At 46.1% G+C, this 121,896-nt stretch overlaps 1 protein-coding gene, 1 non-coding gene and 1 pseudogene across 2 annotated transcripts; all 3 read left to right on the plus strand.

The window, feature by feature from the left end:
* Positions 1–35,129: 35,129 nt before the first annotated feature.
* On the plus strand, positions 35,130–40,224 carry LOC148477340 (EF-hand calcium-binding domain-containing protein 12-like; annotated as a pseudogene).
* A 20,882-nt stretch (positions 40,225–61,106) lies between these two features.
* Positions 61,107–113,126, plus strand: ADSL (adenylosuccinate lyase). The gene is made up of 13 exons (XM_088456938.1): positions 61,107–61,434; positions 64,297–64,500; positions 65,623–65,667; positions 65,778–65,857; positions 69,654–69,825; positions 70,273–70,319; positions 72,170–72,260; positions 91,890–91,959; positions 96,144–96,291; positions 96,637–96,727; positions 97,705–97,794; positions 98,474–98,650; positions 112,983–113,126. The coding sequence occupies exons 1-13, from the start codon at positions 61,234–61,236 to the stop codon at positions 113,067–113,069; spliced, it is 1,503 nt and encodes a 500-aa protein (XP_088313064.1). The 5' UTR covers positions 61,107–61,233; the 3' UTR covers positions 113,070–113,126.
* On the plus strand, positions 102,811–102,918 carry LOC148477342 (U6 spliceosomal RNA). The gene has a single exon (XR_015872523.1). It is a non-coding gene; the product is annotated as a U6 spliceosomal RNA (small nuclear RNA).
* Positions 113,127–121,896: the final 8,770 nt, after the last annotated feature.

Genomic DNA, 121,896 nt, shown 5'->3' on the forward strand with positions numbered 1-121,896 from the left:
GATGGCAAATATTCATGTTCACAAAACAAATACTGAGCTTAAAATTGTCACATACAACATATAATGAAAAACATGCATCAAACCACTGTAATTGTATTGTTAATAACAATGATCATGCGAATCAATGTACCACTGATGTGTTGGGGCAGTGATGCACTGTGGATGGTATATAAACTAGGTGCACTATATTGAGACCCTTGTTAAGAATAAATGCAGTTGGCAGAGTTTGTATGTGTATGAATGAGATAGGCGGCATCCCGCTCTCTCATCCAGGAATGTAGAGATCAATTGTTCTACTCGGAGTAAGTCCAATGTGGAATAACTTGCTGTGGGTGCTGGTGGTTGCCAGGATTTCTTCTGGTCTTCGAAAAATCACTAGATGCGGCCGCCTACGAATCTGTACGTGATTCAGGATCAGGCCCTTAGTGTTAGGCTTAGGGAACATGGCGACAGCACGGTATATATCATTCGGTATTCATACTGTCTTCCATTCCTCCCCAGAGTAACACTCAGCTTTTGGACTGGTTAGAGCAGTGCCGTTTGGTGCGCACTGGCAATGCTGCCATGGATGCCCATTCCCTGCCTTCTACACTGGGAGGGGAAACAGCAGAGCTGGTGGAACAGTTCTGGAAACTACAGCAGTATTACAAGATCCTGAGGCTGTGCCAGGCCTATGAGGTTCCTCTCACTGAGAAGCTGCTGGAACGAGGTGAGGAACCAATTTTATTATCTGTGCTCTAGAGACGTTCATCTTGAATTGGGGATATTCCTGGTGCCAGGGTCTGATTCCGCTTTAGACAGGGAAGGGTGAGAGGTGGCTACGTAAATATGGGAGGGAATCACTTTTTCCATTTTAGTCAATCAAATACTAATATATTATAGTATCCATGCAAACATACCTAGCACTCAATGGGCCTGATTCAGACCCACTCGCAAGCGGGCGAACGTACGTTAGGCGTACGTACAAAAATATTTAAATTCAAGGGCTCGCTCGTATTTTCGAACGCATCTAAAAATCCTCCCGAAACTCAGACGACCCCTCCTCAAACTAACGAGCGTGCGAAATAGCGAGCGTACATCCCCAAAATGGCTTGAAGGGAACGCACGCACAAGTATAAACCGGAAGTGGCCTTGTCAGATGTCGATTACCTGCTCCTTTATTCTGCCTACCTCCATCAATCGTATCATGCCAATCAATGTATCAATTAGCTTAATTGTTTGTTTGTTTTTCAACACAATGCAAGAAACTTTACTCTTGTCCGTGTTTGTGTTTTCCCGCAGAATTCGTACGGCTTAAACATTCGCTTTTATTGCTCAATAAACATGTTACCCACAATTAAACAATTGTTCTATTGCTTTGGATCCCCGCATATTTCCCGGGGTTCATTTCTTTATTTAAATTTGCTTACGCATGTCACTGCATCAAGCCTATCATAACTCTCCAGAGATTTCTGGCCCTGTCAAACACATGACTCATACACTAACCAATAGAATTGCTCCTGTTAATTTCCCAAATACATTAGCCAATCAGAAATTTTTTTGCCACTTTATCAAAAATGTATTTTAGGAAAAACACCATTGCCATCATGAGAGCCTCCGCATTCACCAAGCGCAAGCTGCTGGTGCTAACGGAGGTGATAGATAGGCGTATCACCAGCCAGCCTCCACCCATCAGCAACCGGCAGAAGCGTTCCGCATATGCGGAGGCACGGGCCCGCCTGCGCTCCTTCGGCTCACGCCGCAACATCGGCCAGCTGGAGCGCAGGTGGTCGGACCTGCAACGGCGAATGCCCCGCTTGCTGGCATGCTTTCGCATGCAGATTTCAGAAAGTAAGTTTTATGTATTTTGTTTTTCATGTTTGTCTTTGTGGCCCAAACTGCGTGTGCATGTTTTCATGTCTGTCCTATTTATTCATTCTCCTCATATTTGCATGGCCATGTTTTCCCTCTATTTCATAATTATTCATTCTCCTCATATTTGCATGGCCATGTTTTCCCTCTATTTCATAATTATTCATTCTCCTCATATTTGCATGGCCATGTTTTCCCTCTATTTCATATTTATTCATTCTCCTCATATTTGCATGGCCATGTTTTCCCTCTATTTCATAATTATTCATTCTCCTCATATTTGCATGGCCATGTTTTCCCTCTATTTCATAATTATTCATTCTCCTCATATTTGCATGGCCATGTTTTCCCTCTATTTCATAATTATTCATTCTCCTCATATTTGCATGGCCATGTTTTCCCTCTATTTCCTAATTATTCATTCTCCTCATATTTGCATGGCCATGTTTTCCCTCTATTTCATAATTATTCATTCTCCTCATATTTGCATGGCCATGTTTTCCCTCTATTTCATAATTATTCATTTTCCTCATATTTGCATGGCCATGTTTTCCCTCTATTTCATAATTATTCATTCTACTCATATTTGCATGTTTTTTGTTGTTGGGGGGTGATTTTAAATTGTTTTTTGGCCAGGATTTGTGCTGAAACTAACCACAATTTGTTTGACATCTTTTAGGGGGACAGCCAAGACTACGCCATCACCGTCCGGCCAGACGGCGGTCACGCCCACTCTCCCCAACCCCCAGCCAACACTCCACCCCCAATAATTCCCCTATTCCCCACTCCTCCCCAGCCTTCCAAGACCCTCGCCCGGAAATGTCGGGCCTCCTTCCCCTCCGTCCCACTTCCCCCTCTCCTCCAACCACCCCTCTTCCAATTACCCCCTCCCCGGAGTCCGTAATAACCCCGCCCCGATCTTTGGGGAATGGAGGGTCCTCCGAGGAGGACGATGGTGGGACTTCCGGAGCTGCCGTTTTGTCAACCGGTATGTTTTTCTTTCGCCTTTTTTTAAAACACAAACTGTTTGTATGTAATCATGTGTCGTTCCTTTATTCAGGGTTTTTGGGTCGACTTTTGTGGATTTAGCAGATTGCCTTTACCTGTTCCTGCTGATTTCAACATACACATATCACACCTGGGGGAATTTGTACATAGGCCTTGTTTTTTTTGCAGCCCCCAAATTTTTTGCTTTTGGGTTTTTTTTTTTTTGGGAGTGATTTCGTTGTATTTTAAAATTTCTAATGTGGTTTCCCTATTGTTGTATTAATCCACACACTTTTCTCACCCACAGAGGAACAGAGGCGTCATCAAGAAGTCCAAGACTGTGTGGCCCAGATGCGCCAACATATAATTGGGGTGCTCGTGGCCCTTGACCGTCTGTCTGGCATCCTTCGCCAATAGTTATTTTTTTGGTTGTTTTTTTTCCAATTAAATTGTATTTTTCAAACATACGTTCTGGCTAATTCGTTTTTTGAAACCCAAAGATTGTTTACCCTGACATAAGTAGACTGTTCCTGCAAGGATTTCCATTTTTTTAAAGTAAGATTGTGTTTTGTATTTGTATGTAAAACAGCCACAAGAAACACATAACAGTCACAATGTCATTTCCCTTTTTGGGTGTAGTGTCAATTAGATATTTCTACATTTTACAGGTTCCTAGTTGGTGTGCAAGCTGCTTAGGCCAATCTTACAAAGCCAAATGATTGTACAGGCTTCCTTTTGGTGTGGGTTTTGAATATGAAAACAGATTTCATTTTAGCTCAACTGGCGACAGTACTGGATTACCCCTTAGTCAAATGTACCGTGTGTGAACCTGGTTACACTTGCTGGTAACGTCCAAAAAAAGGAAGAACATTGCACTCTAAAAACATTTATTCACAACATAACTGATAAATCAAAGTGGTCACTCACAAAAAAAACACACAGTGATAATCTCAAATACAACACATACCAAACAAAAACAAACCAAAAACAACAAATCAAGAACTGGTTGACGAAGGACCATGCCAACTTGATTCCACAAACCTGGCGTTGCGATATGGGTTCCATAATATATTCCCAAAATGTCCAGATCCAGGTTTGGTAAGGGTAGCAGGAAGTAGAGAGCGTTGGAGTGCCAAAGATAAAACAGAAGATGGTGAAAAAAACAACAAAAAATTAGAGGTTCGCAAACAAACCCAAACACATTAGGTATAAACACTGTTGTTTTGTAAAAACTTACCTAAAAAATCTGGCCACCACATCATCGCGTATGGCCCCCCCACATACTGACCTCTGACCAACCTCGGGTAAGGCATCCTCTGGCTGCATTGGGACACCACTCCTTATGGCGATGTTGTGAAATATCCCACACAGGACCACAATTTTCGACACCATATCCGGCAAATACATGAGCTCGCCACCAGAGCGGTGGAGGCATCGGAATCGGCCTTTTAAAAGGCCGATACAGCGCTCCACCACTTGCCTGGTGGCTGTAAGTGCGGAATTATACGCACTTTGTGGGCCTGGTGTGGGAGCCAAATAAGGAGTGAGCAGCCAGGACATGCAAGGATATCCACTGTCTCCTGTGAAAAAGAATAGACAACATCAGGAACACTGTGTATCAAGCTTAACATTGTTAGGTACTAAAGGTCTCCACTTACCCAGAAGCCATGCATCACCAGCTTGTAGGTTGTTTAATTTGTGCCATATCCCTGATTGCCGGATGACGAAGGAGTCATGTGCACTTCCGGGTAATTTAGCATTCAGGGACAGGATCTGGAGGGAGGCATCACATACCACCATTACATTCAGGGAGTGATAGTGTTTCCTGTTTCGAAATATGGCCTCCAGCCGTGCTGGAGGCTGAAGTGGTATGTGAGTACCATCCACAACCCCTATGATGTGTGGGAAGCCAGCTATTTGGTAAAAATTGGCCTTGGCCACACTAAGGGCACCCATATCCAAAGGCATTTGAATAAAATGATGGAGGTGCTTGAAAAGTGCCTCCATCACTGCCCTCAGGATCCGGGAAAAGGAGGATTGGGAGATGCCCGCCACTATTCCCACCGTTGTTTGAAACGATCCTGAGGCACAGAAATGTAACACCGTCATAAATTGCGTAAGTGGTGGTATTGCTGTTGGACTGTCAATTTGCCGCTCAAGATCACTTTCTATTAATGAGAGAGTGTCTATGATGATTTTGGGAGGTAGACGGTAGCATCTTAAAACCTCATCATCAGGCATTCCAAAAAGGGTGACACGTGTTCGAAATATCTGGGGCCTTGCATGCCTACGATGCCTACGCCTGGGACGAGATTGAGGTTGGTCGGCTTCCGGGAGCATGGCCAGAACAATCCGCCCCAGATCTACCTGAAATTCAAAGATTTCAATGTAAGGCTTTTGACCCACCCCAAAAGTAAATTAAAACAACTTAGCTTGATGATACCATCCATTGCTGCTTACATGCCGGGGTATTGTCATGATACGTCCAAACTGGAATTAAACACAAAAATTATTTGACACATTTCACTCTGTGCATTTTCGTTTCTAAATTTTGTGCTAGACCAAACTTAAAATATGCAAAACACACATTTGGCAAAACAGCAAAACGACATTTCACACAGTACATCAAAATGGGTTGAAATGTTTGCACAAAAAGCGAAAGGGAAACCTCAAAAAAGTTAAAATGATTATTAAGCATTTTAAAATGCGCTAATTAGTTCGCAAATACAAGTCACAAGAGTAAGTAGTAAAAATGCACTAATTAGTTCGCAAATACAAGTCACAAGAGTAAGTAGTAAAAATGCGCTAATTAGTTCGCAAATACAAGATAAAAAATGGACTTACCAAGAGCAAATATATAAGAGTCCAAATCAAAAGGTCTTTTGGGTCGAAAATAAACAAAAACTAAAATAGAAGAAATTAAGGATCCAAAATTTAAAAAATAGAAGAAACACAATGAAACAACAATTGATCAAAAGTTAGACTTCACAAAACTTACCAAATCAAGAAACGAGGTCCCAAAAATATAAACCAACAAAGCGAACGGAAAATCAAAACGCAAATCTAACCAACAAAAGAATCTCCAACCGCCAACTCCTTTATACGCAATCAATAAACTCCAGCCAAGGTAACCTCCAACAATCCAAAAACGCCACCTCGACTAGAGACACACCAAGCCATAAATAGTGTTTAGTTTCCCGCACAAATTAAGGAGGGATCATAGGGACGCACAATCAATGATGCGGCCGCAAAATAAGGACGCATGTATAAATACGTCACGAAAACACATTAAAATTCTGGTGTATTTCTTGTTTGGACCTCAGACATGGCGACAGACCAGGGAAACAATGCCCAAGAGTCAGGCGGTAAGTCTTTCATGCATTTTGTATCAATGATTAATTTGAAACATAAGATTGGGCAAGTTGTGATTTTGTGAATTCTGAAAATTTACACAAATAGGTGAGGAGGATGACATGGAAGAGGCTGCTGGGCCCAGTATTCCGGCCAAAGCGGCCAAAAAAAAAAGGCAGCCACATTTCACAAGAAAGGAGATGGAGGTTTTGATCCAGAAGTGTGTGGACATCCTGCCACAGGCAGACAGGAATATGAGTCTAAGCCAGAAGTGGAGAATGTGGGAAGAGGTAGCCGTTGCTGTCAATAGGGTGGGTGATTATGTCCGTCTAGCCCGGGATGTCAAATGGCGGTAAGTAAACCCTTGCCCCCCCTAAAAACAAACACCATTTTAAACCAAAGGATAATGGCTTCCTTTTTTTCCCACAGATGGGGCGACTTCAAATATCGCCTAAAGCAAAAACTCGCGGACAGGGCTAGGCATGCAAGGGGGACAGGTGGGGGTCCCACCCCTGTGTCATTGGAGTTGACGGATTTAGAAGAGCTGGCACAGGGGTGTGTGCAGCCTGTGGAGGTGTTTGGCGTGTCCAACATGGATACGGACATGCCAGACTTTGCGGCTCCTCATGTTGTCCCAGGTAAATCTTTTGATGTCATCAACTCTGAAATGTTATTGTGCCAATATGTAGATTCTAATGTGAGGCTTTTCTCTTTTTTCCTAACAGAGACACAGGCGGATGAGTCTGCTCCAGAGGGGAGCCTTGGCCGCCGAATTTCTGCTGGCTCGGCAGGGGATGAACCAGTACATCCGGCTGAGGACCCTGCAGAAGCCAGTCCAGGGCAGTCCCCCTCGCAGGCAGTGTCCCTCCTCACAGAACTCAATTTCAAATCGGATTTCCATACGGAGATTCTGCAGAGGATGGACGCCAGTCTGGTACGGGTGGCTGAGGCCCTGGAGCAAAATGCTGCGGCCAACGTGACCATTGGTCAGGCCCTGGCGGAAAATACCAGGGCCAACATCCGCATCGCCAATGCCCTGGAGCAGCTCATTCGCCAGCACATGGTGGAGCCGACCTCCCTTCCTGCCGGAACATCAGGATCCTCCACCTCTGGCACAACATCAGCCAATCCTCCAAATGTGCCTAGCCCTGTGCCTAGTCCAGAGGCCACAACATCTGCCTCTGGACAGGCCAGCCCGATGACATCCCGGACCCGGTCTGGCGCCCTCCCTCCCCCATCCAAACGGGTGAAAAAACGGTGACAGCAATGGTGACTTTTCCCACAATCCTTCTGTGCTTGGCTCATATTCCTTTCTGGTCAAAACTTCCCTCTCCTTTCTTGTGAAATGTTTTTATTTTTTTGTTGTATGTTTATGTCAACAGTTATGTTGGGCCAATTTGTTTGATTTTGGAACATATCTTTGGCCAAAAAAGATGTCCCCAATATTTTATTTATTTATTTTTTTGTTTGAGCAATAAATTGAAACAAAAAATCTGACATTGGATTGTGAAATTATTGTACAAATGGGTTACATTTAATCCTGGACCAAAAGGCAAAAACTGGCCCAAAAAAAAAAAAAATGGGCTCTTTAAGGAACGTTTAAAAATTCATATAACGAGGCAAATTCAAGAGGCACAAATAAAATGGTGCGAAAATTAAAACATGATGACATTATTGTTACAATAGGCCCTAACCACCAAATTGAGGGCAAAATAAACCCCCACAAATGTACGCAAATTGATTGTGTCATCCTGACATTAGCAGCTCTGAGTTCCACCTGCGTACGGTTTTGTGCTATCCCCAAAAACTGATTTCAAAACACATACCAAGCCGGTTTTCAATCCAACACTAATTGCTTTTCAGCCCTCCCGTGATTAATCGCAACAACATCGTGGAGTCCCGGGACGGAGGAGAAGGCCATCGCCAATGTGGTCGAGTAATCCAAACCCTAAGCTGTGCGAGCATTTTGAAGTGAAAGAGGATCATCCAGTGACGTATGAGTCGGTCCGAACACATTTTATGCTCGCATCTGCTAATGTATGTACGCCCCAAAAACGCCTCGCCACGCCTGCGTTTTTCCATCTCCACCCCCCGTCAACACCCTAAAACGCCCTGTTCTGTCAATCACATTTGACATGTCACTTCCTGTACGCTATTTTAGGAACGAGTCAAAAAAAGCTCGCAATCTGCCGTACGCACATGCGCAGTGTTACACCGACGCATGCGCGGTTAGTCAACATCGGAACGCAACGAGCGTACTGCTGTTAATGAGCGGCTCTGAATGAGGGCCAATGTACTTAAATAATTAAATTGAGACAAAAAATAACTTTACAAGTCCATTTAACTATGAGTTACAGCTAGACTTTTCATATTTGCAAATTAATTTGAAAGTGCACCAGTATACATGGTCATCTGTTATGTTATAGGGTAACACTGTACTCCAGTCACCACCCATTACATAACAGCGTGTGTTATCATGAGCAAATAAATTATTTTCACAAACTGCAATAGATCCCAGCAGCCCTAGGGGCCCCTGTATGCTGCGCAGGCTCTGGGCTGGTTATTTCATTCCATCCTCATTGCAGTCACAGGAACACAAGTATGAACCACTTAGCGGACATAGGAATGTTTCTAGATCAGATTTTCAGAATTCAGAAGTAGAAACTCTTCTGTATCGAATAATCAGACCTCACTGGAGGTGAGTGTGGAACCATACTAATCAGACCTCACTGGAGGTGATGGGGAATCATACTAATCAGACCTCACTGGTGGTGAGCGTGGAACCATACTAATCATACCTCACTGGAGATGAGTGTGGAACCATACTAAACAGACCTCACTGGAGGTGAGCGTGCAATCATAATAATCAGACCTCACTGGAGGTGAATGTGCTACCATACTAATCAGACCTCACTGGAGGTGAGCGTGGAACCATACTGATCAGACCTCACAGGAGGTGAGCGGGGAATCATACTAATCAGACCTCACTGGAGGTGATTGTGGAACCATACTAATCAGACCTCATTGGAGGTGAGCGTACAAACATAATAATCAGACCTCACTGGAGGTGAGTGTGGTACCATACTAATCAGACCTCACTGGGGGTGAGCATGGAATCATACTAATCAGACCTCACTGGAGGTGACCATGGGACCATATTAATCAGATCCCACTGGAGGTGACTGTGGAACCATACTAATCAGACCTCACTGGAGGTGACCGTGGAACCTTACTAATCAGACCTCACTGGAGGTGACTGTGGAACCATACTAAGCAGACTTCACTGGAGGTGAGCGTGGAACCATACTAATCAGATGTCAATGGAGGTGAGCATGGAACCATACTAAACAGACCTCACAGGAAGTGAGCGTGGAATCATACTAATCAGACCTCACTGGAGGTGACCGTGGAACCATACTAATCAGACATCACTGGAGGTGACCGTGGAACCATACTAATCAGACCTCACTGGCGGTGAGCGTGGAACCATACAAAACAGACCTCACTGGAAGTGAGCGTGGAACCATACTAATCAGACCTCACTGGAGGTGAGCGGGGAACCATACTAATCTGACCTCACTGGAGGTGACCGTGGAACCATACTAATCAGACCTCACTGGAGGTGACTGTAGAACCATACTAATCAGACCTCACTGGAGATGAGCGTGGAACCATACTAATCAGACCTCATTGGAGGTGAGCGTGGAACCATACTAATCAGACCTCACTGGAGGTGAGCGTGGAACCATACTAATCAGACCTCACTGGAGGTGAGCGGGGAATCATACTAATCAGACCTCACTGGAGGTGATGGGGAATCATACTAATCAGACCTCACTGGTGGTGAGCGTGGAACCATACTAATCATACCTCACTGGAGATGAGTGTGGAACCATACTAAACAGACCTCACTGGAGGTGATCGTGCAATCATAATAATCAGACCTCACTGGAGGTGAATGTGCTACCATACTAATCAGACCTCACTGGAGGTGAATGTGCTACCATACTAATCTGACCTCACTGGAGGTGATTGTGGAACCATACTAATCAGACCTCATTGGAGGTGAGCGTACAAACATAATAATCAGACCTCACTGGAGGTGAGTGTGGTACCATACTAATCAGACCTCACTGGGGGTGAGCGTGGAATCATACTAATCAGACCTCATTGGAGGTGACCATGGGACCATATTAATCAGATCCCACTGGAGGTGACTGTGGAACCATACTAATCAGACCTCACTGGAGGTGACCGTGGAACCTTACTAATCAGACCTCACTGGAGGTGACAGTGGAACCATACTAAGCAGACTTCACTGGAGGTGAGCGTGGAACCATACTAATCAGATGTCAATGGAGGTGAGCGTGGAACCATACTAAACAGACCTCACAGGAAGTGAGCGTGGAATCATACTAATCAGACCTCACTGGAGGTGACCGTGGAACCATATTAATCAGACCTCACTGGAGGTGACCGTGGAACCATACTAATCAGACCTCACTGGCGGTGAGCGTGGAACCATACTAAACAGACCTCACTGGAAGTGAGCATGGAACCATACTAATCAGACCTCACTGGAGGTGACTGTAGAACCATACTAATCAGACCTCACTGGAGGTGAGCGTGGAACCATACTAATCAGACCTCATTGGAGGTGAGCGTGGAACCATACTAATCAGACTTCACTGGAGGTGAGCGTGTAACCATACTAATCAGACCTCACTGGAGGTGAGCGGGGAATCATACTAATCAGACCTCACTGGAGGTGATGGGGAATCATACTAATCAGACCTCACTGGTGGTGAGCGTGGAACCATACTAATCATACCTCACTGGAGATGAGTGTGGAACCATACTAAACAGACCTCACTGGAGGTGAGCATGCAATCATAATAATCAGACCTCACTGGAGGTGACTGTGCTACCATACTAATCAGACCTCACTGGAGGTGAGCGTGGAACCATACTGATCAGACCTCACTGGAGGTGAGCGGGGAATCATACTAATCAGACCTCACTGGAGGTGATTGTGGAACCATACTAATCAGACCTCATTGGAGGTGAGCGTACAAACATAATAATCAGACCTCACTGGAGGTGAGTGTGGTACCATACTAATCAGACCTCACTGGGGGTGAGCGTGGAATCATACTAATCAGACCTCACTGGAGGTGACCATGGGACTATATTAATCAGATCCCACTGGAGGTGACTGTGGAACCATACTAATCAGACCTCACTGGAGGTGACCGTGGAACCATACTAATCAGACCTCACTGGAGGTGACCGTGGAACCTTACTAATCAGACCTCACTGGAGGTGACTGTGGAACCATACTAAGCAGACTTCACTGGAGGTGAGCGTGGAACCATACTAATCAGATCTCAATGGAGGTGAGCGTGGAACCATACTAAACAGACCTCACAGGAAGTGAGCGTGGAATCATACTAATCAGACCTCACTGGAGGTGACCGTGGAACCATACTAATCAGACCTCACTGGAGGTGACCGTGGAACCATACTAATCAGACCTCACTGGCGGTGAGCGTGGAACCATACTAAACAGACCTCACTGGAAGTGAGCGTGGAACCATACTAATCAGACCTCACTGGAGGTGAGCGGGGAACCATACTAATCTGACCTCACTGGAGGTGACCGTGGAACCCTACTAATCAGACCTCACTGGAGGTGACTGTAGAACCATACTAATCAGACCTCACTGGAGGTGAGCGTGGAACCATACTAATCAGACCTCATTGGAGGTGAGCGTGGAACCATACAATTGGGTCTGCATGGTAAGATGTAGGTAATACTGTAACACAGCCTGTAAATCTATCCATATTGTCTGTGCCTCTATAAACAGCACTTTTATATCCCGGGGACAAACTGATCACCTGCGGACCAGGGCAGCAGCTGCCGCTTCGCCAGCACAGAACTGTGACCATGTCCAAGGATAAATTTAAGAGAGAGCGGAGCGTCAGGGAGTGATGCCCAGGAGAGCGGGACAGTGCCACTTCGACAGCCGGGAACAGCAATGAGGCCCAAGGATAAGTCCATGTGGAAGAGCAGTGTATCAGCGAATGATCCCCAGGATATAGGAAAAGTGCACACGGAGAGAGCTCCTGGGAGCGGGTGAGTTGCCGTATTGTGTCAGGTCATGTGATACTCAGGATGCTGGCACTATTCTATATGGCAAAGGGGACTCATACACATAATGTATAAATGGCGCAACAATCTATACCTCTTCCCACTATGGTATCTTGTAAATAGACATTTGCGGGTGCCATAGTAAGATTTTGTAAGGGCCCCAAGGGTGAAACCCCCCACAAATATACATTGCGCTAAAATTGGACATGACCAGGTGACCCCCATCCATCTGTGGGCCACAGAGCACCTTCACCCCTTGCTATTATATAGATACAAATACCCTCGGGGAAATATATTCAGAAACATTTCTGTATATGTACATGCCTTAAACATAGCACAGGAGTATTGCAATGTCTCAGCTAAAGTTTCAACTATATTTGGGGAACATGTTCAGCCAGCAAAAGAGTCCCACCCTGACTTTCAAGAAATCCAAATCCAACCTAAGAAGTCTACAGTGAATGGAGATAGCCTTGTTGTCCCATAAGGGATGAACCAATACTTGATCAAAGTCGTTAGTATGGAAGGGGAACCCTAGCTGGGGCACGGGTTGATGTCATGTTCAAAAACACGGGTTGGAGCCATGTTATAGCCTCGGCTCATGTCTGAAAGGGGTATACCTAACTTTTTATCTCTTCTTTCCCTGGAATAGACAGAAGCGCTTTCACTTCCGAGTCCTGCCAAGTCCCCATCGCTGTTCTTCTGCAGCTTGTAGACAACATCATCACTGAGCATTTCTGATCCGCCAATGAGCTTAGTAGGGTAACCTGGATACACCCTTTCTTACCGCAGCATTCCCGGCTTAGACCCGGGAAAACCCTGGTCATGATCACGGTTGCAGACCTGGGTCACAGAACCCGGGTTGAATCATTCACTCTGACACATGACCTGTTTTTTTTCCCCGGGTTCTTGCCTCGGTGTGAGAGGGATATTAGTTGTAGCTTTACTTTAAGAAATGTATACCGCTCTCAGACATACTTTGCTTAAGCTTAAACAGGGCTATACGTTGCAGTTAGTTCTGTCAAATAAAACATGGGAATTCCCAGTTCAGCAAACCCATAGCCCCAGAGGTAAGTAAAATTGGCGAGACCTGGAGTGGCTGTAATAACTTAGAGGATTCAATCATCTTTATCAAATTGACTCGAACCAAATAAGATTGGGGGAGATTGTTTGTCATTTCTTGAATGGAAGTTTTGTTTCAGGGTTTTATGTTACTTGTATCCTTCTTATTCAATACTTCCTCCATTTTGTTTTGTATTTCCTAGCGATGGCCCGTATCCTCCAGAAACCTATGTCAAAGGGTCAGGACTAAAGTGAGGGGAAAGAAAAGAGTGAGGAAAGAAACTCTGAGATGTTGGACGAAGTATGAGCAGTTTCAGGAAATGATTGGGTGAGTTGAGGAGGACAAAGTGGTTCGGAGTCCTTATACAAAGACAGATCCGTACATGTCATTCAGCATGGCCACTAGCCAGAATACACCTTCCCTCTATATATAGCGACACTTTTACGACAAAGGTAGCACACGATCCCCAAGCACATCCAAAAAGCGAACCAAACACCCCTCGGGGTCACTTCAGTTGCTGCTGGTAACAGAGGTACCATGGTGGTGTTATAGCTCCCAACTCCCCGTAAGTTAGAACAAAACCTGCCGTCTCACAGAACGGAGGGCATACTTGCCTACTTTCAGCTCCCTCCTTCCGGGAGGGAGCAGTCAGGCTTCCACGGCGGGGAGGGGTACCACATCTGAAAGGGGGTGTGATGCAGAGATGATACTCCATTGGGGCGGAGCATGGGGGTGTGACCGCAATCGTGTCAATGTGGCCCCGCCCCCTCTTCACAATGCTGAAATTAACGGCAATGTAAAGCAGAGGGCGGGGCCATGATGACGCGATTCAGCGTAAATCACGTCATCATGGCCAGTGGGGGGTAGGCGGCTGCGGGAGGCTTGCCTGCCTTTTTGGGGGGCCGGGAGCTACACCCGATTTTCAGGAGGCATGATGGAGGTCAGCTGCATTCTCTGCTGAGCAGAGCGGTTTTCATCTGCACTGTCAGCAGCCTTCCATTTGTACCATGCTTAATGCCTAGAAGCCCTCTTCAGCTACTCTTTATATCCGTATTTGGCTGATATACTTATATCGGTGTTTGGCCACAGGTTTTAACATTCTGCCTCTCCCGCGCTCCCTTCCTTGAAGGTACAAGTTTCAGCCTGGTCTGTTTACTTCCAGAGATTAGATTGCGCTCTTTCCAGATATTCTGACTTTTTTCAGAAAGTTTTCCACATACAGCCACCATTTGTTCCTCCGGTGACTCCATTGACCCTATCTTGGTTCATAGGGCTCTCCAGTGGGCTCCCTTTGGCCTCTGACTATTTTCTGCTTGCCTTCGCATCAGCCCCCAAAAATGTCGCCTCGTTACCGTTCTGGTATTCCACTCGGACTCGCTTGGGTTACATTGCAAGGGTTGTCTTCCTTTCACATTACCCAGAAGATCGTGGTCCCACTTTTCAGCATTCCAGATTTTTCATAGGAGGAAGCCTCTTTGGATGTTGTGCAGGCTCTCTCCGGATTTACGTGGACAGGACCAGAGATATCCGCACATCGGGTTCTCTGTTTGTCCTGTATGATTTCACGAGCAGGACTGGCCGGCTCCTAAGCAATCCTTGGCCAGGTGGCTCCATTTGACTATCTGCCAGGCCTACTCTTTGGCGGATCTTCCTGCCCCTGCCATGGTGACTGCCCATTCCACCCGGTTAGTGGGAGCCTCTTGGATGGCTCAATGTAGCACTTCTGCGAAACAGCTTTTTAAGACTTCCCCATGGTCTCCCGCCCACACATTTGTTTGCTTCTATGTATTTGACACCTTTTGCATCTACAGATGCAGCCTTCGTGTGAAGCCCAGGAGCATCCCCTCCCATATGGGGACAAGCTTTGGGATGTCCCAGAGTGATCCCTGTGCCCCCTAGTGGAGGAAGAAAGGAGATTTTATGCTTTTATCGGTTAAATCCTTTCCTTGGACTCTATAGGTGTCTGCCTGTCTTCCTTCTTTTTGCTCCTCGCCATGGCTTGCTAACTTAACTGGCTGCCGGTGGCTGGGGCCGGGGTACAAAGGAAAGGGAGCCTGGGCTGCTGGGAAATAAATGATAACTATTTGGTGCCCAGACTCTCTTCTCTCCAGGCTATAGCTAGTGATCCCTGTGACCTCTATGGAGTCAAAGAAAAGGATTTAACAGGTAAGAACATAAATCTCCTTTTTCTGGATAATGCAATTCCACAAAGCTGCACCTTATATTTAAAGCAAATACACATGTATTTTATACATTTATATATTACTGCCATGCTTTAGTAGGTAAACACAGACCACTGTGCAACTGTCCAGCAGAAAGCATGCTAATACATCCATCACTGACAGTGTTATCTGGGAGATCGATAGCAAGGGAATGGGATTGAAACGCTGGCGACTGTTTAGCCGCCGGTTCAAATCCCAACAGCGACTGCCCGACAGGATGAAAATCCAGATAGATGCAGGTAAGTATCCCAACCTCCCCTGTCCCCCCCTAATCCTCCCTTAGTGGTGCCTAACCCTAACCGCCCCCCCTAGTGCCTAACCCTAACCTCCCCCGGGGGTGCCTAACCCTAACCACCCCCTTACCACTTCCTAAACCTAACCCCGCTAAGTGCACTAAACCTAACTCTCCCCCCCTCCGCGGCTAACAGGATGGGCGCCCCAAACTTACCTCCTTCATCGTTCTGGATTCAGGCGTTGGGATTATGATAGGTTTCTGTATTTCTATGCCTATCATGAATCCCTAGCCGGCATTCTGCCGTCAGGCCGCAACATAACTACATCCCATAGCAAGACCCAGGACAGAACATTCATATTACAGTGCTATTTTGTAAGAAATAAGTAGAGCAAGGTTGTATGTTTTTTGGAAGAACTGAGTAGAGCAAGATTACTTTACTTTAATGAATTACATTTATCACCATACTGAACAATGGGCCTGATTCAGAGCCGTTCGCTATTTGTGGTCGCTCGTTTAAAAACAAGGGGTGGCTATTCAAATGATCCGTACGCACATTGCAGTCTGTTCACACCTCTAAGTCTGAACGAGCGAGCAAAACATACGCTCGTTTATTTGTTAAAAACGCCCCCTGGCCGCTCGCATCCTACGTCATGTCCGCTATTTATTAGATTAATCGAGTACATCGACCAGCGTATGAACTGCTCGCTATTCTTGTGTTTGGTGTTTGCTACCACAAATTTGCCAGCAGTTCTGGCTATAAAATAACCCAGTGACGTGGTCAATGACGCTACTGTTTTAAATATGCACACCCATAAAACGCCCGTTTTGACCTTTAAGCACGCCTGCGTTCGGATCTCCACTCCCCATTTTCAAGCACCTTCCCCTGTTACCACCCACATACGCCTCATTCTGTCACTCAAAATAGCAGGCCCTCGCTATATTGCGTACCAACGATTTTCGGCCGCACTGACTGGTTCGCGCATGCGTACTAAAAACCGTACGCATGCGCAGATGTGCAAACATCGCTCGGAACGAGCGTACTGCCGCTAACGAGCGGCTCTGAATGAGGGCCAATGTGACTTAGAACTGAACAACTGGAGCCAAAATCCTATAAATGTCTTTTTTTATGTAAACAAAAGAAACTGCTAGAAAAATTAAATATTTCTGTCAAACTTGTATAGGATACTATGGACCCAATTCATTGGGTTTATGTACAACTCCTATGGAGCGAGATCTTCACATGTCCATGTTACAAACTATGCATGTGCAGATCTCGTACTAGTAGTTTAAGCTAAGTGCCCCCTAAGCTGCTGGCAGATTGCCATGGTTCGCACGTTAGGGCATCAGCCCCGTTTTCTCGGAGTAACAGGGCCAGTGCCTGAGTGTCCTAATTTAGAGAAGTTGTTATAATTAGTTGTTATGGCCGTTTCCTTCTTTGCAAAATGCTTTGTAAGTGTTCATTTCCTGGCAAATGTGTTCAAATCGATAAACATTTTACATTTATTGGGTTTCTGTGTGAGGGCAAACCTCAATCCTTTACTGAGTATGGATACTTCAGATTGTGATAAATGGTGCGGTGACAAGCTGAATATAGCTTTGTTTTTGGATCTAGCTCCTTGTTTGCCTCGTCTTCTGAACTTTTGCTTCTCAAAAGGAGATATCCTATTGGACGGCATCCACGCCCTCACATCTTCATTCACAGATAAACTATTTTATTCTGTATGATATAGCTTGTATGCTGTATGTGTTGTTCCTATTTTTTAAACGTACATACTATGCTATGGAGAAATCTTTTATTGATATATGGGGCTTCTCATAAGTGAAGTATTCTCTTCTGGGAGGAGTACCAAACCTGAAAAGTTAAACTCCTGCAGTCACGCTTTTGAACAAGTGTACATTTCATACGCATATTATCAAAGGATTTTCAACCATAATATTACACTATCTGTCAGGGTCCTGTGGGCCGACCCTCCAGATACGCCAATCTGAGAATCGCCACCCGTGACTTTTACAGATTCCATATTCTATAGAGAAAGAGGGGCTTTGAGATAGTGTAACTCCAGACATTCTAGGACACGTCATAACTGTATTTCTTTGTCCTGAGTATATCTTAGTGCTTACTGAGCCTGTGCAAGAGATAAGAATGGTCCATGCTATGTTGTACCAATCAGTGCTAGATACCCAGTATGTAACAAATATGGGCTTAATATCCGGAAAATCAATACCCATACAATGGTTTATAAATCAAGACTAGACAAAGGCTCTTTGGCTCGTACATGGACCTGAGACTGCAGTAGAGTGTCTGCAATGTAAATTGAAAGACCTGGGCATTGTGAAACAAGGGCTCCCCAGATTAACATGAACTACATTTTATGTTGAAGATAATGAATCACCGGTGTCATCTGAACACATAGATAAAAGTATAATGTATACTTTATGTTTGTTACTTGTACTTAACGGGCCTGATTCAGAGACGGTCGCTCTGACAGAGCCGGTCTTTTTTTTTTAGAACGGCCTCCTGGCCACTCGCATAGCTGTGGGTGACCATCGGGCTTGCGACGAGACCATTGTGGTAGGATCTCGTTGCCACAAGCCGCAGAGAGCTTTCAGCTCAAACAGAGCCCACCAAAGGGGGCGTGCTGTCACTCAACATCGACAGCACGCCACCTTTGGTGCGAGACCCAGAGCGACGGCTTGCCCGTCGCTATCCGGGTCTCGCGCGTGCGCACATCGGAGCCGGCTCCGTCGTGCGCATGCGCTCTGGGCCACCATCGACCCAGTTGCGAGCGCTCAGCGTTTGCGACCGGGCCTGAATCAGGCCCAAAGTGTGTTAATTTGTACTCACTCAATTGGTTTTGTGGTATAACCATTCACTTCAATCAGAAAGAAACCCACCATTATGCACTGTAGCTATGTGAATGAGAGCCTTTGGATTGAAGCCTTAGACATGGCTGATATGAATATTGCTGATTTGTAATCCCCTGCTAAAATATTATATAAAGAAGAATTTTCTCTTTACTTGGTTTGGAAAGCAAAAGTTATTTAATTGCTCTAATTCCACTGATGTGTATATGGGGACGAGAGTGAGAGACACTGCACGGATCCACATAGTTCACTGTTCCTGCAGGATGTGTACGACAGGTAGGGAGCGGATCATGAAGCATTTTGTCTCCACCTGGGCCCCCAGGTTTTGGGTTTAGCACCCTACAATGGTGATTTTCTGGTCCTACTGGATGTTATCACTTTGTAACCCCTCACCCGGGCGCACGTCTCTCTTGGTGTTACTGAAAGATGCCCTCTCACCCGGGCGCAGGTCTCTCCAGATGTTACTAAAGGATGACCCTTCGTTCGGGCGCAGGTCTCTCCTGGTGTTACTGCAGGCGGTGGATTTGCTCTGCTCATTGATGGTATTAACGATGCCTCTGCCAATGACTCTGCAATCAGAAAGAGATCCAACATTGTTAGCAATATGTTTATGGATGGACGTACTCTGTGTCCTTCAAGTCCCGGATTGGCTAACGCTACTGTAACATGAAAAGGGCCACACATCAATTACACTACAGCGGCAATAACCCAAGATTGGTAACTTAATGGTAGTTTTTACTAATGTCTCATTCTACCACGTAAGTGAAATATAAGTTATGATGTTAGATACTGTACTACCTAGTAATACGTGACAAATGACAGGGGATAGTACTTACCATCAGCATCCTCCGGCTTCTCCAGAATGGAGACACACTCTGCACAGGTCCATGTGCTCTCAGCAGATCTCAGGGCTGAGCAGGCGAGGTGGGCTCCCGCTGACCCACAGCAGTGACATCGAATTATATACCATTCACTGAAAGAGGAGACAAAGAGGATAAATCTCTTCCCTACAGCTGGATCTATAAATCTGAGAAATAGCCCCGAAGATACTAAATGGTTTATTGTGTCCAAATACCTCCTTGCGTGCCCCAATAGTCACCCGCCATGCTATGGCATGACTCTGTAGTGCTGAGCATTTTTTTACCTTCAAATTCATCTTAAATCGCACAGTGATGTGAGTAGGACGCACAAGCAGCCTCTGATGCGGCATGCCTATATTCTGTGTGCGACTGCGGGTTTATCTGCATGCGAAATGCTACATTACAGTGCCAGTGGCTGCGACACTGTAACGGCTGATACGCCACCCGGCACAATGGTTGATGCGCCACCCGGCACAATGGATGAAACACCGCCCGGCTCCTCTCATTCTTTTATATTGTGGGCATGGGGTATCATAATGTGTCTCTGGTGCCGAATAGAAGAGCAGCCGGGAAGAGAAGCCTCCGAGCCGCCCAACCAGCACAGTGAAGCACGATAAAGAATTATAGGGCAGAGGAAGAAGATAGAGGCGGAGGAGCAAGTAAGTGTGGGGTGAAACCAATAACAAAGTGGGCAGCGCTGTCAAGAAAACCTAAGGTACTGGGAACTCTCTGATAAAGATTCCAATGATACAATTTATTGAATACACAATAGATTCACAACACATATAAAATATGGAATACGTTCAGTATCCCGGCGCATCCTATACCCATCCCATAACATATATAATAACAGAAAACGATTATAGTAGCCAGGTTCTTAGTGTCGGCCTCTTAGTAAGCACATAGTAAATGTGAAAGATATCAGGACCTCATTCAGAGTCCGTTGCAAGATGCGATCGGTCCCTTGCAAAAAGGGGTCGGGTATGCAAATCAAGCGATCGCTCTTTGCGCTGTAAGGACGCCCTCTATGTCTTAGTGAGTGACTGCAGTTAGCGTACGCTGGACTATAAAACCTCCCACCTGTCACTCGCAGCACACGTCATCTCCGGGAAGAGTCTGATTAATCGTGGACATCGAGGGCCATCGGAGCTGCTCGCAGCACTTAAGGTTGACCTAACCTACCCCAAGCATTGCGAGCAGTTCAGACTAAAAAACAACCAAGTCATGTGTGCTATGACGCTACTTTAATTATGCACACCCTTTAAACGCCGTTTTGGCGGCCAGACACGCCTGCGTTTGCACAAACACTCCCCATTTACAAGCACCTTCCCCTGTTACCACCCACAACGGCACTATCTGTCACTCAAAGCAATGAACTGAAAGTGGCTTGCGATCTAGCAAAATCAGATCGCAACAAATGACTTGCGCACGCGCACTGCGAATTATACGCATGCGCAGATGTGCGATTATCGCTCCCTGCGAGCGAGTGTGCCCTAACGAGAGACTCTGAATGAGGTCCTCAGCCTCTTAGTAAATACACCGTCACATATATTACGCAAACACCCAGTAGATTCTTAGCTAATAAACATAGGGGCCAATTTATCAAGAGTCTCGGCCGCATTAATCATGCGGAATGAGCAGGGGAACCTTCCCAGGGGCTGCTGCTGGGCCATAGCACACTGACAACCCTTACTAAATAAAATGCAAAAAGTTTTACCTGCCGCTCTCGCTGTGAGTTCTTCCACGCTCGCAGCGGCAGAGATCCACGTCACACTGTTGGTGGACCTGCAGCAGTTCTCCGAAGGCGTTGTTCTCCAGTTCCCAGGATGCATCTCTGAAAGGTTAATGTGAGTTAATATCACTGATGTAATTAATCAATGTGACATTACAACGCTTTATTCTGTCTGTTTCATCTAGTCCAGCATTTCCCAAACTGTGTACCATGGTGCCCTGACGAGTCGCAGTGTACTTACAGGAGTGCTGCGCAGGCCCGGGCCTGCCTACCGCTGGGCGTTCTCCCCAGCCAGTCTCTGGGACCATGCAGTACTCCTGATTTTGGGAGAACTGCATTAGGGAAGGGCCAGATAGTGGTGGGAGATACAAAGCAGCAGCTCTGGTCCTTCCTTCCTCCTGCTCTATGGTGAGGCTCCAGGGTCAGAGGAGCCTGTGCTGAGCCGTGATTGGTGGAGCCCAGCACATGCTTCTCTGACCCCAGCGGTGGGCACAACTACAGCAGCTTGTCCTGGCAGCATGGAGGAAGGAGCTAATGGCTCCACATCAAGGTGAGAGGTACCTCAGTGTGATCCTGCCTGTCTGTATGTAATAAATGTGTCTATGTGTGACCCTCCCTGTCTGGATGTAATGTATGTGTCTATATGTGACCCTGCCTGTCTGTATGTAATGTATGTCTCTACATATGACCCTGCCTGTCTGTATGTAATATATGTGTCTATGTGTGACCCTGCCTGTCTGTATGTAATGTATGTGTCTATATGTGACCCTGCCTGTCTGTATGTAATGTATGTGTTTATATGTTACCCTGCCTGTCTGTATGTAATGTATGTGTCTATGTGTGACCCTGCCTGTCTGTATGAAATGTATGTCTCTATATATGACCCTGCCTGTCTGTATGTATGTATGTCTCTATATATGACCCTGCCTGTCTGTATGTAATGTATGTGTCTATATATGACCCCGCCTATCTGTATGTAATGTATGTGTCTATGCGTGACCCTGCCGGTATGTATATATGTATGTCTGTATGTCTTATGCACACATAAGAGGTTATTATTGTGAGATAACCTCACTTGGTTTTTCTAGTATTACATTAGCAATAGAATTTCCAAAAGAACCTCAACGCTAATTAAATCTATTCCTTGGCCTAGGGGTGCAGCAAAATAATACTGAGATAGTAAGGGTGCCATGATCCAAGAAAGTTTGGGAACCACTGATGTAGTCCTTTCCAAGCCTTGCCAGACACACAGCAATATTATCAGGCAGAAACTGGCATCTACATGGGCCTCCCCCGACTAATACAGGTGGCAGAAAACACATTATATATGGACTGTAACGGGTCCTTGGTATCCTCCACACATAAATTTGTCTCAATGTGTCCCGGGCACCAAATCTACAGACCTGGCCAAGGAAACTGGGCCTGGCATGGAGTGTCCAGCACTGTGACTATGGGGGTCATTCAGACCCACTCGCGAGCGGCAGTACGCTCGCAAGTGGGTCGATGTTCCTCACTGCGCATGCGCACAACGGAGGGAGCTCCGTCGCGCGCATGCGCACGACGGAGGGAGCTCCGTCGTGCGCATGCACGAGACCCGGCGAGCGACGGGCTTTCCATCGCTCGGGGTCTCGCACCAAAGGGGGCGTGCTGTCGATGTTGATTGACAGCACGCCCCCTTTGGTGGGCATGCCGGGGGCGTGCCTGCCAGACGGAGGCATTCCCATGGGAACGCCTACCGTCTGAAGCCGGCCCCACTGACATCACTAGTGATGTCAGTGGGAGTGATTTTGGCTTTGATAGAGCCAAAATCACTCCAGGGCTTGTCGCTGGGAAACCCGACCGCAGGGTTTCCCTCGCAAGTCCGATGGTTGCGATGGTCAAGACCATCGCGACCATCTTTTTGGACGCTCGTATATGCTGTGGATGGTGACCCAGAGCTATACGAGCGTCCAGGAGGACGCTCCATTTTAATGGAGGAGGGCCCTGATTCAGAGCGAGCGCTCTGGTCAGAGCATCCGGCTCTGAATCAGGCCCTATATTATAAACTTCACGGCCATTGCACACCTAGCTGGCTATTAATTATGGCTGTAGGTAGAAGCCAGAAGGCTTTCAGCTATGATAGAAGTGTGCAAGCTGGAGCATGGTGTGTAAGCTTCCAAAGAGAAGGCACTTTGGTAGTTACAATGACGGATGCAACAGACTTGTCTCAGAGCCGTACTGACGCCATTCGCCCCATTATTCCGTTGATAGCTTTCAAAGAATACAGAAGCGATCCCCAGAAACATGGCAGCTGCACCATATGTACGGATATAATGCCAGATAATTGCGCATGCACAAGGGATTCTGGGTAAATTCCAGATTGTTTGTGATGTTCTGCGCATGCGCCAATGCCATTTTTTGTTTCAGGGGGAGGGGGCTCACAGAAATCCTCACATGGGCCCCCTCCAGTCTTAAAATGCCCCCTGGTTGGCACATGCATATAGCTATGCGACCGAGCGAGAGATCCGGCAAAGCCTCTGTGATGGAGCTGGATTCTATGTTCTAGATAAATACAATAGTTACATATACCTGTGGGGAATGTAAATTCCCATTCGCAGCATCTCCTGCTGGAAACTCTCCATGTTCTGGCATATGGGGCACTTCAGGAAATACTTCCCTGCGTTTAATGCCTGCATCTGTAATGTAAGAAGTTCCGATGAAATACCAAATATATATCTACAGTCATAAAGCAAATGTCCTGCACAAGAGCTGACGAGCAAGGACAAGCCGACCAGCCTAACCTCAGGCCGCATTCGCCATAATCCTTCATATACAGAGAGCGGACACCGGGATCAGCTTCAAACCCTCCACTCCATTGGCTGTCATGCCTTGGCTCTCTCCTGGTTGGCCTCCTCCCGGTGACTCCGATAGTGAGGAGTAAATAGTAAAGCCATAGCTCACCTGCAGGCAAGTCCTGTGGAACCAGGTGTTTTTGCAGCAGGGGCTCTTAATCACATCATATGCAGGGGCGGGGGTCAGCTCCTCCAGGCAGATGGTACATGCACTTACTCCATCCTGTACCGCAGCCTTCTGAACTGGCCGATGCCTTGGGCAAAATGATCTGCGGGGAAACAAATATTACAGAATAAATTGTGAGAAGTTCAAACAAAAAACCCCACTGTAACGGAACATACATACACAGCGCGATCGCACGCCAAGACATATTGGGGGTGCTAATGCCTTGCCGTGCGATCGCCTGCCTTGCCGGATTTGCATACACCGGCTGCATGCAAACGTATCTAGCAAGCAGGTGTGAATCGAGCCCTATATACCTAGAAGCAAATGGATTACTCACGGAAACTCCTTGAAGTACTGGAATATAAATTCCTTTTCCTGGCCACAGGGGAAGTGCACGGTCTCAGCGCAGCCCTTCCTGCTGCAGCGTATGGAGGCGCCAGTCCTCTTGCACACTGTGCAGGGCTGCAAACATGATTAACTAATTACAATACTGAGCAAAACATGAACAATGAGTGTAAATAGGTTCCCCACTATAAATAACCTTTGTTCTAGACTCCTTTACTTCCTAATAATAGAACAGTCACTGTATATACCGCTCAAGTATAGCCAGGTCCTCTGCTAACCACCTTAGTGGAAGAGATAGAAAATAGCTCCTCTAAGGCTTCCAATCATAGCTGCTGCGGCCGAACAGCCGTCCTACAGAGAGACCTATGGGACTTTAATCTTTTTTCTTTCTTTTTTTTTTCTTTTAGTGAAGTGCAAGTGCTGAGCTTCCAGTCCTCTGTGCATGCAGGAGCCGGCAAGCTGGATCACACATGTGCATTTAGGAGCATACTGGCGCCAACACCTGCAGAGCATCCACCTCTGAATTAGGTCCACAGACCCAAACATTTAATGTTGGGAAAACACTTCTGATTGGATGAGTAGCTTTTGACCTTCCTGGTCACGTCAGTCCCACAGTCATTCTGCACCGTGGCTCCAGGCGGAGCCGCTCTCACTGCGGTGTCACAAAGATGTTTATTTTATTCTCTGTGGATTATCAGGGAATATAATAAACTCCCAATTAGGCCCAATGTCATTAAGTTCTCCAGTGACTTCCTTAGAGCCGGTCACATGAACATGAGAAAGTATCAGCACGATCAGCTCCTCACCTGCTCTGCCGCACGGCTGGCTGCCTTCCGCACGTCTGGGTACAGGAAGCCATAGAAGCCTTGCCTGTCACTGCCCCTCTGCAGCACACCACTGGATAGTAACTGGATAGGAAAGAGGGGAGATAACAATTAGGAACACTTGTATCGCTAACATATGCTCCAATACAGTTTTATAATGTTTTATGCACTTAGCATGTTAATGAAACTGCACAGATAACTACATATCCTTAGGGGAGGTCTCCAATAATATTTAATGCCTAAAGTTAAAAATCAAAACAAAATATGTTTTTTTTTAATTTTTCCACCATTTTAATTAATAGAAAATATATGGTTTAATTTGGTAGAACAATTTGTTGCCTTTGGGGGGAGCTATCACACTGATCGTGCCCTCCTGTGGCTTTGCGCTAGGCTGAGGGGCTCACAGCGCCACCCTCCCCAGTGCCGCAAAAAGGGTTATTTTTAATGTAAGGGGGCATTGCCACGCCTCCCACAATTAGGCCACACCATTTCCCCATGGCCCAATTCTCTACACCGCTGCCCAAAACACCCACAAGCTATCTGTCTGCTTCAAAAGCTTACCGTGACTTGGCTCTTATCGGCACTGGCCTCCCGGGAAGAGGAGATTGATAAATTTGAGTAAACATTTACATTATCACCTTGCGAATATAGGGCCTGATTCAGGATGGATCGCAAATCTGCAATCGCACGCATCCGGCCTTCGTGAAAATATGCTAATGAATGCATTCGCAATGTGATCGCAGCACTATACTCAGACGCCGCCCACTTCAGTAAGCCGCCCACTTCCCAATACTTACATCCACAATACCTATAGTAGTCTGAGAAAACATCGGTAACAGAGTAACATCGGACCCAGACGCACAGTTGTGGTAGAGCTGACCTGACTCAGAAATTGCTAAACTTCCTGTCAGTATCTAGAGCTCAGGCTGCGAATGCCATCGCAGGGGCTTCATTATGCACGCCCCTGTAACAGCGTTCAAACGCACTGGCACGCCTGCATTCCTTCGACCACCCCCCTCTCTCCACCCCCATCAAAAATGGTCACTTCCTGTTAATCACTGTGCAATGGGACTGCGTGCTCACTGCGATTGCTTCCCGATCAAAGCGGCCGGTTCGCACACTGTGATGCATACGCATGCGCAGAACGCAAACATCAGCAGGGTGCGTGTGTGTCCGCAGACTTGCGTTCCAAGTTGAATCAGGCCCATAGGACAAAATGATTATCACATTTGCATAAATATGGCAGATTGTGATAAATCTGCACCTTACTGTGTAACAGGCTGATTTCAGCTGCTATAACTGATGCATCATTACTTTCCATACTTACCAGGCAGTAGTGGTGGACAGTCAGCTTCTCCTTGGCGTTACGCAGCAGCTCTCCATACTTGGGCACGTCATTCTCTGCACGACCACAGAAAATGCATGCTGTGGAAGCAAGGCAAGACATTATGTATGGTGTGTTCTTCATACAAAACACAAATCACACATTAAACCAGAACAAGTACATGCAAGATAGGTGAGGGAATGTAGTTGTGAGACAGAGGGTAGAGAGGGGGGCATTCAGACCCGCTCGCGAACGGCAGTACGCTCACAAGCGGGTCGATGTTCCCCCACTGCGCATGCGCACGACGGAGGGAGCTCCGTCGTGGGCATGCGCGAGACCCGGCAAGCGACGGGCTCTCCATCGCTCGGGGTCTCACACCAAATGGGGCATGCTGTCGATGTTGATTGACAGCATGCCCACTTTGGTGGGTGTGCCGGGGGCGTGCCTGCCAGACGGAGGCATTCCCATGGGAACGCCTACCGTCTGTAGCCGGCCCCACTGACATCACTAGTGATGTCAGTGGGAGTGATTTTGGCTCTGATAGAGCCAAAATCACTCCTGGGCTTGTGGCAGCGAGACCCTACCGCAGGGTCTCGTCGCAAGCCCGATGGTCACGATGGTCTTTGACCATCACGACCATCATCATGGATGCTCGCTATAGCTGTGGGTGGGTGGTCACCCACAGCTATACGAGCGTCCAGAAGGACGCTCCATTTTCTTGGAGGAGGGCCCTGATTCAGAGCGAGCGCTCTGGTCAGAGCATCCGACTCTGAATCAGGCCCAGAGAGCGATGCTCGACCAGGTGTGTACCCAGCTTTAGTCTGTGTCAAAATGACAGATATATTACTGAAGGTGTATAAAGACTTCTAGCTCCTGTCTTACCTGGATCGGCTTCTAGCGATGAGCTTGATGCCGAATCTCTATTCGTCTTCCGCTTTCTCTTACTAAAGATAGAGATGCAAAAACAAAATTGTGAATTATAAGTGCAAATAATAATCCTCCTTTATGTATATGTCATATGTAATATGTTCTGTGAGCTGGTGCTTTAGTAGAAGTGGATCTCAAGGTGCTGCTGCTGTATAAAATTACCTTTATGGGACCAGGTGAGCTGGAACGCGACGGTACTGAGTTCAGTCAGTTATATATGAAAGGGAAACAAGTCCCTGCCCGCGGCCCTGCAGCTGAGCCCAATGCCAACTGAGTGACTCTGCCTCTAAGTGCCAAGCATCACCCCATGCCATCTGCAGTCAGCGCATAGCATCACCATATGCAGTCTGCAGTCAGAGCACAGCGTCACCCCATGCCATCTGCAGTCAGAGCACAGCGTCACCCCATGCCATCTGCAGTCAGCACACAGCGTCACCCCATGCCGTCTGCAGTCAGTGCACAGCATCACCCCATGCCATCTGCAGTCAGTGCTCAGCATCACCCCATGCCATCTGCAGTCAGTGCACAGCGTCACCTCATGCCGTCTGCAGTCAGTGCACAGCGTCACCCCATGCCATATGCAGTCAGTGCACAGCGTCACCCCATGCTGTCTGCAGTCAGTGCACAGCGTCACCCCATGCCGTCTGCAGTCAGTGCACTGCGTCACCCCATGCCATCTGCAGTCAGTGCACAGCGTCACCCCATGCCGTCTGCAGTCATTGCACAGCATCACCCCATGGGTATATGGGCAGCTATGCAAAAGGCTCCTCTTCTGAGTGCAATTTACGCACAAATTCTGCCGGAGTCTGCATAAGCCCCTTTATAATAAGCTTGTGCACTACAGTGAAGTCCAAGTCCTTCTGCAGCACAGATTACATTAGTCTTCATTCTAGCACCCAGCACCTGTCACAACCTGTGCAGTTCCTCTTTCCTGCCTGGGGTGTTGCTCTCTGCTCTGGTGCTTCTAGCACGCTCTGGGGTGTATCTCAGCCATGTGTTGCATCAGCTGAGTGTGCTAGAAGCACCAGAGTAGAGAGTGACACCTCAGGCAGAAAAGAGGAACTGCACGGGCTGTGACAGGTGCAGGGTGCTAGAATGGACACTGTTACATTGGCCCATAAGAACAGAACTTTGATACAGCATAAAACTGTTCCTAATATTCCAACATGACAACAACAAAACAGAACAAATTGTTTCCTTTAATCATTTTGAATTTAGCTTTATAAGCGGATTGGACGGTTTATATTTAGGAGGATGAGGGCTGGTGTGTTTCCAGACTTATCTTAGAGACAACTACATTAGATAAGTTTGTGTAGAGCCAATCTTCGGCTCTCCAGCTGTTGTGAAACTACAAGTCCCAGCATGCCCTGGTACAGTTTTAGCATTCCCTAATAGGAAAACTGTGGCAGGGCATGCTGGGACTTGTAGTTTCACAACAGCTGGGGAGCCACAGGTTGTCCAGGCCGAGTGTAGAGGACGAGAACGCTTGTTTAGGAATATTAAAATAATTGAAGTGGTTTCATATGAAAAATAAAAAAAAACAATTCTACGATATCCTATTATGTAACGGATTGATGTGATATTCTCTATTTTTTTTAAACAAATTTCGAAATTGTAATTTTCTATGGTGTTTCAATAAAAAAAAAACTATTACAACAATAATAACAATCTCCACAAAAACAAACAAACAGTGAAACATTAAAGCAGTGGTCAGGGAACAGGGGTAAATTACCCCACATGTGGTAAAAATGTAGGCCCTGATTCAGAGCCGGACGCTCTGACCAGAGCGCTCGCTCTGAATCAGGGCCCACCTCCATTACTATGGAGCGTCCTCCTGGACGCTCGTATAGCTGTGGGTCACCACCCACAGCATATACGAGCGTGCAGGATGAAGGTCGCGATGGTCTTGACCATCGCGACCATCGCCACTGCGAGCAAAAGCCTGCGGTTGAGTTTTTCAACCGCAAGGCCAGGAGTGATTTTGGCTCTATCAGAGCCAAAATCACTCCCACTGACATCACTAGTGATGTCAGTGGGGCCGGCTTCAGATGGTAGGCGTTCCCATGGGAACGCCTCCGTCTGGCAGGCGCGCCCCCGGCACGCCCACCAAAGGGGGCGTGCTGTCAGTCAACATCGACAGCACGCCCCCTTTGATGAGACACAACGAGCGAAGGAAAGTCCTTCGCTCATCGCATCTCGCGCATGCGCACGACAAAGCTCCCTCCGTCGTGCGCATGCGCAGTGCAGACCATCGACCCACTTGCGAGCGGACAGCCGCTCGCGAGTGGGTCTGAATGAGGGCCTTAATTCCTGGGGGTAATGGACGGACAGCCGGGCATGCATATGAATCATAATATAGAATGATACATATGCATGCCCGGCTGTGCGGCAGGGAGGCTCTAGGCCAGACGCCCGCTGAGATGTTATTACCAGCGGGCCGCGTTAGACAGAGGCTGGAGTTCTCTTCTGAACTCCAGCTTCCGGCTCTCTCCGTGCGCACTATATGAGAGACGTCATGACATCTCTCCCATAGTTGCGAGGAGCAGCCGGGCGGACAGGACGGCGGCGGATGCAGGAGCGGGGGTTCAGCTTAAATGTTTTGTTTTTTTTGAACAAGCGGCACTACAGGGGCATTATATGGGGGCACTACTACAGGGGCACTATATGGGGGCACTACTACAGGGGCATAACTATGGGGGCACTACTACAGGGGCATTAAATGGGGGCACTACTACAGGGGCATAACTATGGGGGCACTACTACAGGGGCATTTTATGGGGGCATTATATTTTTCCCAAATATATTTTGGGGAAAAAAGGTAAAAAAGTTCCCTGACCCCCTGCATTAAAGTATCTCGGCTTCTGTTTCAAAGAATTTGAAGCACAATTATAAGTTACTCAATTTTGGATGCTATCAATGTTTGTGTAATTAGTCACAGTATTATGTACTTAGTGAAATAAATAAGCTATAATTGGTGTTCCACATAATTGTAAATCAGATCATAAATATTACATTTGTAACAAGGAAATCCCTATTTTTAGAAACTCAACACAACCAGTCACTTACCTAGACGAGGCCATGACGCCTCACATTTAGTCTTACAGCCTCCCAGATGCTTCTCCAGTAGTAGAATTAGAGAAAAATGCGCTTTATAATAAAAACAATGCAACTGGCTAGGATTCTGTAACTATAATGCAAGTCTCTGTGAGACTCACTGGCTGTCCTGTGTTATGACATCACTGGCCACTGTGACATCACTGATTTGCATAACCATGGCAGGTCAGATATCTGACACAGGGTCTCCATCATGCACATGCAGGGGCTCCATCAGAGGCCGGACTGCCTGGGGGCCCGCTGTGGCCAGAAACACAGCCTAATTCCTCTGTACTGGGCCCCATATTTCTCTGCACACATGTACCTGCTGCCCGTTCTCAAACCAAAGAGAGTCATTCTGGGGAATAGTGAGCTCCTTGTACTAATAAGCAAAGATAAATCAGGGGAAGTCCATGGACTTAAAGTTTTCTTTCTGAAGTTATTACCACTTAGTGTAGCCCCATGTACACTATTAATGCACATCCACATCATACTCTGCAATAAGCCTGTGTACCAAATTTGCTGACTTCCGAGGTGGCAGACAGGTTGGCTCAGCAGGGGCGGGGGTCGCGGGAAATTGGTAAGAGTGGAGAGGGTCCCACGGGAAAACTGGAGCCAGGTCCAATCTTTATCTTATTAAATTGGCAAGGTGCAGCAATGACGCGGCTGCATCTCTTGTGCGCCCTAAAAGGCTGCACCCTGGGCCTGGAGCAGATGCTTGTTTGCTCTGTAGTAGTACAGAATCTGCACCGTAGAGTTAGGAGACGCAGGTTAGCTATGCCGCATATACGCCACACACCCCGTGACCAGAGCAGTCTCTGGTTCTGACTTACTTGTCCAGATAAGTTGGATCTCAGGTGGTGCTGCAGGCAGGATGCTGCTGCTACATCTGCTGTGTGACCTCACCGCTATACGGCTGTGGTCCAGACGGACTCTCTGAGGCTGGAGGCTGTAATGTAAGAAAACAAAACAAGTTATCTAAAGCAAAAGCAGTGACTTCATATATATTCCTGTCTAACCTGTTATATGCCCACGCCCCTCCTGCGACCCTCTTTACTGACGCTGTCACTGCTTACTGACACGGACACAGCCACACACCGCTTACTGACACGGACAATGACTCACACTGCTTACTGACACAGACACTGCAATACACACCGCTTACTGACATGGACGAATCCAATCCAGTGTGAATTGTGAGGTGCGAGTTGCCGTTTTCTCTGCGAATTCACATTGCAAATTCATGTTGCAATCCAATTAGCAAATCGCACTGAACCAGTCAGAGTAAACTCTCCCTGAGGGTGAGAAATGGGGCCGTATTCAATTAGACGTGAAAAGCCGAGATCCGCGGAAAAGTATCGCCGATCTCGGCTTTTCACATGGTGGAAACTTCTCTCCATACTCAATTCCAGCTACTTTTTGCGGCTGGAATTTTATTTTGGGGTGCAAAGGTGAGAAAACCCACTCAGAACCGTTGGGACAGCCCCCCAAAGGACAACTGTGGCAAAAAATTCCGGAATAAAAAACTTAAGAACACCCCAAAAAGGTACTTTCATTTTGGGGGTGAAAAAGTGGGGGGACAAGCATAAAAACTAGCGAAATAGACTTTTTGGGGTCTTCAAGGATGGGTCAGGTGTTTTTAGGATTGCAGGTACATGCAACAAGGGAGTTTTTCATGATTTTTAAAACTTCACTTTAGAGACTTTAAAATATGCTAGCACCCATTTTCAGGTACCCCAAATTTGACAGGACTACTTATTTTCACCAAAAAGTACTGCTTTATGCCATTCTTCACCACTTGTGCAAAGACGGTAATAAGAAGCTATTGAAACAACTTAAGTACCCCAAATAGATTTATTAGGTCTATTCAGACACATCTACACTGATCCCCAATGTTAGTGCATCTTTTTGGGGAGGTTCAGGCTGATTTCCCCACTTCTGACAGCACTTTCCACCAGATCCGACTTCACGGCTTGCCGTTTTCGTGTGGTTCGGAATTGAATAGGGCAAATAGTGGGGGCTCACACGATAAGTTCCGCGTCCAAAACACGCGATGTAGGCGGAAAGTCGGGCAGGCGAAACATTATCTCGGATGAGAGACTGATTGAATACCGCCCGTGGTATGGAAATTCTTTATTACAATGTTGGGACAACCTGCAGAACCCCTTGGCCACCCACCTCCCTAATGACTAATTAGGCAATTGGAAGTTTCCAAAGAGCTTAATTAGTCCAATAATTACATGTCATGTTTGGGGTTAAAAAATGGCCCAAATGTAATTACAGTATTTTTTAATTGAAAAATAGTACATTTTTATCATTTTTTTTTAAAGTATCCTCTAAACACCCCAAAATCTCTTTATATCCTACTTTTTTTTATACATACACCCCTACACCTACAGTACAGTAATAACAAAAATGTAATTCCATGCAAACTCAGAATTCTTTGTTTTTGGAGAGAGAGCATGTAGTATCATCCCACCAGGACTTAAGGCTCCCATATATCAGCAATTGATTGCAGCAATCGTGCAATTTGCAATCGATTGTGTATAAAAACCTTTCCCTTTTTCAATCGATTGCAGAATTGCCACAATCGATTGAAAAGGGAAAGATTTTTATACACAATCGATTGCAGATTGCACGATTGCTGCAATCAATTGCTGATGTATGGGGGCCTTAACACAATGTCAAATAGCATATCTTTTGCCTCAGAAAGTGGACAGAACACAACTTACTCGTCCATTTGGGGTACACACCACGGTTCTGGCACAAACTTGCTCTGCTGTTTCCACAGGAAATCAGATGTTAGCTTGTGAGGCATATTACCGGCAGCAGAGAGCCAAACACTCACTGGCAGCAAAGCACAATTCTGATTTCTGACATTTGTTTTATTATTATTTTATTTTTATTAATGAAACTTGGACCCAGTACAGGAGACATTTTCCTTGAGCCCACATCCTTATCGTCAACCAGCTTCGGTCTTCAAGAAAATGGAGACGACGCCAGACCACTGTCAGACATTTGGGGACATGTTTTAGCAAGGCCAATCAGAGAGTGGGGTTGGGCCGTCGCCATGGTACCTTGAAAGCAACAAGCCTGGAGGGAGGTACAAAATCTGAATTGGAAATGGTCTCTACCCTGGAGGGAAGGATATGAGAGGGACTGGAAGGCTCCTGCATCCCCCTGCACCTACAGAGCATTGCTGGGGAGCTGCTCCTTCATGTCAGGGGTACTTTATTTTATACACTAGTTGTTTATTTTATTTTTTTATTATTTTTCTTTAGCAGGGTTAGGCAATGTGTAGCACTCCAGATGCTGAACTACACCTCCCAGCATGCCCTGCCACAGCATTGCTGTTAGAGCATGCTGGATGTGAAGTACCACATGTGGAAGGGCATGCTGGGATGTGTAGTACCACATGAGCTGGAGTGTGTCACATTGCCTAGCCCTGTGTTATTATAGCATAGAAGCCTGATATCATCACTAATGCATGGGGTGTGACAGCCCTGATATCAGATTTTTACAGTGGGTGCAATTTTCTGGATCTGTCCCTGGTTTCTTAGTGCACTGTACCATCCCGTCCAGCCGGAGGCAATTCTCATTATCTATTATTATTTGGTCATTTTCAGGAGTGGTCTATGTCTGCCATCTAGTCCAGGTCTCAGCCGGTAGTGGCACTGCAAGTTCCAGCATAACCTGCCAGTTACCCAATTCCTTGGGTTTAATCCAGAGTTGCACGCAATGTCAATGTTGGACGCAGTATGAGGATTTTTTTTTGCCACTGCGCATGCATCAAAGTCGCACTGTGCACGTGCAGCTATGCTGTAGCAACGGTCGTGGACAGGATTTAAGTTTAATTGATGCGTAATAGTGAATATGGTTGTTACATTTTAAAAAATTGGTTTATAACATGGGTGCAAGTGAGACGTAAGTGTCTGTGACATGTGCTTGGCGTAAATCAGGCGCATAGGCTCCTGTCCCCGACCCGCACTTAAAATAGTCATCGGCGTCGCTTTGTATGTATTTGCAATTTGTGATTTTTTTTTTGAGAAAGTCATTTGCGTTTGCGATCGAATTAGAGTCTAACGTTGTTTTTTTGTGAAGTAGAACCGCTAAAACTATGATCCTGGACATGTTCAGACGCTTACATATTTCTCCATTCCAGGACCAGCTCTAGTGTAAGCTCCGGAGATCTGTCGCCCATGGAAATAGCAGACTGAGTAGGAGAACTTGTGGCACCGCTGTCTTTATGCTGCAGTGCATGTAACGCGCAGGAGCTGCTCCAATGACATTATCCGAGATGAAACTATGCTGAATGTGACAATGGCTACAGAAGTCTTGTTCCAGGACATTCATCCACCAATGGATAATCACTTGACGGGGTACAAGTAGAGAGATCTGTCCCAGACTTGTTTCTTCAAGGTGGCCTGCAGGACGATTGGGCCTCCAAAGTCAAGGACATGACGCATCATTGCTCCCCCCATGGAAAAACTGCAATCTGGGTCAATAGAGGTTTCAGAACCGTCGCTTGTGGCTTCTAGCAGCATCATTAAGTCGGGATCTGAAAGGATGGCTGAGATCGGAGAGACTAGTAACACCAGTCAGAGCATTTCAGACTGGTTACTGGAAAGAAAGAAGTTCAGGACCCAGTTGGACAGTATGGGGGACATAGACAAATGGCTGCGTGGAAAACCGGACCTGACAGACCTAGAAACCCAGGTACAGGATAGGATGGATGAGAGAAGTCTCAAAAGCCGAATGTCCCTAGAAACCACTGAAGAAACGGTGGGTTCAGCACTTAGGACTAAAGTTGCTGAAAATTGTGATTTCTATCGACAGCCAAAGGGCAAACTTATCCTTCAGCACCGGTGCAGCTTAAGGTGGGACATAACCAGAAATGTGAAACACTTATCCTTATACTCTCAGCAACTGCCCATTCAAACCTTTATAGGGTATTTTATACTGACTTATATGAATCTTTTCCACCACTCAGTGAGACCTGCCATGTTGGCTTTGCTAAGTGTGTTTTGAGAGCTAAGACCATGTTATTGTTACAGAACAGTGGCAAATGCAGGATTTCCAGAGGGGGGTTTCCAAAGTCTTAATTTTAGAGCGAGTGTGGCCTGAGAGGGCAGAATTGGTACTTAACCAGCTTTAATAAGCGTCATACAAAGTGTATTGTGTGTAATAATTCCAGCATATACAGGACCAGTGTTCACAGTAAACCATTAGATGCGTCAGTAGGCCATGCTGCCTGAGCTGAACGTATTTATTTTAGATGTGGGCACCATTCCAGACTATTGGAGCAAGTCCAGGAGCCCGAAGGAGCAGCAGAAGAACCTAGCACTGCCCTGGACATATATGTACATATTGGGCTCTATAGCAGTGCATGTTTTCCAGATCTTCTAGTTGGTGCACAGGTTATTTATTACTGGCTGATACATGTTAAAAGATCCACAGGTGGTGCTAATTATTTCATTTGTGATACTGAGAAGAACATGCAGCTCAAGTAACAATCTGTTATATTACTATTTCTATTGTGGTCATGGTGGGGCTGGGGAGGGGGGTTTCCAGGCAGATGGAATCCCCCCTGCGTTTGCCTATGCAGAAGGACAATATTCTTATTTATTAGTAGGAGGTGTAAACAGGTAGAAGATGGTAAAACATATGTTAATTTATTTCTTGACCAAATCAGTCATTAAAAATGTGGGGCATACTTTCAATATGGTAAAGGGCAGTAAGCAACTTCTGAATACATTTCTGAACAACACTATATCTGTGTCTGTGCATTAGAGTTCCATTTTAAACTGCTTCATCTTCTCCTGGCATCATTGTTGTTAAATTGGGGTCTATGTACTAAGCCTCAGATGGAGATAAAGTACCAACTTATTAGCTCCTATACTTCATAATATTAGCACCACTTTGGGTCATATATTCATGTGTTTCTAAATTGAACGCTAACTCACCTGGTGGCACCCCAGCATCATCCAGTATGACAATACAAGGATCAGCATTCCCTCCAGAAATTATTTTTGGCACCCCCCTCATACTCACACACACACCTAGAAGGGGCAGCATTTCAGTTTACTGATTAAATCTCTGCTTAAATAATTAAGAGTTTTCAGGGAACTTGCGCTGGCTGGACTAAGAATGCATCTGCTCTGGTTTGAAACATCTTTTCACTATTCCTAGATACTTGTGATATCTGATATACCTCAACTAGATGATCCCTGTTACCAGATAACTATAGTATTGTGCTTCAAGGCATATAAAACTGAGGCAGGCGGTCGCAGCATTATGAGGAGCTCGCAGTCCCGTGTGATCACACCCACCATCCAGCAGCCTAACCCGGAAGCCCTGGCTATCCTGGAAGGTTACCTGAATCAGTGCCGGCTGCGCCTGTTAGACCTCTATAACCAGACAGACAAGAGCAAGAGGAAGCAAATCTCCAGCCATGACCTGAAGACTGTGAGAAAAGAGGTGAAGATTTAAGAATGGTGGTTGGGTTGTTTGGTGAAAGGATAACTCTTTCCTAAGTTCTAATTTTCTCTTATTTATTACTTGTAGATAAATACATACTATACTAGTGCATCCAGTGGTTCTGGCCCTCATGTAATAGGCTCCTCAGTTCCTGCATTCAACCTTGGATAGTTGAGATGTTTATCGAACTGACCGCTGGACTGTAACGCAAGCCCTGCTCTTTCCTAGGCTAATATTCCCATCAGTGACTTGCAGTTTTATGACCTGGTGATCTCACTCAGCAATAAGCAGCCAAATCAAATCAACTACAAGGAGCTGTCAGTGGGACGTTATTCCTGGAGGAAGAAGAAAATGGAAGACCATAAGAATGGTGAAACCGTCAGCCCAGGTAGACTAACACGGTCATCTCCTACACACCCTCACCTCAGGGATCCTTTCTGTGCAGAATAGTTGCCCATGGTCTTATTACTGACCAAATATTGGTTTTCTAGCTAACAAATGAGAGACAAAGCTGAGAGTATGATGAGTGTGGTAGTTACGTCATACATCCAGCAGGTGGACTCATCACGGCTGTTAGTTTTTGGGTGATGTTACATAAGAAGTCTCCAATGAAATGAGTGGATAGTGATAAAATGGTAGAAGACATGGTGTGACCATACTTACACTGTCCATGGCGCGGACCGTTATGCCTGGTGGTAACATCATCCTTTGTGAGTACAGAGAACAGATTGCTCCTTCTCGACAGAAAAGCATAAGTACTGTTTTTGTTTGGGTGTAACGTCAGCTGCGACGCTGCATGTCTTGTGTCTCCCTTGGCCATTATCATGTTAAATATAAGTTTCCTCTGTCTTTGCAGCCGCAGTGAGGTATTTCCAGCCTCCCAGCGACCACAACACTGAGGGAGGCAATTCCCAGACTGTGGTGACCCACTCTGGGATGCTGGATGGCCTAGGAAGCGTTAGGAATGGAATCTCGGCCAGTCCACAGTGTGCAAAGTGGGGGGAGCGGGTCACAGTTTCTGCAGGTGCCCCTGGTCAGTTTGGAGGAAAGAAGACTCCTCAGCTATGAGGACATGGACAACATTGGGAAGAACTACAGAGAGAGGAAGCGCAGAGTAAAGGTGAGGACACCAAAGATGGAAATACGTAGGCATGGCCACCACTCCCGTTGTTACTGAACTACAAGACTCAGCATCCTTTGCCAGAGAGTTATACTTCGTACAGGAGTAGCCGTCACTTACCCCTACCCTCTACCGGGTGCAGGAGATGCGTCTGAAATTGACTTCTACTGTGCATTCACACAACTCATAATAGAATGCAACACAGCAAGCCAATGACACAACCCCAAAACACGCGTCCATATTTTTGCCACCCATTTAATATCCATACACAAAATGGTGTAACACTCTGAATAGTGCGTATATTCGCATAGATGCATGTGCAGCCCGTAACGCATGCGCAGTCTGTGAAAAATCACTAGATGCGGCCGCCTACGAATCTATGCGCGATTCAGGATCAGGCCCTTAGTGTCAGGCTTATGGAACCTGGCGACAGCACGGTATAAGCATTCGGTATTCACACTGTCTTCCATTCCTCCTCAGAGTAACACTCGGCTTTTGGACTGGTTAGAGCAGTGCCGTTTGGTGTGCACCGACAATGCTGCCATGGATGCCCATTCCCTGCCTTCTACACTGGGAGGGGAGACAGCAGAGCTGGTGGAACAGTTCCAGAGACTACAGCAGTATTACAAGATCCTGAGGCTGTGCCAAGATCCTGAGGCTGTGCCAGGCCTATGAGGTTCCTCTCACTGAGAAGCTGCTGGAACGAGATGAGGAATCACTTTTATTATCTGTGCTCTAGAGACGTTCATCTTGAATTGGGGATATTCCTGGAGCCAGCGTCCGATTCCGCTTTAGACAGGGAAGGGTGAGAGGTGGCTAAATAGGGGATGATCTGATTGGAGATGAGGGGAGGATGAAATGTATATAGTAGGGACACTATATTCTGTAACATAACTGGGAAAGCTATATAATGTACTACGTAAATATTGGAGGGAATCACTTTTTCCATTTTAGTCAATCAAATACTAAAATATTATAGTATCCATGCAAACATACCTAGCACTCAATGTACTGAAATAATTAAATTGAGACAAAAAATAACTTTACAAGTCCATTTAACTATGATTTAAAGCCAGACTTTTCATATTTGCAAATTAATTTGAAAGTGCACCAGTATACATGGTCATCTGTATGTTATAGGGTAACACGGTACTCCAGTCACCACCCATTACATAACAGCGTGTGTTATCATGAGCAAATAAGTTACTTTTACAAACTACAATAGATCCCAGCAGCCCTCATTGCAGTCACAGGAACACAAGTACGATCCCAGTTAGTGGACATAGGAATGTTTCTAGATCAGATTTTCTGAAGTAGAAACTCTTCTGTATCTACTTATCAGACCTCACTGGAGGTGAACATGGAATTCTACTAATCAGACCTCACTAGAGGTGACTGTGGAATCATACTAATTAGACCTCACTGGAGGGGAGCATGGATCCATACTAATCAGACCTCATTGGAGGTGAGCGTGGATCCATACTAATCAGACCTCACTGGAGTTGAGCATGGATCCATACTAATCAGACCTTACTGGAGGTGAGCGTGGAACCATAAGATTGTGTCTGCATGGTAAGATGTAGGTTAACACAGCCTGTAAATCTCTCCATATTATCTGTGCCTCTATAAACAGCATTATTATTATATCCCAGGGACAAACTGATCACCTGTGGACCAGGGCAGCAGCTGCTGCTTCGCCAGCCTGGAACAGTAACCATGTCCAAGGATAAATTTAAGAGGAAGAGCGGAGCATCAGGGAGTGATGCCCAGGAGAGTGGGACAGTGCCACTTCGACAGCCATGAATAGCAATGAGGCCCAAAGGATAGGTCCATGAGGAAGAGCAGCGTATCAGCGAATGATCCCCAGGGGACAGGGAAGGTGCACACGGAGAGATCTCCCGGGAGCAGGTGAGTTGCCGTACTGTGTCTGGTCATGTGATACTCAGGATGCTGGAACACATACACATAATGTATAAATGGTGCAACAATCTATACCTCTTCCCACTATGGTATCTTGTAAATAGACAATTGTGAGTGCCATAGTAAGATTTTGTAAGGGCCCCATGGGCAACCCAAGGGTGAAATGCCCCCACAAATATACGTCACGCTAAGATTTGACATGACCAGATGACCCTCATGCATCTGAGGGCCACAGAGCACCTCTACCCCCTGCTATTATATAGAGACAAATACCCTCGGTGAAATATATTCAGAAACATTTCTGTATATGTCCGTGCCTTAAGCACAGCACAGGAGTATGGCAATGTTCCAATTAAAGTTTCAACTACAGTATGACATTTGGGGAACATGTCCTGCCAGCGCAAGAGTCCCACCCTAACTTTCCAGAAATCAAAATCCCACCTAAGAAGTCTACAGTGAGAGTGTCACGGCCAGGGTATTTCAGCATGGCGCTAGGCGGGTGTTACCTGTGAGGTCGTTGTGGCGCGGGCTGTCTGGTGGCGGAGTTGGTGTCTGGCGGGGGGCTTTGGCTGCGCGCGTTGTTGTGCGGCCCTGTTGTCACTCTGCGCTGGTGAGGCCTGGCGGTGTCTCCGTTTCGTTTGGCATGGGTGCCGCCATCTTGCCTTCTGGCCATGTGATGCGGCTGGCCAATCCTGGTGAGTCACATGTTCCCTCCGGCCAGTAACCGCACGGCATGGGGTATTTAGGAAGGGTCAGTGCCTTCCTTCTTTGCCAGTGCAACGTGTATCTCAGCCTAGCTGAGAGGGAGTTCTCTGTGCTTTCCTGTTCCTGTGAATTCGCTGTCTGCCAGTGAGCTCCTAGCTCCCACTGGACTACCCCGCTTCCTCCATCACCCTTGCCCATACCTGAGTGCCTGAGCCTGCTGACATCCTGCGCTTCAGTTCACTACCTGTATACCTGGCTTGTTTATTTTCAGTTCACTACCTGCAAACCTGGCTTGATTATTTTCAGTTTCACTAACTGCACACCTGGACAGCTTTAATTGTTTCTACTTGGACATTAACCCTTTTACTCCCACCACAGGACTCTTGTGCACATTATATATTCCTGGACTTTTATTTACTGCCATTATCTGTCTACTCAAGCACTTATTAAAAATTCTAGTTTTATTTTTAAATCTGCTTCTGTGATCACTCCTGCTACCACCCCGGGTCCACAAACAACCCAGAACATCACAGAGTGGAGATAGCCCTGTTGTCCCATAAGGGATGAACCAATACTTGATCCAAGTCATTAGTGTGGAAGGGAAACCTTAGCTGGAGCCGGCTCCGTCGTGCACATGCGCGAGACCCGGATAGCGACGGGCAAACCGTCGCTCCGGGTCTTGTACCAAAGGGGGCGTGCTGTCGATGTTGAGTGACAGCACGCCCCCTTTGGTGGGCGGGCTGGGGGAGTGGCTGCCCAAACTGAGGCGTTCCCATGTGAACGCCTCCGTTTGGGGGCGGCCTCACTGACATCAAGAGTGATGTCAGTGGGAGAGATTTCGGCTCTGTGAGAGCCGAAATCTCTCTGGGGCTTGCGGCAACGAGACCCTACCACAAGGGTCTCGTCGCAAGCCCGATGGTCGCGATGGTCTTGACCATCGCGACCATCTTCCTGGCCGCTCGCTATAGCTGTGGGTGGTCACCCACAGCTATGCGACCGGCCAGGAGGCCGCTCGCTATAGCTGTGGGTGGTCACCCACAGCTATGCGACCGGCCAGGAGGCCGCTCTAAAAAACAAGAAGACCGGCCCTGATTCAGAGTGAGCGCTCTGTCAGAGCGTCCGGCTCTGAATCAGGGCCACTGTTCTTTCACTTGCATTTCTGCAAATCTGTTGCACTTTCTCTTGCATTCATATTTTTGTCCCTCTAATTTACCTATCAACACCATGACAAGGTTTTCTGCAACTCCCTCCTTCACTCAGTCTCTACCTAATCCTCTGCTCTGCCACCTGCTTCCACCTTTATCCTTTCCCCCTTGTCTCCTCCACCTCCCCTTCCCCTTTTTCCTCCTCCTCTGTCTGCCTACTTTACCCTCCTCTCCCATTACTCCACTTTCATCCTGTTCTAACCCCTCTGTCCTACTACCCCACCGCTAATACCTCCTACTACACTCCTCTGTCACTTCACCCCACTGCCATCCACATCTCCCTCCCTGCCCACCTCCTACAGGTTCCCTTTCTAGCTTAGGTGCCCGCACCATCGCTACACTCTATTTATATAAATGCCCCCCAAATTAATACCTCCACGCTACAGCAACCCTGATAATCTTATTCACATCTCCCCCATCCTGTGCCCTCTGGAATGCTAGGTCAGTCTGTAATAAACTGGTCACCACCCATGACCTTTTCATCTCCAACTCCCTACATCTCCTAGCCATTACTGAAACCTGGATTTCACCCTCTGGCACCACTTTTCCTGGTGCTCTCTCTCTGGGGCCCTCACCTCCCACTCCCTCCGGCATGGGGGTCGCCAGGGTGGTAGTTTTGGAGTCCTTGTATCCGCCAGTTATTCCTACTAGCTAATACCCTCTGAACTATCCCTTACATTCCTAACATTTGTGGTTCACGCTATACACCTCTTCCAACCAGTACACCTTAGAGTATCTATCATTTACCGTCCCCCTGGCCCTCCCACCAAATTCTTTAATAACTTTGCTTCTTGGCTCCCTCACTTTCTCTCCTCAGATCTTCCCTCCATTATCCTAGGTGATTTTAATATTCCAATTGACATTCCCAAAGAATCCTCTGCTTCTAAACTCCTTACCCTCATCACTTCATGTGGTCTCTCCCAATGGACCTCTTCTCCCTCCCATGTGAGTGGGCACTAACTTGATCTGGTCTTTACTCACTATTGTGATATTTCTGATTACTCCAATTCCCCATTCCCCCTCTCTAACCATCACCTTCTCTCTTTTAACTTATCCCTCTCTCCTTCCCTTCCTCTACCTCCCAAGGCTACCATTACTAAGCGCAACATTGAGGCTATTCACACTGTTGCTTTTTCCTCCCTGCTGGACTCTCTTCTTTCCCTCATCCTTTATCTCTCCTGTCTTGAACAAGCTACTTCCCTGTACAATGCCTCCCTTACTTCTGCTCTTGACTCTTTTGCACCGGCAATGAATACTCACCCTCGCAGATCCACACCACAACCTTGGCATTCCAAATGCACCAGATACCTGCAAAAGTGTTCACGAATTACTGAGCGTCAGTGGAAGAAATCATGCTCTAAGGCAGACTTCCTCCATTTCAAATTTATTCTCTCATCCTTCACTGCTGCCCTATCCCTCTCCAAACAATCATATTTCAAGAACCGCAACTCCTCCCAGTCCTCAAACCCCCAGCGTCTTTTTGCCACTTTCAAATCCCTCTTCTGCCCTTCCCCTCCTCGCTCTCTGCCCTTGACTTTGCCACCTACTTTATATCTAAAATTGACTCCATACGTGAGGACATCATATCCCATCAGTCCCTCAGCACTCCTGACCCTCATTTCCCTGACCACCCCTCCCCATGTCTCACCAACTCTGACATCCTTCTCCCGTTTCTGGAGAGGAAGTCATGGCCCTCATCTGGTCCTCCCCTCCTTCCACCTCTCCCCTTGACCCTATCCCTTACCGTCTCCTCTGTTACCTGTCTCCTTCTGCCTGTTCCCATCTTGCCCACCTCCTCAATCTCTTCTGGCACTGTCCCTTCTGCATTCAAACATGCCCTTGCCTCCCCTATTGTTAAAAAATCTACCCTTGATCCTAACATACTCTCCAACTACCGACCCATCTCTCTCCTCCCTTATGCTTCCAAACTCCTTGACCTTATTGTTTACAACTGCCTTATCACTGTTCTTTCCTCCCACTCCCTCCTTGACTCATTTCTATCTGGCTTCCATTCTCTCCACTCCACTGAAACTGCCCTCACGAAAGTATGCAATGACCTCCTTGCTGCCAAATCCAAGGGCCACTACTCTCTGCTCATTCTCCTTGACCTCTCTGCTGCATTTGACACTGTAGATCACCCTCTCCTCCTGAAAATCCGTCACTCTCTTGATCTACGTGGCACTACCCTTTCTTGGCTGTCCTCCTACCTCTCTGATCATTCCTTCTCTGTCTCCTCTCATGACTTCTTCCCCCCCCCCCACTTCCACTAACAGTAGGAATTCCCCAAGGTTCTGTTCTTGAACCTCTCCTATTCACCCTATATATGTCCTCTTTAGGTGAACTCATCAACTCTTTTGACCTTTAATATCATCTCTATGCTGATGATACTCATATCTACTTTCCACCCGACCTCTCCCCCTCTCTCCTCACCTGTTTCTCCAACTGTCTGTCTGCTATCTCTTCCTGGATGTCCCAGCGCTTTCTTAAACTTAACATAACATGTCTAAGAATGAGCTGATCACTTCCCACAATTTCATTATCTATTGATGGCACAACTATCTCCTTTAGCCCCAAAGTGCGCTGTCTTGGAGTTATTCTAGACTCCTCCCTCTCCTTTAAAGCACACACTCAGCACTTCTTGCAGTCCTGTCATTTCCATCTCAAAAATATTTCCAGGATTATAACTGTCCTCATCATGGATACTACTAATACCCTCATCCACTCTCTGGTCATCTCCAGATTGGACTACTGTAACCTCCTAGCTGGCCTCCCAGACTCCCACCTCTCTCCAATACAATCAGTCCTCAATGCTAGTGCTCAGCTCATCTTCCTATCCAAACATTCTACATCTGCTTCCCTCTTCTTCAAGCCCTACACTGGCTCCCCTTCCCCTTCATATGCCAAATCAAGGTTCTTACACTCGCCTACAAAGCCCTCTCCCACTTACATCTCTAACCTCATCTCCCTTCACACTCCTGCCTGTCCACTTCACTCAACAAATGCATGCTGCCTCTCTTGCCAACTGATTACTTCCACTCCTGCCTCCAAGATTTTGCCCGTGCTGCTCCCTACTTTTGGAACTCTCTCCCTCTCCCTATCATACTCTACACCTCTCTACAAATCTTCAAATGGGCTCTCAAGACTCACTACTACTACTACATCAAGGCCTTCCAGCTCTCATCCTAACCCACTTCATGCTCTTTCCTCCCTATCTTCCCCTTCTGTGTCACGCCTGTCTATCTGCTCCACCCCTTTAGTATGTAAGCTCTCACGTACAGAGACCTCTTCCCTCATGTGCTTCTCCTTACACTTTCTTCTGCTCCTTACTCCCCACAAGAGCACCTAACCCTTGACTACTAACTCTCTGCTGTCAGGGCTCAGCCGGGGATCGGCGCCCGCTTACCGCACCGCCGGCTTCCCCTTTCTTCCTGGGTGGTCGGTCGGCCTGCGTGACGGCGGGGGAGAAGTTGAGGATTCTCCCCGCTTGCTGTGGCTTCCTGGAGGGCTGGTGTCCGGCATCTCTAACCCGGACATGTGCGCCGCCATGACAGTCGGCCCATGTGACTGGATCCTCCCTCCTGATTGGTTCATTTCCAGCTGATGCTGTGCACCTGTCAAAGGGTTCCCCTGGGTATAAAACTGTCCCACAGGCTATGGGAAATTGCCTGAACAACGGTTGTCTCCAAGCGTGCCTTAGTGAGTTCCCGGTCCAGGTTCCTATTCATCGTACAGCAGCAGTGTTACTACCTTACCTGTGTGCCTTAACATCTCCGGTGAATACCCGTGCAGCAGTGATACCACCTTTTCCTGTGTGCCTTTACGTTTCTGGTGAATACCCGTGCAGCAGTGATACCACCTTTACCTGTGTGCCTTAACATCTCTGGTTAATACCCGTGCAGCAGCGTGATCATCCCCACCTGTGTGCCTCACGTCTCCCGTGGACATCCGTGCTACAACATTTACCACCTCTACCCGTGTGCCTTCTATCTCTGGTGACGTCTCAAGTAACCGTGAGTCGCTTCCCACTTTGAAAGCCTTACTGACGTATTTGATCCTCGTGTCAAGTTGTTGTCTATACAGTATTTTTCAGGGACTGTGTTGTGCCTAACAGGCATATCTTCGCTGGGCCACGGGTGTAGTGTCTCTATCCCTGCAGGGCTTGGGTACCTGGTCAAAGGACCGCGACCTGCTCACGGGGTGCAGCTAAGCCCATATCCCAATTGGGGGGGTCACTGGCGAAAACCATCCTGTGGGTTAGACTCCGCACCTTTGCCCAGGTCTCACCAACACTCAAGACCTGTGGATGAGGAGAACGTACATCCAGGCCCCTCGTCTCCGTTTCTTTCCCCAACTGAGGCCCACCACGTCCTCTTCTCCAGTTTCAGGCGTGACAGTTTGTTCAGGCCCAATGGAAGCTGCAGGATCCCAAGGTACTGGGTCTCTGCAAGAGTTGACCTCTCGGATGGACAACCAGGAGGCACAACAACAACAAGTGGCTCAGTACTTACAGGAGCTCTCGAGGCAACTGGTTTCGATCCAAACCACGTTGGCTTCTATTCTCCCGGTTCCCCCGTCTGTGGTTCCTGTACCTTCTCCATCAGGTCCTCCACCGGTGGTTCCTACTCTCAAACCCCGACTACAGCTTGCCACTCCAGAAAGGTTTGATGGCGACCCCAGGCGGTGCCGTGGGTTCGTCAACCAATGTGAAATCCAATTCGAATGCCTTCCCCAGAACTTTCCCACGTCTCGGGCCAAAGTAGCATATGTGATTTCATTATTAACAGGAGCAGCATTAGACTGGGTCTCCCCTTTATGGGAACGGGCCGACCCCATCGTATCTACCTACGAGGAATTTGTTTCCGCATTTAAGAGAATTTTTGACGAGCCAGGCCGGTCTGCTTCTGCATCCTCTGACCTCCTCCGAGTGCGACAGGGCACACGGTCCATGGGGCAGTACGTAGTCCAATTTCAGACCCTGGCATCTGAATTAAAATGGAACGAGGAAGCTCTTAAAGCGTCCTTCCTTCATGGACTCTCTGAGAGGATGAAGGATGAGCTTGCCTCCAGAGATTTGCCGGAATCCTTCGCTGACGTTATCTCTCTATGTATCAAAATTGACCTTCGCCATCGGGAAAGATGGGCTAGTAGGGGGAGAGGTGAACGTCTACCAGTCCGCTCTTCAGCTGTTAGTCCGCCTATACCCACCCTAGCTAGTGAAGACGAACCAATGCAGGTCAACAGAGCCAAACTCACCCAGGCAGAGCGCAATAGACGCTTCCAAAATAAATTGTGTATCTACTGTGCTGCACCTAACCACATTCTGAGGAATTGTCCTTTACTTGCGGGAAATGCGAAACCCTGACTGAAGTAGGGAGCATTCAGTTGGGGGTTATTCTCAAGCCATCCCAATTATCCGAAAGTCTTTTAGTAGTGTCGCTTTCCCATAAGTCCAGGACAAGAAAGGTTCACGCTTTAATTGATTCTGGTGCTGCTGGTAATTTTATTGCAGAGAGACTGATTCACACCTTGGGTATCCCAGTCGTTTCCCTACCTAATAAATTGTTACTGTCTGGTCTAGATGGTAAAACTCTGGTGGGGTTACCCATTTCTTCACTCTCTCATCCGGTGTCTGTCCAAATTGGGTGCCTACATCATGAAATGCTGGAATTTTTTGTGTTACCCGAATCCTCCTATGAGCTGGTATTAGGGCTGCCCTGGTTGAGAAAACACAATCCTGTGTTCAACTGGGATGCTATGCAAATTCTATCCTGGGGTTCACAGTGTTTCCAAGATTGTTTGACCAAGGTCGTTCCGGTATGTAACCAAGCGTTGTTTGCCAACTCGGCTAAGAAGTCCCTTCGACCAGAGTCTTCTAAACATTCCCCCCAGCCAAGCTTGCCCGAGGCTTATCAAGACTTCGCTGACGTATTTTGTGAACAAGCCGCAGATAAACTGCCTCCGCATCGACCTTGGGATTGTGCCATTGATTTGCTTCCGGGGAAAAGTCCTCCACGTGGCCGTGTTTACCCTTTGTCCGTACCTGAGAACACGGCCATGGAGGAATACATTAAGGAAAACCTTGCTAAAGGATTCATTCGGCCTTCTTCTTCTCCTGCAGGGGCAGGTTTCTTTTTTGTAGGGAAGAAGGATGGTGGACTCCGGCCCTGTATAGATTATCGAGGGTTGAATCAAATCACCATAAAAAATCGGTACCCGCTGCCTTTAATTTCAGAACTGTTTGACAAGGTTCAAGGGGCTCAGGTTTTCACGAAGTTGGATCTACGTGGTGCCTATAATCTGATTCGAATTAAGACCGGGGACGAGTGGAAGACCGCGTTCAATACCAGAGACGGACACTTTGAGTACCTCGTAATGCCCTTCGGTCTTTGTAATGCACCAGCTATTTTTCAAGGTTACGTCAACGAGGTCTTCCGGGATATTCTTCATAAATTTGTCGTGATTTATCTCGATGATATTTTAATCTTTTCCAGGGATTTACAGAGTCATCGTCTTCATGTACGGGAGGTATTGTTCCGCCTTCGCACTCATCACCTCTTCGGGAAACTTTCCAAATGTATGTTTCACCAAACTTCAGTACCTTTTTTAGGCCATATTATCTCCGGGGGGACTCTCCAGATGGACCCTGATAAACTAAAGGCAATCTCTGAATGGCCCCTGCCTACGTCATTAAAAGGTACTCAGCGTTTTCTAGGATTCGCAAACTATTACAGGAGGTTTATTCCACACTTTTCTACACTGGTAGCACCCATTACCTCCCTCACAAGGAAAGGAGCCAATCCTTCTAAATGGTCTGTTCCAGCAGTACAAGCCTTTCAAAACCTAAAAGATGCCTTTTCTCGAGCTCCTATTCTCTGTCAGCCTCAAATAGACAAACCATTCATTGTGGAGGTGGATGCATCCTCCGTTGGAGTAGGCGCGGTATTATCTCAGTCTGCTGAAGATGGGAAGATGCATCCTTGTGGATTTTTCTCCCGTAAATTTTCCCCCGCCGAGAGAAATTATATTATTGGCGACCAAGAACTTCTAGCCATGCGCCTAGCCTTAGAGGAATGGCGGTATCTTCTGGAGGGGGCCAAATTTCCCGTCACAATTATTACAGACCATAAGAATCTGATCTATCTACAAACTGCACATCGGTTGAATGCCAGACAGGCGCGAAGGTCACTTTTTTTTTCTAGGTTTGATTTAAAACTCCAGTTTCGTCCTGGTGTGTTAAACAAGAAGGCTGATGCATTATCTCGCTCCTTCATGACTAATTTGGAGGAGGAGGAGTGTTCTCAAGTTCGTTCCATTTTTGACCCAATTGTATTTGCTCCTACTCAAGTAGTGTCCTTGCCACCCGGGAAAATTTTTGTACCTCCTAATTTACGTATAAAATTGCTGGTTTGGGCTCATGCATCCTTATTCGCAGGTCACACTGGAATCACCAAGACCTACCAGTTTTTACTTCGATCGTACTGGTGGCCGACCATGAAGAAGGATGTCACGGAGTTTGTCCGCTCCTGTATCAAATGTGCCCAACATAAAACTCCACGTAGACAGATGGTTGGTCCTCTTCGTCCCTTGTCTATCCCAACTGCTCCTTGGACCCACATCTCAATGGATTTTATTTCCGAATTACCTCGGTGCAAGGGACATAACACGGTATGGGTGGTCGTGGATCGCTTTTCTAAAATGGCACACTTTATCCCGCTCGTTGGCCTTCCTTCTGCTCCTCAATTGGCAAAAATTTTTATTCGAGACATCTTTAGATTACACGGTCTCCCCAGGGAAATAGTTTCTGATCGAGGTGTTCAGTTTACAGCCAAATTCTGGAGAGCCCTGTGTAGTTCCTGTGGAATCAAACTGAACTTTTCCTCAGCCTACCACCCACAGTCAAATGGCCAAACAGAAAGGGTCAATCAAGAGCTGGAGACCTTCATTAGGCTCTTTGTGTCTTCTTCCCAGGATGATTGGGTGGACCTCCTGCCATGGGCAGAGTTTTCGCATAACTTTAAATTTCATTCTTCCTCTAAATCCACTCCTTTTTTTACGGTTTTTGGTAGACATCCACGAGTTCCAGATTTCCAGAAGCTTCCGTCTATAGATGTTCCAGCTGTGAATCAAGAGATTCAATCCTTCTCAGTTCTTTGGAATAAAATTCACTTATCTCTAAAGCAATCTTCTAGGAATTACAAAAAATTTGCGGACAGGAAACGTTTGGCGGTTCCCCTGTTGAGAGCCGGGGGACAGGGTCTGGTTATCTTCTAAAAATATCCGCTTAAGAGTCCCGTCCATGAAACTTGCTCCACGTTTTATCGGTCCATATCGTATCATTAAGATAATCAGTCCAGTAACTTATAAATTGGAACTTCCCTCTCAAATGAAAATTTCAAATACTTTTCACGTCTCTCTTTTACGGCCCCTGGTGCTCAATCGTTTTCAGAAGTGTTCCCCTAAATTGCCTCAAGTCAAGACATTTCAAGGCACTGAATTTGAGGTGGAAAAGATCTTGGATTCCCGGCACAGATTCCACACCCTTCAATATCTCATTGATTGGAAGGGCTACGGCCCCGAGGAAAGGGCCTGGAGCAGAGCCTCTGATGTACACGCTCCGCGACTAATCCAGAGTTTTCATAGGCGATTCCCAGATAAGCCTGGTGGGTGTTCAGTGCCCACCCTTAAAGGAGGGGGTACTGTCAGGGCTCAGCCGGGGATCGGCGCCCGCTTACCGCACCGCCGGCTTCCCCTTTCTTCCTGGGTGGTCGGTCGGCCTGCGCGACGGCGGGGGAGAAGCTGAGGATTCTCCCCGCTTGCTGTGGCTTCCTGGAGGGCTGGTGTCCGGCATCTCTAACCCGGACATGGGCGCCGCCATGACAGTCGGCCCATGTGACTGGATCCTCCCTCCTGATTGGTTCATTTCCAGCTGATGCTGTGCACCTGTCTAAGGGTTCCCCTGGGTATAAAACTGTCCCACAGGCTATGGGAAATTGCCTGAACAACGGTTGTCTCCTATCGTGCCTTAGTGAGTTCCCGGTCCAGGTTCCTATTCATCGTACAGCAGCAGTGTTACTACCTTACCTGTGTGCCTTAACATCTCCGGTGAATACCCGTGCAGCAGTGATACCACCTTTTCCTGTGTGCCTTTACGTCTCTGGTGAATACCCGTGCAGCAGTGATACCACCTTTACCTGTGTGCCTTAACATCTCTGGTGAATACCCGTGCAGCAGCGTGATCATCCCCACCTGTGTGCCTCACGTCTCCCGTGGACATCCGTGCTACAACATTTACCACCTCTACCCGTGTGCCTTCTATCTCTGGTGACGTCTCAAGTAACCGTGAGTCGCTTCCCACTTTGAAAGCCTTACTGACGTATTTAATCCTCGTGTCAAGTTGTTGTCTATACAGTATTTTTCAGGGACTGTGTTGTGCCTAACAGGCATATCTTTGCTGGGCCACGGGTGTAGTGTCTCTATCCCTGCAGGGCTTGGGTACCTGGTCAAAGGACCGCGACCTGCTCACGGGGTGCAGCTAAGCCCATATCCCAATTGGGGGGGTCACTGGCGAAAACCATCCTGTGGGTTAGACTCCGCACCTTTGCCCAGGTCTCGCCAACACTCAAGACCTGTGGATGAGGAGAACGTACATCCAGGCCCCTCGTCTCCGTTTCTTTCCCCAACTGAGGCCCACCACGTCCTCTTCTCCAGTTTCAGGCGTGACATCTGCTACTTAATGTGAGTGTTTCGCTATTGCAGAAATGTATATAAACCATGTCTCATCCTGCACTGTAATGTACTGTAAGTTACTCGTTTCTTGTTCACGTATTAGTTTATGTACTCTGCAAGGCGCTGCGGAACACTTGTGGCACCATATAAATAAAGGATAATAAAAATAATAAATACATCTCTAAATGAGGCCCATAGTCATGTTTCTTTTATCAAAATAAGTTTTTATCATTGTAATACCATTCACAATGACCGTATTCAGTAGAGAATAGATCCGAACCCACCCGAACTTAGGGGATCCGGATCAGATCCGAGTCGGCTCAGGTTTTCCCGCCTGACTTGGATCTGAAAACGAGGCAAAACGTCATCATCCCGCTGTCGGATTATCGTGGGTTTTCAATTCTATAAAGGTCCCGTGATCGTCGCCATATTTCATTCTGGCTGCGGAGAGTGAAGAGGGAGGGAGCTGGGAGCTGTGCTGCGCTGCTGTGTGGCTGCTGTTGTGCATTGTGACATGTGACTACTACTAGGTTGTGCTGGGAGCTGTGCTGCATAATTGAGGTTGTCCTGTCCATAGGGGCTGGCTGGTTATTGCTGGCTGTTGTCCTGTCCATAGGGGCTGGCTGGCTGTAGTCCACAGGGACTGGCTGGCTGTTGTCCATAGGGGCTGGCTGTTTTGAGGTTGTCCTGTCCATAGGGGCTGGCTGGCTGTTGCTGGCTGTTGTCCTGTCCATAGGGCCTGGATGGCTGTAGTCCATAGGGGCTGGCTGTTTTGAGGTTGTCCTATCCATAGGGGCTGGCTGGCTGTTATCCATAGAGGCTGGCTGTTGCTGGCTGTTGTCCTGTTTGTAGGGGCTGGCTGGCTGTAGTCCATAGGGGCTGGCTGGCTGTTTTGAGGTTGTCTTGTCCATAGGGGCTGGCTGGCTGTAGTCCATAGGGGCTGGCTGTTGTCCTGTCCATAGGGGCTGGTTAGCTTTTCTGCTGTTTTGTCCAGGGGATGCTTTGTCTATCAGGGGTGCTCTTCTTCACCCCCAGTGTTAAAAAAAAAAAAAAATTTTTTGCATGTTAGTCACAGCAGTGAAAAAATAAAAACTATTTTTTGTGTGTGCGTAATTGCGTATTAGTCACACCACCAGTATGAAAATAAAAACATTTTTTTGGTGTGTGCGTGTTAGGCTGCCACACCACCAGTGAAAAAAAAAATAAAAAATTTGTGTGTACACCAGTGTGAATATAAAAACATTTTTTTTTTGTGCGTGCTTGTTAGCCTGCAACACCACCAGTGTGACAATAAAAACTATTTTGTGTGTGTGTGTGTGTTAGCCACACCACCAGTAAAAAAATAAAAACAATTTTTTTGTGTGTACACCACCAGTGTGAAAATAAAAACATTTTTTTGGTGTGTGCGTGTTAGCCGTTTCTTTTATCAAAATGTTTTTATCATTTTAATAACATTCACAGTGACTGTATTCAGTAGAGATGAGCTGGTTCGGATCTAAGAGATCCGAACCCACCCGAACTTAGGGGATCTGAGTCAGATGCGAGTTGGCTCAGGTTTTCCCGCCTAACTCGGATCTGAAAACGAGGCAAAACATCATCATCTCGCTGTTAGATTCTCATGGGTTTTGAATTCTATAAAGGTCCTGTGATCGCCACCATTTTTCATTCTGGCTGTGGAGAGTGAAGAGGGAGGGAGCTGGGAGCTGTGTGGCTGATGTTGTGCATTGTGACTTGTGACTACTACTAGGTTGTGCTGGGAGCTGTGCTGCATAATTGAGGTTGTCCTGTCCATAGGGGCTGGCTGGCTGGGTGTAGTCCACAGGGGCTGGCTGGCTGTTGTCCATAGGGGCTGGCTGTTTTGATGTTGGCCTGTCCATAGGGGCTGGCTGGCTGTTGTCCTGTCCATACGGGCTGGCTGGCTGTAGTCCATAGGGGCTGGCTGGCTGTTTTGAGGTTGTCCTGTCCATAGGGGCTGGCTGGCTGTTATCCATAGAGGCTGGCTGGCTGTTGTCCTGTCCATAGGGGCTGGCTGTAGTCCATAGGGGCTGGCTGGCTGTTGTCCTGTCCATAGGGACTGGCTAGCTGTAGTCTATAGGGGCTGGCTAGCTGTTCTGCTGTGTTGTCCATGCGGTGCTCTGTCCATCAGGGGTGCTCTTCTTCACCCCCAGTGTTAAAAAAAATAAAAAAAAATTGTGTGTGCATGTTAGTCACACCAGTGAAAAAATGAAAACAATTTTTTGTGTGTGTGTAATTGCGTATTAGCCACACCACCAGTATGAAAATAAAAACAATTTCTTGATGAAGAGTGAAGAGGGAAGGAGCTGGGAGCTGTGCTGCGCTGCTCTGTGGCTGCTGTTGTGCATTGTGACTACTACTAGGTTGTGCTGGGAGCTGTGCTGCATAATTGAGGTTGTCCTGTCCATAGGGGTTGGCTGGCAGGGCCAGATTAACAATGGGGCGGATGGAGCTACAGCTCCAGGCCTCCACATAAAAATAGGCCCATTGTCATGACAACATGATGTTGACTGGCCATCTGCTGTCCACACGGTTAGCCATAAATCATAAGTAGTAAAATAGTATTTCTATTTACGTCACAAAATGAAGGATTTTTTTCCTTTTACATATTTAGGGAGACATTGGAGCAGAGAGTATAGGGGGTACATGCCCACATGGCACTGGCCACACCCACACAGCACTGGTCGCACCTTCTCTGCTTCTCATAATAGGCCCTTGGTCATTTTCAGCTCCAAGCCCATGTGGCCATTAATCCGGCCCTGCTGGCTGGCTATTGCCCTGTCCATAGGGGCTGGCAGGCAGTAGTCCACAGGAGCTGGCTGGCTGTTGTCCATAGGGGCTGGCTGTTTTGAGGTTGTCCTGTCCATAGGGGCTGGCTGGTTGTTATCCATAGGGGCTGGCTGGCTGTTGTCCTGTCCATAGGGGCTGGCTGGCTGTTGTCCTGTCCATAGGGGCTGGCTAACTGTTCTGCTGTGTTGTCGAGGGGGTGCTCTGTCCATCAGGGGTGCTCTTCTTCACCCCCAGTAGTAAAAAAATAAAAACAATTTTTTGTGTGTGCATTAGCCACATCAGTGAAAAAATAAAAACAAATTTTTTGTGTGTGCGTAATTGCGTATTAGCCACACCACCAGTGAAAAAATAAAAACTATTTTTTGTGTGTACACCACCAGTGAGAAAATAAAAACAATTTTTTAGTGTGTGTGTGGTAGCCTGCCACACCACCAGTGTGAAAATAAAAACATTTTTTTGTGTGTGTGTTAGCCACACCACCAGTGAAAAACTGAAAACAATTTTTTGTGTGTGTCAGGGATGCTGCCTGTGTCATTTATCAAGAGGCTGGTGCCTTGTTCGGGTGCTCTCCCTCCCAAGTGCCCCCCAAAAATTAATTCAATCAATAAATCAATCTGGTTTTTTTTTGTGTGTGTGTCAGGGGTGCTGCCTGTGTTGTTTGTCAAGAGGCTGCTGCCTCATTCGGGTGCTCTCCCTCCCAAGTGCCAAAAAAAAATTAATGAATCAATCAATGTGGTTTGTTTTTCTATGTGTGTGTGTGTGTGTGTGTTAGCCATGGCATCACAAACGCCTCTGCTGAGATTTGAATAAACATTTTCAAAGGTGAAACTAGAGGATATGGTTTAAAAAATGGAATAAAGCAGCTGAAACTGTGTTCTCTGATATAGTGTCCCTACTCCCTACCCATGGCCCCTCTACCTGACTTTCAGTGAGTCAGAGGGGCAACTCCATGCAACCGTATTCCAGAGTGCAGCTGCTCCTCCTGTAGCCCAGGGGTGTGGTGATGATATGGACTAAAATGGAGCTCACATCCACTAAAGTGGACAATGAATCATCAATTTAACAGGGAGCGCAGCATTAATTTATAAACTACACAGGATAGGATGACGATATAGGCTTGGGTGATGGTATAATCTGGGGTGATGTATACATCATCTTCTTCACACAATATTAATTTGTCCCCACTGGAATCCACCATTGCAGGTGCCTCTGTAATTTTGGCACGTAATTGACGGTAAAGGTGTTTCTCGTACAATTTGTAGTTAATTTTGATGGACATCTTTTCCACTGACATGGTTCCCGCCTGTGCTGAAAACTCTTTCTGAGTGCACACTAGAAGGTGGGCAGCTCAATAAAAGCAAAGGCAGTAAGGGCCTCCAAGGGATATATTTTTTTACTAAAGTTTCTAAATGTGAAAAGTGGTCATGTTGCCCATAGCAACCAATCAGATCCTGTCTATCATATTCTAGAATGCAATAGAGAAATGATAACTACAATCTGATTGGTTGCTATGGGCAACATGAACACTTTTCATTTTTAGAAACTTTAGTAAAACTAAAATTACCCCCAAATTGCCTCTTTTTCCTGCCAATAGTTATTTACATGTGTCTCTTTCACTTTAGATTTGTGTCCTTTGGGAAGAAAAAACAATGTCTTCATCCCTTCTGGGATGAAAATCCACTCCCAGCAAGCAGGCATGGAGCTCAAGAATTCCCAAGAAAGACACAGCGTAAGACTTAAACCTTAAATCTGAAATGTTGCATTTAATGCTCTGTTCCGCTTGTTCACATATCTGATATGGTTAAGTAGACAGTGGAAACAACAGCAATTTGAAGGCCACTAACTAACTCTGGTTTTTTTAATGTCCCTGTACAGGTTGGGAAATGCCTTTACAGAAGGTTTGCAAAGGATTATTTAAGTCAATTGTTTTTGGAAAGCACTCTTCCTGGTCCCCTTCTGGGATGAAAATCCATTCCTAGCCGCAGAAGCAGGCACAGGATTCTCAAGAAAGACACAACATAAGGCCTTAAATCAGAGGTAGCCAACCTCGGTCCTCGAGAGCTACTAACAGTTCACTTTTTCCAGACCACCTAGCTGATGCACAGGTGTATTCATTACTCATAAAAACATTTAATTATTAATTACACTTGTGATTCTGTGAGGAGACCTGGAAAACATGCACTGTTGGTAGCTCTCGAGGACCAGGGCTGGCTACCCCTGCCTTAAATCATAGATCTTACGCTTGTCCAATATCTGTGCTGGTTAAGTGGCACTTTGAGGCCACTAACTAACTATGTTTATTTTTAATGTCCCTGTACAGGTTGGGAAACACTTTTTTGTGTGGAAAGCACTACTAGAAGTCTTCCTGGTCCCCTTCTGGGATGAGAAAATCCACTCCCAGCAGCAGGCATGGTGCTCAAGGATTCTTCTGTGGCAAGGACTGATGTGAATGTGTCAAATATTTATTTTTGTAAATGCCTCCTTGCCTCCCTTTCTCCCTCTTAAATTTTCTTAGGAATAAAAAAATTACATTAAATTTACTACCAATCAACCCTTCCTGTCCCTGCCCTGCCTTCAACTACATTAGGGGTTCCCAACCACGGTCCTCAAGGCACACTAACAGTCCAGGTATTGAGGATAGCCATACTGGAGCACAGGTGACTTAATTAGCACCTCAGTTATTTTGATTTAACCAACTGTGCTCAAGCCTGGATATCACCAAAACCAGGACTGTTAGTGTGCCTTGAGGACCGAGGTTGGGAATCACTGAACTACATACATACTCCAACTCCCTCAGGCCTCTCTTGAATAATAAAAACATTTGTTTCCTGATATATCATGTTGGAAGTTGAACTGCCACGTGTTTGTGCGGCCCACTGCTGCCGCTTAACTTAGTCAGCCAGATAGCTTTGTGCAAATTTTGGGCCTAAACTGGACGAAAACAATATAGTGAGCTGTGAGGTGGTCAAAATTGACTGGAAACGAGTGGAAATAAATGTTATTGAGGTTAATAATACTATAGGAACACAAAAGGCCCATTTTACGTGATTCTAGCTGTTTTTATGATTTTTTAATAAAAAATCCAGATTTAAAACCAAAACTGAAAAACAAAACACGGAGATGAGGTTTTGGCAAAACCAATTTTGATCCAAAATCAGGGGAGATCCAAAACCAAAACACGGGGGTCGGCGCACATCTCTAGTAATCAGTAACATTTTAATTTCCTCTTTAATCTTCCCCTATAGAGCATGTGCACCACTAAATATCGCAACATTGTCCACAAAACAGACTTACGTGCAACTCTAATTCAGCCTTGTTTACACTTCTCATACCGCAAGCTAATATTTGCCCTGGTTACTTTCCTTATATCACAGCCCTGCAGAGAATACGAGGCTCATTTTCAGATGAGACATAAACCCCTATTTTTAGCATAAAATGTGAATTTGTGTATGACACATGCACACAATGCATAGGCATACATCTATATTATATTTTGTGTATCCCTAACTTTCACCTACCTAACCCTGCAGGTCATACTTGCCAACTCTCCTGAAATATCCAGGACACTCTGGAATTTTCCCTGACTACCAGGAGTGCAGGGGACCCTCCTGCATTATACCCACAAGTGGGGCTTAATGCTGTGATTTGCGTCATCATGGCCTTGCCCATGTTGTATGATGCTTTGTCTATTGAACTTCCCTACCGTTAGGCCTCAAAAGACGGCAATTAGGCAGCAGATGCCACTGCTTAGTCATGCCCCACTTAGTATGGGAGCCCAACCAATGTTTGGGCGACTCTGTGTGCCACATGACTGGGGGGAACCCACATTGTGGGTTTTCCTGTTATGGTGTCACCAGCTTATACTCAGTGGCGGGCTGGGCCGGGGGGCAGGGTGCCATGTGCCCCCCGGGCCGCAGCGTCATGCGGGCCGCGGGGCCGGTGCAGTCTGTGTCACTGTGACACAGACTGCACCGCGTGTGTAGCGCTGACCGGACGGAGTCCGGTTAGCGCTACACAGCACAAACACACAGCCACCGGAGCCGGCAACTGTGTGTTTGCTGTAATCAGCAACCGCTGAGGGTCTGTCAGACTCTCAGCGGCTGCCGCTGCTCCCACTGCGGGAGCCATCTTCCGGCTCCCGCAGTGGGTAATGGGAGAGACGTCGTCATGACGACGTCTCTCCCATAATGCAAAGCGGCCAGAGGAGCCGGTGGAAGCGTCGGGACCAGGAGCGGGGTTTCAGGTAAGTGTTTTTTTTTTTTTTTTTATTAAGTCTCTCTCTACTATGGGGGCACTACCAAGGGGGGGGATTACTATGGGGGGCACTACCAAGGGGGGGGATTACTATGGGGGCACTACAAAGGGGGGTTACTATGGGGGCACTACCAAGGGGGGGTTACTATGGGGGCACTACCAAGGGGGGGGGTTACTATGGGGGCACTACCAAGGGGGAGTTACTATGGGGGCACTACCAAGGGGGGGGATTACTATGGGGGCACTACCAAGGGGGGAGTTACTATGGGGGCACTACCAAGGGGGGGGATTACTATGGGGGAACTACCAAAGGGGGGGATTACTATGGGGGCACTACCAAGGGGGGGGTTACTATGGGGGCACTACCAAGGGGGGGTTACTATAGGGGCACTACCAAGGGGGGATTACTATGGGGGCACTACCAAGGGGGGGGGTTACTATGGGGGGCACTACCAAGGGGGGGGGGATTACTATGGGGGCACTACCAAGGGGGGGGATTCCTATGGGGGCACTACCAAGGGGGGGATTACTATGGGGGCACTACCAAGGGGGGAGTTACTATGGGGGCACTACCAAGGGGGGGGATTACTATGGGGGAACTACCAAGGGGGGGGATTACTATGGGGGAACTACCAAAGGGGGGGATTACTATGGGGGCACTACCAAGGGGGGGGTTACTATGGGGGCACTACCAAGGGGGGGTTACTATAGGGGCACTACCAAGGGGGGGGTTACTATGGGGGCACTACCAAGGGGGGGGGATTACTATGGGGGAACTACAAGGGGGGACTACTACTACTACTGGGGGCACTACAAGGGGAGGGCACTACTACTAGGGGCACTGCATAGGGGGGCGGGGACTACTACTAGGGGCACTACATAGGGGGAGGGGACTACCACTGGGGGCACTGCGAGGGACCACTGCTGGGGGCTCTATATAAAGGGAATTACGGAGGGTACTGCATAGGGGGGAGACTACACCTGGGGCCACTATTTAAGGGACATTGCATAAGGGTTACCACTATTGGGGGCACTGCATGGGGGGGTGGACCGCTACTGGGGGCACTGCATAGGGGGTACCACTATTGGGGGCACTATATAAGGGGCCTACTACTGGGGGCACAAGGGGCACTGAACAGGGGGGACCACTACTGGGGGCACAAGGGGCACTGCATAGGGGGGGATCACTACTGGGGGCACTACTGGAGGCCTGCATAAGGGTGTTATCTCCTGTGGCACACGGGGGCACTGCATATGGGCACTACGACAGGGGGCTGCCCCTAATCTTTATTTTTACCTTACATTAATCCCATATGGACCCGCCTCCTCCCTGAAACACTTGAGGGGGGGGCGGCGCCGTAGCACGCACGTTCTTCGGGCACCGTAGCTACACGCTACTCCTCTGCCAGGGCCGCCTGCATGCATTTGCCCCCCAGGCTAAAAGTTGCCAGCCAGCCCCTGCTTATACTCAATATACTGTCAAACCATTGTGTTGGTTTTTTTACTGGTACGGTGGACTTTCACACTCTTCCATCCATACCCATAATTGCTACTACCAGCCCAAACCATGAGCACTGGTTGGTCAGGGGACAGACATACAGAGGTGTGGAGGGCAGGTTCCAGGCCTGCCATAGCTAGGGAGCTAAAATATCCAGGAACATCACAAAGCATCCTCATGTGGATGCATTTAAACGTTCATTTTGCATTGCGCGTATTGTATGTACAACTCAAACACATAAATGTGCCATTTCTGAAGCAGGAATTTGTCACCTTTCCTACGTAATTTACAAACAAATAAAAGCAATTAAAAGTATATGCTTTACTGTATTGCTTTATATCATGGTAAATTATGCTTCAGTTAGGCAATAAAATTAGATTTATAAACATAAATTCACTGCGAATGGATATTCCTACTTATTCGTATTTATATACTTTGTAAGGTGTTGCAGAACACTTGTGGGGCCATATAAATAAACAATAATAACAAATAATAATATAACGATTGTGACACGCCCACTAAATAATAAAATAAAGGTTGCCGTAGTTACCACAATGCATTCATCACAACTTGCCTCATCCAACATGGCTGTTCTAGCGCCCGCAAGTGACAGGAAGCAGAGAGAAGCCTCCATCTTGGACGAGGCAAGGTGTTATTCATTCTAGTTCTACAGTGTAGTCTGCTGCGTGTTTCATAGAGATGGATGCGGGCAGCGGAGACTCGGGCGCTAAGGTGTCGGGCAGTGCGTCGTCGCTTGCCCAAGGGCCGGAGGAGGTCCTGCGCTACCGATCCCCTCTGGTGTCCCGCTATGCCAGCCGGGAGATGGCCTTCAACTTCAGCGACAGCAAGAAATTCCAGACCTGGAGAAGGCTGTGGCTGTTTTTGGCGCAGGCTCAGCGGGTAAAGTACCTGCAGTCACGATCTGGGTTACCCGGGGCCATACAACATCATCCATCCATGTTAGAGCATAGCATTGTATGTTGCATGGATCTGTGCAACACGTGTGTATACTGCTCATATACACCCTCATGTCCGCTAGCGCTGCATATATCTGTGCAACACGTGTGTACTGTGTATGTGCATTGCTCAATATACTAATAAAGACACCTGCCAGGCTGTCAGACATATCAGAATATCTAACATTTCTCTTTAAAATAAAAGCGTTAGGGTTCTTATTATATATTGTATTTACAATAAATCTGTGGTAACTGCTGATTTTAGAGTTTGTCTGCGATATCACACAAGTTCGTTATGGTACTACAGTCACTCTTATATTGCACGTTAATGGAAGTCGTCATGCTATATTCACTTAAGTTATTAACAGTTATGTAGCGCACACATATTAAGGAACGCTGTACAGAGACTACTTAGCCATTCACATCAGATCCTGCCCTAGTGGAGCTTACAATCTATATTCCCTACCATATATACGCTATGGTTAATTATTTTTTTGTCAGAATCCAATTAACCTATCAGTATTTTTTTGGATTGTGGGTGGAAACCAGAGTACCCAGAAAAAACCCATGCAAACACAGGGGAAGCATACAGACTCCATACTGTACAGTTAAGCTGGGTACACTAATAGATATGTTGTCTGTTCCCGCAGATCGGAGCGACATATCACATACATCATCTAGTGTGTAGCCATGATATGTGCGCTCCGGCGATTTGTTAGTGACATCCCCCGTCGGCCCTTCTGAAGTCGCGTCCCTCCCCCCAGTTGGACCCGGCATCGGCAAGTACATATGCACGTGTCGGGTCCCGTCGGGCTGGTATCATCTGATGTGTACCCAGCTTTAGGGTCTTGGTGAGAACTGTTGGTAGTTTAAAAATGTTTTTATTTTACTCTTATTTACAATATTCCCCTTATTGTGGCTGGCATCAAGTGATACTACTGTTAAGTGTCAACTATTGCTAGCAACTTAAATGTGTAGAGAAAATGATATATAATAGTCTGCTTTTTCCTGCCTTTGATGTAAATTATATCTTTATTAAGATTTTTTTTATTTTATTCCTATCCAGTAAATGTAAGTGATGTTTGAGGGGGGAACATATACAGGTTTTCTCTTGTAGTGTGCAGCCAGAACATTAAGATCTCCAGTTTATTTATAGTGAAGCTGGAGGTGGCAATAACTGTAGTCTATCTTTAGTCTCAAGAGCATGCTCTCTGCACTTAACCTTTTAGCTGCGGAGTCATCTTCCTACCCCACGTAAAGTGTTATTCATTTCTTCTATATGTCCCAGCCATAAAAAGGCTTTCATTGATAGCTTTGTTTAAAGCCCTGTATGAGACCCAGTGACAGCTGTTTGTGTTATTAGCAATATAGTGTATTGGTTAGTATTTATCTTCACAATTAGGACCTTTGTTAGAACACGTGGGTGTTTAATGAATAGGACTATTTATAAAACATCCTGTCACACGTTAACGGCTCATGTCCTCAGACAATTAAATGTTCTAAATTCAGTTTCCTATATCTCTTTTATGCCTGCTTTTTGTTCAGTCTTATTATGCCATTCCTTCCTTACCTTGTGTCTTACCAAAGGTCACTTCCATTTTCCAACGTCGTTTCCCACTAGCTATTTTATAGTTATTAGTCTTTATCCATACCGTGTAGTCAGATTCCCCAACTTTACCTTAATCTTCAATTTTAGTGTTTTGCATTCACCAGCTTCTTGTGTATATTATTCTCCTCCCTATCCATTACCGCTCACCTTTTCTTTCCCAGTACTCTAATGTACTGTAGGGGAATGCAGTTGTTTTTGGGCAGACATAAATAATGGGCCTACGACTGAGCAGCTTAATTGTTTTGCCAATCGGGCGCGACTGCATTACTGGTCGTGCTTGTCGCGCCCAAATGCACATTGTTGAGCCGTGTAAAGCGTCCAAAGTCCTTGTTAGGGCGCCCAAACAGATAACTTTTTGCAGATTTCTGCTCGCCACCTCAGCTAATTGGGTGCGACTGCAGAGATCATGCAGTCGCACCCAAGCGGCAATCAATTGAATATCTGCCGTCAGGCGTCAATGACCCCTCTAATAGTGCGTAAACACGGTAAGATCAGTCATTGATAACGATATTGCTGACTGCTCGTCCTGCACCTTCCCAGTGTGTTGGATGATTGTTATCATTCATCCAGCACAACCCACCAACGACGGGCCAGCAATTGCGGGTCCCTATGTTACCTGGTCGTTATCAACCAGGTTGGCCTGCATGCACGGGCGGTGGTCTATATCGTTATCGTCCATACGTGCCCGCACATCGCTGGTCGTTTGTGGGTTGGTAGGCACCAAAAAATTAACGATAACGATATGGTCAATATCGTTATCGTTCATATCGTGTATTTTTATCGTACCGTGTGTACGCACCTTAAGTAGAAACACAATAATATAAAGAACATGTATCTCTTCTTTATAATAAAAACAGAGTTGAAATAGTTCATGGCTTTTGGAGACATTGGGCCAAATTTAGTAGGGTGAGCGTTTAGGAAATGTGACCGCTTAGCAGTAAACTCTCACACTTTTTAAACTGTGACAAAGTCCGAGAACATGAAAACTCGCATGTTTTTAGACTAAAAAATTCACGATTTAAACGCTAATCCAGATGTTTTCCCATATTGAAGATAAAACCCGACCAATGTGAGAAGTTACTGCTAAACTCACATTTTCTAAACTCTCACCCTATTACATGTGGCCCAATATGTTCAAATGGATGTTTATTAGCAGATATATTAAATGAATAACTTTGTTTTCCCTCATCTGCCCAGAGTCTGGGGCTGCCAATTACAGGAGAGCAGATCCAGGAGATGGAGTCTAACTTGGAGAACATAGACTTTAGGATGGCAGCTGAGGAGGAGAAGCGTCTGCGGCATGATGTCATGGCACACGTGCATACCTTTGCACACTGTTGCCCCAGAGCTGCTCCTATTATTCATCTGGGGGCCACTTCCTGTTACGTAGGAGACAATACAGTGAGTATTGCATTTGACTAGTTGTTTCTTGATATTGAAGACATTGAGCAAGCTACTATCGGGATGTTTTAGTTGGGCGCTAGTGCATTTGCGCAAAATTTGTCAAACATACTCGCACAACTTCCAGAAGTATTTAATTCCGCAAGTATCGGTCATTCAAGACTAGCGCAGCACTGTAATACCCCTTTTACACCGGAGCTAAAACCCGGGTTTTTGAAGGGTTAACCCGGGCAGCTCCCTGGTGTAAAAGTGGAGAGAGTTGGATCGCCGGGTCGAGTGACCCGGCAATCCAACCCAGGTAACTAGCAGGGTTTAACACGGGCGTAGCCCGTGAAACCCTGCTGTGAGAACAGCGCACTCAGGGTCACGATGACCTGGAGTGCGCTGCTAGCCGGCCGATTGGTCCGGCTTCAGTGGCGCTTGGAGATGACGTCATCTCCAAGCGACCACTTTCACTCCGCAAAAGCCGGGTCTATGCAGACCCGACTGCGGTGTGAGCGGCGCTGACTCGGGAATATCCCGAGTCGGCGCCGGCAAAATTCCGGGTCTGATCCGGGTAGGAACTTTGTTCCAACTCCGGGTCACACCCGGAATTTAGGTGGAAAAGGGGTATGAGTGTGGAGTTGCAGTATATGTAAGTTTGTATGTATTAGAAGATGCATCTTGCTAAAAATACCATTCAAAAAGGGCTTTTTTTTTCGTCCAACTTAAAATCAGCTGCAATATCTTTCATGAGCTTTTCCTTATATTTTGATACTTATACCATACCTCCCAACATGACCCTCTCCAGGAGGGACAAAATGCTCTGGTCCTGGACTTCCCTGGTCATTTATGATTGGTGGCGGCTCCAGGGGTGGGGCTACAGTACAGTCCAAAATTCAAATAGGGCGGTCACATCAACCGCCAGTGAGTCCCAGCCAGTGATGTTGGGCAGTGTGTGATATGACAGTTGGTGTGGCTCCCCTATTTGAATTTTGAACTGTGCTGCAGCCCCACCTCTTACCAGGGAAATCCAGGACCCCAGAGCATTGTGTCCCTCCTGGAGAGGGTCATGTTGGGATGTATACTTATACATTCAAATAATGTCTAGTCTCTCACTATACACCTTTCTCGTGCTTTCAGGACCTTATCGTTCTACGTGATGGCTTTGACTTACTTCTTCCAAAGGTTAGAACTTTACATCTGTTTCCCACGTACAGAATAAGACCCATTAGAAGGAATCATACTTATGTTTTCTGTCTATTCTGTAACGTGTTTGTCTTGTCTCTGTATCACAGCTTGCTCGGGTCATAAGCCGCCTGGCAGACTTTGCAGAAAGATATGCTGACCTTCCAACATTAGGATTCACCCATTACCAGTAAGTAACTGTTTGTATTGCAGTGGAACAGTTGCTTTCTGTTTGCATCACAGTATAATCTGTATGGCTGCCCCATGTCCCCTCCCCATGTACAGTCCTTATATAATAGCTAGCATTTTATGAGGTGGAGTTCGTAAAAGTTTTCTATTATTGATAGGACTACTGGATTATGGGGTCTATTTACTAAGCAGTGTTAGGAGACAGAGTGAAAAGTGATAAGGTGCCAGCCAATCAGCTCCCAACTGTCATTATTCAAACACAGCCTGTGAGATGACAGTTAGGAGCTGATTTGCTGGCTCCTTATCACTTTTCACTCTGTCTCCTAACACTGCTTAGTAAATAGACCCCTCTATGTTTTATATCTGCATATTTTTGTTAAATTGAATACATGAACTACAATCACAGTATATATATATATATATATATATATATATATATATATATATATATATATAATATATATAGAGGCCACATTATAATAGAACATGTTACAATACTTTAACTTCTCAATTATAAAGGTAAGAAGTCACATCAAGAAATAGGGGTGTTTAGGTCAATTATTCAAAACATTGCTTAGTTGATGATGTTTTTATTTTTTCTAGTGGCAGGGTGCATCTCTTTTTTTTTTTTTTAGGTGCCTGCTCAATGTCTCCTCCCTGACATTTGCATATAATGCTAGTGGTATTAGTGAGCCTGTCAACAAAGGAGATGGTAGATTCTAAATTAAAGACAAAATAAACTGTAAGGGGTAGATATATTAAGGCGCAGTTTGTGCCAATCTTCTGCGCATTTCACCGATAGTTTTAAAACCGCAATAGAAATAAATGCAATATCATGGGTAGATATCACGATTTATATTCCGTGGCTCAAAACCTTAAAAGCGTAATGTAAAAGGAGTGGTAGGTTAGGATTTAAGGACGTGGGTGGGGGTCGTGTCTATATAATAGGTTCTCAGACGATAATTGCTTTTTAATGCAGCATAAAAGTAAATAATTTGTTATAATGAATATAAAGATACATAGAAAATATATGCAATCTTTGCTTATAATGATATATTCTGAATCCCAGAAAGCTAATCACACTGTGACTATAGAAGTATGCCAAGGTCTAAACTTCGAATTTTATTTTAAAAGCATTGTGTCAAAACAGACCAAAAAGTCCAGAAAACTAAAATCCATTGGAATCTGCCTGACCGGCATACGTTATAAATTAGAACAGGTACAAAAAATAATAGTCCAGAGATCTGTAAATGCTTAAATGTTTTGCCTAAACAGCATTCAATACGTAATAAAAATGAGTATAAACGCAAAACGGTCACAGTTCTTTGAGAAAGGTTGTTGGTTCCACAGAAATGGCCATGTTTACCTCAAATACGTGGGCAATTTAGTGATGGTCGTATATAACCCTCAGACGGAGTCCGTATTATGCGGGAGACTCTAGTCTCTTTGAGGTAAATGAAGACAGTTTGTATATGAGAGCTGTGCTCTACAAAATGTAATGTTCCTGTGTTGAGATTGTCTATATATTTCATGCTGTTTGCATCATGTGACCGCTAAGTTGCAGAACAGGTCATATGATACACACTGATTGCTGTGTACAGGTTTTCCTTTAAATTGTTTCATGCTAAAGTAAATAAGTACGAGGGCTGTTTGAAAAGTAATGAGACTGATTTTTTTTATTCAGAATCAGATGACTCCACAGGATCTGAATATTTTTCTTTTTCAAAGTAGCGTCCTTCACATTCAATACATTTTTTGCAGCGTTTCAACAATGATTCAGACGTGCAGTAGACTGTTTTGTGACATCACTTTTAGTGTTGCAGCTGTGATATTTTTCACTTCATCATCTGTTGAGAACTTCTTTCCACGCGTTTGTTTTTTCAGGGTTGGGAATGACCAGGAATCACAGGGCGCTGAGTCCGGGCTATATGGAGGGTGTTCCAGTGCTGTTCCATTAATTTCAGTCAGTGCTGCCAATGCAACAGCAGCAACATGTGGTCGGGTATTGTCTTGGAACAAAAAACACTGTTTCTACAGCAAATGTGGTCTTTTCTTTCTCATGGCTCAACGCAAATGGGTTTTCAAGACGTTTGCATTGTAGTCACCATTAATTGTCTGTCCACGGGGATCCCAGTGCTGTAGGAACATACTGTGCGTATCAAAGAACAGCAGAAGCGTGACTTTACACACCAAAGGAACCGCACAGAATTTTTTTGGCGGAGTCGAATTCTCATGTTTCCATACACTGGACTGTTGTTTGGATTCCGGATCATAAAGACGAATCCACAATTCGTCACACATCACAATCGATGTCTGGAAATCCGGGTATCCTCACTGACATTCGAATGGTGTTCTTGCACTAATCAACTCGCCATCGCATCTGCTCTTCTGTGGATTTCTGGGTACCCACCTGGCACACATGCGATTAATTTTCAGTTCCTTTGTCACAATACGCTGAACCCGTTCGAATGAGATGCCAAGTGAAGCCGAAAGTTTGCGTAATGTTACCTTCTGTCACTTGTCAACATTGCCAAAGCTGCGGAGATGTTGCAATCTGTTCCCGCAATGGATGGTCTCCCAGGACACGCTTCCTCAGTCACTCGCCTATTACCCTCTTTGAAGTGCTTCCACCACGAAATACTGCAGCATTGCTAATTGTTTCTCCACCGTATGCTTGCCGTAACATTTCATGAGTTTCTTTTCCGCTTTTTCCAAGTTTTACACAAAATTCAATAACACATCTCTGATGTAATCTCACAGACCTATCTTCCTCATCCGCCATGACGAAACATACGAAGATCTCCCACTCGCTGTGACCAAACAAAGAAGACTACAGCAGTGCAACCGCGGGTGCAGACACATCTATGTATGAGCTTCACAATAACCAAACATAGCGTTGCCACGTCTACCTATGGGACAGAAAAGCAGGGGCAGTCTCATTACCTTTCAATCAGCCCTTGTATATATACTTTTCTGTTTTTATACAAAAACTTTTTATATATGTGTCTATATGTTTAACTACTTCTGTAGTAATTAAGTGTTTATTTTATGAGTTTCTTATTCTGCAAGCATTCATTTATTGCTATTTTTGTGTAGCTTTCATGTGTATATACCACCTACAAATATTGCACAGATAGTGTGTGTGTGTGTACCACTCCCCACACCCCTGTAGCATTTAAACCAGGGGTAGGCAACCTCTGGCCCTCCAGCTTCTGTGGAACTACACATCCGAGCATTCCCGGACAACCGTTTTATCATACATTAATAGCACAACTGTGGCAAGGCATGCTGGGATGTGTAGTTCCACAGCAGCTAGAGTGCTACAGGTTACCTACCCCTGTGCTAAACCATACTATTGCTATCTGAATATATTGGGCAGTGCCCCAGATAATTGATGGCTTTGACAAATTGATCCTTTATTCTATCCATAAGTCTTTCTGGGAAAACATACATGAATGCTGAAGACTCATGTGCATGTCTTGGCTGAAGTACCAAGCATTTCCCATTTGGCAACACACTAGTTGAATTGCAGAATCATTCATTGGTTGCTCAGACCGAATATCTGAAAGGGGCCAGCTAGTATGGTAAGCAGGTTACAACACACAGGCTGACTGTTTTTTTGGGAATGGTCTGATCATTTTCCGGCGCTGCACTCTGATATTGGGGGCTATATCGCAGGGACATGCAGCTTTTGTTGCTGACATAACATGATGTATTGGTATTCTGTGGTGTGCCAGTAAATTAGAACATGTTCAATGTAATGACCATTGAGAGTGATTACAAACTCTTCTTTGCAGACCAGCCCAGCTGACTACTGTGGGGAAACGTAGCTGCCTATGGCTACAAGACCTATGCATGGACCTGCACAATCTGGAGAGAGCCAGAAATGACCTCAGATTTCGAGGGGTTAAGGGTACGACTGGAACACAGGCCAGCTTCCTGCAGCTTTTTGACGGTGACCATGAGAAGGTGCCATGATCCAGAGAACCCATTTAGTTTTTACCTTATAATTTCAGAACATTGTTCGCATTGCAGAAGAGGGAACAAGAGACAGAGTTAAATCTGATGTGCATGTGGTATAACCTCCCAGGTCACATTATGTGAATTTTTGGATCTGCTTTTGTGTCATTTTATCACATTGCTTGGGAGTGTGTAATGATACAGTGTAATTCAGATTTGCATTGTGCAGCCTTCCATCATAGGTGTAATGCTTTACATATTAAGGGGATTACTTACGCAGATCCTGCTAATTGTGTTGCCGTTGTTGTAGTTGTGTCCTTTATATTCCATTTGTTTTCCATTTATTGGCAGAATATTTGTTCACAAAGTACCTTACCCTAAAAATTTGGAGAAAAGTCATAAAATCTTCTGGTTTTTTTTGTTGATTCAGGAATTCAGTGTGTTTCATGTTTTCAGGTGGAAGAATTGGACAGACTGGTGACCAGTATGGCAGGATTTAAAAGGTAAAATAAATAAATCACAAGTTCATAATTTATATCCATAGTGCGTTCATAATACTTACTGCTGCAAAGAGAGTATTTAGTCCTAAACCTTAGTCCCTCCCCCAGTGTAATTTACAGTCTATTTCCTACCATATGGACACACATAAGCACCTTGCAGGAGGCACATTTCACCTACCAGTATGTTTTTGGATTGCAGGAGGAAAGCCCAGGAACAACATAAAAATTCCATACAGATAGGGCCTTATTTGGAATCGAACCAATGTGCTAAGAGGCAGAAATATTAAACACTGTACCACCGCGAGGATTAGTTGTGACCGGGAACATGTGTGTTTACCATAAATAAGATTAAAGTGACAACCATGCCACTTTCATATCCCACTTCGATTGAACAATAAATTAATTACTTTTCAACCAGTAATGTGTTGTTTTATAACGCTTCAGCAAATCTGCGCATCTTAAGGTATCCAATGAGGCTGTGATAATGCCGACTAGTTAGACCAATAAAGACTGCAATATACATTTGTATATAATGGACCACAATGCACAGCTGCAAAATCTGGTCTGCTTGTGGCCACGCGTGCAGTCATCTGCTGACACTTGCTGTGCCTAGTAAAATCTTTCAAATTCGGCCAAACAAGTGTTAAGGTGCGTATCCACTACACGAGAGTGGAACGACTGTACGATTACAACATTTCAATCATTCACCATCCTGTACAGTGGATAATGTGCCCACACTGAACGATATGTCGTTCCACGCAGGCACCCTCCCCCATCTCCGAACATGCACAACCTGTCCATATCGACAGGTTGGCCTGCATGTTCAGACGATGACAAATGCCGATCACGACCAGCTGGAACGCGCATCACTGATCGTTGCCGATATTTTTTCTGCATGATTAATGAGCGATTGTACGATAACGATGTCATCATTCAATCGCTCATTTTTCTCGTCTATGGATTCGCCTTTAGTGTATGAAATCCATTTATATTCTAACATACAAGTTGTTCCCTAAACCAACTCAGGATCCATGATTTACTGCAAGCATTAATTACACAACGTATGACTTCAAAGTCTATAAGAACCTTGGGAACAGAGGGTCTCATTCAGACCCGCTCGCGAGCACAGGACGCTCGCAAGCGGGTCGATGGTACCCAAATGCGCATGCGCACGAAGGAGGCTGCTCCGTCATGCGCGAGACCCGGCGAACGACTGGGAAACCGTCGCTCGGGGTCTCGCACCAAAGGGGGCGTGCTGTCGATGGTGAGTGACAGCACGCCCTCTTTGGTGGGCGTGCCGGGGCGTGGCTGCCCAGACGGAGGCGTTCCCATGGGAACGCCTACCGTCTGGGACCGGCCCCACTGACTAGTGATGTCAGTGGGAGTGATTTTGGCTCTGATAGAGCCAAAAGCACTCCTGGGCTTGCGGCAGCGTGACCCTACCGCAGGGTCTCGTCGCAAGCCCGATGGTCGCGATGGTCTTGACCATCGCAACCATCATCATGGACGCTCGCATAAGCTGTGGGTGGTAATGCACCAAAAAAAAAAAACGCCCTGATTCAGAGCAGGCGCTCGTTCAGAGCGTCCGGCTCTGAATCAGGCCCAGAGAGAAATCTCTGGGTGACCACCATTAAATTTTGCAATTTGTTAAATAAATGAGTAAGAGAAATAAAACCTCATGCCAGGAGATATGGGATAAAATATACAAGCTAGGATATTACCATGGATGTAGAAGGAAGGACATGGAATAATGAAGGATATGATTGACATTTCAAATTAGCTAGAGATCAGACCATACACTTTATGGGGCCATGAGTTGGTCTAGAGTATCACAGGTATGTTTGTTATTCTAGGGCATACATTGTGACTGGACAAACCTATAGTCGCAAAGTGGATGTAGAAGTGTTGTCTGTCCTGGCCAGTTTAGGAGCTACAGTGCACAAGGTAAGTAACAATCTCAGTATATCAGAAGCTAAAACTGAACTTCTTGATCTTCCAGCAAGTAGCTACTCGGGGAGTTTTCTTATTTTTAATTTGTATTTCCAAGACCTACTCCCTCACAAATCATTCCACTTAGACCAAATGTAATGGGGTCAGATTTTTTATTTTTTTTTAAAGATGGACCAACCTGGTATTAGGACAGGGTCACCCACACAAGCAGCAGTGGCTCCTACCCTCTTGGATGAGGGGGGCTGCCCTGCAGTCTGGAGAGGAGAAGACACTTCCTGGCCAATCTGGCCCCGGCGCCTGCGTAATAGATATGGCAGGTGCTGGGACTGGTGCATGCACACAAGAGGCAGTGGGGAACCACACATGTCAAAATACCGGCTTCTAGAGACTGCATTGCTTGCAGCCCCTAGAAGCCGGGATGGGCTGCCCAAAAGTCAGGGGACCGGATTCCCACTGGATGCATACTTTCTGCACATCGCAACCCGTACTGGCAGTCCCCAGGGGGAGAAAACACATCCCCCTGGGGCTTCCTGCCTTGTGTGTGATAGGCAGGTAGCGCTACCAATGGGAAGTCACTGCGCTGCATCTGTCAGCCTGCTAAATGGGTGCTTCAGGGGGACCCGTCGCCACTATTGTAGAGTGAGTGTCCGTGTCCCAAGCACCCTGACACTAGCTCAGGGAAGGGACATGCCACAACATATTATAGAGGTTGTGTCCATGTCACATTAAACAACCGCATCCTGTTACAAGCAGCGGGGGGTAGAGAGGGAAGGAGGAGGAGAGTGCCAGAAAAGCCCCTCAGCTCTTTGGTGCGCCATCTTGCTGCTAACAGGCGCTTATTATAGCAGAGACAGCAGATGCTAACAGCATCTTGTGAGGCTGTGGCAGGATCACTCCATCACTCTCCCTGTTAGGTTGTGAGTACACTGGGGTGTCCTTTGGGCTGTTGAGTGAGGTGTTTTATACATGAGGGAGGGATATAGTGACTCTTCTCCCTCTGTAACCAGCTCCTCTCTTCCTCTGAGTGTGAGTTTCCTCTGTTCTGTCTGTGTGTGTGTGTGTGTGTATATCTGTCCACTACATCACGATAGGAAAAGGGACCGCTGCAAAGGCATCTCAAGATTTTTGCTTGCTCTAAGTGTAATTCAAAGTTATTTCAGGCAAGTGCTGATGGAACGGCCCTATGTGATGCTTGTCATTCCGGGGTGACTGTTGGGGGGCTCTCCTCAGATTCAGCCTCTGTGCCACCTTGGATATCTAATTTGGCGGGGGTTATGGTTGATCTATCCACAGAAATGGCCGCTGCATGCAGGGATAGTGAATCTGCTAGTAAAACCAGCCCCCTGTCTCAGATAAAGAGCCTGGATGGGCAAGAGACCTAGCCTGTTTTGTTGAGGGTATGGCTCAGCGCATTGGTTCTCCTCCCTCTTCTTCTGGGGTCAATGCATCTGCTCGACCTTCCAAGAAGAGGCTTCTCCCGGCGGTTCTCCAGTTGGAGGGCTCCTGACGTAGAGCCTCTTTCGCAGGAGGAGGAGGAAGGTGAGTTGCAGACTTATTCAGACGGTGACAACCTTCAGCAGACTTCTGATTCGGGCGTCCAGGGAGTGGAGGCCCTTATCCTGGCAGTCCGACATGTTTTGAAAATTCCAGATGAGGAAGTCACGGTATCTTCAGATGCATCTTTATTTGGAACAAAACAGAGGTCTTCCATTTTCTTCTCTTTTTCAGAGGAATTAAACGCACAATTATCTACAGCTTGGCAGCATCCTGACAAGAAATTTCAGATGCCCAAGAGGTTTTTGTCCATTTACCTGTTTTCAAAGACAGTCATTGAAAAATGGGAAGCTCCTCCTCCAGTAGATTTGGCGGTCTCTCAACTCTCCAAAAAGACCACGTTACCTGTTCCTGCGGCTACAGCCCTTAAGGAAAGTTACGACCGTAAGTTGGAATCCTCCTTAAAATCCATATACTTTGCGGCACGAGTATTACTTTATCCTGCGTTGGTTGGCTCTTGGGTCAACAAAGCTATGGAAAGATGGGCGGAGGAGTTGGTAAGTGGACATGAAGCGTGAGTGTCTAGATCCAAACTTATTATTCTAGCGGAACACATTCGTGAGTCTGCTGTATACCTTGGTGAGGCATCTAAAGAACATAGGTCAGATCGGATCCAGGATCTCTGCGTCAGCTATTGCTGCACACAGAGCTCTATGGCGGCGATCCTGGCAAGCGTATGCTGGCTCCAAGAAAGCGGTGGAAGGCCTTCCTTTTACTGGGGATATCCTTTTTGGACCTAAATTGGACAAATGGATCTCCCAGGCTACAGGTGGTAAGTCTACCTTTTTGCCCTCTACTGCTCCTGTGCCGCATCGCCCTCAGGCAGGTCTTTCTTTTAGTTCCTTCAGGTCTCCTCATTCCTTTCGATGTTGTTCTCGTGGTGCCTCTTCGGTTTCCCGTGGAGGTAGGGCAGAGCTGCTCTTCGGATCTTCCTCCCTGTGGACAAGGCTCATGCAATTTGTCAGCTTGTCCTCCTGGTTCTCAAGCCAAGGCGGGTGTCCATTCACCTATGCATTCGTCTTCTAGGGAAGATGGTGGCAGCTTTCGAGGCTCTTCAGTTCGGAAGATTCATTCTCGTCCCTTCCAGTTGAATTTCCTGACTCAGTGGTCCGGATCACATCATCATATGCACCGCCTGGTACGGTTGTCACCTCAGACACGAATTTCCCTCCTTTGGTGGATTCAGTTCAGCCACCTCACTGCACGTTGTCGTTTCGGCCTCTGGAATTGGATAATTCTGACAACAGATGCCAGTCTCGGAGATTGGGGTGCAATGTTTTCGGACCATCACTTCCAGGGCCGTTGGTATCGACAGGGGTTGATTTTACGATCAATGTCCTGGAACTCAGGAAGCCGTTCCTCTGCTGGATGGTCAACCGGTCCGCGTCCAATCGGACAACCTGATGGCCATCGCATACATAAATCGTCAAGGAGGGAGTTGCATGGCCATGGGAGAGGTAAATCGTATTCTTCAATGGGCAGAGCTCCATCTGGTGGTGATATCAGCAGTGTTCATTCCAGGAGTGGCAAATTGGGAGGCCGACTACCTCAGTTGTCAGGACATTCATCCCGGAGAATGGGTCCTTCACCTGGAAGTTTTCCATCAACTAACAAGGACGTGGGTTATGCCAGAAGTAGATCTAATGGCCTCCAGACACAACCATCAGGTACCCAGATATTGTTCCAGAACTCGAGACTCGAAATCGGAGGCAATCGATGCTCTGACAGTTCCTTGGAGGTACAACCTTGTGTGCCTGTCTCACCCCCCCCCCCCCTTCCTCTTCCTCTTTCTCTTTTTCCACGGGATCTTAACCGGATCAAGAGTGAAACGGCAACAGTCATCCTTGTGGCTCCGTACTGGGCATGGAGGGGTTGGTTCTTGGATCTTCAGCAGCTCCTAATAGAGGATCCCTGGCCGTTGCCTCTTCGGTCAGATCTTCTAATTCAGGGTCTTTACCTTTCCCCAGACTTACAGTGGCTGCGTTTATCGGCGTGGTTGTTGAGGCCAATATCTTAAGACGCACTGGTGTTCCGGATACTGTGATCCCCACCATGCTCTGTGCTTGTAAACCGATCACTTCGGCTCCCTGTCACCGTATCTGGCGTGATTATGTAGCCTGGTGTGAACAATGGAGATTTCACACTACTGCCTTTCGGATTTTCTGACTCCTTCTTCTTTTCCTTCAGTCGAGGTTGGAGGCTGGCTTGCGGTATCGGCGTGGTTGATCTTTTTTCCAACGCTGTCTTGCCTTCCGCAGGTTCAGACTTTTTGCAAGGGGTACTTCGTATTCAGCCTCCCTTTATCCCACATACAGCCCCGTGGATCTTAACTTAGTACTAACTTTTTCTCCAAACTTCCAGTAGCTCTCTCTTGTCTGCCTCCTTATCTAATTATTCACGATGGTCGTGCAGAACTCCGTTCTAAGGCATCCTTTTTACCGAAGGTGGTTTCTGCCTTTCACATCAATCAGCCGATTGTTGTTCCAGCATTGTCGGATACTTCTCAATCTTCACTCACCCTGGACGTCGTTCGGGCTTTCCGGATTTATGTGGCCTGTACCGCTGCCTTACGGAGTTCTGATGCATGGTTTGTTCTTTATGATGCTTCCAAACGAGGTTGGCCTGCTTCCAAACAGACGATGGCCAGATGGATTTGGCTAGTCATTTGACAGACCTACATTTCTGGTGGCCGGACTCCTCAGGTCACTATTTCTGCCCATTCCACTCGTTCCGTGGGAGCCTCCTGGGCTGCTTGTCGGGGCCCTTCTGCTTCCCAGTTGTGCTGTGCGGCCACCTGGTCTATGGTCCATACCTTTGTTAGTTTTTATCGGTTTGATACCTGTGCGGCCTCGGAATCTAGTTTCGGTCACAGGGTTTTGCAGGTTTCTCAGGGCTCTTGGGGCGTCCCCTGTATTGAACTCCAGTGTCCCTTGGTGGATGAAGGAGAAAATAGGATTTTGGTACTTATCAGTAATATCCCTTTCTCTAATTCCAACAGGGGACACTGGATGTCCGCCCAGCGCTGCTTTACCTGCCATTGTAATCTGTTTTGTACACATGTTGAATGTTTCTGGTTATGTATGCTCTATTCGGCTTTGCCGTTTTCTTGTTTGACTCCTTCTCAGTTGTATGTTATGACTCTGTTCCGTCTCCTTGGGCTCTAATTTTCTGGGGGATAGGGGGGGAGGCGTCACACTTATAAATTTAAAGTGCCATCTCCACTCATCCACCCGTCTATACCCCAGTGTATTGAACTCCACTGTCCCCTGTTATAGTATGTTTTGTGATCGCTGTCAGAAGAATGACTTGTGTAGCTGCTCAGTCACTTATTACAGCAGTAGTATTTATACAATTATAGGCTCAATATTTATTTTGCTTTGCAACGTCTGCAGTCTTGTTAAATGGCTACATACATAGCAAACTTTAAATTGACTTTTAATGCATTTCATGCCATTGAATGTATGGCATGTGATGCATTAAATGCATTTTAAAGTTTGCTGTATTCATACTGAACACATCCAGAGTTTAAAAGTGAATTTTACAGCTTAAGGATTCGCCTTCTTTGGAACCTTGCTCTCACATGTAGCAAATATGGCGGCCCCTCCTCATAACTTGAAGCCAGAAGTCAGTCTCAACCCACTGGAACGTATCAACACTAAAGGTGCCCACACGCATAGCGATATTTTACTCGATCTGGCCGATTCCGACGCATTGGAACGACAGTGTAAAATATGCCGAAATCGTGAGTCCCCACTCACGATACAATGCGCGTCCCCGCAGGTCGCACATCACATCTTCAGATCTCCCGTGCAGTAGGGCAGATCTGACAATCTAGGACACGATGCACTGTGAAAGTCTGGATGCAGGAGAGTTCGTTTGAAGATTGGACACCAAATCGTGTGCAGAGCTGCCGGGGAGAGTTTTAAGGGAAATTGTACACAAATCGTACACATCGGCTGATCGTGTGCAGATCGCTATGTCTGTGGGCACCTTTAGGGTTGGTACACATCAGAATGACAGGCAATCGGGACAATGGGTGGGACAAATTCTCTTTGTCCTGGACCATCCGTGATTGCCCGTACACACTGCAATTTAATGACCAAAGGAACAATATCTCGTTCCGTCCTGTTTCCTGGAGGCAGCTCACAGGCAATGGATGCATCTTTGCACAGGTAATGGAGCGTACACACGGTCAGATTTGTCAGATGAACGATTGAACGATTAAACGATTTGAACGATTTTACCAAAGTTTTGAACGATTGAACGATTTTTGACTGCATTAAAATGAATGGAATCGTCCAAGTCTGACTGCAAACCCATCAGATGTCAGATATCGTTATCTGACAAACGGGAACGCGCATCGTTGATCGTCCATCGTTCAGGCATGTCAGATATGAACGATTTTCCTTCAGATATGAACGACTGAACGATTTTTAAATCGTTATCGTTCATATCTGAAGGAAAAATCTGATCGTGTGTATGCACCATAAGGCTTGGTATATCAATGTTAAATAAGGGCTCTATTCATCCTAAAAAAGGCCAGGACATATTAAGGGGTGCATTTATAATGTAGCGCTTTTGAAACCATTTTCGTCAGATTTGGACACTGGATTTAAACCAGCAATAATATTAAATACAAAGCCATACATTTTTCTGAAACTGCCAAGGATGGGATGACTTTGAAAACCCAGCAGGTTGACTTCCCCCTAAGTCTAGTTGTAATGCTCTTATTGTCCCGTCATATAACCATATTCAATTAAGTTTTACAGTTATCTCTGATTCCAGTGTCCTAAAGTATTGCAGTCTAATCTAAAGGTTCAGAAAAGTATCAAACAGACGTTTTGATAATTTTTATCACACATTAGTAGTTTGTGGACATATTTAACATTAATATGCAATTTCTACTTCAGGGTCCATAGGGGGTCCACAGGGTTGACCTTGGGGTATAGGTTGGGAACCAAATCCGGGCACCACGCAGTTAAAGCTTTTAGCTCCCAGGATGCACTGGGTCCACTCTCCCTATAACCCCACCCCCAAGCCAGAGGCACCTCAGTTTAAGTTGGTGAGCTGCTTCCTCCGCGGGCCACGCTTCTTCTGAGGTCTCCAGCGGCCATTTTATCTCTGTGGTGCAGCAGAAATCTCTGGAGATGGCAGTGAGTCCAGTCCCCCTGCGTACCTCACCATCAAGTCAGTGTACACAGCGCTGTAGCCTTCCCAGACACTGAATCTGGGCAGTTGAATGCAGTGTAATAGTGCAGTATATTATATGACATGTTTATGTATATATGTATATATCTGCATTGTATGTGACTTATGCTAGTGCTGACTGTACTTTATTCTCTCACCTGTCAGTGTATATCTATCCCTTTTCTTTATCTGCCCTAATACAGCTGTACTTAGGGTGGTTCTGAGACCTCACATTTATATACTTGTTAATATTTGTGTGGTTTGTCATACTGTTGCGTGCTGCACGTTGCCATATTTTAGATGGAACTGTGTGTTGCATACGCTGAAAATGGGTCCCTGCAGCTAATTTTTGGCATCAGTCAGGACCAGTATAGTGCTGCTTAATATTTCCGCCAAGATTGGTCAGATATGTCTGACCAGGAGATAGAGCGTTATACTGCACCCATTTTTACTATCCTGCAAGTCATGTGCTGCAGGTGTTAGTGCGGAGGATTTGACTCATAAAGGGTTCTGTATGTGGCGTCATCTGGTGCTGGCCTCTTTCACGACCCCCTTGGGCGGTTTGTTTTCTCGGGATCCTCTCAATTGCGGATCGCCGGGCGGGCCCCATTGTTGTACCTCACTTGGGGTTACTTCACCATACTGCCCTTTTCATCTCAGGGTATCTCGCAGCTTCTTGCACTCTTCCCCTGTGACACAGACTACCGCTCCCTGCAGGGGTTTTTCGCAGTATATGAATTCCCCCTGGTGCCACAATAGTCTGTCATTCCCCTTGCAGGGATTACCACAACAGCCACCCTGGGTGGATGTCGTTTTCTACGAAACGCTAATTGGCGTGGTTGACGCCCTGTGGTTACTTCCCAGTTGGCTCTGCCGTGACCTGGGTACTGTTCGGGGCTCTTTCCCTCTTACACGGGGGGAAGCCTATTTCAGGTATTATTATCCCTGCTTTAGGGCTGGTAGCAGGTCCATTCTGGTTAGAGTGAATGTTGACCTGCACCTGTATCATACACCCTCAGTATTGCGTGCCTTCGGGTTCCCTGTTGCTGACTAGCGGGTGGATCGCATAGCGGGACTCTGGCTGTTGCCAGATAGGAGGTGTTACAACAGTGTTTGGCCTCCTGTCCCAAATTCCCTGAGGGTCATCACGAGCCCCTCCTGGGGGGGATGGGCGTGTTACTCGTCTGATTACAGACGTTACTACGCCTCCCATTCCTGCGTGGTCAGATTATTCGGATCCATAGGTGGTAACTCTGACCTGAAATCAGTATACTTGCTTTCAGGAGTTGTTACCCATCCTACCATGGCTATAGCATGGTTGGTTAATACTATTGCATATTGGGTTGATGCATTTGTAACGTTTTTTCCCCTCCAACACGTCGGGGGTTCAAATGTATTTGGTCGCTCACGTAATATATGCTGTTGTCATAGGTGGAAATGCCTATATTGGATACCAGTCTCCTAACTTTCAGAGTTCCGGCTGCGACTGTATCCTCCGTAATACTCTATGGCTGCGCTCTGGGAATGCAGAGGTGCAGATACCATCTTTAGGGTTGATATTGTTTGGTCCTGACCTTGACAAGATTGTAGTAACATTGGCAGTATTACTAACGACAAGTTTACCGCTTTCAGCTATGCCCACTACAAGGCCTCAGACTAAGTCTGTTAAGTCTTTTCTCCTTCATCCACTAGGGGACACTGGAGTTCAAGACAGTGGGGTATAGACGGTGGTAGAGCAGAGCCTGGCACTTTAAATAATCTAGAAGTGTGACTGGCTCCTCCCCCTCTATGCCCCATCAGCCCCAGTTTTTAGAATGTGCCCGAGAGAGCCGGTCGCACATCAGGCTGTCTCCAGCCTTTCTCATATATATTTTTAGTTATTAGACAAGCACTGAGGACAGGCAGGTTGCTTACTGTGGCAGTCTGCCTGCTACGTGGGAGCCGCCGGGAAGGGCACCACACGGCTACTGCAGCCTGTGTCCGGTGACCCTAAGGAGGGGGCACACATAATGGAGTCATCTGACCCTGCGAGGACCCACCACTGCTAACACCGGCATGTGTCCGGGTTCCACGCCGCCCCCTCAGCCCAGCATCCCGGCCGCAGCAGTCCGTAAGTATGACCACTGCTCCTGATTAGCAGGAGCAGTGGACGTTAGCTGGGCTCAGTGACATGCCGCTAGCGGTCACTGTTAAGCCCGCCATTTCAGCGGTACCATTTGTAAAGCGTCTGTGGCTCAGCGTTAAGGCGGGCTCTCCCCCTCAGTGCTCTGCACTGCAGCGAGGTCAAGCGCTGACAGGCCGCAGTCCGGGTCCTCCTCCCCAGAGGGGAGCAGGAGGGGGTAGCTGCGGTAGGCGCGCCACTAGCAGGAGCTTCCCTGTACTGCGCCGGGGCTTGTAATGTAGAAGCTCCGGCGACGGCATGGTCAGGGGCACCGCGCACCCTAACAGAGCCGTTCAGCGGCTGTCTGTAATCACCGCGCCAGTGCTTAAAAGAACACCGGCGCCGGGTTGATCTCCCGCTCGCCCGTTAGATGCCGCTACAGCGCGCCTGTCTACCTGCAATGTCCCTCCTCTTGTTACAGGAGGAGACGCTGCACCGCGGATTATAGAACCACAGCTTGCGAGTCAGGTCTCTGATTAGGGGAGTGGTGCGATGATAGCGGGAGAGTCTCTGTTGCACCGTGCACCCTCTTGCCCTGTATTCCCCAGTACAGTCTATGTGCCCCAGGCAGCAAGTGCAAAGAATCATCTTAAGCACCGCGTGGAGGCCCGACATTCTCCATAACAGGAGCGCTGCATCTGCCTTTTCAAAGGGCGAGCTAGTATAGGCAGCTGAGGCACAGTCAAAGTTACAGACCTGCTGGACATAGAGCAGCGTGGTTCTGCTATCATTGTTCTATAACAGATAATGGTTGACATGACTGCCTTTCAGCGCTGACGTTGTAGGCTCAGATCCCTCCGCAGCCCTTTGCTGTGTGGAGTTTGTGTGTACTCCCTGTGCTTGCAGCACTACCTGAGGTTTCATAGTGTAGTGGTTATCACATCCTGGGTTCAGTCCCCAGTGAAACCACCAAATAGCTATTAGCAGCTCTCATCTAAACTCAGGAGGAGACGCTGCATCCCGCAGCTCCTGGCGGGGCTGAGCAGGCTTCCCTATTGGCTAGTCTATAGCATAGGGCTAATAGCCTTAACGTTATACCAAATGCAGCTCCCCAATGTAGCGATGTATGACCGGCACGCCCTGCCATAGCAGCCTACGACCGCCTGGGAATACCGGGAACTGTAGGCCTAGAACAACATCAGTGCTCCCATGAACCCTCTCCGGTCTAGCAGGAGAGAGGTTCAGTTAATGAGGGGTTTTTCATTAGGAGCCTTGGATGCTTCCGCTTTATGCAAAACCAGTCGGGGACAGCACGCTGCTAAAATATCCTGCCCCTACGCAGTAGCAGAATGACGGCCACATGCGGTACATGAGCAGTCTCCCTGAGTGGAGGTAAGCCACGTGTGTGTATGTGTGTACATATATGTGGGTGTATGTATATGTAATACATATATATATATATATATATATATATATATATATATATTTGTATGAGGAACGCGTATCCATATGTGGATATCGCTTCTTAGCCTTACCATAAGAGCAGAGGTAGGATCTGTTCTTATCAGTTTTATGTCGGATACCTAGCATATTGAAAGAAGGAGGCTGCGATTGGTTGCTGGCTCTCCTGATGCGCTAGTTGGTACAATAACTCCGCTTTACACTATCTCTCCTTGGGGTTTGAGTTGTGTGTGTGTGTGTGTGTGTGTGTGTGTGTGTGTGTATACATTCATATATATATTTATGTATATGTGTAGGTATGCCTATACTTCCACTATCATTAGGTTTACCTATAATTCCACGCATGCGAAAGCCGCCTGGGCTTACCAGAAGCTGTAGCCTAGTTCCATACATATTATATGGTGCTCTATAAACTAGTCATGTGATGCGGCTTACATAGTGATACTCTTAGGCATTGCTTCCAGTATGGACATGTCCTGGGGCCTTCTTGTATGTCCACAAATGTATATAAAGATACGTACTTACACCCTCCTGGGGTTATAGTTCGGTTTCCGTCAGTCTATATCTACAGCGCCCTGTTCAGAGGACCTATTATTACTTGGTAGCAAACTTATTAGACACCCATTCCTTGTATGAATACTTGGGATGACAAACGCGTTATATGTCTAAGTACAGGTACCCTTCTCAATATCAATTCTGGTACTCCATATTATTGTCGCATATCTCAATAAAATGAGTCTCTAAGGGGCCCTTGTGTACACTTCATATCATGAAGGCCTAGAGCCACCTGCCGATATAAGTAGTGTCAGTTCTATTAATGGGGTTAGCAGCGCTGTGCTGACTGGAGTGTGACACTTCGCACACTCAGAGCGGTATTCCAGCGCCCCCTGCTTCCCTTCTAAGGACAGTAGTTATAGAACATACACAGGCTGGGGTGAATTTTGTCCTTGGGCTCCGTTCATTTCATGGCTCTTAATTATTGCTCATGTTCTTATTTAGAAATATTACTGTCATCTCCTGCACGCAGGTAGTATAGCTTAGGCACTACCTGCAGCAGGGAGTGCTTTAGCGTGGTCTCCTATCCCCTCCACATCCCACGCTGGGAGTCCTTCAGCGCAAACGGTAGGGATGCCTGTCACTGGATGACAGGAGTATAGTGATGGCTGGTTTGCTAGTAGAATGGGAACTAGCCCAATCCCCTTTTATTTTTGAACTATAACACCGCGTTATGAGGTTCTGAGAGGGGCCAGTTATTCAGCTGGTGCACATCCCGGCTAGTAGCGCTGTGCTGACGAGACACAGTCCTGCCAATTGCAGCGCCTGCTATTACCCCCTGTCAGACTTCCCCTTGGAACTGCCTCACCGCATCTATCACAAAGGGTGCCTAGCTTCATCTAAAGTCTGAGCTATCTCATGGTATACTAGCTACCTTGCCTAAATGTATAGTATTAGCCACTATTCTGGTGCTGTGGCCAGAACTTATGGTTATAGCATACCCTTCACTCAGGGTTAGCTCTTTTTTTGGGTCCCTTCCCCAGGCTTATGCCTCACATTGGCTTACCTTTGAGAGGAGCAGTACTCTTCCCATGCATATATGTGAAAACCATATACTACATTATAGGCTGATCTTAAAACCTTTTTTCATTCTGTGCTCACGTTAGAGGGTATGCATATGTGCATCTATATAGATTTATATCTTCTGTGCTCCCTTCGGTGGCTCATACAAGAGGAAGTTAGTGATGCGCGGCTAGTGCGGTGGTATTACTGCCTCACAGCATTGAGGTCGTCTTTTTGATTCCCACTTCAAAAACGGGTTCATCTGGAGATAAAATGGCTCACCTGATAAGGGGAGTACACCAGTAACAGAAGGGTCCCAGGATCGAATGCCTGGGTGGTATTAGATTGGTGGGCATAATACGCACTTCACCATTATACATATTTATGTAAGGACTTACACTAGCGGACCGTTTTAGGGGTATATGTATGGTCTAACACGACTATACAGATACACATCCCTTATGGAACAGGCTCAAGTATAGAGTCCTGTTCTACGACTTTCTTGTCTCCACTAACATTTTGCTAGTTTCCACAGTATTTTATGCTGCACATCTCCAGATGGATGTCCGTGCTGTAGAGCATTGGTCTTGGCCCACTGAAGCTACTCTCTATTCCTAACGTGGCAGGTTGCTGTGTGTTGGTAAAGGTCAGTGACATTCTACATAGCGTCCAGAGGGATTCTGGTCGCTCAAAGGTAAGAGCATACCTCACTGATGCCTAGGAAGAGGCTCATTTTCCATGCAACCTGACATACATAGTGTTATTCTCCCTAATGCACCCTAGCTGCTGTCCTAGCAGCCATCCACTCTTTTAATCAGTTGGCTCTACACTTTAGAGTTTTCCTGGTGTGTGGGTGCATCGTTACAACATTGGATTAGTGACACTATCTACTAGAATCTGTTGGGGTTATGGACCGAAGCGCACCTATGGGCTAGTGCACATCTTTACATAGATGTGTAACAGTCACTATGTTCCACGCAGGGGGCCTGGTTGGGCTTTCTGTTCTATATCTGTTGATATTTGATCACACTGACAGGTACCTGACGGGTACTTTCATGGTTGTCCTAGTGCTCTAGCCTTGCTGACTGGATGCTTCCCTATATTGGTAGCTCTCCCTGGTTGACTGTTGCATTCGTGCTCTTTTACTGGTAGGGTTCGGGCCAGCAGTTGGTACTGACTAGGCACTTCCATCATGTTGGAAGTTGTTTTCTTTTTAGCGGCAGCGTTTCAGTTGCTGTTTTATCCCTGTTTTCAGTATGGGATGTACTGCTGTCTGACCCTCTGAAGGGTCTTGTAGTCTCAATAATCTCTATTTCGACTCAGTCTCAGGCCCAGTGGGATCTCCACTCTTTGGAGACTTCTATGGCCTAACCCTTCCGCTGGTTAACAACTTTGTTGTAGTTGGACCTCAAGGAGGGTTCAGGGCGACTGTTCGGTCTAGTCTTTTGACTCCCTGCATACTCTGTTTGGAGTCTGTGGACAAGTTTAGCTCTGTATATTGATATTGTTATACTTCTGTATATACGATTTATGTCCAGCTGTGCTGGGATTCTGCTGTCTGCACCTGTTGCAGCTTCCTGTATAGCCTCTAGTACGGTTTCTCGAGTTTGTTCTTGTTTACGGCCCTTCTATGGATTCTTGTTGGGGCTCTCGGCTGCCAACGGTCCGGTTTGGTCTATTTCATTTGAGATAACTGGTTCTGACGTTTCTCAACTGTCTTTGTTCTCTCGCCAGCCGTTCTGTTCCTTTTGACTTAACCTGTACGTTATGGAAGTTTCTATGACTGTTTAGCAAGGAGTGGTGTTTGTCTCCTGTGCTCTACGACACTTAATCCTCAGCTTCCGCTGGGCCTATGGTTCTTTGCGGTCCCTGTTTTGGTTTGGCCAAGGGGTCAGCAAGTTCTCCGCGCTTCCCACCCAGGAGGTTGGCTTTGGGACGTCCCCACTGTCTTGAACTCCAGTGTCCCCTAGTGGATGAAGGAGAAAATAGGATTTTGGTACTTACCGATAAATCCCTTTCTCCGATTCCACAGGGGACACTGGACGCCCGCCCAGCGCTGCGTACTTGCTGTTTTGTTTGGTTCCTTCTATGGTTGTGTGACTGCATGGTTTCCCTGCAATGGGTTCCTTTGTTCTCCTTCAGTCGGTCTTGTTCCGTTCTGTGGTCTTTTCCTAATTTTTCTGTTGTCCTCCGTCTCCTCTCGGGCTCAGTTCTTAAACTGGGGCTGATGGGGCATAGAGGGGGAGGAGCCAGTCACACTTCTAGATTATTTAAAGTGCCAGGCTCTGCTCTACCACCGTCTATACCCCACTGTCTTGAACTCCAGTGTCCCCTGTGGAATCGGAGAAAGGGATTTATCGGTAAGTACCAAAATCCTATTTTTTGTCCTCTGGGTCAGCCTAAAGGTCTGTTTCTTCGTAGACTGTCGGCATCTACAAGGGCCGACATATCCAGTACCGAGCAGGCCTGGACTGCCAGCCGATCCTGCTTCTGAACCTACGGATATCTCTTCAGCCTGACGGGACAGGCCTACAACTGGGAGATACCGATTTTCTCAGTTCGCCCGGTATTAGTGTCAAGTTGCCGCGGCTACGTGGGTAGGAGGGTACGCCCTCTTTACAAGGGCCTTACAGATCCAGAAAGCTATGCAGTTGTTGCGGTAAGCGGAGCTAATTAGGCCATCCCCACTATCTCAGTGAGGGACTGGTTGTTCTGTTTTCTTTCTGGTGCGGTGGCTGAATGGTCCTCTTTGGCCTATTCTCTGTCTCAATTCCCTGAACCAGTTCCTAAAGCTACCTGGGCTCAGGAGGAAATCCCTATGCTCCATCATACGATGTTTGGAACCTGGGGACTTTATGGTATCACTGGATATACAGGACGCGTGCCTACGGGTACTTACAGAGACCTTTCCTCAGCATGGGCTGAGGTTTGCTGTATCACAGCAACACTTACAATTTTTCGGGCTCTGCCTGTTGGGACTGTCCTCAGCCCCACAGGGGTTTACCAGCGTTTTGGATTTTCTGACAGTTCTTCTGTTCAGTATATCCCAATGCTCCTGTACCTGGACGGCCTCCTGCTCTTAGCGGGATCACCGGGGTACTTTACGGCCAGGTCAGGATGACTGTGGCTTCTTCAGGGTGCAGACGTTTAATCAACGGGGAAAAAGTCCTCCCTGCATCCCTCTCTGGGTATTCTTCATCTAGGATCCCTGCTGGATTCTCAGAATCTGAGAATTCTTCTGGCGTAAGACGGAATCTCCTCTCTTCCATTAGGAGTACATGGTTGTCTGCGCAGTCGACAGATGTCTTTACACTCTGGGATGCATGGTGGAATGGGCTCAGTTCCATTCCAGGCCTTTCCATAATTGGCTCATCTCCAGATGGAATGAGTTTTTTCTGTCGGATAACTGTTCAAACGATGGTGCTCTCTCCGGAGGCAAGTCGGTCCCTGTCCGGGTGGCTATGGCCATCTCGTCCAGGGTTTTCTTTGCTATGGACAGTGTCTGGATCGAATCCTTTTCAGTGCAGTTGGACGTCTGTCGATTCCACCCTGTCAATTAACTTACTCTGGCATAACTCTTGTTTCCCGGTGAACCTGAAAAGGTTCAGTCCGACAGGGTCAGGACAGTGGCTTCCTTTTTAGCAACACTGTTCGTTGGGTGGCAATGACAGGTATGTCACATATTCGGACATAGTCCGAGGGTCTCCTCCCGACCATCTCGGCAGCGTTCATTTCAGGAGCTCTCCATTGGGAAGCGGGAGTCCTCAGCCGTCACAACGTGCATCCCGGGGACTAGTCTCTTCCCCAAGAGAGGTTTCATCTCCTGGTGAGCAGGGGGGGCCCCCCTGAGGTGACCCTCATGGCCTTCTGACTTTATCACACTATGGTGTTACAGTTCAGCTCTGGGGATTCTGAAGCAACCTTCAGCGACTCTTTGTCGGTGAAGTGGTCCTTCCACTTTGTGTACCTGTGTTCTCCGGTCTCCCTTCTTCCTCGAGGTCTTTGGAAGTGTTTTCAATCGAGACGGAGATGCTTTCCTGCTGGTGGCTCCTGATTGCCCCAGATGTCAGGGGTACTTGGATCTTCGGAGTCTCTACATCGATACTCCATCCCTGATGCTTCACTGCCCGGACCTGTTGTCTCAGGATCCTTGGTTTTGCCTTGGACCTGGGTCGTTTGTCTTTGACTGTGTCCTTACAGTGGTCTTACGGCTTCCCTGGCTTTGTCATCGTTGGAATGATTAGAGCACATGGATCAGCTTTTGCTGGGACCTACCACAAACTGTGGCAGCCATAAATCTTATGGTATTGTACCTGTCGATACAATCCTCCGGTGTCCAGGATTTCCAGATATTCTGGCATTCCTTCCGGCTGGCTTGGGTTTCACACTTGGCCTGGTCTTCCTGACAGTGCGGATCTCTACACTGTCAGTATGGTTAAGATATGGAATTGCTCCACTCTGGTATCCAGTTCATCCTTTGGAGTGTTTTCTTGATTATGCCTCCATTTGTCCTCCCTAGGGACTCCTTGGGAGTAAGTAGTGGTTCTTCGTTACCTCCGGGGACAGTCAATGGAACCGCTGGTTGTGATAGCCATTACATGGTCTATTGCTTAGGCTCTCTCTTTCTCTCAGGGTGTTTATATCAACCAGGAGAGTGTCTGAATTGGGAGCGTTCTCATGTGGCTCCCTCTTCTGGAGGGCATCATGTCAGGGTGGGAGTTGCTCTCGCCCTGTGTTGCTTCTTAGTGGTTTTCAGGTTCCATATTATTCTGGAACTTATGGTACGGCCATTCTGTCCCCAGTCCTCTCGGCTGGTGTGGCCTCATTGACTGTGGTCTGGCCTCTTTGGATTTATGTGATCCGTTCAGGTTCCTTACGGAAATCGGACTCCTTATTGGTGGTCTGAGATTTCTGGTTTTCACAGGAAAGGATGGCCGGCCTATAACCAAATGTTGGCTGGATGGCCTCGTAGGTCTTCCTCAGGGGCCTACCCATGGGTAGGCCTTCCTGTTGTTGATGCTTGTTTTTTCTCGGGCCATGTAACCCTCGTGTGCGGCTCGCTGTGGCGCCTCGGCTGTTTTGCCTTACTAGGTGGCCACGTGGTCTTCTGTCCACACCTTTTTAAGGTTCTAGGCATTGGTTTCCTTTGCCTCTCAGGATGCTTCCTTTTTGGCGACGGATTCTCCTCTCAGCACAGGAGCGTCCCCACCCTTGGTTGAACTGCTTTGGGACATCCCCAAGGTCAACCCTGTGGACCCCCTATGGACCCTGAAGTAGAAAACAAGAGATATGGTAAGAACTTACCTTTGTTATCTCTGTTTCTACGAAGTCCATAGGGTCCACAGGGCGCCCGCCCTGACGCACCTGGCTTCATATGGGCTGTGTGGCTGGTCACCGGTTTTCCGTCTCCCATTTCGGTGAGTATGGTTATTGAGTGTTCCAGTTTTCTCTCTCTTTTTCTCTCCTCCTCCGGCCTTTGGCTACTTACAAACTGAGGTGCCTCTGGCTTGGGGGTGGGGTTATAGGGAGAGTGGACCCAGTGCATCCTGGGAGCTAAAAGCTTTAACTGCGTGGTGCCCGGATTTGGTTCCCAACCTATACCCCAAGGTCAACCCTGTGGACCCTATGGACTTCGTAGAAACAGAGATAACAAAGGTAAGTTCTTACCATATCTCTTGTTTTCTTCTGTCAGTAGCAGATGAATGGCTCCCTTGCACCTGATTGATAGCACACAGGGTGTGGATTGAAAGATCTACAGTAAAAAGAGAGACAATGTTTAGATAAGACACCAGATGTTAGACAGTCAATAGGTCTACAAGGACAAATGTACACACACTAAAGTTCAACATGTAAGAAGGTCAACCGGGTCAAAAGGTCGACAGGAAAATGGTCACCACGTGTTTTTTCTTTTTTTTTGTTTCTAACCCTAATCTTCACTCTAACCTTCCCTCCTGGTGCCTAACCCTCCTTCCTGGTGCTTAACCTTAACTGTCGGGGTAGGTGCCAGACCTAACTGTCTCTTCTAGTGCCTAACCCTCCCTCCTGGTCCCTAAAAATCTGTGCCTAAACCTAACCCTAGGTCCCTGTCGACCTATTGACTGTTTAACATTTTGTGTCTATCTAGACATTGTCACACTTTTTACTGATCTTTAGACAGGATCCCATTCACTTGGGCTCATTAAAGGAAGTATTATCCACTGTCACACTGTGACTGATCCCAAACTTAAATAGGCTTCTGTAACTGGTGGATATTAAAAAAAAAAATATTGACTTCCATTTTAAGTGTAAGATTTGTTTTATTATTTTAATATTTTGTGTTGGAGTTAGTATTTCCACTTTAATATAAACAGTTCCTTTTTTATAGACAAAGCTATTCATGATAATGTTGTAGCTTAATAATGAAAATGTTTTACTTCTTATAAAGTGTTTACTATGAGCAGTGAGCTTTGAAAGCTTCGTGTTCACATATAGGCTGCAAAAATGAGTAAAAAAGCTACTTGAACACAAGTGTGCCATTAGATAACCTTTCCATGGGTGTTGGCTCTTAGTGTATTAACTTAATATACTAGTAATGTGCTTTAACACATGAGCAATAGATCGTTCCATGTACTAAAAAGCGAAGTTGAAATCCATTCTTCCTATTTTTATTGTGATTTTCAGGCTTTAGGGGCTTAAAGAACTGTAACAGCTTATACTGTAGATGTGAAGACCTTAATCTGTGATGGGCAATAGGTGGCTCTCCAAGCCTTCACTAACAGCCTCCAGCTCCTTCCTACTTTGTTGTCATATTTGTTTGTTATAACTTATATGCTTGTTTAAAAGGCCTACTGATATTTTAATACAGTTAAGTGTCTAATTGATAAAAAAAAAAAATTTTTAGTTTGCTGCTGCAGTTAAAAGTAATGTGTGGCCCCTTTGAAGGTTAGAGGACTGTCCAGTTTGGCCCCCAAGCTATATTAGGTTGCCCGTAACTGACCTAAATGCACAGCATTTAAAATAGATTTGTTTTTATTTTCATGGTGACTCATTTCTCAAAATATTTACTTCCTGTTATATTACAGGACTGGTTCTTTTTACTACACTCAATTTCTCAACCTTTATTTATTTAGTGCATGCTTTCCTGTTGTGCTACAAAAGGAAAGACAATGCAGTGGTGATGTGAATGTTATATTTTGTGATACGGTGTACAGACGTTAGCTCAAGCATGCACTTTTATATTTTTAAAAAAATATTGCCTAACTAAACTTCTGGGCAGCTTAACGTGGCCATGCAGCCGGCGGTGATACATACGGATTCCATGATTAGGGTATAGGGGGTATATGTATTGGTCCATGAACCGGCTCGTTCTCAAGTGGGTAAACCTGTAGATTTTAAAGCAGCAATAATTTAAAAGGCAAAACCAGGTATGCTGAGACTGTTCATCATTTATTCATAACAGAACTTGGTTCCTTGCAGACCATCAATTTTAGTTCTAATCGTGTAATCTGGCCATGTGTATCATTTTATTGGATTTTTTGTTTGCTGCTTAGAACTTTTTTTTTATTCATTTTCAGATCTATGTATTTTTTTATTAAGTGAACTTGAGCTAAAGGTAAATTGCTTTGGGTAAAGAGATTCCATTGTATATAGTATACATTTATTTAATTGTTTATGCGCTTGTTCATTTTAAGGTGTAAGAGCATGCACCCTCCTATTCTCTGTGCAAGTATGAAGAAAGGATGATGTATGTCCATTTAATAGAAAACCTTTCTCCTTTTCCATAGATTTGTACTGATATCCGTTTGCTGGCCAATCTGAAAGAGCTGGAGGAGCCATTTGAAAAGGAACAAATTGGTGAGTCATAGCTATTCCAAAAACAATGGCCAGCCATTACAAAGCTTAAAATATGTAAGAGAACCCACACATACTAGAAATAAAGAAATATTCGCTTTAGCAAATAGCCTCTAACCCCTTAGGTTGGTAGCTAACATTCAATACAATATCCTTTAACAGCACAAAAAGTGCCCTTATTAAAAATGTTACCCAACTCTTAAAAAATGGTAGGACAGTTTTCTACAGCATGGCCAGTGTGATTGTACTGTAAATAGCCAGGTATTCTATCACTGGGCTTTGTGGGTTTATTTTGCCCCACTACATTGCAGGTCTTTGGAAGAATGTTATGAGACAAGGGTCTCTAGCGTTCCCGCTTGGCTGTTTCTAGCGGGGCGCTGCGTCCTGCCCTCCTTCTGGAGGACAAAAAGTCTCCTGCCCTCACTGCGCAGTGCACCGCTGTCTTCACCCGCGGGTTGCAGTGTCCCACAGATGGGGAAATGTGCGGTGACCTGGTCACCGTCGGTGAATAGACGCTAGGCGCATGCGCCCGGCATCTATTCTAGCTGTCAGCAGTGCTTGGGGGCTGCCTGGCGTGTCCGTAAGTGCCGGTCACGCCCCCAAGAGTGACGAAAAGGTGATGCGTCTTATAGACACGCCTCCTTTTCAGTGGTCACGCCCTCTTTTCGGGTGCACGCGCAGAAGTGCCCTCTCTAGCTCCGGCGCCCTGCCTGCCGCCGCAGCTAGAGTGAACACTAGGTCTCATTGATGTCACAAAGGTTCCTCCAATTTGATGAAGTAATGTAGCTAAACTTAGTAATTTCGTTATGTTCGGTAATGAGAGGCTTCCTCTGTTACAAGATGTAAACCTGCAAAATGCACTCTATCCTTTATAGATATGTCCTACTACACAGAGGCCAAGCACCACATTTATTAGTTTCTCTTAATTCATTTTAATTGAATTGTTGCTGCCCTTTGATGAAATAATAATTTTAACTGTGGTTCAATAATCTGAATAGGGATTTGAAGGTGCTTACTACGTTCCTCAAGGACCTTATAGCAATAGGCATCTTCTCCTTTAGCTTTTCTGGTCTATCCTGCTTTTACAGGGAAGGGAAACCTCAGGCCCAAGGGCCGTATAAGGCCCGTGGAATCATTTGGTCAGGCCCCCGGAGCTTTTTTCTGCTTGCCTCATCTGGCTAGCAGGTTGCCTAGAATTACACCCTGCAGCCAGAATCTATGCAGCAGTGCTGCCTGGAGCGTCCTTAGGACGTTTCAGATGGTCACACCACTGCCCTTACAGCTCCCCAGAGCATCCTCAGGATGATCCTGGCATTGCTTTAATCGCCGACGACTGTGGTCCTGCCCCCATGTTACATCACACGGAGGGGGCGTGGCATACACTGGGCCCACCAATAATGTTATATATATCTATATATATCTATATCAAAATGGCCCTCGGCAGAAAAAAGGTTCCCCACCCCTGTGCTATTAGGTAGCCTGCTTTTTCACTTGAACATGTCGCATCTGAATAACAAAACAGAACGCCCCTTTAGATTTGCAGTCACTCTAACAAGAAACTCCTCATAGAGTAGGATATGTGTATTGTGTATAGCTGAGTGTCCTAGGCTGGGACAGGTGGCTATACACAAATAGGAGAGCTTGAGCTGTTGCTGGCTGAATGGAAGCAATAACCACAAAAATATAATTACCCTCTATGACCGTAGTACTAATAGCACCCATGCAGTCTGTAAATTAGAAGACCAACTACGGTGTTTTATTTATGTTTTCTGTTAGTCCCGTTAGTGTCTGTTTTCAGGGATGTAATATATCTTCTTGAAATAGGGGTTATGTATTATCCATATGCATCTTGAGTTAACAAGAAAATTGTCTATATTCTGCTGGCATTGACCATAGTCGTTCTTGTATCATCTCTCAGTTCTTGCAATTATCTACAATTCTTAACTTGTCATAAATGAAATGACCAATATCAGACTGTGGTCCTGGTTCAGAGGTTCACGCAATGCGACGTTTGTGCAGTTGAGCGATTATATAAACCGCTACAGCGCCTGCGTTCCCCTGAGTGTACGGTGACTCTGCTATTGCACACAGAGGCGCTGGCATTAGAACCGGCGAAGCAATACTATGGGTGTTCCTGGGAGGTGTCTGGGAGGAATCGGTATGAAATACCGCCGGCAGCACCTGGCCGACAACAGCAGAGTTCCCGGCAGTGGAAGCCCGACAGCGCTGGAAATCACGATCGTCGCTAAGGTAAGTATAAACTAACCTAACCCTCCTTAGGGGTGCCTAACCCTAACCTCCCCCCAAGTGCCTAACCCTAATCCCCCCCCCCTTCACCGCTGCCTAAACCTAAGTCCCCTGGGGGGTACCTAACCCTATGTTCCCCCCGGGGGTGCCTAACCCTCCCTCCCCCTAGCCTAACACTTCCGGGGGGGTGCCTAACCCTAAGTCCCCCACGGGTGCCCTAAACCTAACCCTGTCCGCTCGTATCGCCTGGCATCCCTTCGATCGGGATGCCGGTCTCCTGGCGTCGGGGAAATGTCAGACATCTAGACGCCCGGCATTTCATCCCTCACCGGGATATGACAGTCGGGAAGCCGGCTGCCGGTATTAAGGCAGCCGGCTTCCCGATTGTATACCGTCTGGGAGGCGGCCTGAAGTGAGAGCAAATAAAGGCCGTCTCATGGGCGTGTTATGGGAGCGTCGGTGAACACAGCTGCATTCCCAAATGCAGAGCCGCAGCCACAGAGGCTATGTTTAGCTGGAGTTCAGAAGGATACACTGCGCCAGCCTTTGACTGGTGCAAGTGTCGATGGTGGACGCAAAGGTGCGCCGATGGTGGAGTGTTCAGAAGCATCGGCGAGTTACTGTCCATGCTCATTGAAAGTGGACGTCTCAAGGCTTGCCCAGTCGAAACACACACACTAGTGCACAAGAGAGAGGCTGAATGAAACTAGCATTTGCATTTAACCGCTGCTGCGACTCTGCAATTAATCGCAAAGGCGTCTGCAAGTACCTCTGTCTCTGAATCATGTTCTGTATGTACAGGTCTGTCCTCATACGTCTAGCCTCAATACGCCACGTACCTCGACTTGCCTGGCCAGGTCCTGTGCTGCTATGCTGGCGTCAGGAGTCTTTTTATTGCCAAAAATTAATCTAAGTCACAATGCGATACGACTACCGCGCACCATGAGACTGCTGATTAATTTGATATGTGACATTTGTATATCTGTGTGCGACTGAGTCTGCATATGACCCACAACGGAAATTGGAATGAAAAAAGCTGCAGCTTTTGAAAATGTGAGACCCATTGGGCGTCCACATAGTAAGCCTAGATGTAAGTCTCTCTCACCTGGGCAGGGCTGGGTTTTATCTGCTGAATCTGTGTTTGCTATCCAGATGTGCAAGTTGTGACAGTTTTATACAGTAAAAGTTGTTTCTGCTCCAGAGAAGGATGTGTTTCATAAGTTGTTTCTTATGAGAGCATGTTTAGGGATTTGGGTTTGTCTGCATCTGTGATGTCTATTTTATGCAAAGAGAGAAATATGGCTTTTGTCACGTTTAATGTGAAATCCTTTTCACCTTAGCCCTGGAATGTGTTTGATTGGCACACAGGTTTCCCTTCTAAGCTTGGTCTTGGTTGGCTTTCTCCTACTTGTGCTGTGTTTTCCCCTTGCTATAAGGATTAGGTGACGTTTTACGTTAACCCCTTTAGCAATGGCTTTTTTTCACCTTTTGAATTTAATAGACTTATAGCGGAATTAATTTGTTTGTGCCCGACAGCTATTTAATTTTTGCTCCTGTTGAGCGCAATCAGCTGCCGGCGCTGATATTTTCAGCTCGCACACCCCGGGGGCGGCGAGGTGAAATGCATGAAAAATGGCCTGTTTAGGCTCCCAAACAGCACTTTTTGCGATCGTGCTCAGCACTTTGGTTGGGTGTAGCTGTTTTATGCGGCTAAACCCGACCTCTATGGGCGCGATCAGCGAGATAATTGTCATTAATTGAATAGCACCCTGCGACCTCCCGTCGCTTTAGAAGGGAGATCAGGTGTGCTAAAACAATTGAATACCACCCTTAAGGTCTTAAAATTGACTGCTGATTTCTTGGTATAAGACTGGTGTACATAAGAAATCAGTACACGTTTGTAGTAATATATTGTGTACTATTCTCTGCTCCTCTTGCAGGATCCAGTGCAATGCCCTACAAGAGGAATCCCATGCGTTCAGAACGTTGCTGCAGTCTGGCTCGACACCTCATGACCCTTATTATGAACCCACTACAGACCGCTTCTGTGCAGTGGTTTGAACGTACCCTGGATGACAGCGCCAACAGGTAGCAGTATCTCCAGAAATATAAGAGGGGTGACCACTTAATAATGACCCCCACAACTACCCTTTTTTTTTTTAAGCATAAAAGCTTCTATATACAGTTACTAAAACCAAAACAATCAGCCCTGTTTACTTTGCGTATATTGCTAATTGCTTCCCTTTTGGTGCAACTGTTTTTACTTTCACTTACAAATATGGTATCCTATATGGTTTGGTCGCATCATCCAGGAAACAGTTACAGATGAATGAACTCTATCTACAGTAGGACTGTCCCTTTCACTGAGTTTTGAACCTGTGTTGACAGCATGTCTACTTGATAATTGTTAGAATATGTTTCTGGTCTCTACAGGCGAATTTCTTTGGCTGAAGCCTTTCTGACAGCGGACATTGTTCTCAGCACTTTGCAGAATATCTCTGAGGGGCTTGTGGTTTATCCAAAGGTAAGATATTCCACGTCCTGTAGTATCAGTGTGACACCGCTTTGCTCCAAAAATGGACAATTTAGTATAGTCTGATTCTTCTGCAATATGCATTGAATTAATATACTTAAGGAGATGGATGGTGTTGGAGAACCTGTACATATACAAATACATACATTTGGATCTATATGAGCTGAACTATTTGCATTGCAACAGTGACTTCTGTTGTGTTCACCGTATGTCTGAGAACAGTGTGATGGCAAAGTGTTTTTCATTCAAGAGCTGGGAAAACACTGATGGCTCATCCTTAACGGATATTCACATTTATATTTCCAGGAGTGCTTGACAGACAGACATCACTTCTGAATAGAATATGCCATACAACATATTCTACCAATTACCACAAGGGTTGTACGTTTGGTTTTTGGTGTCCTTAATCTCACCCAAACTGTTTATTCCCCTTTCACCTATATGATTGAACTCCTTTTGTATAGAATAATTTAAATGTGGTTTGGACTTGATTCCATATGTGTTGATCTTTAACATAATGGTAGAAACATAGAATTTGACGGCAGATAAGAACCACATGGCCCATCCAGTCTTCTGTTAGGGGTTAGAGTATTAGGGTTAGGGGCTAGAGCATTAGCGTTAGGGTACTAGGTGTTTGGGTAAGGGTAGAGGTTCCCAAACTCCGCCATTGCAGTCCAGGTTCCAAAGATATCCATGCTTGAGTCCAGATGGTTAAATCAAAATGACGGAGGTACTAATTAATTCACCTGTGCTCAAGCATGGATATCCCCAAAACATGGACTGTAATGGCGGCGTTTGGGATGATAGCTATGAATGATTGCAGTGTTTTTCAATACCGGATTGAACATCAGGAGTTTATGCAATAACTACCCATTGCTGTGCAATAGAAAGTGATGCTGAGCATCTTGCAATGCTGGGTATTTGTCCTTTGGAATAAGTTGTGCTGATAACGACCTCTTTCTGCACAGGTGATAGAAAGGCGAATCCGCCAGGAGCTCCCCTTCATGGCCACCGAGAACGTGATTATGGCAATGGTGAAAAGTGGAGGGAACAGGCAGGTTAGTCACCCTTGTGCTCATCTTAAATCCTGTATTTACAATAGTAGAATAACCTGATCCATTTCACCTTTTCCTTACTGACATTAGGCCTGCTCACCTGTTTGGTATTTGTCCAGTATTGTTCACAATATTTTCTTTGAGTAATTGTAGAGATGCAGCTAACGTTACCAAAAAGGTCATATGGAGGGTACACATGGTCAGATTTTCTGGAAGATATTAACGATTGTAAAAATCGTTACATCGTTCGTATCGTTGAAATGTTTGGCGTGTATCAACGAACGATGCGCATGCCCGCATGTAAGATAACGATATCTCAAATCGACTGTTTACAGTCAGATTTGTACAATATTAATTTAAATACTGTCAGAAGTCATTCATGAAATCGTTAATATCGTTCATAGTTATCGTTCAACAGTATCGATGAACTAGCAAATCTGACCGTCTGTATGCACCATTAGAGCTATTAAAAACAATATTAACAAAAATCCAAATGTATACATTTTATTTGTTTATACTTCTAATGTTGTGAACTCTCCTGCAATTCACTTTGAGTTGCTAGTTCATGTAAACAATAATGTGTATATATATATTTTTTTATGTGAGCATATATAAAATATCTTCATAATTCCCAATACTTATGTAGACATTATCTTTTCTATGAATCCTCCTTCCGCATTAGGACTGCCATGAACGAATCCGAGTGCTGTCTCAGCAAGCCGCTTCTGTAGTGAAACAGGAGGGTGGAGACAACGACCTGATAAACAGAATCCGATCTGATCCCTACTTTGCTCCCATTCACACTCAACTGGAACAGCTACTTGACCCTAAATCTTTTATTGGCCGTGCACCTCAACAGGTGAGACTAGCATATCTTGTGTATGGTACCAGTTTAGCTAGCACAAGAATGAGAGCGTATTTCTCCTTCATCCACTAGGGGACACTGGAGTTCAAGACAGTGGGGTATAGACGGTGGTAGAGCAGAGCCTGGCACTTTAAATAATTCAGAAGTGTGACTGGCTCCTCCCCCTCTATGCCCCATCAGCCCCAGTTTTTAGAATGTGCCCGAGAGAGCCGGTCGCACATCAGGCTGTCTCCAGCCTTTTTCATAGTTTTTAATTTTAATGTTTATTTAACAAGCATTGAGGACAGGCAGGCTGCTTACTGTGGCAGTCTGCCTGCTACGTGGGAGCCGCTGGGAGGGCACCACACGGCTACTGCAGCCTGTGTCCGGTGACCCTGAGGAGGGGGCAATAACAAATTGAGTCATCGGACTCTGCGAGGCCCGCCACTGCTGACACCGGCATGTGTCCGGGTTCCTCGCCGCCCCCTCAGCCCAGCATCCCGGCCGCAGCAGTCCGTAAGTGTATCCCACCACTCCTGACTAGCTGGAGTGGTGGGCCAAAAACGCTGGGCTCAGGAACAAGCGGCTATTACAGCCTCTTTCCCCCTGTCAGTAAACTGGCAGTGTCGGAGCTGCTTATGTGACCCGCCGCTGCACTCTGCAGTCAGCGGCCGGGTCTCTACTAGCCACTAATTCCCCCTCCTATTTAATGAGGGGAGGACCGTCTGGCAGTGAGTCACTATAGGTGCCTCTGTGGAGGAATAATTGTAGCCGCACCAGGGCTTGTACCGAAGAAGCTCCGGCGACGGCATTAACGGGGGGCACTTAGACACCGCTTCAGCGTGGCTGTCTGTAATCTAGCAGCCGCTCAGCGGCTGTCAATTATCACAGCGCCGGTGCTTACAAAGAACACCGGCGCCAAGTTAATCTCCCGCGCGGCTGTTATAGGCGCGCTTAAACAGAGTCAGGCTCTCCCTCCTCTTATAAAGAAGGAGACGCTGCACCGCTGACTACAGCGCTGACAGGATGTGAGGCGCGCAGTAGTCCTCCCAAAATGAAGATGGGAGGTGTAGCGCCAAATGCCCGCCATTAGCGGGAACGGTAACGAAGTTAGTGCTATTCCTGGTTGTGCGGAGGCGTGGCTTAGGTCCGGCGGCCATTACTACTCCCGGGGAGCAGGTGCCGCAATTGCTTCTAAGCCTCTCGCTTAGTTGGCGCGCAGTACAGCGCAGGTTTACGCTTGGCAGTGCAGAGAGAGGTCTGGGCCCCTGTAGAGGCTACACCCACTGTAACCTTAAATGCAATTCCGCTGCTGCAGCTAGTACAAGGCATGCCTAATGTAATATGACATGCCTACATGGGGAAGTGTGTGTTTATACATGTATGTATGTGCGGGGCCTTCCTGCATGTGTGTGCATTTGTGTGTATGTGTGTGTGCATGCATGCACACACGCATACACATATGTGTATGTATGTATGTATGTATATATATGTGTGTATATGTGTATATATATATATATATATATATATAATATATATATATGTGTGTATATATGTATATAAAATGTCTGTTATTGCCAGTATTGTCTACTGAATTGATGGCACAGTGGAATACGCTGTGCTGTGTAGAATCTGTTAAAAAAAATAAATAAAAAAAAATGTATATATGTAGCAGTAGCATATATGGGCAGCGGCAGAATCTAGATGGAACCTAGTTTGGTCTCTATAATAGTATACTGCTAGAATAGATTATGCTGATGCATACTGAGTGAATTACAAACCTACGCACGCAGTGTAGCAGTCTTCCTGCTTACAGAGTTACGCAGCGGCAAGGTCCATATAGAACTTGAATGGTGGTCAGATTCCACAATGAATTGTTAGAAGAGAGAGCACTGCAAAACAGTCGGCCCCATAACTATCCTAACTGCTGCCCTACGTCATTGTGATGTTACTGTGTAGAGGATAGTTATAACCATTTTACGATTGTCTATCTCAAAATGGCTGCAGGAGTCTGTTTGATTAAGTTTTAATCAGAACTCCTAGTAAAGAGCAGCACCTCTACATATCATGGGACCCGCCGGCACTATTATAGAGTGAGTGTCTGGGCCCCTGACACTAGCTCAGGGAGGAACATGCCGCAGCCTAATACAGAGGCTGTGTCCGTGTCACTTGCCCTCCGCATGATCTGCCGATTGATCTATGTCTGTGTCAAATAGGCCTGTATACATCAGTATACTGCACTGAGGTCGTCTCTTTGATTCCCACTTTGAAAAAGCGGGTTCAACTGGAGCTCAACTGGCTCACCCAATAAGGCGAGTACACCAGTGACAGAAGGGTCCCAGGATCAAAACCAGTCTGGGACATCACGCTGTTAAAATATCCAGGCCCCTATGCCGTAGCAGAATGACAGCCACACGCGGCACATGAGCAGTCTCCCTGCGTGGAGGTAAGCCACATGTATGTATATATTTGTTTTTTGTTTTTTTTTATATACATAAGCCCTACTTTAGAACATATAAATATGTCTGGAGTGAAGTTTGTCCTGGGCTCAACCAAGGTCTTGGCTCAGTTCATTCCATGGCTCTACCTGTTGCTCATGTTAAATATTATTGTCACCTATTGATCTTGATGTAGGTACGCGTATAGTATCGCTTCTTATCCTTACCGTAAAGGCAGTGGAGGATCTGTTATCAGTTTTGTCTGATACCTAGCATATTTTAAAAGAAGGATCCTGCGATTGGAGACTGGACTCTCCTGATGCGGTAGTTTGGTACTATATCCATATACCGTATATATAATATGGTGGCTCTATAGCCTAGAGTCATGTTCTGCAGCTTACATTGTGATAGTCACAATTCCCTCAGGCATTGCTTCTAGTATGGACCCTATGCATGTCCTGGGGCCTTCTTGTATGTCCACACATGTATATTGTGGAGCAAACTATAGGACTCTAAGAATGCAAGATATATATATATATATATATATATATATATATAATAATATAGCATGCTAATCTCCTAGTACAGGAGTCTGACAAGTAAGTTTCCTATATTGGTGCTAACTCTTCCTTTCAAAGAGATTGCCTTCTCATGCAACTATGTTCTCTGGGTGTACGTGTGTATATATACTGATATATTCACATTCTTTGTATGAATATTTACTAATAATTGGGAAAACCTGTTTTTTAACCCTAACTGGGGTTATCGCTACAGATATATCCTTCTTTACCTGGGATAATTAAGGCACTCTATGTCTATGTACAGGTGCCTTTCTCAGTATAGGTTCTAGTACTCAAGATTATTGTTTTGTCAATATCTCAATTAAATAAGGCTATAAAGTGGCCCCTAGATACACTTCATATCAGTACATGGGGAATCCAGGTTCTACACCATTCTCAGGACCTAATTGTTTAAATGACAACAGACTGCAGTTACTGCTCCTGTGCCTGAAGGCCTAGGGCCACCCGCCGAATAGGCGGGGTCAGGCCTGGCTTGATTAGATGGGTGAGTATCAAGTAAATCCTTGGACCTGCGGTTCAATTTTGAATCCTTCACGTTGTGATCACTATAACTTTCAAGGGTCACTGGTGGGGATCCATCATCAAATATGTAATATTTCTGTGTTTTTCTTTACCGGTACAAGGTCTTATTTAAATCCGCCTTTTAACTAATATGCACTTCACCATTATAAGTATGAATGTACTGATACACTAGCAGACCGTATTTAGGGTATATGTATAATCTCTATATGTATACACATCCCTAATGTAACAAGCTCAGGTTTAGAGTCCTGTTGTACAAGCTTCTTGTCTCCACTAACATTTTGCTAGTTTTCTACAGTATTTCCTAAGACAACATCGCCAGACTGAAGTCCGTGCTGTAGAGCATTGCTTTTAGCCCACTGAACTACTCTCTATACCTGACGTGACGGGTTGCTGTGAGAGGGAAAAGGTCAGTGACATTCTACATAGCGTCTAGAGGGCTTCTGGTTACTCACAGGTAAGCGGTACCTCACTAATTCCTCGGAAGAGGCTACTATTTCATGCAACCTGGCATTACAAGTCTCCCGTCCGCACCCTAGCTGCAGTCCTAGCAGCCATCCGCTCTCATGATCAGTTGGCTCTACTACACTTTAGAGCTTTCCTGGCGTGTGGGTGCATAGTTCCAACATTGAGAGTGCTCGCTTCAGCAGCACATTTTCTAAAAATTGGAACGATACAGAGAAGATTTGCATAGCCCCTGCGCAAGGATGACACGCATTTTCGTGAAGCATTCCATACTTAATTGTCACTTTATTCTACTAGAATTTGTTGGAGTTATAAAGGACTGTAGCACTTCTATGGGCTAAGGCACTTCTTTACATTAGAGTGTGCGGTCATTCTGTTCTGCATTGGGAGCCCGATTCCTGTTCAGTATCTTTGAATATTTTCATCACACTGACAGGTACCTGATGGGTACCTTTATGGTTGTCCTAGTTCTCTAGCCTTGCTGTATGGGATGCTTCTATATATATTGGTAGCTCTCCCTGGGTGGCTGTTGCATCCGTGTTTTTTAACTGCCTGGGTATCCGGGTTGTTTTTCATACTATGTTTGGGCCAGCAGTTTGTACTGACTACGCACTTCCATCATGAGGGATGTTGTCTGTTGTTTGGGGTCGTTGCTGTGGTTTTCTTTTCAGGCCGGCACAGGGCGTGTGCCGTATAGTCCCCGCCTGAGGCGCCCCATACACGAGTTTGAGACCCACCCCAAGCGGTAGTGACCTCCCTATAGGCAGGCAACTGATGAGCTGCCAGACACTCTGCCAGTGGTCTGGTATGGGGATTTATTATTGCAGGGTTTCCGTTGCTGTTTGATCTCTCTGTTTCAGAGTGGTGGTACTGCTGTCTGACTCTCTGAAAGAATTGAGACCACAATTCCTTTCAAAACCGCCTCTGCCTCATACCCCGTGGGATCTCTATTTGTTGGAGACTTCCTTCCGCTGGTTGACAGCCTTGTAGTAGTTGGGCCTCGAGAATGGTCCAGGGCGACTGTTCGGTCTTCACTTTTTCCTCCCTGTATACTCTTGTTAGGAGTCTGTGGACAGGATCAGCTCTGTATCTGTAAATTGGTATTCTTATACGTATATCTATATGTATTCTGTCCAGCACTGCTGGAGGTCTGCTGTCGGCGACTTATACAGCTTCCTATGTTCGACTATGGTTCGGACTTGGTCTGTTTTCAGCTGGGTTTATGCTGCTTTTGATGTTTTCATCTGCGGGTGTTCTTTCGCTAGCTGTTGTTCCATTCGAATTACGCTGTAAGTTGTGGAATTTCTGTGGTTGTTTAGCAGGGAGTTTTGATTGTCTCTTCTGCTCTGCGACACTTGATCCTCAGCTCTTGCCTTTCCATTGAGCCTACGGTTCTTGGCGATCCTGGTTTTCGGTTTTGCCAAAGGGTCTGCAAGTTCTCCGCGCTTCCCACCCGGGAGGTTGGCTTTGGGACGTCCCCACTGTCTTGAACTCCAGTGTCCCCTAGTGGATGAAGGAGAAAACAGGATTTTGGTACTTACCGATAAATCCCTTTCTCCGATTCCACAGGGGACACTGGACGCCCGCCCAGCGCTGCGTACCTGCCGTGTTTTTTTTAGTTCCTTATATGGTTGTGTGACTGCATGTGTTCCCTGCAGTGGGTTCCTCGGTTCTCCTTCAGTCGGTATTGTTCCGTTCTGTGTTCATCTCCTTCTCCTCATTTTCCTATTGTCCTCCGTCTCCTCTCGGGCTCAGTTCTTAAACTGGGGCTGATGGGGCATAGAGGGGGAGGAGCCAGTCACACTTCTGAATTATTTCTCCTTCATCCACTAGGGGACACTGGAGTTCAAGACAGTGGGGTATAGACGGTGGTAGAGCAGAGCCTGGCACTTTAAATAAATTTGGAAGTGTGACTGGCTCCTCCCCCTCTATGCCCCATCAGCCCCAGTTTTTAGAATGTGCCCGAGAGAGCCGGTCGCACATCAGGCTGTCTCCAGCCTTTCTCATATATATCTTTTTTTATTTATTTACAAGCATGAGGACAGGCAGGCTGCTTACTGTGGCAGTCTGCCTGCTACGTGGGAGCCGCCGGGAAGGACACCACACGGCTACTGCAGTCTGTGTCCAGTGACCCTGAGGAGGGGGCACACACAAATATGGAGTCATCGGACCCCGAGAGGACCCGCCACTGCTGACACCGGCATGTGTCCGGGTTCCTCTCTGCCCCCTCAGCCCAGTATCCCGGCCGCAGCAGTTGTGAGTATGACCACTGCTCCTGATTAGCAGGAGCAGTGGATGTATAACTGGGCTCAGTGACACTGTCACTGTAGGAGGACCCGACTTCCCCTCCCCCCGCACCACCCTCTCCTTGACTTCGGGTCACCAGGTGCTGTACAGAATTCCCGGTCATTACCGGGGCAGCAGGGGCGGAAATGGCGCGTCATGCATACTAGCGACGCCTTTTATAGTCGGGCTCTCCCTCACTGTGTGCGCACGCGGCTGTCAGCATTAGTAGCGCTTGCCCTCCCGGGGTTTGTAAGGCGGGCAGCCGTGGCTCATAACTTCATAAGCGCACGGACCCAGCTTGAGACACGCCGAAAACAGTTATGGCGCGTCCTGCACAGCGGCGACATATGTTTCAACCTCCCCCTCATGAGGGGATATGCTGGAGCAGCAGGTACAGCGCCAGTAGCACTACGGCAGCCTGCACAGGATATGCTCTCCTCTCCTGCTTAGCAGGAGAGGTGTTCTTTTAAGAGCCGAGTTTTCACTCGTGAGCGCTCCCCGTGTCCCGACGCTACACACATTGATGTATGCAGCGCGGACCAGCGCCTGCATGAGAGCCCCGCTTCCCTCGTTAGGGTAGTAAAATCAACTCCCTCTTTTATTAAGAGGGGTCCGTCATGCAGCACAGCGCTGACACACTCCCACTCGGGACAGATATTGAAAGTACGGGGCCCGCCGCCAGGTGTAGCTGGCTGAGTCCGGGTCTCCTACCCCTCCCCCCAAAATGGGGAGATGGGTGTTGTAGCTCCTTTCACTGTATCACAGGTAAGTGACAGGCGGCTGACTGCGCTGTCACTTACTGAAAGCGCTGGAGCTATCATATAGATAGTCGCTTAACAGCGTAGCTGTTAGTCTGCTGAGGCGGTGCTTTAATCTATATGCTCCGGCGTTAGCTACTTCGGGGCATTCGTGTTAGCGCTTCGGCGCCCTCCATAGCAGTATAGCTCATTGCCCCAACATCTGCTGCACTGATGGTTATTGCTGCCCATCCCCCAACCTCGCGCTTGCGGGTGCACTAAGACTCCGCTTTATGCGGTTCTGTTGAGGGGACAGCGTATGGTAACCAGGATTCCAGGCTAGCATGGACATTTTGCGCACACAGCGCGGTATAATCTTCTACCCTAGCGCAGTGTAAGAGGCTTTCCCTTCACTTCTGCAACACATGTATATGTAAGTGTTGTGTGTGTGTATGTAGATGTATATGTAATCCTATATAGGGTGTATAGGCAGTCAGCAAGAGGAAATAGGCCGTGAATCAGTATAAATGACGTTTAAGCGCCTACTGTCCCGCTGCAAAGAGGTCTTGATATATATAGATTATATATATATATATATGGCTGGCACAGTGACGTGTGCCCTTAAGTCCCGCATGTCTCCTGGGGTTGTAGTGTGTGTGTGTGTGTATATATATATATATATATATATATATATCTCTATATCGGGTAGTCTAGTGGAGAGGTGTGTGTTGTTGGACAAGCCTTATTCCAGAAAGGTTAATTAGCACTCTGTGCAAGGATGGCAAGCGTTCCAGTGCACACTTCAGCAGTACTCCCCATTGGGTTGGTTTTCAACCCAGTGTTGACTGAGGGGGCAGGCCTTGGGTCTGGTCCTCCCGAATCATCCATATCAGGAACGGGAATCCCAGACTGGGCTTACCATCCCTGTGGCCCAGCATTAGAGGCTGGGATGCCCACTTCTCTAAGTGACAGGCCTTATCTCCTGTTTAGATGGGGGTAGTGCGCTGTGGATTTCCCCAATGGACAGGTCTCCCTTTTAATATGTTGGGAGGACTCTGTTAGTACACAGCTCACTTTTCAGGGGCAGTAATCCCTTTAGTAGGTAGATTGTTAATCTTCTGCACACAAATATAGCTCAACTAAGAAGATGAGCACACGAGTAACCGCAGGTTTCCATGAGATACCCGTCTGGGACAGCACGCTGCTACAATATCCTGCCCCTGACACCGTAACAGAATGACGGCCACACGCGACACTTGAGCACTCTCCCTGCATTGAGGTAGGCCACATATATTTATCCTAAGCCTTGCTATAGAACATACACATGCTGGAGTTAGTCCTGTGGGCTCAGTTCCTTCCTTCCATGGCTCTAACTATTGCTCATGTTCTAATTTTACATATTATCGTTACCTACCAATCTTGTATGTAGGTACGCATATGGATGTGTGGAGAGGTGTGTGTTGTGTGTGTATGTATGTGTGTATATATATATATGTATATACATACATACATACAATCTATATCGCTTCTTATCCTTACCATAAAGGCAGAGGTAGGATCTGTTATCAGTTTTATGTCTGGTACCTAGCATATTTAAAAGAAAGATTCTGCGATCAGAGAATGGTCTCTCCTGATGCGGTAGTTGGTACGATAACTCCGCTTTACACTTCTCTCCCTGGGGTTTTGTATGTGGGTGTATGTATGTATGTATGTATGTGTGTGTGTGTGTATATATATATATATATATATATATGTATATGTATGTGTATATATACATACACCTATATTTCCTAGGATTACCTAAAGCTGTCGGCTTATCCATGTCTGTGTATATGTATATATATTAAATGGTGGCTCTATAGACTAGAGTCATGTTCTGCAGCTTACATAGTGATAGACAATTCCCTAAAGCATTGCTTCTATTATGAACCCTATACATTACTGGGGCCTTCTTGTATGTATATATGTATAGAGATATGTACTTACATCCTCCTGGGGTTGTAGTTCTGTTTTGGTCAGTCCCTATCTATGGCGCCCCCCTTTAGGGGGCTCCATGATTAGTACAACTTTGCACTTGGTAGCAAACTTATAAGACACTGAGTATGAAGGACATATATATAGATATATAGATATAGATGGATAGCATGCTGATCGTACGGTGCAGGAATCTGACAAGTAAACTTGCTGTGTTGGCACCACTCCTCCTTTCAAAGAGATGGCCTTCTCATGCAACTATGTTTGTTTGTATGTACATGTGTATGTGTGTGTGTGTATATATACTGATCTATTCCCATCCCTGGTATGGATGTTTTCTAATAGGCAAAACCTGGGGTTTAAGCCTATTTGGAGTTATCACCAGAGATATATTCCTTCTTTTCTTGGGATAACTAACGCACTCTGTCTATGTACATGTGCCTTTCTCGGTATAGATTCCGGTACTCCATATTATTATTTTGTCGCATATTTTAATAAAATGAGTCTCTAAAGGGCCCTTAGGTACATTCTATCTGTACATAGAGAATCCAGGTTCTATTCCGTCCTCAGGGCTGAAGGCCTAGGGCCACCCACCGATATAGCCAGGGTCAGGCCTGGGTTGTATTAGATTGGTGGGCGTAATACGCACTTCTCCATTATAAGTGTTAATGTACTGATACTTACACTAGCATACCGTTTTGTGGTATATGTATAAATTCTATAATGGATACACATCCCTGATATAACAAGCTCAAGTATAGAGAGTCCTGTTGTATTACCTTCCTGTCTCCACTAACATTTTGCTAGTTTATACAGTGTTTTCTACTGCAACATCTCCAGACTGAAGTCCGTGCTGTGGAGCATCGGGTCTTAGCCCACTGAAGCTACTCCCTATACCTGACAGGGCAGGTTGCTGGGAGATGGAAAAGGTCAGTGACATTCTACATAGCGTCCAGAGGGTTTCTGGATGCTCACAGGTAAGCGGGCTTTCCCCACTAATGCCAAACCTGACATTGCATAAGTTATTCTCTCTTATACACCCTAGCTGCGTTCCTAGCAGCCATCCGCTCTTTAAATCAGTTGGCTGTACACTTTAGAGCTTCCCTGGTGCATAGTTTCAACATAAGATTAGTGACAATGTTCTATTGGAACTAGTGCACATCTTTACATTAAAGTGTGACAGTTTTTATGTCCTACGCAGGGGGCCTGGTGGATTTTCTATTCAGTATTGTTGATGTTTTCATCACATTGACAGGTACCTGATTGGTACCTTCAGGGTTGTCCTAGTACTCTAGCCTTGCAGTATGGAATGCTTACCTATTTTGGTAGCTCTCCCTGGGTGGCTGTTGCAGCTGTGCTCTTTAACTACTAGGGTATGTTCAGGCCAGCAGTTTGACTACGCTCTTCCATCATGTTGGGAGTTGTCTGTTGTTTTGGAGTTTGTGGCTGTGATTTTCTTTTCAGCCACAGGTGTTCGGTCGTGGTTTTCTACTGTTTTCGGAATGGGCTGTTCTGTTGTCTGACCCTCTGAAAGGTATTGTAATCTCAATCCTCTCGAAGCTGCCTCGGCCTCACTCCCAGTGTGATCGTAACTCGTTGGAGATTTCTATGGTCTCTTCCTTCCGCTGGTTTACAACTTGTAGTAGTCGGACCTCCAGGCTGGTTCGTGGTGACTGTTCGGCCTTGATTTTTACCTCTCTGCATACTCTTTGTTAGGAGTCTGTGGACAGGATCAACTTTGTTTCTGTAGATTGGTATCGTTATACTTGTATCTTTATGATTATGTCCAACAGTGCTGGTATTCTGTTATCTGCGACTGTTGCAGCTTCCCGTTTCCGAATCTGGTACAGTTTTCTCAAGTTTGTTCTCGGGTTACTGCCCTTCTCATATGGATTCGGGTTGGAGTTCTCTGCTCCCAACAGTCCGGCTTTATCTGTTTTGTAGCTGAGTTTACAGCATTTTGATGCTTCTCCTCTGAGGGTGTTTTCTCGCTAGACGCTTATTCCATTCTATTTACGCTGTAAGTTGTGGAATTTCTGTGTCTGTTCCACAAGGAGTTCTGATTGCCTCCTGGCTCACGACATTTGATCCTCAGCTCTTGTCTTCCGTTGAACCTCTGGTTTTTGGCGGTCCCTGTTTCAGTTGGCCTAGGGGTCAGCATGTTCTCTGCGCTTCCCACCCGGGAGGTTGGCTTTGGGACGTCCCCACTGTCTTGAACTCCAGTGTCCCCTAGTGGATGAAGGAGAAAACAGGATTTTGGTACTTACCGATAAATCCCTTTCTCCGATTCCACAGGGGACACTGGACGCCCGCCCAGCGCTGCGTACCTGCCAGTTGTTTGGTTCCTTCTATGGTTGTGTGACTGCATGATTCCCTGCAGTGGTTTCCTTTGTTCTCCTTCGTTCGGTCTTGTTCCGTTCTGTGGTCTTCTCCTTCTCCTCGTTTTCCTGTTGTCCTCCGTCTCCTCTCGGGCTCAGTTCTTAAACTGGGGCTGATGGGGCATAGAGGGGGAGGAGCCAGTCACACTTCCAAATTTATTTAAAGTGCCAGGCTCTGCTCTACCACCGTCTATACCCCACTGTCTTGAACTCCAGTGTCCCCTGTGGAATCGGAGAAAGGGATTTATCGGTAAGTACCAAAATCCTGTTTTAAAGTGCCAGGCTCTGCTCTACCACCGTCTATACCCCACTGTCTTGAACTCCAGTGTCCCCTGTGGAATCGGAGAAAGGGATTTATCGGTAAGTACCAAAATCCTGTTTTTACATGAAGATTTCCTTACAAAGAGTTCTCATTGTCAGGGGACTGAGACTATGGCCTTCATTCAGAGGCGGCCGTACGGTCTACGACCGCACGGCCGCCTCGATGTTTGTCAAATGCGCACGAGGGAGCCGGCTCCTTCGTGCGCATGCGTGAGACTCGCTACGACCGACAGCGCTGGTCGTAGCGGGTCTCTTTCCAAAGGGGGCGAGCTGTCGATGTTGATTGACAGCTCGCCCCGTTTGGAAGGCGGGCCGGGGGGGTGGCAGCCCAAACGAAGACGTTCCCATGGGAACGCCTACTGTTTGGGGGAGGCCCCACTGACATCACTAGTGATGTCAGTGGAGAGCTTCTGGCTCTGACAGAGCCAGAAGCTCTCCGGGGCTTACGACAAGTGAGACCCTACCCTAGGGTCTCGTCGTAAGTCGCGATGGTGTAAACCCACAGCCTAACGACCGAAACAGAGGCGGCCGGTCAGGATGCAAGCGGCCGCCCAGTTTCTGAGCGACCGCTTGCATCCTCCGACCGCCTCTGAATGAGGCCCTATGTCCATAGGGCACAGGACTTGTGCAGGGCCAATTACCTTTTTGTCTTTGCAATGTCCAACCGAGAGGTCAGCCAGCATCAAGACAGACCATTGCAGGTGAGATCGTTTGGTCTCTTTGCCAACATCAAGAAAGACTACTAAAAGTTAATTTCTTTGGTAATTCATTATGCTTACATTGGGACAGCACTAGTGTGGGGCTTCTAATTGACGGCCACCTGGTCTTCAGTGTACACTCTCAAAAAATGTTAGTTATAATACTTTTCGCATCCAAAGATGTTACAGTAAGTTCAGACGTGATGTAGTCAGAATACCTCTACACGGCATGCCGACGGACTATATCCCGGTGCCGGAATCCCGACTGCCGGCATGCTGAAGGTGAATATCTGGGGGTTAGTGGGGGTGTTAGGTTTAGGGTTAGGCACTAAGGGGGGAGGTTAGGGTAGGGAGAGGGTTAGCATACTGACCAACAAGTGTCGGTGTGTTGACCTTGCCGGGATTCTGACCGCTGGGATCCTGACTGCCAGCATTTCATGCCCAACCTGGTTTAGACATGAAGTGCTGCACACTGCATCTTCTGAGCATGCCCTCCCTTTGGGTTGTCACCATGGTAATCTAGTATCTTCCAAAGAATAAATAGAGAAAATTAGATTTTGGTACTTAGGTTAAATCCTTTTCTCGTAGTCCATTGGGGGTACACAATTCCCTCTGTTTATACTATTTGTGTTCAGTTCATTTGTTTTCCTCTGTAAGATTGTTCTCGTTAGAGAATGTTGTTTTGCTTCGCTGCCTCTCGTTCTGTACTCCTGATCTGTCCCCAGGCAGACAATGTTGTCTAGAGGGAGGAACTAGAGAATTTTGCTGGTAAATGTAAAGTGTTTGATCTCCCTGCACACCGCCTTTATTATATCTTTTTTTTTTTTTTAAATAGCTAAATAATCTAATTGATGCCTTTCAGGCATCTTATTCTGCTAGTTTCAGTCAGTGGTAATTGACAATGTGCCTGTCCATGTGACTGTTATGCATGCGGACTAGCAGCTTTCTGTATTTTCTGTGTCCGTACAGTTGGGCTGTAACTTTTTTCTTCTAGTCATAGTTGTAGAAGGGTTAGGCTTCAGAATGTCCCCAAGTCTGATGTCTGCGTCCCTAAGAAAGCCGAAGGAGAAAAAAGCAGTTTATTAACTTGCAATTAAACCCATTACTCCAACCCCACTGGGGGAACCTGTATCCACGCAGACAGCCCCTTTTAGGACATGTGATGTTATAATTTATATGTTTCTTTGTTCCCCTAGAGTTACCAACTCTCATCTTGCTATACTTTAACAAATACTGCCTGGGGAGATGTTACCCTGGCACTGCTGCTGGAGCCCTAATGAGTCTAATTCTAGAGAGATGTGTCCCCCCTACTGGCCATTCGTCACTGGTTGCTTTGTTAATGGAGGCTGATAATGCTGTAGCCTTAGAACCAACCACATTCACTATCTCCATCACCAGCCCAAATTCGCTGGTCCACACACCTTGTAGATTGTAAGATCAATTTAGGCTTTATTTTCCTTCTGGTTCATGTCATTGTATGTAATTTGTTTGTGTCATGATCTCCTCAATGTACAGCACTGCGTAGTGTGTCATCGCTTTTGTAAATAAAAGATAAATTGTGACACTGATGACTTTACCATGACATTTAACAGTAAATTAATAAATCACTTTCCCTTTTGTGTAGAGAGATTAAAAAACTAAAACAAAGGAAAAAAACACTATCTCCTGGGGAAGGAAAACTCATTCCTGTATTATTCTTTAGGAATGTACTCTATAGTTGCCGGCTATTTATGCTCTGAAACGTTATGCACCAGCTATATGGGTGATATCAATCTGCTGCATGGATTGTCATCAGACAAATCGGTGGGGAATGTTTCTTAGTACATACTAGGGCGCTTATTGCATTGGAATCTACCTAGCAAGCTAGTGCATTTTGGATCTAGATAAACCAAATAAATTGTGTGTCGCCCACTGTTACCCTGATTGTATAACTCTTTATCTTGATAGGTGGTGAGGTTCCTGAAGGAGGAGGTGATTCCATTACTGACTCCGTACCAGAGTAAAATGGACGTGAAGATTGAGTTGGACCTCTGAAGTCTGTCAATAACAAATATTTATTTTGGAAATAAAATAAACAGATTGATTTCATGATCTGTTTGGTCTGGCTGCTGCCTTTTCCAGAACTATATCAAGATAAATGTTTTATAACTTGTTTTAATGTTTGGTATCTACCCTGCAACATATAGGGCCGGATTCATTTAGCCTCGTAATTTACTGCGCGGGGAAAAGGGTAGTAGCCTCAGACTTTTACGCCAAGAGCTATTCAATTAAAAGCCCTTTTCCTTCCGTGGTTAATCTGTGGCTAACGCGTGTTAACCCATAGATTCCATGATAAGTACCTGGAGCTATGGGTTAATGCGATCGCTGCAGCCGTGATAAGGGCAAAAAACACTACTTAACGCAGAGTTTTGTTCGAGCCTCAGGAGGAGGTGAATAGAAATCTGCTTTAAGTGGCTGCCGTGGGCTGTAATTGAATAGGCCCGGGAACTGAATCACGGCTAAAAATTTGGCCTATAGGCAGATCTGCACTATATAATACACAGTCACATTGTAGCTATGGAATGATTGATTGTTTTCTGGCAATCATCAAAATGAGAACCTATTTAAATAAGTAGATAGGATAATAGAATGAGTGAATAACATAGTGATAAGCTATATACCAGCTGCACACTGATGACCTAAGGCTGGAACACCTGCTTGGTGTATTTTCCTACTAGGACATATTAGACAATGGAGCACAGACCAGTGGAAGCTTGTTGTAGATCACTTACCTGGAAAAGCTATTTTAAGAATATTGATGATCTGCACAATTTAACAACTCGCTGCCCCTTCAAATTGATTATATAACTGCAAAGCGCATCTGGTCACAGAAAATGCTGCCTCCTATTTTTGAAATACATAGAAACATATTAGTTCCCTACTGCAAAATGTTGATTTCTTGGGTGTACACAGCAGTTCTCTTATCCCATCATACATTAGAGTCAATTTGGAATGCTATTGTGGCTGATTCCCCCTTGAGCTAGATCTGCCCCTAGGCTGGCCAGCATATGGAGCTGTATTCCCTAAGGGGATTGGGTCTGCAAAGCAAATAAACCAGCTCCATACTGACAGCATTAGGGCTATTCCCATACTGTAGGTGTGAGTTAGCACTGAAATTAAAGTGTTAAAAATATAACTTAATCATGGCGCACTACAGGTCCTAGCAGGCCCAGGCTGCTTTTAAATGGTTGGGCATGAGGGGCTGGCAGGACAACACTGGCATAGTGCATGAGCATCCTCTCTATAATTACTGTTTAACATATTGAGGGGTATTCAATATGGGAGCGAAAACATCGTTTTTGCGTTAATATCGGAGGTATGACGTCATTATCGCAGGTTTTACTTTTACACCGTATTCAATTTCAAAGACTTATCGCAGTTTTGAAAAGTCTTTGATTAAAAAAAGGGGATAACTTTTCACCATTGAATAGGTGTCGAAAAAAAGTGCAGAATTGGGGTTTAGGGGTGCAGGCTTAAAAAAAATAACCTGCACCCCTGGGAATGACATTTAAAAAAAGAACTGTGTCAAAAAAAAAAAAAAATGGGGACACCCCAAAAAATTATATTAAAAATTGGGGTGAAAAAAAAAAATGGGAAAAAATTGTTTAACAATAGGGAAATAGGTTCAGGGCTATTCTGCAAGTATGCGGCAGGTGTTTTCTAGAATAGATTTATAGCGGCAGGTGCACAAATGCAGAATTTTTAAAAACTTACTTTAGGGTCTTAAAAATATGCTAGTACCCATTTTCATCTACCCCAAATTTGATGGGAACACTTAAAAAAACGAAAAAAATAACCTAAGTGCTCTTCTGCAACACTTCTTCAATGTCGGGGGGAAAAACCTGCTGCGGCTATTTAAATCCCCGACTTTCATTTAAAGGCTAAAACAGGGGTACCCATAGTGATCCCCCATGTTTTTACAACTTTAGGGGGGTCTTACAATTTTTTTTTAAGGAAAAATTCGTAACTTTACGCAAATCCAACTTCGGAGGTTCCCGTTTTCATTAGTTTTATATTGAATACGGGTATAAGCGGGAGCGCGCCGATACTTTAACGCAGGTAAAAACTCCGATATGAAACGTTAACTTCGACAGTGAAGTTAACATTTCATATTGAATACCCCTCTAAGTGTATTATGTGACCTGGAAGTATTTCAGTGTATCCTTTTGCACTCAAGCTGTTTGGGAATCTAAAGTCCCAGCTTGTTTCTCAGCACGGGAGAGCCAGAGTCTCTGATAAATAGTGTCATAGACTGAATGCCCTGGAAAGTTTTGGCCGGTCTGCTTTGCTTTACAACTTTTCTGGAGTTGTTCAAGTTAGCAGAATATATCCATGTGGCAACATTGTTTTCCACTAAAGTAGACTAGAGACTTGTATCCTACATGATAATAGTAATGCAGAGATCTCCATTACATATGTGTACAAACATATGGTAAGCCACAGCAAGGCGTCTCTGCTCTGGTGGTCCTACCCTACATGGTTATAGCACTACTTTGGGTCATACATTTATGTATTTCTAAATTGAAAGCCAACTCATCTGAAGGTACCCCAGGATTCTCCAATATGGCCCTACAAGGATCTGCATACCTTAAGCTACAGGTAATGGGTCAATAAATTGAATGAGCAACTTCCATTTTGTGGGGTTGAGTATGAAATACCGTCAGTTGGGATGTCAGCTGTCAAAATACTGACTGAGGCATCGTATCCCGACGGGTACGTAACTATGCTAACCTCCCCCCTTCTACCTCACCCCGCACCCTAACACTCCCAGTTAGTGCCTAAACCTAACCCCCCCCCTTGGTGCCTGAAATTAACTCTCTCCCCTTAGTGCCTAACCCCCCAAATGGTGCCTAAACCTAATCCCCCTGTCCGTAGCCTAACCCCCTCTCCCCCCAGAGGCTAAACTCCCCCCGCGGCTAACACATAACCCTGCCTCACTATACTCATGTTCGTGATTCCGGCATCGGTATCTAAAACTGGCATCGGGATTTAGATGCCTATGTTTAGTCGGGTCCCGGGTCAGGATTTCAACAGCCAGCATCCCGTCTGATGACAAGGTAACGACATCCCCATTTTGTGTATTACTTTCCACTAAAGTAGAAACCTTTTTTAAAGAGAGAAAAATAGGGAGTCTGCATGCTTGCCTTCGGCTCCATCCGCCTCTGGGTCAGGGACGTCGTCCTATCGGCCTCAGGATAAGTCAAAGGCCCAATCCTTTCCGAGGTCATCAGGAAACAAGAAGCCCTCTAAGCCTAGGAAGCAGGCTTGGAGCACCAGACGTCCGACTACCAAGCCTGACGACAAGCCTACAGCCTGACGGGGCGGGCCTCCTCTTGGGAGACCCCAAGGTGGGAGGCCGACTTCAGTTCGCCCAGTGTTGGTGTCAGACCACCTCGGACACTTGGGTAAAGGAAGTAGTCTCTCACGGGTATGCCCTCTCCTTTCTGAAAAGGCCTCCCCATCAATTTTTTTCCACGGACCTTCATTGAAATCCAGAGAAGGCTCTAGAAATTCACAAGATTGTATGATCCATGCTCCAGGAGGGGGTGGTTGTGCTGGTTCCGCTACCCCAGAGGGGGATGGGTTATTACTCCAATCTCTTCCTGGTGCAAAAACCGAATGGATCGTACAGGCCTATCCTCAACTTGAAGTCCCCAAACAAATATTTGAGGGTGCCTCTGTTCAGGATTGAAACCCTGCGTTCCATTATTTTGGCTATGGAACCTGGGTACTTTATGGTGTCTCTGGACATCCAAGATGCCTACCTGCTTGTCCCAATAGCGGTCTCTCATCAGCGCTTTCTCTAATTTGCGGTAACAAGTCGGCATTCCCAGTTTCAGGCTTTACCGTTTGGCCTTTCTACAGCCCCGAGGGTGTTTACCAAGGTTATGGCGGTAATGACGACACACCTGCGCCTGCAGGGGTCTACCTCCTACCTTACCTGGACGATCTGCTACTTCTGGCAGGGTCTCCAGAGGTACTTCACCAGCACCTGTAACTAACTATAGAGGTGTTGCAGAATCACGGATGGCTGATGAAGAAGTAGTTTCTAACGCCATCTCAGAGGATGCTTCATCTCGGAGCTCTGTTGGACACTCAGCAACAGCGGATCTTTCTGACAGAGGAAAAGGTCTGTGTTGCAGGCAAGGATTCGCACTTGTCTGCGGGATTGCAGAATCTATCCATTCTGCAATAAGGTTACTGGGGTCCATGGTGTCGACGTTCGACATGGTGTGAGATGCCCAGTTTCACTCGAGACCTCTACAGAAGCTGATCCTATCCAAATGGGACGGGATACCTCTTCGGCTAAGGATTCAGATGCTGGTGCTGTCTCCGGAGGTGCGTCTTTCACTGACCTGGTGGCTTCAGAAGTCTCATTTCCTCATCGGATGCCCCTTCTGGATATTGGATTGGATTCTCCTGATGACGGATGCCTGTCTCGGGGTGGGGCGCTGGGTCGGGTCCACACGTGTTTCAGGGCATGTGGACCTCGGTGGAGTCGGCTCTTCTGATTAACATCTTATAACTTCGGGCAGTTTTTCGTACCTTACAAAAAGCGAGACTGTTTCTACAGGGTCATCCCGTACAGATTCAGTCTGACAACGCCACAACAGTGTTGCAATAAAATGGTGAGTGGTGCTCACAGGCGCCTAGCACAATGGTCTGCTGCAGATGTATTATCAAAATGGTATAATCCTTTAATACCTAAGCATATATATAATAGTGATTTATGATAACACAAGTGCGCACGGTGCTGTAGGTGGATAAACAAAAATTATTATAATACTTCCCAATTCTGCATATGGGAGTCCAGTAAACGATGATCTGCAGTTGATAGTATTTACATTTACATGAAAGACATAAATATATCAAACATAGTGTGATATTGTAAAAACATATTTATTGAACATCAATACTCTAAAAAAAATTCAAATTGGTATGTTCCTCACAACGCACTTAAAGGTGGAGGATCCCACAAGACCCACCATATATGTACTACCGAAGGTGCATAAAAATCCAACAAATCCGCCAGGGAGACCAATAGTGGCAGGAGTTGGGAGTCTAACTACGAATCTCTCAGAATATATAGATGCTCACCTTCAACCAATTGTTAGTACAACAAAATCACATTTGAAGGACACAACAGACACACTCCGTAAAATAAAGGAGATACATTGGAATAAGAACATGATATTGGTGACAGCGGATGTCGCAGCCCTATACACAAATATACCACATGAGAAAGGTATAGAGGCGGTGAAATTGTATCTAAACAAGACAGATTTTAATGAGAAAAAGATAACATTTTTATTAAAAGGTATTGATTTCATTTTAAGAAATAATTATTTTTATTTTAATGGAGTTTATTTTGCGCAAGTCATCGGAACAGCAATGGGTACAAAATTCGCTCCCAGCTATGCCAATTTGTTTAGGGCATACTGGGAGGAGACACGAATTAGGAACATTTTGGATGAGAACGTGAAGATATGGTATCGTTATATTGATGACGTCCTCTTTATCTGGGAAGATACACAAGAAAAGTTGGAGGCATTTTACAGAGTTCTTAACAATAATGATTTTAATATACAGTTGAATTTTATATCCAGTTATAAAGAAATACATTTCTTGGATTTAACACTATATGTAGAGGAGGAAAAATTAGACAAAATGTTATAGCAAACCAACTGATGCAAACAATTTTATATCCAATTTGAGTGAGCACCATGATAATTGGCTCAAAAGTGTACCTAAAAGCCAATTTTTAAGATTAAGGCGAAATTGCAGTAAAAGAGATGTTTGCGCACAACAGATTACAACTATGGAAAAAAGGTTCACAGATAAAGGATATAAGAAAGAGACACTGGATAAATTTAAAAAAGATGTCTTGGAAAAACATAGAGAAGAACTTTTAGAAGAAAAGAAGAAAGAAAAGGGGATATCTATAAATACGCATTCATAACTGAGTATACGGGACAATATAGAAAGCTGGAAGGTATCATTAAGAAACACTGGCATCTATTATTAAAAGATCCCATATTAAGCAAAACAATACCGAAGAAACCCACCTTCATATATAGACGTGCACTGAATTTAAAAAGTAAATGAACAAGGAGTGCATTGAATACAGAGAATAAACATCCCATAAGGAATAAGGGATTTTTTCGTTGTGGAAATTGTGTGGCATGTAGAGAAATAAAGTCAGATAAATCCAAATATGTCGATTTCAAGATTGGAGATACTACGTATAAATTGAACCATTTCATTAGTGTGGTATATTTTATTGAATGTAGCTGCAACCTCATTTACGTAGGAAGGACCAGCAGAGCCCTCAAGACAAGAATGGGGGAACACCTCCGCAATATTAGAAAAGGTGTCATGACACATTCCTTATCAAGCCATTTTAACCAAGTACATAATTGCTCCACGAGAGAAATTATATGGTTTATGGCCATTGACAATATTAAAAATACATGGAGAAATAGGAATGAAGAAAGGAGACTGGCCACAAGTGAAATGCACTGGATTTTTAAACTAAAGACACTTATCCCCAGAGGGCTTAATGCGGATTTCGAGCTGAAATGGTTCTTATAATCACAAACCCTGGTTGCGAATATTAGTGCTATATTATCAAGCACCATTCAGTTATTGAAAATAGGGATATAATAGTATTATGCATGACGTATTTATAGTTTAAATATTTCACTTTTAGATTCACAACATCATTTCCACCTTACATTGCCCCTGTTATGTCACGTTAAAACCCCCTTTTATTGTATTAATCCAATCTCAGCTATAATATGATTCATGTCAGTTGGATATAATAGTATGGTTTTTAACATATTTATGTTTTTATATGAAGTATTGTGCCATTTTTACTAATTATTAGCACCTAGCACTTTGTTTGATTATAACATTAAGATATAGATATATAGTATTTTAATTATTCCGTTTTGCCCTTACATATGATGGCGAGAGGAGTTACTATCTGGAAATGCACCTTACCTAAGATGGCGCCTGGAAGAGCAGTAAACAAAGAAAGATTGAGTTTTTGACAACCACCAATATAGCCAACCGTAAGATGGACGCCAAAACCGGAAGTGTGTATACTTCGGGAAAAGTAAAGGTGTAAAGAGAGATAGAAGAGACAATCGGACTGGCCATTAGATGAAAAGGATAGTAGCAAAGTGTGATGATATAAATTGAAAAGGTTGAATAAAAGTAAAAGAGACTGCTGAAAACGAAGATCGCGAAACCGGAAGTTAGAGGTGACGCACTTCCGGTTCGCGCAACAAACTTAGGAAAAGTTTGAAAGCTTATAATACCACAAGTTCAGAGCATCAAGACGTCAGATAAGGATACAGAATGTGTGGAGAATTACAGAGAGAATATGAAGAAAGGAGAGAAGTACTATCATTACACGGTGGAATCCGTGACTTGTGACCCGGAAACAGGATGCAGGGTATATAAGAAGAACCAAGGTAATCACTGTCACATAGCCTTGAGGAAGGGAGTTAAGCTCCTGAAACGCGTTGGTACATGTGACAGGACTACTTACAGAAAGCCGCCTGAAAGGATTTGAGAGGAGGTGATCCGGAGACCACCATCGATATCACTACAGGCCCATATGCTAAGGACTTCTGGTAATTCCCCATTATCTTTCACTGGAAACGAAGGGGCAACAGCCCATGTATATGAATTTATATTTTATGATTTTTATTTTGTGTCATATACACGGCCTAGGATACATCTCTTGGATGCACACGATTAAGTGCGTTGTGAGGAACATACCAATTTGAATTTTTTTAGAGTATTGATGATCAATAAATGTTTTTACAATATCACACTATGTTTGATATATTTATGTCTTTCATGTAAATGTGAATACTATCAACTGCAGATCATCGTTTACTGGACTCCCATATGCAGAATTGGGAAGTATTTTATAATAATTTTTGTTTATCCACCTAGAGCACCGTGCGCACTTGTGTTATCATAAATCACTATTATATAAACGCCACGACAGTGGCTTACATAAATCATCAAGGAGGAACTCGAAGTAAGGCAGCTCTAAGAGAGGTGTCTCGCATTCTGACTTGGGCGGAAGGAAATCTACCGGCCATCTCAGCAGTGTTTATTCCAGGAGTGCTAAACTGGGAAGCGGACTTCCTCAGCTGTCATGACGTGCATCCAGGGGAATGGTCTCTTCACCAGGAAGTATTTCAGCTCCTAGTGGACAGGTGGGGCCTTTCGGAAATAGACCTCATGGCATCCAGACACAACCGCAAGCTGCGGGTGTACGGCTCCTGAACAAGAGACGCAGAAGCTCTCCTTGTAGACGCTCTGTCAGGTACGAGAACTGAAAGGTCCACCGCACTATTTCCTCCGTTCTCCCTGCTTCCTCGCGTGTTGCGAAAGTTCAAGCAGGATGGGGGCATGATTCTACTGGTGGCTCCGGCGTGGCCCAGACGTCACAGGTACTCCGATCTACGGAGTCTTTCCGTAGAAACTCCATGGCTACTTCCTCAGCGTCTGGACCTGTTGTCTCAGGGTCCGTGTCTTTGCCCGGATCTGGGTCGGCTGTCTTTAACGGCGTGGCTCTTGAGACATCCCTCTTGAGGTCGAAGGGTTTTTCAAGCTCGGTGTTGGATACCATGCTCAGGGCTAGGAAGCCGGCTTCGGCTAGGATTTAACACAGGGTCTGGCACGCCTATTTTGCATGGTGCCGACCTCAGAAATATGATCCTTTTGGTGTTTCGTGGTTCTAGAGTCCTCGCCTGTCTTCAGGCAGACTTGGATAAGGGCCTGCGTCTTGCTTCTTTGA

This window comes from Taudactylus pleione, unplaced genomic scaffold (genome assembly GCF_031769625.1).
Source record: "Taudactylus pleione unplaced genomic scaffold, aTauple2 ptg000726l, whole genome shotgun sequence".
Lineage (NCBI taxonomy): Eukaryota > Metazoa > Chordata > Amphibia > Anura > Myobatrachidae > Taudactylus > Taudactylus pleione.

Bases quoted from the DNA above. Each gene is read 5' to 3' on its own strand.
- ADSL (XM_088456938.1), top strand. From the start codon at position 61,234: ATGGATGCGGGCAGCGGAGACTCGGGCGCTAAGGTGTCGGGCAGTGCG. The intron at 70,320-72,169 runs GTAAAATAAATA...TTGTTATTCTAG, and splicing joins AGTATGGCAGGATTTAAAAG to GGCATACATTGTGACTGGAC. The intron at 96,292-96,636 runs GTAGCAGTATCT...TGGTCTCTACAG, and splicing joins CTGGATGACAGCGCCAACAG to GCGAATTTCTTTGGCTGAAG.